The sequence below is a fragment of the Anas platyrhynchos genome, chromosome 4 (genome assembly GCF_047663525.1).
Source record: "Anas platyrhynchos isolate ZD024472 breed Pekin duck chromosome 4, IASCAAS_PekinDuck_T2T, whole genome shotgun sequence".
In the NCBI taxonomy this organism is placed as follows: Eukaryota; Metazoa; Chordata; class Aves; order Anseriformes; family Anatidae; genus Anas; species Anas platyrhynchos.
In genome coordinates, this window is record NC_092590.1 from 74,174,308 (window position 1) to 74,316,955 (window position 142,648).

Genomic DNA, 142,648 nt, shown 5'->3' on the forward strand with positions numbered 1-142,648 from the left:
GTGACACAGGCTTAAAATGGAAGAGTGCTGGGGCTGAAAAGAGGTGAGCAGCTCTAGTGAATGCTGGAATTACCTCAGCACCGTCCATTTTCAATCCTTTTTTGCACAGCCGTGAATTAACTGCCTGGCCTCACAGCACTAGATGACACCAGCCGTGAGCTGTGTGGGATTCAAAAAGGGATGAGGTGTTTGTATGGGAAGTGTTCCCTCTTAGGACGCTTTGTTGATCCCATCACAGGCTGCACAACCCAGAGAGTGCAGTTTGCAGGTTTTCTCCCCAGTGCATGCCTAACTTCAGAGAAAAATAAGTTTCCACTAGGGCTGTGGTGATGCTTTTTGCGTGAGTGCCTTAGTGCCATCTCCTGGGTGGAAAGGGAAATTCTCCCTTTGGAGGTGCAACGTGTGCCCCAAACACCCTCTTAGGCCAGGCTGTGCAGGTAGTAGGTAGTGGGATGTGAGTGTGGCATTGGGGTGCCACACGGTGCCCCATCCCCTTAAATGCTCGGTACATTTCCTCCCTAAGCCGCATAATGGGGACGGCTGCCCAAAGAAAAGGATGCCCTGGGACCTTCCCTTCTCATCACCATGAACTTCCACGTAGCGTTTTCCATCCTTAATTTTGTCCTTTATGCTTCCAAGCATACAAGAACAAACTGAAGGTTGAACTTTTTTCATCCTTTATAGGAGAATCCATTCAAAATGATCAGAAGGTAGCCCAGTAATTACTATTGCCCTACTTATAATCTTTCTAGCTCTCACTGCAGATTCCCTCCCTGGTCATTAGAGGTGTAAAATGTGCTTGTTGAACAGTTTAATGAATTACACAGTGCTGAAAGCCTGCCTAAAACGTGTCTGTGGCCATACTGGTCCCCACTACAGAACATCTCCTTCTTCATGGGGCGACCAAACAGCCTCACCAAAGCTTCCTGGGAAGAGCGTGGTTTGGAAGAGCTAATAGTCGGTGACAGAACAGGCCTAAAATTTCAGAGGTGTTTGTACAAACATAACTAGAATCACGAGTGAAGCCAGCAGAGCTGAACCAGCATTTGGGATCTCTCACGGCTTTGGTGGTCGTGCCCTGGATCACCGAGCAGAAGCGCGTCCCTGAAGGGGACTCCTCCAACACAGCATTTCTTAATTGCAAGATTAAGACTCGTTGTGTGCTTATAGCTGAAGTATGTTGGAGAATGGTGTTGGAACAGGTTCTTCACGTCTTATTTTACAACGTAGTAGACATTAAGCAGCTGGGAAATGCCTTTCTGCAGTGGGGACTGGAATGCTGTGTGCTGCAGTGAGGTCTGCACCTGCCCAGGGCTTGGCCACCAACTCCAGGAGCTATGGGCAAAGGGAAGGAGCCAACGTGCCCAGTAGCACATTTCAGCAAAGCAGGACTTCATCAAAGCTTTGGGAGTAGTACAGTTTTAATAACACTTTCTTGAACCACTGATGGAGCATGAAAGAGATGGGTCTGGTTGTGGGACTCAAGTCACAGAAAATCACAAGCACCTAAGTGGTCTTCACCGCCTTTGTTTGAGCTCACCTAAATGATGAGAGGTTCTTCACTTTGGTTAAAAACCAAATGAATCATCCAGCAGAAACTGAAAGAGAATGCGTTATCGAGCAGGAGTGACGCCGTTTATTGTGTACACATCGCCCTGACGCAGCCACAAGGTAAAATAAAAGTGAGCTTACAGTTATAAATAGCTACGTGATGATCACCCACACTACAAATGCAACTGCTTGGCCTGTGCTTGGCTCAGGGACCAAACCCTTCACGTCATTTTTTTGTTCTTTCTCCTTTGGAAGACCACACACATGGCTGCGTTGGGCTTGGCACCATGGTGTTGTGATTGGGTTGGGTGCTGCTCACTGGATTTGCTGACTGTGCCTCCATCAGATATCAGCTGCTGGAATTTTCCATTTATTATTATTATTATTATTATTATTTTGTTTTAATTGGAAACTGCGTATTTTCTGTAATATTTAAGTTTTGATTTTTCCAGGTTTTTGTTTTTTTTTTTGTTTTTTTTTTTTTTTTCAATTCTCCTTTGATGACATCAGAATTAAGCATTTCACCTGAGATCGTGTAGCCTTTGTAAGACATAAGCCAGTGAGCAGTGGTGCCATGCAGCCAGGTCTATCAGACCTAATCTATTCTAATTTTATACTGAACCAAGCCTATATGCACCATTTCTTCTTCTTCTTCTTCTTTTTTTTTTTTTTTTTTTTTTTTTTTCTTTTTTCTTTTAAACAGTGTCAAATTGAAACACACTATCATAGTTGCTAATTCAGTTTTCATCCTTCCATGTCCAGCTGGGGACACACAGCTCTGTGTGCTACTCAACAGTTGAAATGAGATGCCAAAGACATAGGAAAAAAAGAAATAGATTTTATTTCTCAATAGGCTGCATATCTGGGGAAAATATTCCAGCAGATGAGACGTGGCTCCTAGCCAGGTTGCTTATAATGAGGCACTTAATTGAATAGGTCAGCAGGGCAAATGGTCATGTCAGAAATCTCCAGCTCCAAGCAACATTTGAGAGTCTTCCAGGCTGGCTGTGCTAACTGCTCGTGCTTTCAGTCTCGGTGCACGGTATGAGATTTCCCCGTGTTTACCAAGGAATGCACGTATAAAAATTGTGAACAAATACAAGAAGAGAAAACAAGCACTTAAGAATTTTAATCGAACCGTCTTGAGTGTCGTGTAGAAGAGCAGACGGGCTGAGATTTGCTGCTGTGTATAATCACCTACAGCCTCTTGAATTCAGCTGTGACACCTTCTGGCATAAAACTAATTTATCTGGAAGGGCAGATTGCACCGTACGTGCCAGAGAGTCTCCCAAAATTGTGGCTTTTCTCACTACAGCATGATGACCATTGTGTATCCCTGCGGGGACAGGTGGGCTCACACACCCTGAAAGCTCCATCCCAAGGCAAGTGAGTTCCCAGGAAAGATTCCTTTTTGTTTTGAGAGGATCAGGCTTTAGAGCACTTAAAAAATAAAATAAAATGAGGTTTTATGTTAGCTGTTCCTTGTTCCTTATGAACAGCTTTGCAAGACCGGTGCTGAGTTAGGCTCCTTTACAGGATCATGCTGAATGGACTGGTGCTGGGAACCAGGTGTGATGGGGCGTTACAGATGGGGTAAGAGCAGAGCCCTTAAAAATAGGGACGCTGGCTGAAATCAACCCCTGAGAGACAAGCAGCCCCCTGAGGCCACTGGAGAAGTATAGCCGTGAGAACTGGGAAAAGTTGCTTCAAGCCCAGGAAAACAAAAAAAAGCAAAGAAAAAAGGAAAAAAAAAAAAGAAAGAATGGGTGAAATAAAGAATAAAGAGCTGAGCAGCCATTGATGTGCCTGGGGAATACAATGACCCCACAGCACGTGGGGATGGGGCAGAGGTCGATGGCTGGAGGCTGCATCTTATAAAAACCCAGAACTTGGAGTTAGGAGGAGATGAGGACCTCATAGCAGGGGATGAAGGTCCCCGTGGGGTCCCTGGAGCAGCAAGCGTGCTGCCAGCCCCACAGCCCCTGGGGTTTCAAGGACCTTACGACGTGCAGGAGGAGGATGGAGGGCTCTGGACCACGATACGTGGCACAGCGCTGTGTTCGCAGGAAAACATTGCAGCGGCATTTCTGCCGTGGTTTAGAAATTTGGGACTGGTTTTTAAACTGGGATCAGGCCTCCTTTCCTTCACACAGTTCTGTCTTTCCCAGGAAAGGGCAGGAAAGCAGAACAACTTGAGAAAAATCAAAACGTGGTCTTTTAGAAAATGATAATGGTCTTTTTCCATTTGTTTTTGACCCAATCTGACCACCCTCCTATCCCAGGGCAGTCAGCTATCCCTACAGTCAGCACCATCCCAACAATGCAAGCACAGGGTAAAATCCAACTGAATTTGTAAATAGCTTTGTGGCCAAAAAAGAGTTTGTTTTTCTGAATGAGTGCTGCATTGAGGGAACCCCTTCTTCCCCCAGTTTCATCCCCGGGGATGAAGGAGGGAGAAAGTGCCTGTGTGAGCTCCAGGCTCCCAGCCCTGCTGGGGAAGGAAGGGCTGGGCGGACTGGGGGTGCTCCTGGGGACAGGGCTTGCACTTCAGGACAGAAATGAGAGGCTGGAGATGCCAACCCTGCCCTGAGTCACTGCAGCTCTGCAATGCAGGTGCCTTCCCGCAGCTGCTCCCACCACCCCTGCGGGATGACCGCTGCCTGAGTCACTGCCTCACAAAGCTGCTCCTGGATTCACGTTTTCCACGGTAACTGCTCGTCCTGTAACAGATGCTTTCCCATTCAAGCACTGTTGTTGCTTTTTTTTTCCCTTGGAGATGGCAGCGACCCACTCCTTTTTCAATCAAAAAGCTGACCACTATGAATAATCAATGGTCCGATCTGGGGGTGGCAGTAAAAAATGACCTTTTTTTTTTTTTTGTTGGTTCCCATATTTAAACAAATCATGGAGAATGGGGTAGAAAGGAATCCTGAGGGCACACCTATAATGCTAAATCAGAGGGTCAGGCAGTCAGATGAAGCATGGGACCATCATGGTCCACCTAACCGAGCAGCAGCTTGCTCTGTGGCTCCCCAAGACAACCTGCTAACGAGGGTCAGCCTTAATTAGTGCGGATGAAAGCCAGCTCAGGATGCTCAGCCTTGTGTCCAGGGTTTCTTCATGACCATTTTTCATTTAGTGTGTGTATACATGTGTCTGGATGAGTATTTCTCAACCCAGTGACAGGCACAACACTGTATCTGTAGGAAAAGAGTGTGCACCCTGCACCCAGGTGCCCAGGACCTGAAGTGCCCACATTACAGCTCCTCCTAATCCATCCCGTGTGCATCACAGCTTGCTGCCTGCTCCCCGTCACCACCTGCCACTTCTCTATCACGACCCTCTCATTAACAGAAGTCTTTCATCCTCTTGCTAAGCACCCGGGTGAACTCCAGTAATTAGCAGCTTTGCAAACTCAATTCACAAAGCAGAGCTTGAAACCTGGCTGCACACCTTCCTCTGTGCAGCACCACGTCCGTAGCTGAGCCCTTGCTCATCCTGTGGTACCCTACAGGCATTTATTAAGGGCTACACGATGACGTTCAGCTTTTATCTCTTCTCGCCTGCATCAAGTTTAGCTCTTCTGGCAGCAAAGATTGCAGAGAGGTGAAAATGGATGACTAAATAGCTGATGTGGCATGGGAAGGAAGCATATTTAACCACCCAACCAGTGAGTGGTGATATCCAGAAATGCCAGGAGCATCGTGGTGGTCCCTGCGTGCCCTTCACCTCCAGGTTAGCACTAATTGCATTGCCGGGCTTGGCCCTGCAGCACAACACACAGCAACCATTGAAATCCTTTTTGTGTGTGTGTGTGTGTGAAGACAGCTCAGAGACATTAATCAGCCAAATTTAAACCTCCTCTGCCAGCTTGTGAGATCTGCATTTTCCCTCCCATTCTGTGGCACACATTGCTGAAGCCTATCACTGTTCAGCAGGCATTTTGCAATTATAAAGTAGGGTTATTAATTACAAAGCACCTGTTTCAGGCAATTTATTGTGCCAAGGACGAGGCGAAACCTCAGCCTTTCGTGTTGAGAACACAACATTAGGCCTGCTGCGTTCCAGTTTGTTTCAGGAGGACGCCACATGGCAGTGGGTAACAAAATAATTGATTTAGTCTAATGCTTAGCTGGGAGCTTCAGCACAGCTACACAATATCACCACAGCTCTCACTGAGGCCTTCAGCTTATGTCAGGAATCCCAGGAGCATCTTCAGGACAAGCAGTAGCACTGTAAGTAAATTTGGGTCCTTCACGTGTTCCTGTTGAGACTCATGGCTTGTTCTCCTCCAGGTTTTTGTAAGCTGTAGTGAGAGCCTTGGCCATGGCTTGTAGGGCTGAGGAAGGATTTTTTTTTTTTTTAATTATGCCCAAAGCCCCATCCAGCCTGGCCTTAAAAACCTCCAGGGATGGGGCATGCACATCTCCTCTGGGCAGCCTGTGCCAGTTTCTAAACCATGAAGAATTTCTTCCTTTTATGTAACCTAAATCTGCCCTCTTCTGGTTTAAAGCCATTACCGTTTGTCCTGTCACTACACACCCTGGAAAGAAAAGGGACTGAAGGGTTGGTAAAGAAAAGCCATGCAGGGATTTAGGTACACGAGTCCAAATGATGGCTTTGAAAGCTGTACTGGAAGTCCATGCATCCCTGGAGTTTGGGTGTCAAAGGTCTCGAGGGAGTTGTCTGTATGCCAAAACAAGCAAACAAAACCCCACCACCACCAAACATTTGTTTCTCAGCTCAGAAGCAGAATTTCTCTGGGTTTCCCTTTTCTCGGTGTTTATTGCCAATTCAAAAAAAAAAAAAAAAGAGGTACAGATGAGTCCCACTTAAAGGGATTAAAAACGATGAATAACAGAAAATTAAATCTTTAAAAAGCAAATGGGCTTTTCCTCAAGCACAGATTGGGAAGGGTAGAGTCAGAGCACTGGGTTTAAGCTGGGTATTTTTCACGTGTCAAAGTTTTAAGTGGAAAAATACAGATTGGATCCAGTCCTGTTTTTTTCTACTACATTTATCACTGATGGGGATGACGATGAAACACAGGAGAAGGACGTGGCTTCAGAAGGAACAGTGAGTGTGACAGTACTGCCAGTAGCCTGTAAATTACACACGGACAACTGCAGCTCCTTTAATCTTATACTCAAGGCCAATTGATAGATTTTCTGGTCTGCACTGGTGGAAAGCCACAGGCTCTCCTGGGTACCTCAGGAGCATGTTTTGGGGGAACATTGCCTCTGCTGCTAATCCCTGACCCACTTCTGCCTCTGCGATGAATTTATGCTTGGCCCTGGTAATGTATTTTCAGTATTTTCTGTTGCACTGTGAGCCAACAGAGGGTACGGCTGGGTAGCTCACTACCAGGGAGTTCAGCACATCTTCACACACTGCTATTTTTCTTCTTCAAAGAGATGCGAGCACTGGGTTTTCCCCTTATTACTTTCCCATGGATTCAGTCTTACAGAAAAGCAATTTCAGCTGAGATTAACTTATCCTTATAAAATGCCTGCATCTTTGCTTTCAAGCTAGTTATTTTTCATCATAGATTATCTATTTTTCAGCCAAACTAAAAGGATTTTTGCATTTTAATGGGATTTTTCATTGTATTGCTAACTTAAGATGTTCTGCACGTTCTGTTTCTGGCATCAGCAGCCTTCCTGTGAACAACTTTATGAAGTCTCAGAGATACTTTTTTTTCCCTTTCCCTGTTTTAAGCATGAAAGGTTGGGTTTCATACTCATCCTGCTGCCAGCAAGGCTTTCGGCAACCCGCTGTCCCATTGGTATGGGATTTTCATGCAATAATTAGAGGCAATAAGCCATTTTTTTTGCAATCAGCCTCATCAACCACCTTTCTGGCCACCAAATTCCTAAGCACCCTCTCAAGAAGATGCACAGAGGAGCCTCCATAACACACCCTTTTAGCACGCCTTTCAGTTTCGGAGCACTTCAGGCATTTTTGGCCGAGGTCATCCTAGTTTTCCAGCCCAATCTTTTAAATACATCTATTAACATTCAAGCGGAGGAGGATGCCACTGCAGATCAATTACTCAACACGCTCTCGCTTTAACAGCCGAGCTGGCGAATTGCATATATTGGCTTGGCGAGCCACAGAAGCACAGTGCCCACGAATGAAATGCTGCTTACTTTTTAAACGCCAGCCTGGCTATCAGAGGAACCTGGGGAATACGATCGATCCATCAAGCAACATCCTGGGGAAAAAAAAATAAAAAAGAAATAGAGTTGCGGGTTTCTGCTCCGAGATCTTCAATTTTGTGACTCACGCAATTTACAAGCGAACATTAAAAGAGTTCTCGGGCTTTAACTTATTGCAGTGCAGGGGCTGCCAAACTTTGCTGATTGCTACGCCTGTTAAAAAAGATATGAAGAAATTTCACATGCAAGGTTCCCCTCCTAATGCATGTTTAATTAAAAACTTAATTGGCTTGAGCTAAATAATTCTGAACCCTGCTAAAGTAAATGAACATTTAAAGCACCCTCGAGGCCATTATAACAAGCGCTAGCCAGAAAAATAGGATTTAGTTTCACCACGAAATAAAGGCTTTACCACAACACAAAGGGAAACCGAGACCCGTCCAACAGCCAAGAGGGCAGTGGGCAGGAAAGCCCAGCCTGAGTGGTGGGGACCCTGCCCTAAGTCACAATTTTCTTCTGCTGCCAGAAACTCTTCTGGATTCTGTTCCCCAAGAGATTTTTCTTGTCTATATTTCCACAATGTCTTTTCTTCTTTTTAATGGAGTAGCATTTCCTTTTCCCAAGCAGTCCTCTCACTGCAAAGAGCTTGAACCGCTCTAATTAGTGCAGCCTTTGAGGACATCTTGTGTTTGCACTAAAGAGGAGCAGCACACAGTGCTCCCCATTAACGCCTTGTGCAGCATGAACTTTATACAGACAGAAGAAAAAAGGAAAAACAATGATCAGAAACACCATCTTGATATCCCTCTCAATTTTTCCTAGGTTATTTCAGATTATCTGGTAGGCTGACATCTGATGACCCATCAAAGAGACCCATTCCTCAGGATGCAGCTCTGGGACTTGCAGCATTCTGCATCTGGGGACCGATTTCCAGCTAAATCTCTGCTGACCGTCCCCGCTGGGGACAGACAGAAGCCAGCAGGGACCAGGCACAAGTGCTTTCAATTCAACCTCTTGAATAAGAAGTGTACAGCTCCTCCCTGCGCTATTTCGTGGACCTGTTGATCTCTTAGAGCTGAGGCTGGCAGCCTCCTACCTCTGCTGATGCACTTGTGGGGGTCTTGGCTGTCTCAGCGATGGCTTCAGCTGAGATAATTTCCCTCCTTTTGCTTCTTGGTGCAACGTGGGACTCCAGCTTCAGCACCAATGCACTCTTCTTCAGCCACGGTCTGAGATTTAAGGGATGAGTGCTAATTATTGACCACAAGTTTCTGCCAAACATAGCCAGTTCCAAGTGGTTCATGTCAGATTGCCCAAAATTGCTCTTGGTTGACGGAGGATGGGAAGGTCCCCCCACACCTGCCCAGCCACCCAGCCCTCACCTCCTGCTCCTCAGACACTTTCCCAGGTAGTTTAGCTCCTGTTAGCCACCAATCTCAAAAAGATATTTAGCAGAACATCTAGAAAAATACACTCCCACTCTGGATGAACTCACATCTCTCTGCTGACAGAGATACCACGGATCTCTGATCTGACTCTGTGTCTCTGCATTAGCACGTGTCCCTGCCTGTGTGCACAGATGTCCCTGCTGAGCACACCATGCAGAAGGAAATCTGAGAAGAGCACGCATCTCTGTTTTTGTCTAGCTTCTATTTCTCCACAAAAAGATTGTTTTTCTATCGATTTGGAGAGAGGAGCAAGTGGGAGACCAAAAGCCCATCAGGACAGCTGGCTGCATACTCTCCATTTAGATAGGTTCTTGGTGTGCGGTGGTAATAAGTGAAAAGTACATCAGGCCTGTTGTGAAGATGCAGGTAAGAAAAGTCATTTTAAATTCCTCAAATAGAAAGAAAGTCTTCCCCGAATTGCCTAGTGCTGGGCTGCATCCTGCCCATGGGTTTGCTGTGGCAAGGGCAGAGGATGCTCCCCTTCAATAGGATGCAGATGTACGATGCAAGTGTGCAATAACAAAAAGTTGTGTTGTGCAAGTACAAAATGTGCAAAGTACAAAATCTGCCCAGCTTGACTTGTCTTTAAGAATGAGTGCTAACCCTGCCTTGCCCTGCCCGGTTGGATTAAAAGGCCTTAAGGGTGCAGAGGGACATGAACTCTGCGCCCACCTTTGCAAACAGAAGACTATTATTTTGGGGTAATAATATAATGTAAAAGACATTTACAGGAGAAGCAGGCTTGTAGTGGAAATAAAGTGGAAATAATACCTCTCTCTCAGCCCCAGGAAGGTGCCCCTCTTCACTCACCAGACTCATTGGACTCCTTGGGCTCCTCTTGACCTGGACTTTTTTTTTTTTTTCTCCTTTTTTTTTTTTTTTTTTTGGCCAAAAAGGCAAATTTCACAGGACCAGAAAGAAATGAAGTGAGCAGCTTTGTAGCTAGGTAGCTAGGTGCCTAGGGAACTCATTTATTAAGTGGGGAAAGCCTTAGAGACTGGTATTTTAGTACTGGTGAATTTTCCAATAGATAATCACTGAATAAAACCCAGAAGGCTTGGAGCTGGCCTCTCTTCCCTTCCAGAAGCTGCTCTGGTGACTACAGAGAAAAGACTTTCCAAAGCTGCTGCACTGTGAGAACTGCTCCTGGAGCTGGGTGCCTTCTTCTTCTACTGAGAATTAGGCATTTCTGAGAATTTCAGCTCTTGCCCCCTGCATTTGTAGCTGCTGGGAAGCTTCCTGTTTTGTACAGACACCAGGAGTTGAGTGCAGTGCAACCACAGACCCAACACAGACTCTAAATCATATAGGCTTATACTCCAGCCCTTTGCTCTCACAAGGATGGGAGTAAAATTCATGGAAAAAAGCAGAGAAGGAAGAATATTGCTCCATTTATCATAGAAATTGTAGCTTTGGCCCTGTAATGGTGAAACCTGATTTCCCCTGAAAGCAGTCTTTTGACTGAAAAATATAAAGTAGCCACACTACTGTTATTAAATATGTGTGATTTTTTAGCACACACATAAATATATAAGTGTATATATATCATATCTTGGTATACTCCTTCTCAGATATGTCTGTGATAGAAGCTCAAACACCAAAAGCTTGTAAAATGGAAGAAAAATGTGTATTCTCTCATTGACCAAGGCGTTCAGCAGAATTAAAGGTTTCCAAACTCCGTTAGGATCAGATTGCTGGAGCGAGGGCCAGCCATGAAAAGAGAATAACTAAAAAGCAGGAAAGTTTATGTTTTAATATTCCAGATCAGGCAGTGGAAAGCAGGGAGACAGTGTGAAAGGAGGTCTTTGGGGATCCACACAGACTGACACAGAAGTCAACAGCAAATCATTTCTGGTCTTTGTTCATAAGTTATGAGAAAGTAATAGAGAAAGAAATTCAGGCTATGGTTTTTCATTCCCTTCCCCACTTGCTTTACATTTGCTCCTGGAAAGGATGAGCTTTTGAGAAGATGGATTTTTGCTCTGTTCCTAAAAAGCCATGAATTCCAGCTCATGATAGTTCATCTCTTTGGATAGATGCCTTGCCCTCCATTCACCTCTTCCAAGGAACAACCTACAAACCCAGGCTTCCCTCCCTCCTGCTGCTCCAGCAGCCGTGCCGAGCTCTTCATCTCTTACCTTCCTTCACTGGCTGTGCATTTACATGCCATCCCTTCTCTCACCATCCAGGTTTTATGACCTAGTAAGATTCACACATCGAACAAGGAAAAAAAAAATAGTCCTCGGAGTATAACATCTAATTTCCAACACATGCTCCTTCCATCTCCCCAAGGCTTGCCTACCTCTGGAGCAAAATACCACGGCCAGCGTTTGATTTCCCATCAAAGTGGAGCAGCATGTTTCTCATTCTGCTAGTTTAAACACATCCCCGTTTCGACAAACGCTTTCATAGATATTCAGATCAGGTGTGTATTCTCAGCACAACGCTGAGCAATTATCCCACACTTTCCGGTGAAGCAGCAATGCTGGGACTGCTCTGCTCAACTTTCCGCCCTGCGAGGCATGGTATGGCATTAGTTAAGCTTAAGACAAGTGATGTTGGTTTTTATATGTGAATGCTCTACGGATTTAGCATCGCAAAGTTACCAAAGTTAGTCATTTTTTTTTCCCTATGTTGGCAAGGGAATTAAGTTATAAAGCTCTAAAATATTTTGTAACTGTGCTTGTGATTTTATGAAGAGGTACTGGGGGGAAAAAATAATCATGTTCTTAATGAAATAAAGTTATTTGTTTCGAAGGAAGTGTGTGTAGATCAGGCTTTATGATTTGTAAATATTTTGAGATCCTCAGGTGAAAATACATATTCAGATGTGAAATATCAGCCTTGCCAGACAACTTTTTATTCTTCAGCTATGAATCACATCAGTAAACAAGTCCCTGGTCTCTCCTGGATTTGGGATGAAATGCCTTGGAAAGAAGAAATATCGATTTGCTGTTGCTGTATTCTTCAGCATGATGTAGCCTGCTACGCTTGTATTTATGTCTAATTCGCTTGATCTGGGTGGGCAGTGATAAGATTTGAAGGGAGATATTCGATTAAAGCTAAAAATAAACCGCATTTATACTTGCTGAATGACAAAAACGTAATGCAGTTGTTTGCAGAGAAGAGCGTGATATATCGACATAGCACAGGCAGTTCTGAGATTTTACAGTCGAATGCCACAGAAGCCTACTTCTTTTACTCCCCCCAATTTCCCTGTCCACCCAAGTACCTTTTCTTGATCAATAATTTGCTACTGTGAGTCCTTACTGAAGGTCAGGCACCACCGTCCTGACATCACTGAGAGATAAAACTCTTGCTCCAGGCGCATTGGAAGGAGCCGGCGGGGTGAAAAGGCAAATTTCACAGCTCGGCAGCCGGTTTTGGCTCGAGCCGTGCTGGAAATGCTGTGCATGTGAATGAGGCTGGGCCCCACTGATAGGAAATCACACAGCAAGAGGGTGATTTTTCAAATAGGACCGTAAAAGGTAAACAGCGATGGTTCTTGTTGGAGCAGATGGGTCCTGGCCCAGGAGCTGTCAGGAAATGTGTGCCATGTCGGCTTAGGAACAGCATTTAGGAAAAATCGTGTTTCAGAAATACTCTGCCCACCCCACCCCACTCCTGAGACACCTCAAAGTCTTTCAGGCTTTTCAGAGGTACCTTTGATTTTTGGGGGGTGAAGCTTGTCTGTAGGAAATTCGTAGAATCATAGCAGCATTCAGGTTGGAAAAGACCCCTACAATCATCCAGCCCAGCCTTTAACCTAGTACTAAAGTCCAGCACTAAACCATGCTACCAAATTCTACATCTACACGTTTCTTGAAGACTTTCAGGGATGGAGACTCAACCGCTTCCCTGGGCAGCCTATTCCAATGCCTCACAGTCCCTTCAGTAAATAAATTTCTTCTACTATCCAATTTATTGGGTATTATATATTCATATTTGTTGGATCTGAGACTTAATCTTTTGGCTCCATCTTCTGCTCAGCCCAACGTGCTTTGCCTTGGCACTGGGCTGCCCGGATGCGTGTAGTCCCAGGACAGAGAAGAAGCTGTGCTGTGCTTCTGGCAAGACCCTGCTCTTCCAGCTGGGGCTGTGAGGACTTAAAATTTGCCTTTGCTGCACCGTCTGCAGCTGTGTGAGAAGATAAAGCCTCGTGAGGACATCAAGGTCTCACCTAAAGCACACTTGAAGCCCTCCTCCTCACCACTTGGTCCAGAGCAGGGCTTCCAGGCATCAGCCTCACTCCTGCACAGGAGGTGCCTGTAAAGATTTTAATACAGAGAGGGCTCTGCTTTTTATTTCAAAGCAGGAGGCCTAACATGTGGTTTCACTGTCCTTTATTTTGGATGCAAAGCTAAATTTGACATCCTGTGTTAGAACTGCACAGCCCAGTTAAGGCAGGGCAGCCCCAGAGGAGCGCTCAGCTTTTATTTGTGATACAAATGCAGCTTGTGGTCCCATTCAACTTGCTTCCCGAGGTCCATCCAGGGCAAGAAGTTCCTATTATGACAGCAGAGGTTTGGCAGGAGCAGGCCTGGGGTTTGGTCTCGGCGGCTGCTGCAGGTGTAGGATGTGCAATGGTATAGGAGAAGAAAACCATACCCAGGGAATGGTTGTGTTGTGCTCGTAGCTGTTGTCAATGTGGGTGTCTCCTCTTCCACTTGGACAAAGCTCCATTTCCTCATGTCTTCTGGGTTGCAGAAACCATAACACCCTGCTGTGGGTGTTGCCGTTGAGTGCACTGGCCCGTCTTTTAGTGGCTTCTCTTCTGCAATGTTTACAGCACACAGCAATCCCCGATGTCCAGTGAAATCTTCCTCCCATCTCCTCTCAATTACTCAGCCTAATCCTTGTCAGCCTGTAATCAAGCCAAGCAGCCTTGTGAGACACTAATGTGTTTCGTGGTTGTAGTTTGCTTGCCAGCACCGATGACATTTGGAAAGACAGTGGTGAGTCATGCGAGACAAATGGTTAGTGCCTTCTATTTTTTATGTATGTATATAATTAGATTTTTCAGCACAAGAGAAAGCAGCCCTCGTCCAGCTTGTCAGGAAAATAATAAAAAAGGGAAAGAAAATCTTCTTTGGCAACTTATTTCAGCCTGAGAAGTGGTTTTCATGATAAGTGTCTTTAGATGAATTTTTTTTTTTTTTTCCCAGAGATTTATAAATTAATTTCACTGTTGTTGCTAGAAATGAATAATAGAGCCATGAGACAGAATTGCTGGAAGCAGGTAAAAATCCTGCAGCTATTTAAATAGGAACCGCACGGGTCTAAGTTACACAGCTCTGCTACAAACCCAGCCTAAATATCCCAATCCAGGTGCTTAGGATCAGAGGGCACTTTGGGGAATGTCGGTCTTACTCACCGGGTCCTGGTTTATTGCTCATTAACGTATGGGTAAAAACACCGAGACTACTGCTTGACAATGGGCTCTTGTTTGCAAAACAGGGTGACCCGCAGGTGAAAGCTCAGTGGTGTAACCAAGGGAAAGGAGCGTGCCCACGTTGAAAAGCTGCCCATCTGATAACTGGGACGTGCCCTTTTCCAGGTAGAAACGTTTCGCTCAGAAGTACCATCAACTTTCTGGAGAAGTCTCCCGCATGAATACAAGGCAGCAGCTACACAGAGATAAACAAGCCACTTCAGAGATGTGAGTGAAGTTTTGTGAGAGCACACGGCAGATGCACGCACGCTTCATTGCAGGCTAACCAAAGTTCCCAGAAAGCCTCCTGGTAGGTAACAGCTGGTCCTACTGTACAAATCGGGATTGCTTTCATGTAAAATCAGGGATGTTTTCCTACCAGCCTTAAATACCTCTGCTTGAACTACAGGATATCTCAGGAATAACTACGTGCAAGGACAGTCGATGTGCAAGGACCGTGATCTGACAGCATTAGATCTTTGCAGGATATTATTAGGTCTCTACAGGATATAACGTCCACGGTCGCCTCAAGGTGTCAGAAGAAGACTCAGCTGGAGCTGCTCATGGCCATGTGGAGTGATGTGTGTGGCTGAGCTGAAATGAAGCAACAGCAAACAATTCAAGCACTAAGAGAAGAGAGTTCAGGAACCGTCACCGTTACAAGGCACAGGCAGTGCTGTGCCTTTTCTGTTTCCAAATAAGCTTCTGCAGCTTACAAGCTTCAAAATCTTCTGTAGCCCAAGGGAGAATCCATAATAGAGCAAGATTTAGATATATAGCCCCATATATTAATTAATTTGTACATACAGCCCTGTAGCTGAGAAGTTGTGAGCAGAGGTGTGGGGAGAACAACCACAGGTCCACTTGGAAACCATACTTTGCTTGTTCATACCAAGGAGAAACCCAGGTAGAATACCAGAATAATGATATTAAAACTTATTTTCATGAATAACAATTACCAAATGTACCCTGTCCTTTGAACATGAGCCACACAGACTGTACTTCAGGAGTTCCCCCCCCAAATCACCCTCATCTTTGCAGCTGTCCACTCCTGCTCTTTCTCAAAGAGTAGTTTGCATCCCCAACACCACCAAAGACTGGGGTGGATGGGAGACTTCTACTTTATTTTCGAGTTTGGGTTTGGAAGTTTTGAAATGACAAGTGGCCTTTCTCCTCTCCAAGTGGGATTCATCCAATGACCCAAAATTGCTGCATACATTGAAAAATGTTGGGTACTTCCATAAAAACATTCTGATGCTTATAACCACTTGCTGTTTTTTTGTTTTGTTTTGTTTTGTTTATTTTTTATTTCTGTCTATAATTCCAATACTGTATTTTCTTCTTCCTGAAATAATGGGTGCTGAGATAATAAATGTAATCTGTCCTAGGTTCCAGTAATTCCCATGGATTTCACTGGGAATGTTTTGTGGATTTCCAGCTTCCTCGAAAACCAGGAGGATCTTGATTTTTTCAGTAGAATGACATGGGCTACATGCCATTCCCTACTATTTACTTCAAGAATATAAATTAGATACAACTGAGACTGCAAAAATTAGGAGTGTGTATCCCCTACACAGCCTTTGGAGAAAAGTGCGTCCACTTCTGGGAGCAGAGAAGCAGAACAGAGCAGCTGAGCTGAACGCCTGCAGCGTGGATGAATGGCAACAGGACTCATCCCTCGGTGTTCATCTTAGGGGTGAATGTGTCAAACTAAAAGGTTTATGAATCCCACCTGAAAGAGAAAACATAAATATACAGGGAGGGGATGATGCAGGAAAGAAGGAAAGGAAATTGTCAGAGAGAATTCATCGAGAGCAAGAAACGTCTCAGCCACAACAGGACATGAGATATTAAAAAGCACAACCAGGGAGCACAGCAGGCATCGTGTGCCAAAGGAGCTTGTTCTAGAGCTGATGGGTAGCACCGCTTCCACAGAAATCAAGCCCAGCACACCAACAGGAGCTGACAGAGAGCACACCCCAGAGGCAGCTGTCTCTGCTAGAAAAACAGTGCTGAGCAAGAGTCTTCAGTGTCTTCTGCTCAGAAGCGCTGTCAGTCGGCGAGGTTATTAACGAGTTAGTCTATAATGGAGATGACTGTTGGTACTGCTTCACACCTGGCTATATCAAGATAGACAGGAAAGCAAATGCTCATTTCTGCCTTTTATGCAGCTGCCCCAAGAACGATGCTGATCAAGGGGCTGTACCATCATTGCCAGGCTCCCCCTAAAAGGATAAAGGAAGAGAAAATAAAAAAAAATCTGACATTCCTCCAGGCCTATTTATCCAGTCCTATGTGATTTAGCATTCTTTTTATATTATTATTTGTTATTTTCTATACTTTTGGCAGATCTCCTGGTGTGATAGGGTTATCATGTGCCATGGTGGTATCCTCACCACCAAAGCCTTGATGCCTAAAACCCACCCAGGAAAGCATTTCCTTGCATCCCACCACTTGGCAACTTAACATGTTCCTCAGAGATCCTTTTTCAGAACAGCTTGCTTCTTGCAGGGATTCCACTTTCCAGGTTGGTATTAAGGGCAAATAAAGCCTCGGATTATTCCTGAGTCTTCCACACCCAGTACCTCTTATTTGGCAATTCAAGGAGATTTGTTGCTTTCTACCTTTAGCTGTACCTCGGTGCCTGCATGAACACAGCTCTAACACTGATTTTCTGAGGTCAGGCTGCTTTTGATATGCAAAAGACTGTGGGGCGCACACTTCCTATTTCTCTTCTTGCCAAGATGAGAAAGTCAATTAAATTCTGTTTTTCCTGACTACTCCCTTTCCAGATAGCCTGGCATAGAAAGTAAAAACAAAACCCCAACAACCCATTTGAACCTTTTCCTGCTTTACAATATTCTAGAAATTACAATATATGCTAAACTGTGCTGTTTTGATGGCTTGTGGCATGCCAGCAGGTGGTATCGATCACAAATGACATTACTCCAAGCTGTTGACACAGCATCTGCAGCACGTTGTCCAAACCGCTTTCTTCACCTTCTCACTGTTATCTATCTTTTTTGTCAGTTTTTGGGATCAGTGCTATTATGCTTGAAGAACTGCAAGCCTTTATTACTACTCTCTACTCCTTAAAAACTCTATTATTTGAGTCTGACAGTCTTCCTAGATTACACGATGATAAAGCCACTGTGAGAGGAAAATGATGATAGCTGGCTGAAGTGAGCCAGAACCCAGATGGGTTGCAGACCTCTGGGTACCGCAGACGGTAAGAGGAACTGCCATGAGCCCAAGTCATTTAACGCTCCCATCCAACCAAGTACAGTTAAATATAACCCATGATAATGATCAATTAACTGTAATTTATTGTCAGAGGCAGGTTCTTTCAGGTTTTTGGAACTGCTTTTGCACTATAAATTCAAGTGACATTGAGAAGAAGAAAAAGCATGCTTTAGGAAGGGGCTGTCAAAAAGATATAGCTGTTACTTTTAAAAAACAAGGGTTTTCTTATTTCTTTATTATATATACCCATGGCAGGGGGTTGGAACTAGATGATCTTTAAGGTCCCTTCCAACCCAAACTATACTATGATGCTACAATACATGTAATATCATTCTATGTGTTGATATTTGGTTGTCAGCACTGGATAAATAACAGTTTGGTATATGCGTTTTTAAATAAAACCCTCAATCCTTAAATTGTTTTTATTACAACTCCTTCCCCTTTGCCTGTCTTTCCCAGCTTGGCTCAGTGGCACTGATGGCAGGAGGCAGGAAGTCAGAATGTAGCTTCAAGAGCTCGCTGGCAAACCGTACCCTACAACTTTCCTCCAGGTTTGAAAATTGTTATATTTGACCTAAAACAAACTATTTTGTTTGGATTTCAAGCTTTCTAAAAGCCATTTTGAAATAAAAGGAAAATTGAAAGATAACTTTAAACGCAATATTATTATTTTCCATAGATGTCAAAACTGACTTTTTAGAAATGCACATAAATTCTTGTTGATTAAGGCAATGAAATCAATCATGAAATATTCTAATCCATGCATGTCTTATTTCTCCACTTTTATACAAAGTATTTTTTCCAATCTCATTAAAAAAAAATACAGAGATGAGATGGGTTTTGGGTACGATATGAATTTTTTTTGCATTTCTTTCTTTCCTTTCCTGTTTTATTTCATTGCTGCAGTGGAAAAGCATCATTTAAAGTAGACTTTATTACTTTTAAAGGGTAATCTTCTGTTTCTGAAGGAATAAATAGGATGGGAAGTGTCCAAATTTGCTCATCCATCCCAGTTTGATTACTAATGTCAAGCACAAGCTTGAAACGTGAAAGGTCGATGTCCAGCCTAAGAGCTGAGCTATGCTAGGGAAATGACAGTGCATCTGGGTTTCTTCAGTTTTCACCAACCCTGCTCAAGATGTTCCCTCTCCAGACTCTTTGAGAAAATTCTCAAGGACGTTCTCTGTGACAGGTGAAGCCATGGTCTTAATAATCAAATTGGTGGGAGAGGTAAGTCAGCTTTTGGTGGTGGTAAACAAGTGTGAAGGTGAGCTGGTGTGCCTGGCTGTGAGACTTGGGGCTTGGGGACAGGAGCCATGGATGAGGCGCACGCACACCAGCCTTGCGTTCCCGACACCCAGGCTCTCCAAGAATCTCAGTTTTTAACCTTTCCTTGCCAAGTTCATTTTCTACCGGAGCATGGAGCTGAATGAGGGGACTGAGAGGTGCCAGCCACTGCTTCATGCCCAGATCTGAGCTGGGAGAAGAAGACCAGCCCTCCGAGGAGCACATTGAGGAGCATCTCCCCCTGTGGACATGCCACCTCCACAGGCTGCTGCCAGCTTCCAGGCACCTCACATGAGGTGAGGGAAGCGAGTGGGCTCACCTCACACCGCTCCCAATTCTCCCCCTAAAACCTGATATTTTTACACAACGCTGACAAAAAACTCCACAGCAGAGGCAAAACCCTACTATTTTTACATATCAAGGGGCCCAAACCCTGTATTTTTACACAGTAGGAAGGATAAAAAAAAGTCCAACCAAACAAAAAAACAACCCCAAACCCTACAGTTTTTCCACAACAGGGGCCAAAACTGCTGTTTTATAACAGCTAGGGTCAAAACCCCTCTTTTTGTTTTACACAACAGGGGCCAAAAACCCCGCTCTCTCCACACAGCGCAGGCAAAAAACCCGCTATTTTTCCCCAAGGCGGCCCCCCAGAAAGCACTTTTTTACACATGGCAGGCAAATATAAACCCAAACTGCTTTATTTTCACACAGCAGGTGCCACGGCGAGGCGAGGAGGCCCTGAAGGCCGCTGGGCCCGGAGGGGAAGCCCCGGCCCCTGAGCCCGGCCCGCGGGGCGGTGGCTGAGGGAGGCGGGGAGAGGCGGGGCGGCTGCCCCGGCCCCGGAGCTCCGGAGCCGGGCTGAGGCTCCAGCTGCTGCCGGTAAGAGCCGACGACGGTCCCCAGGGATGGGACATGGGGATTTGACCAACCCCGGCACCGTCCATGAAGGGTTGGGTGTGCCCCCGGGCGCCGCCCGGAGCGCTCGGTGCTGGGGGCTCCTCATGGAGGTTGGGGTTTTGCATCCCGGGATTGGGGTTTTGCATCCTGAGGGTTGGGGATTTGCACCCCAGGGGCTGGCGGTTTGCCCCCATGGCATGGGATTTGCACCCCAAGGATTAGGGATTCGCCCCCCGTAGCATGGGATTCACAACAAGGGGGCTTGGGGTTTTACACCCCAGGGGTTGGGGATTTGCGTCCTGGGGCTTGAAGGTTTGCAGCCACCCTGGTTTAGGGTTTTGGACCCCCACGGATTGTGGATTTGCATCCCTGGAGGCTGCTGCTTGCACCCCAAGATTTGGGGTTTTGCACCCCGGCTCATCAGCTCCCTGCGTTCGCATCGCGGGTTTAACTTTGCCTTGAGTTGTAGCGTACGATCGTGCTCCTGCCTGCGCCTGCTCCTCGGAGAAGTGCTACAGACTCGCTTTTTCCTGCAGAAAAAGTGTGTGCTGCTTCTGTGGGGGAGAGATCTCGAACGGGAACGGGCTGTGCTATTTAATGATGCAGGTTCGATGCGCGGCAGTGGAGCAGGGACGATGCTCACACACAGCCCAGCTGAGATCGCTTGGTGGGAAGGGACCAGGGCATCCTGCAAGCTGCACCCTGCTGCTGCTCCGAGATGCTGCTGGGATGCTTTGAGCCAGCAGGCTGCCTGGAATGGACAGGTTTGAAGGTAAGGATCACGCTTGCTTCTGGTGGGCTGCCAGACGCAGGTCTGGCGAGGTGTTGGAGAGGTAGCTGGGGTTCCCCTGTGCTGATTTGGGGTTGGAAATAAACTGTTTGTGCCTGAGAAACGCTGCCCTTCAGATGGAAGAGGGAGAGAAAAAAGGAAATTCAAGACAGAGGCACACTTGCATGGCCTCTTCGAATGCATGTTTTACAGGTGGGAGCACCCACAGGGACTTTCCTCCTCCTTTATCACCAGCCTTGCACAGTAACTCGCTATTAATACACTGCTGTTAACACCCTGCTGTCCTGCTGTGGTCTCAGCTCCCACAGAGGTCCTGGGGTAGCTGCATGTTGCCCTGTGCTGGCTGTTACTCAGCTTAGCAGAGGAGCAGAGTGGCAGCAAATGCATTTCCCGTTTTCACAATTCATGTAAGATTTTAGAGTGCAGTCAGCTTTGAGATTGCAGAGTGTTTTTCCCCCCTTTCCATCAAAATATACATGTTAGTAATGAAATTAACCTTTTACTTGGGATTTGTTTGCTGAATAAATTAGGTCAGACTTTCTGTATATTCAAGGAAAGCTGCTGAGATGAGGGAGTTGCTTCTAGACTTCTCTCGGGCAGACTGAGAACAGAATCTGTCCCATGAATTTTTGAAGAGAAGCATAACTGGGGTGTCCAAATAGAAGCAACACAAACCCTGAGGCACCCGAGGTCCCCATTCCTTCTGGGCTGATTGCATAGCATGGTGCAGTGGGGCATTTATCCCACTGATTTTAGGGGACTCCTTACAGGAAGGCTTGAAAGAGAGATTTAAAGACTTTGTGCTACATCAGCATTATAGCCACGTGAGCTGCTGCAGCTCATACAAGAATTTAAGTACTTATTATTCCAATACTTTGTGAAAATACATCCCTTGGGAGGATGGCACATCCCGTTTTGTCCCAAAGATTTCCACAGAGATTTTAAGATTGTATCATCCCCTGCTTTCCTGTATTAACAAGGCTCCAGATGGTTCAGGGGTAAGTAGCACTTCTTAATAAGAAAGAAGTAAGTTGCTGGCTGCCCAGTCAGAGGCAAAATAAACAAACAAATAAATAAATAAAAGGATGCTTGGCTGTAACATAAAGAGCAGATGAGCTGCGGATGCACTTCCAGGGGCTTTATGTGGGGATGCTTGAAATGGAGCCCACAGCAGCAGGACCCTGTTGTCTGCACCTTGAATCCAAACCTGAATTTCAAGCATCCATCATCCCTTCTTTTTTTGCTGAATATTTGTGGTTGGAGAAGTGGCGTGGGTGGTCAGGTAAGTGTGATTTCCAGCTGCTCAGTCTGTCCTGGCATCACGACCGAAAATAAGACAAGAGTGTTTCTTTGATATTTTGTGAGTGTGGACACATTTGTCACTTGTGAGCATCATCGTGTTGTGCTCCTAGATATATCCTGCATTAAGCAACTTGCTTTTGGTTTTCCACTTGGAAAGACCTAACCAGGGCTATCCTGGTGGCCAAGGTGGTACGTGGGTATCGCAGAGAGCTTGCTGAGATGGACTCTAAGAGCTCTGTTCCCCTTCTGCTTGAAGATTGAGAGCAGTGTGTGCTCGCAGATCAGTACCAGAGCAGCTGTGTGTAGGTGACAGTCTGTTTTAATTGTTTGGAGGAACACTTGCACGCCCTGAACCATGAGCACAGCCCGCAGGAGAAGGAAGATCTAACTTCTAAGCTCTTCTGTTTCAGAGTTACATCTGAAAACCTCAGACAACAAACCCAGTATCCTCATCAATAATTATTCAAGGCCAGAGGGAAAAAAGGAGAATGTTTTGAAATGAAGCAAAGCTCATATGTCCTGTTAATGCCTTGGGAGCCCATCTCAATGCTGCATGCTCTGCTAGGAGAACAAAAGGATGGCTGTGTGGTGGCTGTGTGCTTAACCTGGTTAGGGACCAACTTCAGGTGGACACCAGAGGACTGCTTCCAGACCCGCAGCAGCCCTGGAGTTGTGGGGACACCAGCATCTTCACCATGCTGGCTGCGTGAAGGTATCAGGAGCAGAGCAGGCTGAACAGTTTTTCTGCCAAAAAATGGGGCTGCATCAAAATCAAACAGTGCTCAGCAGCACATCCATTTTGATGATCTCCTCAAAGGGACTTAGAGCGAAAGCCCTAGGCTCTCCTCTTCTGTTAATAATGGGAGAGCTGGAGGTAGGATTTTATATTTTTTATTTGTATGTGGTGCTATCAGGATGTGAAATGTTGCCCAAGGCTCATTTTCCTTGTGACTGCTGTACTTAAGACACCCTGCAGCCTTTTAGCAGCACCTGCCCGGGGCCCGATGCCCAGCAAAGCTGCTTGTTCTCAGTGCTGGTGGGGCAGGAGAGCTTTGGGTCCCAGGCAGCAAGTCCCTGAAAAGGAAAAAAAGAAAAAGAAAAAAAAAAAAAAAGCTTTAATGGGACTCAGTGACTGAGCGTTAAAATGGAAGAAGAAATTCAGCTGTGAAGTGATGGACTTTGAGGATGATTAAAAGGGGGGGAAACTAATTTCCTGATCTCACCCTACCTTTGTGTCTGCAGCAGTGGGCTCTGAGCCGACCATTACCGTTCGGGAAGGAGATCTTTGGATCGTGGAAAGGTCAGCTCAGTGCTAAGTGCCAATCAAAAGCAGCAAACAACATTAGGAATTGCAGTGAAAAGGAGTCAGGGACAAAACAGAGAACATCATTACACCATCGTATAAATCCACGGTGCTTTTACTTCTTGGAAACTGAAGTTTTGGTCCATCACAGTCTTAGAAGAGCTGCAGAGGTGTCAAGCAGCCTCAAAGCAGGCTGGGCAAGCAGTCTCACCTGGTCTGTGGACGGCAAAGATTTAATGAGAATATATTCTGGGGGGATGGCGTGCTGCTAAGGGGGATTTAGCAGAGCTGCTTTCAGTCTGGATTTCAATTTCTTGCTTGTCTTCTCTTTGCTCGCAGAGGTTTTGTTTGATTTTTTCCCCTTGTATCTGCTTCCCCTGATAACACACTTGTCATCCACAGGGGAGCTTTTAGGCACCGTGAAGGACTTCAGCCAGCGCCGCACGTTTATCCTGACATGTTTCAGACACTTCTGGGCTGATAACCACGACGGACTGATAACCATGGGGCAGTGATGGCACAGACGCAGCAGGGTGTGTGGATTTTTCAGCGGAGCACAAACGTGGCTTCTGTGCTTCCTTTCACCGCGTGTTGAAGTTGTAATTTGTTTCCCCTTCTCTGCCATCCAGATTTTAACAGTGGGAGGATGCTGATGGACAAAAACGAGTCCTGGCTCTCTAATTTCTCCTCCGCTGCGTCATCCTTTGTGAAAGGAGGTGGCAGCCGGGCGGGGATCGGCCTCCAGGAGGTGGTCATCGGGTTAATACTCACCCTCATCGACTTGGTCACGCTCCTGGGAAATACAGTGGTCTTTATCTGCCCGGTGGTGGAAAAGAGGCTGCGGACCGTCACCTACATGTTCATCATGTCCTTGGCCACGGCAGACTTCCTCGTAGCCTGCCTGGTCATGCCGTTCAGGTAAGAAGGGATCCCCTGAGCTTCAAACGAAACACAGGATTGTGGTTGTTCCTTCTGGCTCCGAAGGTGCCACACTGGTGGAACTCGTGGGGAAGGCTGGCAGCCTCGCAAAATAAATCATTTGCCTGCACGAGCAGAAACAGTGCAGCCTGCAGTAGGGTATCAAATGTGATTCACTGCGTGTGGGGGAATTGTTTTGCCCCTATTACCATTGCAAATCGGTGGCTGTCACATTGGCATGGGGATGAAGGCCATCTCCCCTCTCCCTGCGTAAAAGTAAGGGTTTTATTTACATATTTTTTTATTTTAGGATTTTATTTCTAGGGTGGTTTAGGCTCTCTCAGTATTTAAGTGCCTCTTCAGGCACTCAGAGGATGATTCTCCCTGCACGAGGTGTATATTATCAAGACCTTCACTTGGCTACAACTGTGGTCTAGATGATCCTAGGGAAACAAATCCCCAGACCAATGTTCGTGCTGGGTCTGTCTGTCTCGTGCTGCAAAGCGGCCCTAAGTTTGTGTAAGGTGGGTGGCTGAGCTGCGTTTAGAGCTCTTGGAGCACCACAGAGGAGCTGAAGGCTATTTTCCCCTTTCGAGCTGTCGTTCTCACGGGGCTGCCTACGCTTCTGAGTTTGGCACTGAAAGGTATTTTCCCAAAACAAATTTACAAACTGAGCTAGTGGTTTATGCTGTCAGGTGGGAATAAAGCACTTAGCGGTGCCCTACAAACAGTACCACTGCCAGCTTCAGCTCTGAACTGTGTAAATTTTTAAATTCTGCTTCTCGAGTCATCCATCCATGCTCACCTGTCCTCCCCACTGCAAATATCTGGACCGGGGGCTTTTATTGCAGCTTGGTTGGAACCTGCTCCTACCCTGCTGCAGTCGGTGGGAATTAGGGTCTGCACCGGGAGGTTTGTGCTGCTGCTGGTGGGGTTTCTCCCTGGGGTGGTGGAAATGCTGCAAGAGGGTGGTGGAGGAACACGACTGCTGCTGGAGCAGGACAGCCAGCAGCTCTGCTGCTGGTCTGCACCCCTCAAATGCTGCAGGTTTCCTGATGCAAGGTCTGGAAGGCTCTCAGGCAGGTCTGGTGGGTCACATCTTACCCAGCTTCGTGCCCATGCTGCTCTTCTGAAGCACAGTTTGCTCCTCGGTGCACGTGGTAGGTAGCACATGCCAAAGAGGAGGAAAAGAAATGACCCCAGGAGGCAGTTTGGCTCAGCAAAAAGAGGTTTTGTGATAGAAAGGAAGGAAAAATGTGGTTGCCATCTGATGCATTAACGTTGTAGGAGCAGGACTTCTGCTTTGTTCTTGGCTTGGCTCGCTGGAAGGAGCAGCTCAGCTGTGCTCAGCTCGTTGTTGAGATCCTCCAACCAGCCCATCTGCTTCCAGGCTGACTGTTTCGAGCTTTACAAGCAAAAATGAAACACCGAGGTGACTTCATTTCTGCTGGTGGGGTGCGTTTCTTTGGGATTTTATCCATCCTTTTTAACCTGCTGCGTTCCTGGGCCTTCAGAGGCTGCATGCACCAGAGAAAACGGAGTGGGTGGCCCCTGCCTTGTGCTCCGAGAGCATCACTAGGCCAGAGGGGTCCCAGGAGAAGCGTGGTGGCTGTTAGGTACAGGATCTGTGTGCAGGGATGTTCATGACAGCAGTATTGTTGGCCTCTGGACAGCCAAGGTGCTCACACCACAAGCTTTTCAGGCAAGCAGAGGGCACCAGGGCACAGGGACAGATTCTGCTGGGGGATTTTTGAGCAGCAGCCCACGTAAAATGCTGCCCGCAGCTGGAGCCCTTCAACAGCACTTCCAGCAATGCACTTACCCTGCTTGTTGTGCTCTAAAACAACCTTTACAAGTGGTTTTAATAAATGGTCGCTAATTAAATGCAGAGCAGGTGTTGGCTTCCAGCTCCCGATAGCAACTTGGCTCTTTCTGCCCCTGCCAGGCAGCCAAGCCCACCTAAGGGTCCCGCAGCAGCTCTGCTTTCCTTCTGCTCGGCCATAAAGCTGTGAAGTTACAGGATAATTAAAGCTTTGCAGCAATAGGTAGGTACTCAGCCTTCCACACCAAATTCACACACAATGGTTGTTTCAGCAGCACCCCAGGAGTTACAGAAAGCTGCTGAAAGAAAGGGGAAGCAAATTGCAGCTGATTGAGTGCTGTAGGAACACGCATCAGCCTTCCTACAGCTGCCATATGTTCCTTCCTTCGCTGCTCACTTCTTACAGGCCCCCCTGACTTTGTTGGGAATGGTTTTGGCAAAACGTGCTGCTTTTTGCTGTTGTGCTTCCCTCACTGAGGCATTTGTGAGCTATGTACAAGCCACTCAGGCTTTTCCTCCTAGGAGATATATATATATATATATATATATATATATATATCTTCTTTTAATCCAAGACTTGAAATCCTTCAGTTTTGAAGCATGAGACCAGATGAAAAGCGAGCTTCTTGGCAGAGGCAGCATCTTCCACACCTTAGAAACTGGGGAGGATTCATAAAATGCTGTGCTTCATATGGCATGGGAAAAAGCTGGGATAAACAAGGCTGTGCAGATGTGTATTTTGGGAGGTTTTGGAGCAAAGCACCTTGACCTTGCAGGCAAGAAACTTGGGTTTGGTTTTCTTCAGCCATGCCCCACCTGAGGGTTAATGCCTTGGATTACACTTTGAAGGTGATTATCTGGTGTCTGAGCTTCACTCCATGCTCATCTCGAGTACCTCCAATAAAACATGATGTTTCTTCAGTGGAATCTTGAAATACAATCAATCAGCCTCTCTAGCTTTGGTCTCTGCCCGTTTTCTCTCGCAGCATCATTTACGAGGTGACGGGGATGTGGCTGTTCGGGAAGCTGTTCTGCAAAGTCTGGATCTCCTTCGATGTCATGTTCTGCACTGCGTCCATCGTCACGCTGTGCTTTATCAGCCTGGACAGGTACTGCTCCGTGGTGACCCCCTACCACTACTCCAGAAGGATGTCCCGTGGCAGGTGAGTGTAGCTGTTTCTCATTGCAGGTCCTTCCAAATTTTCACTTGGCCAAGGCCTATAATGGAAAGGGACCAAATGAGCTGTTGGCTTTTTCTGCCCCAAATCAGAACACAAGGATCTTTGCACCATTTAAAGTTTTGCAGAATTTTGCTCTGCCAAGGTTTCATGTGAAACGTTGAAATGAGGACTGCAGGGTGGGGAGGGTTGTCTGAGGGTGGGCAGAGAGGACGTTTCAGGAAGGATCCTCAGCAGGTAAGATAATGGCTGGATATTAACGCTGGAACCAATTGGAAAAATCTCCATGCTGTTGTCTTAAATATTAACAAAAATCCTCTATAAAACCTTCCTTCATATTTTTTCTGCCAGCTCTGAGCATCCCTTACGCCAGCCCCAATTCTCTAAGCCACGGATCCAAGCACCCAGTCATTAGTTGTTGCTGTATGGACGTGTTGTACCCCAGCTTTTTCCCTGCTCAGTGCCTCCTCCAAGCCCGTTGGGAATACCGAGTGGTGATATCCCACACGGGTTACCGTGGGGATTGGGCTGTACTGCATGTTCTCAACTCAGAATAACTCAGACCCTCTCTCCCCTCCCCATCTCTTGCCTTCGGCAGATGCATTGTGATGACCTGCACGGTTTGGGTGTACTCCTCCCTCATCTCCTTCCTTCCTGTCATGCAAGGCTGGAACGAGATCCCCGGGGTGGATTTTGATGCGGGTACCGAGTGTGTCTTCGTCACCAACTGGATCTTCGCCATCGTGGCCTCTGCCCTTGCGTTTTTCGTCCCCTTCATGGTCATGTGCAGCATGTACTTCTTCATCTACCGAGCGTCGCGGCTCAAGGCCACCCGCATCATGTCGCAGACCCTGGAGCTCCACTACCACCCCAACAGCAAGCGGCAGAACCACCTGCAGCTGGAGAACAAGGCCACGCGGACCATCAGCATCATCATTTCTGTCTTCGTGCTCTGCTGGCTGCCGTATTTTGTCCTGAACGTCTGGCTGGCTGCCCGGGGCACTGAGTCTGCTAGCACGGTCCTGGTGGACACCTTCAAGGTCATCACTTGGTTGGGGTATTGCAACTCCACCATCAACCCGATGCTCTACGCCTTCCTCAACAGGGACTTCCAGCGGGCCCTGAAGAAGCTGCTCATTTGCAGGCCCAGGTCGCAGGTGGACATCGGGGAGGACATGGTGTCCATAGCCACCTTTTCCAGGACTGCTCCCGACCTGGAATATAACATCACCGTGCCGGTGCCCAATGGTGTCCTGAAGGGCAAGCCCAAGCAGTAGGGGCTCAGAGATGGTTGCTGGAGGTGGCGGTGTAGAAAGTGCAAGAGCACTTCCTCGTGGAAAAGTGCATGGCTGGAAAATAGGGGATGGAGGGGCTGAAATATTACAGCTGGGGGCATACGGCAACGATGCGTTTCTTTCTCTTCCACGGTTTTATGAACAAAGAGGAATTTGTTGTAGCTAACGGAGCTCATTCTTTCCTGAGTAATTATTTTTTTAATGAGTATTTCCTAATAGGAATCCAATCTTCATGCTGGGGAAAAGAAATCAGTAGAAAAACGTGACTTTGCCTTACTGTATGCACATCCTGGTGTCCTACAGCTCAAGTTGTGATGGTATTTTGTCCTGATTGAGCCCTGAAGCTCTCATCTGGCAGTTTATATTACAGATGCAACCAGGTATAGTTAAGTACACTGCTCACACAGTCTGAAGCCTGGTCTGTCTGCACAGCGTTCAGCTTGTTCGCTTGCTTCTGAAATAGAGGTTTAGGGCTTACCCAGGCTGAGGGAGTTGGGGTTGTTCAGACAGGAGAAGAGAAGGCCCCGGGGAGACCTTACAGCAGCCCTCCGGGACCTAAAGGGGGCTGCCGGAAAGCTGGGGAGGGAGTTTTTGATAGGACAAAGGAGAATGGTTTTAAACTAAAAGAGGGGAGATTTAGGTTAGATAAAAGGAATAAATTCTTTACTATGGGGGTGGTGAGGCACTTAAAGGGCTGCCCAGAGGAGCTGTGGATGTCCCATCTTTGGAATTGTTCAAGGCCAGGCTGGATGGGGCTTTGGACAGCCTGGGCTGGGGGCAGGTGTCCCTGCCCATGGCAGGGGGGGTGGAATTAGATGATGTTTAAGGTCCCTTCCAACCCAAACCGTTCTGTGACCTGAGTTCAGAGAGAAACACTTTGGTCAGGGAAAAGATGTTCTTGGTCAAAGCATGGAGGGACCCTGGAATACATAACTACTTAAATCCAGCACAGAGGTACACCGAGTAAAAAGACAGCTTGTTCCTTACCTTCTGTTCTCCACTGGTATTCACTGACCTAGCAGAGAAGCTACAGTAGTGCCCAGAGCTTCTCCCAGTTTAACACAGCCATTGATTTGTGCATTTATAACTGACACTGAAAACTTGCAAATACAAGGGAAGAGGACACAATTTTCTGTTTTGAAGCAGCTAAACTTGATAAAATCTGTTTTGACCAAATATTCACTACAGCATTCTGGCTTCAACTGGACAAGCCAGCATCCAGGACAGGAGCAGTTGAGAACACAACAATGAAAAATTTTGCAAGCCTCTCTTGGCTTCCACCACAAGTAGTCAGATGGCTTAATTCTAGTTGCAGTATCATACCACAGTACAGTGATTCCCCAGAAAGAGATGAAGTAGCTGAAGTCAAATTTTTTAAGAACTGATTTCAAGAACTACAACTTCAAAACTAAGCCTGAAAACTACTGTAGAACCAGAAAAATGCATTTAAGCAAAAATTGTTCTAATACTGAAAGAGTTATCCTACTGATAACACTTGAGAGATTATCTCCAGGACTCCATAATCCACACCTAAACAGAGGTTTAGGACAACTCAGTTCCCTTCTCCTGCCACCATCTCACTTCCAAGCACCACATACCTCTTTGCATCATGCACTGTGGCAAGTACAGGACAGGAAAGCAAAGGCAGTTACAGAAACCAAGAGCCTGTCCTTATTCCAACTGCACGAGGCTGCCACCTACAGCAGGCACAATGCAGGTTTTCAACAGAAGCAACCACTGTTTTTTTAAATAAAAAGTTTATTAAATCATTTAGACTTGAAAGAAGTCACAATAATTAATGCACTCAACAATTACAGCAAGTGCATTCTGTACACCACCAACCCAAATGGATTGATTCCATATTTTATAAATAAAATTTAACATATTTACAATGAGAAATAAAAGCATGGCATTAGGCAGTTAAATTAGCAGATTACACAAGTGCCTACCAGTTGATTTTTTTTTTTAAAGTACAAATCTACAAGATTACATACGACACGTATGACTTCATTAGGTTTAAATTGGCAGAATCACAACATTTTCGTACATAATTTTTACTATGGCTCTTCCAACCATTGCCTATAAGCCCTCTTTTAATGGCTAAAAGCTCCTTTTCCTTCCCTACAGGTTTATCTGTATAAAATGCATTCCCTAAGACCTACTATAGTGCAGAAACATGAGAAAAATTTCCTCTAATGACTGGCTATGGAAAGTGACAGTATGTACAGCTGTGGTCATTTTTTTTTTGCTTTAAAAATAGTGCAGATTCCCAGTTTACCCACCAGGGACAAAAATGGAGTCATTTTTTTTTTTCCTCCAAAATCATCTTCATTTCACTGAAGAGCAAGTGATTCAGATATACACTCACTAGGCTTAGAGACTGTAATTTGCTATATAAAAATACAGTATTTTAATTCTATTTACATGTTACAGATCTCTCACTTACCCAGCAAGCTGACATTTACAAGCTTCAAAAAAAACAAAATACACAAAACCCGCCCCAAAAGATAATGGAGTACAACATTGGTAAGCACAGTAGCTGGACCCATCCACCTAGGAGAGTTAAGGTAAGAAAAATGGAATGTGAGAAGTGTGGTTACTGGCTTTTGTTGGCTGTCAAAGTAAACAAAAATCTGTCCAACATGTCTTGAACATTAATCATGGCAAAAAAAGTTAAGTAAACGTTTCCAAGATAGACATTCTGCATCATAGGATCCTTTTGCTGAACAATCCCTTTAAAACCTGCTGAGTGGAAGAAGTGATCCTGAGGATAATTATTTGCTTGGTTGTCTCGAATGCTTATTTCCTGATAAACTCATTGTCCGTGACCTCTGCCTAAGCACTGGTTTTGCTGGGATTTCCAAGTCTTCAAATACAGGATTCTCTATGATTGCTGCAGCCTCTGGTCTTTCAGTGGGACTTGGAGAGAGCATGTCCTTCACCATGGTGTACTGGAAGAAAACATGAGATGTATGTGTTTAAATTCATAAATTCACCCTTATTTGATGTTCTGACTTCAGCTGTCTGTATGAACAACTAGAAAGTGTTCCCAGTTGCTTTCTAAGTAATTTGGGTATTAGTATGTTGGCACACTAATTAGAAACACATTAAATGTTTGAAAACATATCACTGTGCATTCCTTAAATTGCCTACACTATCAAGGACTACAGTCTATTTGGCAAATCAAATCTGACCCAAGATTCAATAGTTATACAGCCTTTACATTATTTGTAATCATAAGGATTTTAAAACAAATGAAATGTAACTCATGAGTGGTGTTCAGCTTTATGCTTAAGCCACCGCATTTAAAGCCATGCAAGTAATTTTTCATGGTGAGTTAGAAGTTTTCCTTTAAATACACAGGTAGTTTGAAAATCTGTCTTGAAGTCAGAATTACTTAACAAAGCATCTTGCAGAGTAGAAAACAAAATGTCCTGTTCTAGCTGAGCACAGCACATTGAATTCCTCCGGACAGCCTGCAGCTGTAAAGCAAAAAAGGCTTGTCTCATTTAGCTAGTGGTGTGAAGCTACCAAGAAAACACAAAAGCACTTCAGCTTTCCACTGGAGAGGTTTTGTACATCACCTCCTCTTTTTATCTGAAACCGTATCATTTCAAGGATTTGATTAATTTGGTTTTCTACTCAAGGATCCAGTTCCTGGAGCTAAATCCCATACAGCCATGATGCTACTGTGATATCTCCATTTTCTGCCTAGAACTCTGCACCTTCTCCTTGTGAATATGGATTTGTTGCAAGAACTCATGGCAAGATGTATGCAACAGGAGTAACATCAAGCAAGAAGAGAAAACAAGTAATATTGTATATTACTGGAGATAAACTTGTGACAGAAGCAACAGCATCCACACTACTATAATGTTCTATAATGCTAGAATTTTGGAAGACAGTGTAAGTTCACAGGCAGAGAAATGTGTCTTAAACAAAAGCTGGTGCTTTGGGTGTTTTTTCCCCTTCTATTTTTACTTGCAAAACAGTTGGAAAGCAAAGAAAAAAGCTACAATTACTAGCATGAGACATACTTACTTCTTGTGCATACTTCTGAATGAACAGCGGTGGAAAGTTCAAGTTTCTAACATCACTCAGGGTCTGCAAAAATGATAAGAAAAATGTTAATTTTCCAAAATATCATTCTTCAACATAGTTATTATTGTTGAAAAATATGCCACTTCTGAAAACAAATCAGCCTGATGGAGAAAAACTTTATCTTGCTTTAGTGGTTAAATCTCACTTAACCAGGCAAGTTGCTGCTTACAGCCTGAACCTGAAATCACATTACATAAATTGGCATGTTACAAGAATTGTGATCTCTGCAGCTGTAAATCATCCAAACACATTTGTACTTTCTGTTCTGGCTCAGTAAAGTACTCTGCAGCATCTGTAACCCCCAAGATCACCTACACCAGTATTAAGACCCACAAAGTGACTGGCTCTGCCTTAATAATGTAAGCACAGTGTTTCCTTAATATTTACGGACCAACATTTATCAGCAATTTTGAAAGAAGTTGCGTATTTCTGTGTCCTTGCAATGTAGCTAATCCCCGTCAGTCAGTCTTTCTTGTTTAGGCAGCACGTTGGCTCCATCTAGTGACAGGATTTTCTCCACACTGAGCCACAAAATATCTGCAGCCTGGCTGCCTCATGAATTGAAATTGTGATTTCCAGAAACCCATGACCTACTTCAGCATCTTGTTAGTGCAGAAGGGCAGTATTTAGCTCTTATTTTAATGAAGATCTCCTTTTGCACAATTTTGAGCATAAAATATATGAACTCTGACGTTAAATTAAATCCACTATTACTCACTGAAAGTACAAACTGATCAGTTAATAGTGATGGTCAACAGTCAAACTCCTGTTCAAGAGAAATGAGTTTTATGGCAAGCTATTTCAAAATGCTTCTTTCCTTTACCAAGTCACTCTGCATTTAGTGATCTGTTCTCAACATCTAATCTGGAAATAAACTGCACTGCCAGAGACTTAACTGCTGACAGTCTGAGACAGAGGCAGGTCTCGCATTCCTCCTCTGGGGGTTTTTCAGCCCTTTGTCCCAGACTGCAAGGATTTGCTGTGCTCCCTGGGCAGGCAGAGCATTCTTCGCTTCAGCTAACAGCAGTAAAACTTGGCTGATGCCGAGGAAAACTTTCAGTGTAACAACTTGGAAGCAACTATTAAAGAAGCTAATCTCTGGGACTGTAATCTCCAGGGCTGACAAGAAATGGCTGGAGGTTCTTTTTAATCAAAAATTGGAAATCGAGGCAAGTTAGGGCAATCTTCTTCACATGCATTTTAACAGCAAGGAAGTGAAACCTTCCAAATTCATATTTAATCCAATAAGTCATCTGTTATCGACTGCTTTAAGATGAGCAATGAGCTAGACTTACCGCAAAGACAGTATCAGAAAAGGAATAAATATTCAATGTCTTGGGTAAAAAAGCTCTGGAGATGCAAAAAGAAGTCATAAAAACACAGAGCATGACTCCAATTCTTGAACAAAAAATGAGCTGGTAGGTTTGAAGTTACAACCTTTGCCATCTGAGATCTTGAATATCCTAATTCAGTAGTTTCTCTTACTTGAGATAACAGAGGAGCTTTGTAAAAAAAGTGACAGCCTCAATCTCACTGCACAGATGAGGAAAACTGCAATTCATTTCCAGTGATTCAGGGGGTATGTATAAGGCTGATAAAGATATTGTGTTCCTAGTTCCAACACTGTCTCAAAGCTGTGAAGAACAGCTTGCAAGTGTTCCACAGAGCAAACAGCTCTTTTAAAGAAATGACCAAACTGAAGATAATCCGTGGTGCGGTACCATACGTACCTTGACTCTCTCCATCTGTGTGCTGAAAGGGTAAAGCAGCTCGAAGAGAATCAGTCCCAAAGAAAAGATATCCACCTTGTGCGAATAGGTGTTCCCACAGATCTGGAAATTCAGAATTAAGGTCAGGTCAGTCAATCTAATCACTGTATGGAATTACGTACAAGGTAATCAGCCCCTTTCAACACAGGGAAGTGACTAACTCAGCAGAGCTGAAGACAGGACAGGTACTGTAACAGCCTCTGGGCACATGAAACTATCAAATGAGTATGGCTGAGCAAGCTCCTGATCATCAGACCCATCTGCAAGCCAAAATGTTTCAACTTAAACATCATGTACAATAGTGCATCGTTAACTAACTTGAATATTACACAGTTATCTTCTTAATATGTTAAGAGCAACACAAATCAATCCATCAAGTAGAAATCAGCCACTTCTTTACTATTATGTATATTTTTACTATTATATATAAAAATTACATATATGTATGTCTTATTACATATGGCTTTATATATACGTATGTTAAAAGTACTAATTTTGAAATTCAGTTTAGCTCAAAGCTCTACTTTGATGAGAAATAATGTAAATATCTCAATAGCAACAACTTTCTAGAAGGACTGCCTGATCTTTGAACTCCCAAATTCAGGTGTCTCCCAGGTGGTGCTGGAAATAGCTTCAGAGTAGAGAGCACAAACCTGTTCTGGGCTCATGTAGAGTTTGGTCCCTACTTGTCCTGTGTGCCGGGCATAAGCTGGCATGGGGGTGAGTACCGACTCCTCCTCCTCATCTTGATCCATTGCAGTTACCAGTCCGAAATCCCCAACCTTTACTACGTCGTCCATTGTGAAAAATATATTGGAAGGCTGAGAAAACAAACGGGAGAAAAGAAAATAAGTTATAAACAAGAATGTTTTCTGCTAGGTACAACAAACACTTGGTAGGTATTCATATAATTCATGCTGTCAAGGCTAAAATGCCCCTTAAACATCACAGGAGCAGAACCAGCTAAGAATCTCAGCCATGCAGGAAAAGAGATTACCCCTGCATTAACCAGGCTCCCTTCTGGAAACCCAGGCTGCTCATTTCTTGTCTTCCAGTAGAGGGACTACAGATCTAATGAGTAAGATGCAGAAAAGTCAACAGCTGTGGGGAGCAGCACCGATAAGTTATCCAACTTTCCAAACACATGGCAAGTTCACATCATGTGCTAGAGTTCTGACTTATTTTTTTATTCCTATCTCCAAGTGCTGAACTCATTTTCAGTATTAAGATGATGTGTTACATGCTGGTTATCATCTTACAGATAGGCTGGAAGTCTGGGAACAAGGTGTGCTTTTCAGCTGGTACTGCTTAACTTAACTGCGCGAATAACCATTTGTGTAACAGAATTAATTCATTATTTGAAGCTTAAGTACTTCACAAGAGCAACAACAGCAACAATTTGCCTTGTTTTGCTTTTAACCTACTGATAAAAGAAATCAGAACTGGAAAAAAAAAACAACAAACAGGGGTGCCTCACTTGCTAATGGTACCCATCTCAGAGCGTCTCTTCCAGAGCTTTGCATTCTGGCTGATCATAGGATCATTGAATGGTTTGGGTTGGAAGGGACCTTAAAGCCCATCCAGTTCCAGCTCCCTGCCATGGGCAGGGACACCTCCCACCAGACCAGGCTGCCCAAAGCCCCATCCAGCCTGGCCTTGAGCACCTCCAGGGATGGGGCAGCCACAGCTCCTCTGAGCAGCCTGTTCAGTGCCTCACCGCCCCCAGAGTAAAATGATGACACAACACACACCAAATGAGCAATTACTTCTTTGAAAGCTGACTGCTCCACCTGGCTCACAGATAGAGACAGACACGATTCTGGGAAAATAACAGACTGCTCCTGCCAGGGGGAAGCAGCAGCACTTCAGGGTTATGGACAGGGAAAGCTACGTGTGGAAAAAGCAGCAGGTGGTGCTGGGCAGGCTCCTCTCACTGCTCCTGCACCTTCAAGGCTGGGAGAGCCTGCTCCAAGCTTTGTTGGCATAACTCCTGGAACAGGAGAAGGAAGGCAGACACAGGGCAATATTTCTCTGCCTGACTAGAGGACTACAAAGCTGACCTGTTTCAAAGTCCATCCGAATTCCTCAGTTAAAAACAAACCCACTCCGTGCAAGGAAGAAGACAGAAGAAAAGGCTTCTTGTTTCTCCAAGCCACTGAAACACCCAGAGAGCTTGGTGATAAGCAAGCAGTTAGATGCAACATGTTATTTCCACGGTACCCACATCCTGCCTCTAGAACTGCCATCTGAGCCAGGTCTTATCTCCTGCTGTGTTTTCCAGCGATCAGTGTCCTGTCCTTTGGAGTCACAGCTCCTTTAGTGCACAAAAGCTGCCGCCCTGTAAGCATAATCGTATGCTTCCCTGGCTGAAAACAGATCTCTGAATGGCCAGGCATATAGTTTCTACAAATTAAGGCGAATGGGCTGTTATTGGAAACTGCCAGCAAAAAGAGACCACATTCTGAAAGAGGACATTTAAGGGAAATACACACAATTTTGCATTCAGTGAGAAGAATACAGCCACTCTCTAGTTATCTTGCCACCTCTACAAAGAAATTTCTTTTCAGATTCTGCAGTCAGAGCAAGAACTCCCACCTTTTTTCACAAATGCGAATAAGCTACATCTGGAAGACTTTCATTCAATTAATGCTGCAAAACACGCCTAAGACTATTCTGTCAGTTCTGTGATACCCTATTTGACAGGACCCACTGTTGATTTTGAGCTGTTAAAGCATGGCCAAGAGCTTAATCTGGGAGTAGCAATACATTCACTGGACAGACAGACTTCTGTTTCTGTACTCTGTTTTCTTCAAAAGAACTGGAATTGTGATTTATCCACTTGCCTGCCTGAACTGCCATCTTGTCACAACGATCTCTCTCAGTAGTAGGAGCCTACTTAACGTACACTGTAAATATTTAAAGTATTTTCCAGGTCTCTGCTACACAGAGCTAACTATTAGCAGAAGCAAAACAGCTGTGCAGATTATTCCTGCATTAGCACTGACACAAAGCTGGGGTTGCACAACCAATCTCTTGGACAAATTACAAGTGTCTCAAGAAGCTTCTGAGAACTTCAGACAGTGATAAATGTGGCTGCTGTTTTGACCAAGTGAACAACGAACACCCAACTGGACTTCCAGGATCCAAGGATAACGTCAGACACGCAGGGCAGGTTTTCTGAAGCACCGAAGTTGTTTGCTCAAGGAGTCTTTTCAAGTTTTTTATGCCTCCATTGAACTTTTCAGATGTCCCAACAGAACTCTACACAGCAATTAATGGAGAAACAGCTTTACAATGACCTAGGTAAGCTTTACTGAACAGTGTTCTCAAAGAGTCTGCAGTGTTCCAACTGCAAGTATTGTTAAGAAATGTTACTGATTAACATGTCTAGCAACACATTAATACAGGGATTAAATTACTTCTTTGGTCACTTTCTTCAACACTAAAGATTTCTTAGATAATTGGCTTAAGGTAACTGCTTAATGCTGATGCGGAAAGAAAATACTCAAATAGGTTCATGAGTTTTAGGAGTTTCTCCAACTTTGACTTACTTTTGTGTTACCTCACTTGAATCCCCTGTTACCACCTTGTCTGAGATGGCATCTTATCCTTTGTTTCTAGTGATGTCAGATGACTACCACCTGAGGAGCTACAGGAACAGCTCCTGTAATTGTTTCAGAACTCACTCCACTGTATCGATGCCTCCTCAAACAAGTGCAGGGGAACAGGAGCTGCCTCTCCACCATTCAGCAAAAGCAAAGGACTCCATTTCTCGCAGCTTACAGGAATAAGACTAACTTCATCCAGGCTCTCTAATCAAATTCTGGCATCTGGTAACAAATGCTGACACTTCCAGTGCTAAAAGCTCCAGCAAGATTAGGTACTAACACAGGATCAGAAGCAAAATGAAACAGGCACAAAAAGTTATTCCTGACTTGAGTTATCTGCAACATCAGGGGTAACAACCACCGCTGCCTTCCAGTCTTACCAGGCTGGGTGTTATCAGACATTCAAAGGTTGTGAATCCTTCAGAAGGCTGCTGTAACAGCCAGCGCTGACTCAGAATCTGACTCCAGACCAGCCTGCATTTCAATCCTGGAGCAGCAATATTTGACTTTTATTGTCCCTAACCAGGGGTAACGCTGCTGCTGTTCAGAAAGAACAATAGCAGCATTGTTTCATTTCAAAAGGCAGAAAAAAATTCAAAATAGCTTTTTCTGTTTTGTTTCTGAGCCACACCACTGAGCAGTGAGTGAACCTGCATACAGTTCCTGACTTAAAAATGCCATAAAAGCACTGCCACCGACCTGTGCCAGGTACAAGAAGTCTTGCTGTAAGACACCCTTTGACTGCAGTAACGAACAATCAGTTTACTTCCTGGAGCACTACAATCCCAAATTATTACACAGACATTAAACTCAGCTTTTGAAACACCGATTCTGAGGTCACTGCTAAGTAGCCAGCTATCTTGGCAGGATTCTCCTGTGAGAAGAGACTGGGAGAGCCTGGAGAAGGGAAGCTCAGGGGGTCCCATCTGTGTCCCTAAACCCCCGAGGGGAGGCTGCAGGGAGCAGGGGCCAGGCTGAGAGGCGCTGGGCACAGCCTGGAGCCCAGGAGCTCCCCCTGAGCACAAGGCAGCCCTGCTGGGCTGGCCAGGGATGGAGCCTGGCAGGGGCTGCCCAGAGCCTGGGGGGCTCCTCTTGGGGGGCTCCAGGAGCCGCCTGGATGTGGGGCTGGGCCCCCAGCTCGGTGTGGCCCTGCTGGGGCAGGGGTGGGACCAGATGGCCCCTAGGGGTCCCTTCCCACCTCATCCTTTGTGTGGTTTGTTTCCAGTGCTGTACTACTCCAGTACACACCCAGAAGTTACCTGTACCCACACACTCCTGATCTGTCACTTTACAGCAGAATGTGACACAGCTAAACAGTGGATGGAGTCAGTCCACGCGTTTCAGGAATTTTACAGTACTAGAGACTTTTGTTTGGCAGTTTGGGCACAGATAATTCAAGTTACGATAGCTCCAAAGACAATCTCACAGCAGTGAACTAGGAAATATCTGTATACAGACACAGCCAGTGAGACAACTAGTTAAAAGCAGAATGTGGAAAGTTCATTAGAAAACTTCAATAGTTCAACAGATAACAAAAGCATTTCCTATAGTGCCCTATGACTACAAACCTTGAGATCCCTGTGCATTAATCCTTTACTGTGCAGGAAGTCAACCGCTTCAGCTATCTGCAGAAATATCTGCAGACACTCTGTCCTCTCCCTCTCCTCTATCATACATCTCCTGCTCATCCAGTCTTTAAGGTTCTCTTTCCTGCAGAGCTGCATTTGGATGTAAAGATACACCTTTGGAGAGGTGGGCTTGACTTTTTCCACAGTATTTTTAGAAAGGTCCAGGCTTAAACTTGTTGGCCTTGGAGGAGAAACAGAGAGGGGACTTCCTGAAGCTGATTTCTTGTTACCGGGTTCCTTTGTACTTGTTGGCTTATCCTCAGAAAGATTTTCATCTTGTGAAACGTCAATTTTATCTTCCTTACTAGAAGCATTTCCACAACCAGAATCTTCAAAGACAATGGAAGAGGAGGTCCCTTCTCTCAGGTGTACAACAGGGACAGGCAGAGGACAGATTTCCAAGGGGTGACCCAACGTGGAGTGACCCAACTCATTACTGTTGATAGTGCTGTCTTCTACATCGCAGCCTGTAAGGACGCTGTCCTGAAGGTTTAACAGTGGGTCTTCTGACTGCTGCAAGTCCCTGTTGTCTGAAGCATAAAATTCCAGAGGAGAGAACTCACTTTCAGATGAATCAGACTGACCACACGGTATTCCCATGGAGAAAGACTGTCCCCTCTCTGATGAAGTGGCAATAACTTCAATGTGGTCCTTTGTAGAAAACGGCTCTGTTCTGATCTTAAATGATGGGACATCCATTGGACTGGGAGAACTGAGAGGCCAATCAGTGCTAGAAAAAAATAAATCAAGAGATCAGAATTATAGAGCTTCATCCTGCTAGAAATGTATTTTCAGAAGACCAAATTTAAACAAACGCATCCTCTGAGAAAAAAAGCATTTCACTGTAACAGTAAATAACTACCCATGTATGGGAATCACTAATAACCAGGATATGGCACCCACTTTTCTTAGTGGGCACAACATCTCCTCATTGTGGTGGTTTTACTCAGCTGGGCAGCTGAGCTCCACCACAACTGCTCTCTCGTTCCCCCTCCTCAATGGGAAAGGGGGACAAAATACAACAGAAAGCGCTCAAGTGTTGAAATAAGGACAGGGAGATCACTCACTAATTACTGTCACAAGCAAAACAGACTCAAAAGAGGGAGATTAATATATTACCTATTACTAACAAGCTAGAGCTGTGAAAAACTGAAAGCAAACTAAAAACATCTTCCCTCTACCCACTCTCTTCTACGTCCTCCCCCTGAGCAGCACAGGGGAACAGGGAATGGGGGCGGCGGTCAGAAAAAAAAGTAAAAAAAAAAACACATCAGCAAACTCTACTGCCTACATTTCTAGCATGCAATCAGGCTCATCTTTAGCTCGAGAAAACTCATCCCTTTAGAGCATGCATTGCAATGACTATTTAAAGTCCTCTGGAAGAATTACAGCTGTGAAATGTTAATTTGGTGCCTGAGATATAAAAGTCACTGTATTCTAAAAATTGTTAGGCATGTTAAGGTGTTATTACAAGACTGCTAAATAGTGGATCAGAGGAATATGAGGCCTCATTCTTCCCTTGCCACCTTTAAATGTTGCTAACGTACACCCACTTTTTCCTTATTCCTAACGCCCTCTATGTCCTTTACCTAATTCTTCATTTTTAGCCTACTTCTAACAAGTCTTATGAATCAGTCTGATCATCCGTCACAAATTTGTGCCAAAACTTTAATTGAACTACCAAAGTACTGAATCAGAGCTATCGAAACCAAAACAAAGAGGAGGACACCTATGGAAAGGAACAAAGAGGACAGAGATGCCCAGGTTTAAAACCAAATCACTGTACCAGGGCATTCCTAAAAGCCCTGATTACAGAAGTTAACTTAAGAATTACAAGATCTAAACTGAAAGAAGGACCTTAACACAACAGAGGACCCAAAGATTGATCAATGCCATGCAGAAATGTGATATTTGTACCTTGTTAAACTCAGAATTTAACAGACTAAGTTAACAACAATTTCTTTCTTACATAGTCTCTGCATCTTCCTGGATCATCTACCAGTTCCCCTGTTCTGTTGGTCTACAACCTCAAATTCAACTGAGTAAGAAAACCCACAAGTTACCTTTCATCTTTCAACCACTGTTCATCCATCTTTTCCTGCCATCTCTCAGGTGGAGCTTCCAGCCAGGCGTTGAAATACCGAACAATACCTGGATGCTCGAGTTTGGCTAACGCCTTGACTTCCCGCATCACCTTTTCACGAGCCAGCTCCCTAGGATTTGGGTGAAAAGGAAAACAGAGACAGTCACATAAAGCAGCAACACAGCATAGAAATTTCTGCAAAAGGAAGTTTAAACAAAGTTAGCCCAGTATAAGCCAGGCTAGTAATATTGCTCTTCACATGAAAAGACATCTGTTTAAAATTCCTCAGAGGAACTCCTTCAGGTTAGGAGCACAGGGAAGCAGTATGTGCTCATAATGGTTAAGCATTTAGTCACACCTTTTCAAGTAGTTACAGGCAGCAAAACTCAGAAGAAAAGGTTCATCTTGCTCTCAACTATTTACAAGGGCAGAAAAGTCCACTAAATAGCAATATTCTACAGGGATGTAGAAGACACTGGCACAAAAGACAGACAGAAATAGCTTAGTGTTTCTTTTTTAATTGGCAAAACATAAAGACTATCTCCGTTCTACAGATAGGAAAATAGGTAGCCTGCTATCTACTGAAGTACATAAACTCTCTTCATAGGAGCATAACTCCATCAAATGAATTCTGATGGTTTTATTTAATGGATTTAGATATGCTTGGGAAATAATTCAGGCTACCTTAAATCTCCAACCAAAACCCTTAATCTTAAATAATCACACTTCTTTAACACATTCAAAAATTAGTAATTCTAGATTTCATTGCTTTACCCCCTCCCTCTACTGGCCTGCCTGTTGCTGTTCTAACTTGAGATTTCCAGCAGCAGTGTCTCCCATCTCCCACTAAAAGGAAGTGCTGCAAGTTCTGTGTAGGGTAATTCAGCAGCAAGGCTTGACCACCTATGACTGAAAGAAAAGGTAGGGGTTGTGGGACCAGAAAACGAAACAAATGGACAAATGGAGTCAAAAAGGCCAGAGAGGGAGAAAGAAAGGGTGGAGTAGGAAAGGTAAGGAAAGGAAGGAGAAAAGCAAATTAACAGTGCTACAAGTAACTAGTGCTGTTATCAAAGGCTCAATTCATCAAGGAAATTAAAGGAGCTTCCATGTAGCTGCAGCACCCTCACAAGGGCCCTGCTGTGTTACTAGTTTAGCCAAGCAGGTCACCCTTCTGCTGTGAGTACACATGCCAAATTCTCGATGCCAAAATTAAGTCAGCCCCCCATTAAAAAAGTATGTCATTTCATTCATTATGATGCTGTATCTGGGAAATCAGTTCAGGAGCAGGTGGCTCAGCACAGGATCCCACCATTCACGACTTTCGCTGTATCTCATACTCATTCAGTACCTGTTAGGTAAACGGATCCTCTTGATAGCATAGTTGCAGTCATCCACTTTATTTCTGGCTTCAAAAACAACTCCAAAGCCTCCGCGACCCAGACACTGAATTGGCTCAAAATCTGTCAGGTATCTGGGAGGAAAGGTGTGAGAAACGCAGAGAAGAATGGATGGAGGATAAAGGAGAAAAATGCATTAGCAAGGATAGGTAAAAAAAAAATCTTTTGTGAAAGTGTAAATAACTTTGGTGCAGGCAATACAGGCTGAATGAATTCAGGTATTTCCCCCCTTTTTTCCCCTCTGTTTACCCATCCGCTGAGGCAATCAGATGGTTACCTACTTATGAAACAGACAGGTGCTGATTATCTTTGGCAAGACCCCTTACACATGCACATGACAAACTGAAGAAGTTTCAGAGTATCAGGTTCACTGTATACTGGATCATGGATATTTAGCCTAAGTTCCTATGCCCATTTAGGCAGTGATAGCCAAGTATTTTCTAAATCGTGATTTGCCTTCAACCCCTATTAAGTATTTTGCTACTAGTCCTTCCAAGCACCTCTTCTGAAACAGTTCTTAAATCTCACCTTTCTTATTCCTCCTCATCTTAAATATTCCAGTTCCTATTTTCAGTGGGCTACAAATGCACACATTCACATTTTTTCCAAAATACCAGTGGAATCTTCAGTCTTAACTACTTCATAATAACAACAAAGGTTTGTTCCAAATAAACTCTGCTTATTCTGTAGAGTATATAAAACATGTTTCCATTCACAATTCCCTTAACTCTATTTTACTCCACAAGCACAGAATCAGAGGGAGTGAACACAGGTTAAGAACCTTAAAATCCAATCCTCCATTTCACAGATCTGCAGTAAATAGATGATCAACACTCCCAAGCAGAGGTTCCACACAGGCTCTTGGGGGTTGCTTAGACTAATCAAAAGAGCAGTCTCCCACTGATGTGGGTGTCAGAATTCTTTCAGATTATCCCGAGGGGTCTGTGGACTAGGACAGGTAAGAGCTAGTGAACTCTTTTCTCCAGACAGTATCAAATGTCATACTGATTAAAAACTCTGTAAATGTCATATTGAGCTGAGCTCACCTGGATACATATCCAGAGTTCTTGACATCACTCCAGCTGGTGTCCTTAACATCTCCGCAAGCAGGCTCGTATTTACTATCAGTCTGGCACTGTGTTTCAGATTCTTTCCGCAGCTAACATGGGTGACCAAAAGAAGATCAAACAACAAAAAAAAACCAGTTCAAGTCCTAGTACTTGAGACCAGGTTGTACCCTTAGATATAGCATTAAATAATTCCAGTGTGAACATCTCTGAAGACAGCAGATATGGCTGAAGCAATTTGTTTGCTGAAGCAGTTAAGTAAATTGCACGCTACAGCTGACAGCCTTCACAGATAGATTAAATAACACATTTAGGCTATGTTATCTTGTAAGTTATTAACTTATTAACACCACTCAGTGCAGACTCAAAACCAAAAGAAACAGATAGAATATTACTTTCTGTATTTAGGATTCAGCAAAAAAATAATACTTACTCTGCTGTGAGGCTGGGGATGGAAGAGTTTGCGTACAATGAAAGTTGTGGCCACAATGCAAAATATGATGGTGCCAACAATTTCCTTCCACCAGTGAAGTAGAAGAACAGGATCTTTTTTGCGAATGTTCTTGTAATTCATATCATCAAAAAATCTGACGGTGATCTGGGTGCTCCGTTTACCTCTTTCTCTTTTGTAGTAGGGTAAGTAATATCCATTATCTGTGTATAAAAGACAAGGAGGGCATGCTTTGCAGTTGCCTACAAATAAATGGAACTGTCTTCTCTTTAATAGGTTTGTTCAACAGACACCAGGTGGTTTTGTTCACACGTTTTGTTTTGAAACACTTCAAAACTTAAAATTCCACCTACCGTATGGATACTGTAGAACCGAAAGTGCTCCATTGCTGTATTCTTCGTGAGAATACTTGTCATTGCTCAGACACTTGTCAAATTCGTCAGACCCCACCAACACCGGAGTCCTGGATGGAGAATCTAAGCACAGAAGAGACAACTTTGAGCTGAACTATTATAAATCAGTCTACTTATAGATGAATTTCATGAGAACTCCAATTATCTTAGAAAATATCAGATTGTTGGACCAGTAGGTAACAACAAAAACTAACACAAACATTCACAAGGTAATCGTTAAAAGGTAACCATTACTTAACACCATTTGCCAGCCAAAATACTATTTTTGACAAGCCAATTAACTCATTCACGTCACTAAAATAACAAGCTTCCTCTTTTAATAGAAAAAAATGGTTTAGAAGACCAACATTTCATCATTTAAAATGACCCAATGAAATTCAGAAGTAAAAGGTAAAAAGTAAAAGTCATTTACAATTTAAACATCTAATTAAAAAGAATAAATAACTAAGAGCACAAAGGTGTTTCTAGCTGTAAACTAGTTTGGGAACTATTACACTAGTTTGACACACAATGGAAATCAGAAAGATGCTCTGTCTTTTCAGAGCTAAGACAATATAAGAAACTCTGGATTGTTACTTACGGATTAAAGGTTTCCATTTAATTTTGGGAAGGGGAATAATTGCATTATCATGCCTGGATCCCAGAGCCTTCGGGTTAGTTGGGAATTTTTCAGAAATTCTGACTGATGACTGAAGATACAGCTGGCCTCTGTACATACCTGTGTAACAGATCAGAGAGCATATTAGACTTAGCTTTCTTCATCCCCAGCGTAAAATCATCCAGGTAAGATGTACAGCTGAAAATATTTTGGAAAATACTTTATATTCTGAGAATCTGAGATACTGACTCTGATTGAATTCAAGTAGTACATGCTCTTTTTTCCTCTGGAAACGCAAGAGACTAGAACACCTGGGTAGCTGGGGCTTCAAAAAAATATCACAATTTGTGAAGAGTTATAAAGCACCTTGGGCTTTGCTTAAGTAAGGCTTCCTTCAAACGTCTTACACTTGCATGCTGGTACACAGAACTCTTCAACAGCTGTTAACAGGAAGGCTAGAAAAAAATCTGTGTAATCACTAACAGGAAAGGTGTAAAGACTTACAGAGAAATGCTAAGGGCTTAGAAAAAAACAAAGCACATCTGCCTCCCAGAGACAGACAGCTGAGAGGAAGGACCTGGGGACACTATTCCTAGTTGTCAGAATTCACATCATATGAATACTGACAGCTGGATGAAAACTCAGTCACAGGAAAACTTTACTGAAATTTCTTCATAGTAAGTTCCTGTAATCACTGCAGAGGAAGAAATGAATGTGACAAAATAGAGGGCCAAAGGGCCCTCTGTTTTTCATTTTTTGTTTTCAAAACCAAAACATTATTTAGCTACCACTTGAGGCCAAACAGTCATAGAAATGGATTTTACCAGAGCCAAAGCTATGCCATACCTTCTGGTACACATTATCTTCTACAGAAGGTAAACATTACTTTCTGTAACTGACAGAATTTCTACGATGGGTACACAGAAATCTGACTTGAAGTGACAAAAGTAAAGGTGACCAGAGCAGGTTAGGAAGGGATGAGAACAGAGATCTATCTTTTAATGTTTTTTTAATCAAGGAGAGTTGTTTTTCTGGGATATATACATTAGTAAAACCTCTATTTTAGGGCTTTACAAACAGTCTACATTATATGAAGTATCAGACTGTACATGTTATAGCTCATCTTGAGGGTGCTCTACCAGCACGGAAAGATCTGCTTTACCGAAAGCTCAAAGAAAAGGATAATGTTTACAACCAAGTGCTCAGAATTGTGCCTCACCCAAATAGACACTGGATTCTGTGGCCCCTCTTGCAGCTTCCACAAGGTCCTCTTCATCTTCTAGCACTTCATTGTTCGTGGTGTAACTTGTGTCATCAAACAGACTGATTGGAATTACCTTGCCATCTTTAACCAGCCACGCAGAAGCGATTGGAGTGCAAAACTGAAGAAGAGAGAGGTAACTGGAAAATTACTGTTATATTAACTAGATGTTATAACAGTGTGCTTAAATTCCTTGGTTTAGTTTTTGTAAGAGATGTAACAGCTCAAAGAGCCGAAACTCAAGATGAAAGACATCATATATGATGCTGTAAAGTGTCTACGTGTTAACATTTAAAACCATGTCTTTTCCCCTACCTGGTATTCCCATTCCAGATGTCCTCCTCGTTTGTTAAAAGCCATAACCTTCCAGTCAGCTACTGAGACTTTTATCACTGTATCTTTCATCATAGCCTCCTGCTCATCCACATCTGAAATTATTTTTGTTTCTTCTTTGTTCAGATGTAATTTAAAATTGCTCTCAATGTATCCTGCTCTGTTTTCTATATCTGGGACGTAGTGCAGCTCAAAGTGGCCAACACTGAAATTCCACCTAAAAGAAAGAAAAAAACGTCATAGAAACTGATTGCATACTCCAAGTCAGTCCCAAACCCCTCCAGTTGGAAGATTCTTATGCTGAATTACATAAATTTGTCCCACATTTTCATAGTAAATCCTCAGATTACCAGATGAGCACAGGTTTACCAGGAGAGGAAGCACTAATCCTCTAACTATATCCAGAATACAAACCGGAGAAATCTTGTTTGCCAACATGATGTAGAGTTGAGAAAGCAGCTGGGAAAGTAGGGGCAATGGCATTAAAGGTTTAGCAGATGGAGAGGGCAATTAAAAAAACCATGGAGGAATACAGCTAGGTCTGTTTAGGTAAGAAAATGTTACATAGCTAATGAAAGCAACAAGCATTTAGGAAGCAGCATTCTCCAAAAGACACGCTTCATTAATAAAGCATGTTTTGAGATGTATGGCTTTTGAGCTGGTGGAAGGATGATACTTTTTTGTTGTTGTTTTCTTTTAATCCCACACACAAGACTTAACAGAGGATTTCTTTGACAGGCACTTCAATGAAACCAGCATTGCTCGTGTCCCAGGTTAACATACTCTCAAACAAGTACGACTGTATAAGGAACACAGAGTTGTCTTGCATAGCCAAAGGCTCTTTAACTTTTACAAGCCAACAAATCAGGGCATAAACTGAATTATTCTCAAAAAGAAAATAATGAATTCTTATTTCCACCATACAGCCCAATGCTGTAGAAAGATACAGAGGGGAAGCAGCAGTAAATTTGTGTCTTGAACAGCAACAACGGGGAATATACTTCTTAACAATACGCTTGGCTGACCGAAGTTTCCTAAGACCAACCAGGAGTCAAAATGTCTCCTTAAAAAAAAAATCACACCACTATGGTAAAAGACAAGCATATTTTATATAATAAGTTGAACTTTGTTTATTAAAAGCTTTTCTTTCCTTGGATTGAAAATAGAGCTATCTTATAAACTCCACAGCAGTACTGTTCACCAGGAAAGCATCTCTATTTCTGACAATGAAGAAGAATTCAGATACACAAAGTATCACGGTATGTTTTCAAGAGACGTGTAGGAAAGAAAAGCATGTTTTTGTGACATACCTCTCCCCACCATCATCAGCCCCCAAGAATCACAGAATCTAAGATCTCTCTGTTAAGACTTCTCATCTGCTAATCTACTCGAGTTCTAATTAGCTTATCTGAGACTACAGACACAACGTGTCAAATCCTGCTGCAAACAGAAGAGGGAGCAGGTGAACAGAGAATGACTAGTGCTCCTCTGAACGGTTGGGCAGTTATTTTATCTATGTATAGTAACCAGCCTTTTAAACCTGTACTTAAGGAAGGTGGGATTTTTGTTGTTGGGTTTTGTTGCCTTTTTGTCCAATTTGTCTATTTTTATAAAAATATTAACGTATAAAAACTTGTGTGACAGCATTAGGGAAGACAGAGACTGAACCACTTCTTACAGCTTGCAAAGAACAGAACACCTATGTTACAAAATTAAAGGAGACTTAAAAAATAAGGCTTTTTAAAATGTCTTTAGTCTCTTTTTTAATCACCTTAAAAAGAAACCTGAATACATTAAATATAATAAAAAAGCAAGAGTTACCATGAGTAGGTAAAGAACTGAAGTGAATCAGTAAGTTGCAGAAGGCTTGTAAACTATCTCCTGCTGTACCAGTCAGCAGTTTGAACAAACCAAAGTGACATTTACTGTGCATAGTAGAACACTGAGACTCTTTTGAGGTACACAAGGACAATAAAGTCGCTTTCATTTGATTTAGGGGGAATAAATGCATGCAAATATTTTTTCCTAATGATCCATAACACTGAAGATAAAGAGATTTTTCAAAAGCATTGAGGAGCAAAGGGGTTAGGTGCTAAGTAAGCCTGCTGCATTCCTTCGGTTAACAGTCCAAACTCCCTTACGCAAATCCTATTCTAATGAGTAAAACCAAGTTTTTTATATGTAATGCTTTAAGGATTATGACCTTATCTCTGTCAGACTGTTTCTGAGCAATGACCACACTTACTTCTCATTGCCACTGCGCGGTCCAACAGCACGGACTGTTTTCTGGGTTCGGCGTAAGAGGAGTGTGTCTTCCTGGTCTGCTTCATCGTCATCCCACTGGCGACAGCCCATAGTTGAGCAGATGTACTTCACCTAAGGGACAAGGCAAGAGACTCAAACATACTTGGAAATCTGTAGAACTTCAATAAAAAAAGTAACAAACAGGAATGTTCAAAGCTAACAATTCCTTTGAAATGCTTTCAGCTCACAGGGGGATTTGGAGCTCCGGTTTGAGATGCTTGACCTGACTGATGGATGTCAAGGAGTCTGATTTAACAGATAAGTGTTCTTCAAAACTACAGAATTCCTAGAACTTTTTGAAGATTACAGTTTGGACCATCTTTAGTCAGCCTGGGTATCTTCAAATATATATATATTATATATTATAACTTACAATTATATATTTATTTGACTATTCTTTGTGTGTTCTACTTGTGACAGAAAATGCAACTCTTTTTTCACTGTGTCTATGGACATAGATAATTTCTCCAAGTTTTCTACAAGTAGGCTCCTGGCATAATTCTGTTTTCATTCCGTATCTGCCTCAGCATAACTCTATTATAAACTTCAAATGAAGAACTATTGATTTATATACAATACAGCAGAACCATCCCACTTTATCTTTCAGCTAATAAAATGAGGAAAAAAACCTCATTAATTCACAGTCACACAGACCTTGCAATAGTCCTGATCTCTAACAGTTTGGATTTTATTGGCATTTGTGTATTGAAAAAAGCTGGACACGCTTTCAGGAAATCTGAACTGATGCCAAATTGACAAAGACAGACTGCCCAAACTCTCAACAAGGCACTATTTCCTGCATGCAGCACCTCTGCTACTGTAAGCATGAGCCTGGAATCAAAGCAAAAACCGAAATTTCCACTTCCTGAACAGTGTGGGGAAGAGCAGTCTGTTGGTACAGTGCCTTTGCTATCAGTGTGAAAATCAAAATAATTTCATAAACTCTTGCTTTGGATCTAGACTCTTTATCACTAGTGATCACTGTACACAACGCAATAAAAGTCTTCTATATGACAACATCTGATCAAAATGCACAAACTGATTTTGTTGAAAGCAAACACTGGAAGTTTAAAGTTTAAAAAACATCATTTTTCTTTTTACCCATTTTAAAGATGCACTTTTTCTGATTTAGCAAATGTCTGTTCTTCACTGCACAGTGTCTACGAGCATTTTAATAATATTTGACATAAAAGGAAGAAGAAAAGAAGGTCAAAGTCCAGAACTCAGATGTAACGAATTCCTGTGCTTTTAGCTTTTAAAAATATACAACTATTAACCAGTGGATTTCAGAAGAAAATACCAGTCAGATAGCAAGTAGTTTTCAAATTAAATTTTAAACTCATATGCAGAAGTTAAGGGGAACTTCTAAGAGGGAGCACACTTACTGGCAACAACTACAAACCTCAAGTGCTTATGTATGTTGAATGTTTTCTTGTTTTCAACCAGATACCCCATTAGTTGTGAAAAGATTAAAATCTAGAAGTGTTAAAAAAACATGCATCATCTAAAACTCTTTGATATTCAGTAAGCTGAACTGCAAAGTCTACTTCAGGCAGAGCTAGATAAATATATAAAATTAAGCTGAAGTCTTCCATTTCAACAGCAAAGGGTCATTTCTTTCTTTTTCCCCTCACTCACCTCTAGTCACAACCCCCCTATTCCTTTGTGCTGATTCTGGCACTCTCCCAACCCCTGGCTGAGCTGACTAAATTTGCTAACCTAACAGAAAAGCATTCACTTTTGATTGGGTTAGTTTTGTGCTGGGTTAGCTGTTAGTTGCATCGGCCCAGCCAGGGGCAAGTGTTAAAGCAGAAGGGACAGGGCAGAAGCTCAAGAGGAGACAAGAGGACACTGCAGTGATGCTCTCAGCCATATCACCACCACTCCAGCCTGCTGCGTTTGTTTCCCAAGAAATTCAGCTTCTACTTTTTTGTGCTGTGCAGTTTTACACTAGAGCCATAGTGAAGTTTAAATCTTAAGAGCAGCCTTTTGGCAACACAGTGCTAGAAACAATGACAAGGCAACTTTTCAGGCTCTTACCTTCCCCGTGTATGAGCTCAGCCCATAGCTTGTTAAGGACTTTCCCCCAACTAAGACAACATCCTCGCCCAGCTTGTAGGAAGACTCAAGAAGAGATTCCACTGTGAAAGGAACTGCCTCCATGCTCTCTCGATCCCGATCCCACTGGAAAAGGTCCCCATCCAAGGAAGGAATTATCATCTTATTCCCAAATACCTACAAGAATTCAAGAGAACATTAGGTAGCATCTGAACGCATTTTTAGTGAAATATATACAGACGGCAAATACAAAATGAAGCATTGTATGAGCCAGTACAGTGCTTTATATTCCAGCATCTTCCTTTACAGTTGTGTATTCTTGTTCAAGGCCAGGCTGGATGGGGCTTTGGGCAGCCTGGGCTGCTGGGAGGTGTCCCTGCCCATGGCAGGGGGCTGGAATTGGATGGGCTTTAAGGTCCCTTCCAACCCAAACATTCTGTGTCTCTATGGTAATCCAAACTGCAGCAAATGTAAAAGGAGAAACATTCCTGAAGAGACTGAACAGTCACTAGTTGGGAAGCAAGTACTGCATGTTATTTGTGATGGTGCTAAGTTTCAAGACAGTGGCATTTTAGGTGAAGTTCCACCTTTTTCCACCCCTCACCACAGCTGATCTACTTCTAAACACACAATCAACCGTTCACTCCAAGTCAGAAGACTGAATTTTGTTGTAAAATAAGAGCTGACACTGTGTGCGTACTCTTTTGCAGTTAATGACTACACCAGAATATCCATCCTCCTTTAAAGCAGGCAGAGCAATTATGACTGACATCAGAGCTCACGTTTCATTTTTGCCTTTTCAGACGGTTCAATCAAACTTCTCCTCCCCAGATTTTTTTTTAATTTTGTTTATATACATTTCCTTTAATACTCTCTGGCTTTTCCTTAAAAGGCACAATAGGTCAAGATTTTTTCACCAGGATCCAGTTTCATCCATTACACAGATTTTTCAAGGAGATCCTCACTCGGAAGGATGAGTCATTGTCAATGAGTACTAAGGGACTTATTAAGGAACTCATTATCAGCATCACAGACCATAACTAATACCGTGGAGCCACGGTGGCTGTGTCCATCATGTACAGTAAGAAACTATAATCCATATGATCTTGGCTTTTGAGGATATGGATTAACATGGAAGATGTTAACGGTTTTTTAGACCCTCTGCCCATTCAGGCAGTACCTTATAATTTAATGTAATTATGTTGTAATGTGTAAGGGATCTGGATTTAAATTCTAGTTCTAGTAAATATGTGTTAGTCACTTCAAAAAAAACATATTCCTGCCAAACTGCAAGGCACAGATTTGTAGTGCACAGCCATACAAATAGATCCAGAAGGTTTCTTCTTAAGTGAAGATCTGAAACCACAACTTCTGCGTGATTAAAGTCTCTAGGATGAGACTTGCTATTTGCACTGGGTCACAGAAAAGCAAACAGGATTACCAAAGTTGAGATTCACATAAACAGGGTGAGAAAGTCAGGTCTTGTAAGTGTGTGCATGTCATGACTAATCTCTCTTACACTGTTTGGTACATGTGATTCAGAGAGAAACTTCAGGTGAATTACCTGATAATGCTGGTGACTGTATCCAGGGTCCCTAAGGATCCAAGACCAGTACTTTCTGGTTTTGGAAAGCCTCATGACAACTGACAGTTACAAATTATTCTCAGGATCACAACGTGTAACTGAAGAGATAATAAAAGCAAGCCCTTAAGTAGCCACGAAGTTCTTTGCAAAGCTAAATGAAGTGTTTTCTTTCCTTCCCAGATATTTACCTTACAACAAAAGAGGCCAAAACATGTTGGAAGAGACACTGTAATGCAGCATTTCTTGTGCATCACAGCTCTCACAGCCTCCCATATGGGGGTGGAGGGGATATACACCTACATACACATGGCTCTATACACACACTTCCAGAAATAAAACAAAAGCAAACATTTGTGCACAGGGTCATTCGTAGAAATCACATGATTAGTGGAAAAATAAAGCAAACAAGGTTTACATAAACGTTCACATTCAAGAGCAGCCTTGTGATCTTCAGAACAAAGACATACAGATCATGGAAAACAGTTCAACAACAGAAGAAGTCGGCGCCAAACTTGCAGCTTTGACCAAGCTGGAGAATTTTGCTAAAACATTCAACACAGCAGAGCAATATGATAAAGTGTTTTTTCGTAATATATTCTTTCAGAAATGCATAATAGTTACAAACCAAAACTTAGAGCCTGTGCAGATTACATTAATAAATCCTCCATATGGCTTCTTCCTGTGCATGGTTCGGCAAGGACCTAAACCCAGCTTCCCAGGAGGATCCAGAAGAAGTTCTGCTGGGCTACCAGCCAGCTGAATTCATACAGCCTGGGCAAACTACGTGGTGCTGCTGGTAGCCAGATAGCTACTTGTGGGTCCCAGCTTTTAGATAAGCTTCCTGAAAGCCACAACAGCAAGGGCTGAGCACTTTTTGAGCACCACACTCATTGCCATGCATTTGTGCAGGCTCCTCATCCCAAAGCTCTGTCTCCAAGGCCTGACCAGCAAATCTTAGGGAAAATTTCCAGAAAATGGCAAAACGTCAGCCCTTTCTGGGAATACAAAACCCAAATTCCCCCCATGGAAGTACGCTCCCAAGATGTGAGTCAATCAGGGTGATGCCTTGCTCATCTTCAAGAATTTCCCAGGAGTAGGGCACTAACAGCTCATCTGATACAGCCTCCGTCCCCATCAGCTGCAAGTGACAGACGAGACGGCTCCGGTGAGCTCTGCTGATCACCTGCCCCTGCTCCCAACCTTGGGAGCAGCACGTCCTGCGTGACATTGGGAAGGAAAGGCTGAGAAAAGACACAACTGCTGTGGGTGGACACATCAGGAAAGCAAGTGCAGGGAGTGGGAAGAGCTGTAGTGCTGAAGGACAACGCTGGAGGAAGAATGGATGGGGTTCAAATGAAAACAGGTAAATGTAAGCTAGACATTTCAGTTAGTAACCATCACAAGTGGGGTATTTCACATCAAATGGAGGAACAGAGGCAAAACTGAATAATTCTTCCTAGATGAAGATATTCATAAATGGGATTGCAGGACATGGCTCTGGCAGGGGACTGTACCTAATTGCCACAGAGCTCCTCTCTAACTAAAATAGCTCTATTGTAGCTGAAGAATGAGGCAAGTGTGCACATGTGCCTACCTCAGGTGTACACACAACAAAAAGGCATTTGTGGACACGCCACTGCCTTTCACAAGTGTGGTTATCAGCGCAGAGGCTTTAAAGCACAGCAACAATATCAATTCTTAGCAAATCCAGCACCTGAGAAGCAGCAAAGGGACTTTCCTTGAAAGTAGCAGCCAGCAGCATCGGCATGCAGCTCAGGTAGAGGAATGACATCACCCCGTATCTCTACAGCATTACCTCATCTGCTAATCCGAGGAGTGAGTCACCCAGGCAGTCAGCTGCAAATCTCTTGGCACAGAAAATGTAGGTTACCACGATGCACTTACACATTCCTCTGATCTGTCAATGTAAATAGCTATTTGTTCAGCTTCACCGGTCAGCAATATGGCACATAATTGTTAAGTGGCTTGTCTTTCAGAAGTAACACTTAGATTAAAAAAAAAAAAAAAAAGCCCTACATTAACTAGCGAGCCCTAAACGAGACGCTGCTCTTTTTTGCTCATTAAAGAGTTTGAAGCTGAAGTTCTCCATTGGCTCGGCGCAGGGTGCTGCAGGCCTATCAGCGGCGCTGGCTGCTCAATCTCCAGGCCGACGGGTGAGGTAATGCAGTTTCTAAAAAGCCTTGACAAAAAAGCCAAAAGGCGGAACGATCCGAAATGGCATACGCTACCAGGGAATTTGCTGTCTAGACTCTTTGCTGGAAAGGAGGGCAGCGCACGAGAGCTTCCACGACAGGTTGCTTCGATGCAGGAGGAAAGCTGCTGATTTGTTGTAGGGGGAAAAAAAAAAAGCATCGTGTAAACAGAGATCAAAAAGCTTCCCCGAGCTGCTTAACAGCAAGCATAACATTCATTTCCCATACCTAACGATCCTTACCATACAAAATACCAAGCACGCTCACCTACAGAGAGCTGAAAAAAATGATGCCATAACAGTTAATATTGTTTTCAGCTGTGCTGGACTTTCCAGTAACTCCAAGAAATAACTAAGCAGAGATCAAATCCTTCCCTTAGAATAGGAAGCGTTAAGTCTTTGTTTTTCTAACCCTTCAGCTTGTGGTTTTCAAAACTTACTCTTATCATGAGATATCACTCCTGTAAGAGCTTTATTCCAGTTACTAATTAGCTCAGACTAACCTATATGATCTTATGTGATAAGGGTGCCTTTTTTTTGTCTGTTACAGTAATCTTATTGTAGATGTAATCACAAACAAGATCAAAGCCCACATTGGGTATGCTCTGAGAGCTACTTCCCAGTGAGAACTGTCTCTAAGCCCCTCTAAAATTTGTCTAGGCAACATTAGGAGCCAATTATAGCAGCTTTGCTGTAAAGGGTGGAAACAGGAGTTTGCACAAACGAATCAGGGAAGGAGAACGTAATCACTTTGTTCCACATTAAAAAAAATAAATCATAGCAGCATAGAGATAGCCCTCCCATAAACTTTTAGAGGTTTTTCAGGTCACACACACACACTGTAAGGCTACTAGTTCACGTGTCTGAACTGATTTATTGTCTGCCTTTTTTCAATACACTTATATATTGAATATATGTTTTTATATATTGAAAAAATATGTATTTAAAAATACATATATATACATATAAATAAAAATATAATATATAAATATATATTTATAAATATATTTTTTTCAAGTATATGTATAGGGAGGTGGTGTCTGCACAGCTGCACTGGTTTATGACTTTCTTCCAATGGAAATGGCTATTTCTCTGCCTCAGCTTGGATTTCAGGATGGTTAATTCCCATTTTTTCCCTTCAGGTACCTTCAGAAATTCTGAAGCATGGGGTATTACACTACAAGGATGTCAACGTAGTATTTACCAACAGGAAAACCTTATTCAAACAAAAACACACCAGCATGAAGGGATCAGCTAGAGTCTAAGGACGTAACTTCTCTGCAAACTTTTTGCAAGGTCCACACCACAGACGCTTCCTTAAGAAGAAAAAAAGACCCTAGCATGATATTCTGGAAAACAAAGGCTGCCCAGGTAAGCTATGCCACTGCCTAAAGAATTGGTAAAAGAGCAGAGAGTTCTCCAGAGCACACAGTGCTGTTTAACCAGCCAAGGAAGAAGAAAATTGACTGAAAGAAAAGTCCATGATTCACATCAGTCATATGTCAAGTGACCTTCTGAGATGTATTCAAGGGCAATGAGGAAGCTGAAGCTAGAAATACCTACAGACAGGCTGTCATCAGTGTCTTGTCTTGAAAAACTTTTTGTAAATACCTCCACTTCTGATTCAGCATGACAGTTGTTTATCAAGTACGTACCACGTACCTGTTCCTACCTGCATCCTGTTTGTTAGCCAGTGTACGTGCTGAAAACACCTTCAAGATCAGGACTGTGAGAAAGGTTCTCTTGAACTGCTGATGCACTGGTATTTGTTTCACGGTTTATGGAGGGAGAACATGGCCAGCCTTCTCTGAAGGTACAGCTTGGGCCAAGCTGGTATGGCAGAGAAGCCAAGGAAATGAGCTTTTATCTCAGCCAGATTGTGATAAAGTGTAAAGGTACCCAGGCCTTCCAAGGAATAGTCACTGCATGAGATTCTGAAACACAGGATGACTTACCTAGGAACAGGAATTCACAGGATTTCTGAAGTGTTCTAGCCTGGCCCCTGCCAAGATCCATATGACAGAAATACAGAAGTTTTTACCTTTCCTCTTCTTCCACCGTACTCCCCTACTTGGTAGTTTCTACTTCATTTTTCGTTGGCTAGAACAGACTGGGACAAGTCATGAATTTAACTTTGTGGCTGTGTTTATCAGGAATGTTGAGTGCAAGGTACAAGCGTAGAGCCGAAGTGATGTAATCCTGTGCCTAGAGAACCTGTTTGAAAACTCCTTTTTATTGTTTCCTCCAAGGAACACCTGCAACACACTTCCAACAACTTCACTGAATGACTGCAGTCGGCATCTCTGGCACAATTCTACGTTGCAGGCCTTAAAATCTGATCAAGGGTCAGGACCCTGGTTGCCTTTTGCACTACACACCACAACAGAAAGTCTCCTTGCCAGCATAAGGGGCACGGTGTCCTGTTTGGCTCGAGTTTGCCATTAGAAGCATTAGCCCTACCCTGTCCTCTGCCCTCCCTCGAGCAGCCACGCAGTGAAACAGAGGAACAAGAGGAACCGCAGTGCGTTAAGCAGCCTGCCCCAGCTTCAAAAGGGATCAGTTCCCCAACGCTGTTTGCTGTGCAATCAAAACAGCCCCTTCTGAAGAGGGCCAGTGAACTAAAATACCACTGTTACTTTAATCACAGTCAAACAAGACTTGGGATTTTGACTACAGAGATGCCAGCCTGCCTCGCTGCCATGGCAACAGACTTTTTAAAAACTGTTCTCCTTAATAATCAAAAACGCACGGTGCTGTAAGAACGACTTTATTTTGACATTATTCCATCCCCCTCTTTAACGTAGCAAGTTCTGTTCAAAAGAAAAAGACTTCAGCAGTCTTCTGGAAGTTAGGAGCAGTCCTTTCCAAGGCATGCTGGAGCTGCTGCTACTACTGAGCCCAGCACTGAGGTCACTGAAAATAAGGGAACATTTGGGAAAAGATCAGTAAGGCAAATTACCCCAAACCTCACTGCTACAGAAACAGGCACTGTACAGAAGCTCATTAACTACTATGTCAACATTGGTGTTGTTCCAGTACTGGGATGTTTCAAGATGTTTGACACCCCACCCCCACGCCCCCCCCCCCCCGCCCAAATCTATCTTTCAGGACTGCACAAGCTCCTATAGGACCAGGAGGAAAAAACTTAGGTGAGACTTCTCTTAAGAGATGGGGAAAATGGGCAAAAACACCAACCCACGTCACTTTGGGGATCCAGGATTTAAGTCTACCTTTGCCAGGCCTGGTGCATTTTTTCCCTAAACCTGCCTGAACAGAGTGTTTTTTTGTTTTTGGTAAGGACACAAAGTCCCCATGTCTTGAAAAATTCAGAGTCACAGCAATTCCTATGAGAAAAGAGCCCAATGCAGGAGAATAAGAGAAGATGGCAAATGCAAAGTCTCCTTTTTCAAGGATGCAAGGACCACAGAGGGGTTAGAGGACAGAAAGCACAAAACACACAGTGACTCTGACAGAAAGATTAATAGGGTTACCTGTGGATAGAGGGTAAAGTCCAAATGAAAATTAGAAATGAGATGTCAGCAGCTGTGCTGCTGGAAGAATGATTTGCTAAACTGTCTAAAATGCTTAGTGCTTGAAAGAAGCCCTTTCTTTTACAGGCAGAGATAGAGGCTGCAAGTTCAAAACGGGTTTAGGGCAGAATAAATCGCTGTGTTGTATTTTGGGCAGCCGAGCTCCACATATCTAAGTCATCCCTTCTCTGCAATGGGTATTTGTCTAGGCATTACTAGAGATGATCCATTCCCAATTCTGTAAAGAGCAGAACCGTTTAGCAGACAGCACAAAACATGCAGCCTACCATGTGTAATTAAATTACCAGCTACCATCAAGGCAACCAAACACCACAGACAGCGGGCTGATGATGAACGACGTTCCCAAGCTCTGCTCCAATGCATTTTGGCCACGTCTGCCAGCGTGACAGATGAAAGTCGGCCACCACCATCAGCTCAGGGTGCTTCTGTCAGAGAAAACTTTGCTGGCATTGTTTGAGGAAGAGCATCGCTGGTGATGCTCAGGGCTGAGCACTCTGCTATCACACAAGCCACACTTGTTATTCTGGCTCCCCACGTGCCCTGTAACGGAAGCTTTCCCCCCCCAGACATCGTTACAGCATGAGTTAGAGGACACGTGTCAGCACTTTATCAGAGCTTCATCAGTACTAACTGCATTAAGTGTCAGCAAGAAAGCCACCGAGCTGCAGTTATAGGAAGTTGGTATTTTTTTTTAATTGAACGAGTCATTAAACTCTGATGATTGTCTTTGAAAATGTGCATTTTGATAAATACTTACAGCCACTTGTCTAAGCAACAGATCGATTTGTCACCCTGCAGAAGACACAATGCTGCATCACATTAAACCCCCAATTTAGGTCAGGAATCCACCACCGAGTCCCACTCCCAACAGACTTAACAGTTCACACTAAAAAGTTCAGCTGGGTTTTCTACAAAAGCACAATTTCTGGCTATCCAGATACTTTAAAACAATTACTGCCTTGCCAATAATAGCCTGATCACTACTTCTGGCATTATTAAGAAGGTATTTTCAGGATAATTATAATTTTTTTTTTTTTAATCTCACCCAGAAAGCAGAGATTTATACTCAGAAATACACAGGTAGCCAAGTTCTCAAAGCATTCTCTTCATTGCCAAGCTCACCTCACATGTTTCCAGCAGCAGAAACAAAAAAACTGTTGGAGTCATCAGTAATCATAATAAATCTGTGTAGTTAAAGAGCAGTCGCGTCTATTCTCTTCTTGTAAAACACAGGCTCCTCTCCCCTTGATAGCCCTAATAAGCCTTCTCTGCCTCAATTGCAATTAGAATTTATCTTCCTTTGAAGTACAATTCTGGACACTCACTCCTTATTCATTATGAGCTTTTCCAGGACCATTTAGGACTCTTAATCTCTCTCTCTGCCCTCAGGCAGCGTGGGATCACATTTCCTTCCCCTGCAGAGGAATTGAGATGGCAGCTGATAACCCATCACAGGATCTCAGCACACAGGGTTCTCAGTTTTTAAATTGATCACCTCCGACCTTCAACAAAACTGTTGTTATCAATCCCTGCATCTTGTATTTCATTCAGTACAGTTTAATTCTATTTCTATTACAGAGAACTTCTATGATGGAGAACTGGCTTACGCCCCAGCCCTCCTCTAGAGGAACGATACCTCCAGCTCTCTGAGCATCTGGTGGTCTTGTATCTGTTCCAGCAGTTCACAAAAGTAAAGATGAGCTACAGGACACAAGGAACTCTACGAATAAACTGTTCCAAACAACTAAAATTATGCTGCTTCACCTGCAAGGAAATAGATTTCCACCAAATTGGTCATCTCAATACCAAGTCCATTGATTTAAATACTCTGCCCGCTTGAACTAAGTGGAGATTTGGGGATTTGCAACTGGTTACAACACAGCAGGGATCGAAGATAATTTTGCAGCATCACTAGAAACTTAAAACATTAATTTTCTTTGCTTTCTGGAGTAAAATTTTGCTGTAGTTTCACATGCTAAGGCACAGAGAACCAACTTCTTATTCCGTGCATACAGAAGTCAGACCTCACCACCCAGCATTTGCTCCTTCAAGCACTCTTCCAAGTGCTAAGCAGAACAGACTGCTTCTGCTGCTGTGCCCCACGCCAGCTGTTTTAAGATGCATAAATACATTTAAAGTTCAGATTAACCCTAGTGAGTGATGCAGATTCATTTGTTTGTAAGCAAAGAGCCGGTAAGTACAGAGAAAGGCATTTTCTCAGTGTGTGTGTAGCTTGAGATGCACCTCCATTTGTTCTCACCAGTGACTGCTGGGAGAGCCAAAACTGATTTGTACAGGTTTGCTAGAAATTCCTAATATTCAGCACCGTAGTCAAAAGCTGCTATAATAACCCTTGAAGTGAAAGCACTCGAACAAGTATGACTGACAGTCCTAAGTACTCCCCACCCATGCCGCAAACAACCACAGCTCAGCTTGCCATTGGATGGTATTTACAGGCAATGACTTAATTGAAAAACTAACCAAAGTAGAGAACCACGGGCCAAACAAAAACCTCAGTTTTATTCAGGCTAAAATGCTGCTGCAGGGGTGCCTTAAGTGGTGGGTGTGATTTTCCTGAAGCTGATGTCACAAGATTTCTCTCTCAATGAGACAGTTAAATTATTCCCCCGCCCCTAACCTCTGGGAGGGCACATAAAAGAGAACCCAGAAATCACAACTCAACATCCCCTCAGGGCGTGTTGACCTCCTGTCTTGCCCTGACCTGCTGCAGTGTGGGTTTTGCAATTTCTTCTGCCCTGAAATGTAAGAGGCCAAAGGATGAGAGTTGTTCAATTTCTTTCTGTGCTCCCAAAGCAACCCAGGACACTTTTTGACCCTTCTCCAGCCACAACTGGGTGCAGCAGTTGCTTTATCCAACGCGCAGCGAAGTCCAGGCAGATAATGCCTTAAAGGGATTCCCAGATGTCTGGACGCTTCACTGTAGAAATTCTTATTTCTTTCATAGAATCAAAACATGGAAAAAATTAAAGTGTTTGTGATGCAGATAAAGAAAACAAAACACTCATATTGTAAATTAAAGCCTATGTAATTAGCAGAGCTTTGGAGACTTTGAAATCTTCCCCAGTTGCCTGCTCTAAGCATCACCCTGTCCTCTCCAAAGGGTAAAAAAAAAAAGAACAAAAGGCTTGAGGTATCTATGGATGCTCTTTGCCTACAGTGCAATTACTTTTCAGCTGACTTCAGGATAAAACTTTTCTGTATCTCCATGTTTCTCTGAAGGAAAATCATAATCCTGGGCTATCCCACAAGAAACTGCCACTTAGGTCCAAAAAAATAAGATCTCCCAGATCCCTAAGGCTGTAGAAAAACTTATTTTGAGTTGCTATGCTAAGTACGCTAAGAGCTTTTAGAAAATAAGGATGCTGATGAATTTTACAACAATATACAACCCAAATTATTTCATTTTTTCCAGTGTACTCTGGCACGTTCACTGTTGACTCCTACAGATATCAGGCTGGTGGACCTGACTTCTCATTTTGTCCCATGGTCCTAAACCTCTCAAATAAGGAAGTGAGGTTTTTACTCAGGGATTAGTCTGTAACAAGAGACTTACGAGCCAAGGCAGTTTTACCCAGTATATATGATTTGAGCCACCCTGCCAGGCTGAACTCCCTGCAGCATCCCTGACAGTGCACAAAAAAAAGTGTCAGCCATGAATGTATTTTTAAGCTGTTACTCTCACATCACCACCATCAAGTATCCTACTTGTTTTTCTCCTGTCTCATCATACAGAAGAAAACAAGCTACCAGCTTTTCCACAGCAGTGTCTTTACAGATTATCCATCTTGCAGGAGGCTTTTTTTCTGTCTCTCATTTCTTTCTCCAGCCTCCAACTGGTCATGTACACCTCTACTGGCCAGTGATTTCAATATAGGGGCAAGCTTACACCTAAATGTCTTTCATAGTGTAGTATAGGGAAGAAAGAAGCCCACTGAGCATTTTAGTATTAAGCTATGCAGGTAAAAGAGCACTTCACCCTTGTTAGGAAGTGACAGCAGTCTCAACGATGTGTATAAACCCGTTCTGCTGCTTGAGACAGCCCTCTATTTTGACATGCTGATCCTCCCAGATGTATTCTCTTCTAATTAGACAGTATATTCAGTACAAAGTTTAAATTTAAAGAGTAAACAATTGTTTGCGTTAGAAGTGCACTTTTGGAAAAGGTGAGTGTCCATGACTTTACCCTAAACTTCGGGGAGCAATCTTTATGTGCAAGTAGCAATGAATCTTGAAATTACACAGGGAAATAGTTTTTAAATTTTAACACACAAGACAAACGTGGTCCCAGATGTTTTCAGCACTGGCACCCTGACCACAGTTGTATACCCTGGAGCTTAGAGCCAAAGAAAGAATGTTACTATTGCAGTTACCCAAACAATTAGTGGTTCAGCAGACTTCCCCTTCTAATTGATCTGTTCACATAACAAATGATGAACATCTCTCTTGTCAGCATCTTAAGAACTAGTTTCAAGATCTGAAGTGTTTGACAGAGCTGCTGGAACATTTGAAATTTTACTACCTCACTTTTCTAATTAACACATGAGCTTCAGACAGTCAAGTTGACATTTTACAGTTAAGCAGAGGAAGTAACTATAGCTCTATTAAAACACTCAAGTTTGAATTCCTAATGCCTTTTCTTAAAAGGCATTCGGAAATTGATTTCATGCTTTTGCACCAAGACTTGGAATTAGAGTTCATTGCACTCTCAGCCAAAATAGTTGAAAATTAAAAAAAATCCAAAGAATTAAGACATAGCAGCAAACACTTCCCTCATCCTGAAGAAACACAACACGACTCCAAGTGTAACGCAGAAGGAATTTCTCACCTGCCATTTCTTGCAAGATGTAGGTTAACAGCTTACATAATGATACTCTTTTATGCAGAATATAATATTTTGGTTGCAGGCACAGAGAACTCCTCTACCTCAAAAATGTTGGAAGAGGAAGAAAAAGCCTCAATAGTTACTTTAAGAGAGTAAAAATATACCACATGCCCCAATCAGAAAGGAAACACTGAACTGGAGACAGACTTTGAGACCTTAATGAATTTAATATATTGCATGAACAAAGGACAATTTCCGCTGTTCAGGCACCAACCTTTTGTTTCTAAGGTCACATCACACTGCAAAAAGATAATCCCGGCCAGACCTGTTCAGTCACAAAAATCTGGATTTGCAAGAACACTTCTGTGATAATACATGTTTGAATTCTTGAAAACTTTGAAAATCTGGGATCACATCTTGATTTGTAATGACAAATTAAGTTTGTAGTTGCATAGATTTCAAGAGTTTGTTTTATACATGGCTGTTTTGTTTTCATTGACCTCTGTTCAGAGCAACAGGTAACAGACAAGTATTTCAAGTTCCTAGTATTGAAAATACTTGTGAAGAACAGTTCCTAGCAGATACTTTCCTCTTTATGGAGCTCTCTACAATTTTTATAGTCCTTTCAATTCTGCTCTAAAACAGTTTCACTAAAATTCTTGCTTTTTCTTTAAAAAAAATGAAAAAAGTTTCTGAACAAGTATCAAGAAGTTGCATCCACAAATAAAATTCTCTCTCAGAAATAAGGGAACAAAAGTCAATGTTCATGTTAATAAGCATCTCTGATTGCAAAATAGCTCTCACCTTTTGCTACCACAGCAAACTAAATCTTTCAGTAGACTGTTTCTGTATAAAGAAGAGGTCACAAAGCAGACAGGACCACGGAAACACAAGCAAGATGCTCGTAGTCTGAATGCCCCTTCTTCAACTTTCATTCTCTGTTGTTCATGGTGAAGAAATCAGATATAGGACTGGTTATCAAATCCAACCATCCTTGATAGTGAAGGACCACGCACTTTGCCAACATCAGACACTACCTCAGTGTTGGTGTATTTATTTTTCGTAGTTGTAGGAGTGAATGACTCATGGATATCACTTCAAGGCAGGAAGTAAAAAAACAGAAAACCACCTTCCTTCTAATTTCTAACTTAAGTTTATTCAAAACTGATGGAAATACAACCAGTGATGGTGAAAATGGCACCAAACAAGAAATTTTACCATCTGATTTTCCTCGTTACAGCTCATCCACAAGAAATGATGCAACCTTTCTCCACTCCATACTTCAGGGTGACCTTCAGTGCTCTATTTCATTGCAAACATTTCATTTTATAGGCAGCCTGCTTATCTAGTATAAGAAATCTTTTGTTCATTTGCTAAGTCACAAGGACTTCTGCTTTTGTTGAAGGGGAAAAAAAAAAGATGTCAGCACTTGCCAAAACACACCGTAGTAATACAAAGCAGATGATCCTTCTGTTTGCTTCCATTTACAAGTAACTCGTTTCCAATCAGCAACTGCACACAATTCCCAAACCCGGTTACATCATCTAGTTTGATAGTTGTCACATATGTCAATGCCAGGACTACAATACTGACTCTAGTTTGAAACGGAAACATGATGTAAACACCCCCAAAAAAGTTTTAAAATAGTTGTTTTGAAAATAGTTGTCAAACTTTGGCCATACTGAGTTTGCTGCAATATCTAACATCCGTTAAACAGAGTGCTGTTTCTCCCATGTTTATCATAGAAAATTAATTTTAAAAAGATTTAGTCAGGAGAGAGATAAAGCCTTACCTCTGGTTTACTAAGGCTGGATGACACCAGAGAACCCGACCCAACATCTAGATCCCACTGTTTCCTCCCACTATTTTCTGGGTCCAGCGCAGCAATCCGTCCATCCAAAGTGCTGATAATTACTAGAGACCTGCAAGGGGAAACGTTCACAGTAAGAGCTCCAGCAACAGGTCATTTATTGGTTAGCTGTTTTCTAAAGTTGGAAACCCACTGCATTAAATTCGAAGTCAATATACACCACAAAACAGGATTTGATAGTTCTACCCTGACCAATGAGGGAGAATAGAAAACTTGAAGTCTGAGGCTGGATATCAAACAAGTTCACGTGCTGCAAGATGCTTTCAGAGTTCAGTTCCAGATGGAGAGAGCTGATTTCTTGCTCTCACATACACGTGTTTCCACTGCAACAGTGGATGAGATCTTCCTCTTTTCAGGAATTTGTAAGAACACCACAGACCCTATTCATTCCACAGGGATCTTCAACATCCAAACAACCCAAACCTGAAACAATTAACCAAGCACGTACCTAAAGTCACACCTAAGTAAGTTTTCATTGCTTCTGGATGAAACACTGATATCCTTGAAGGCATTTAACAGCGTCTCGTAATAAAACAAGCCTTACCCAAGAAGCACTCAAGACACTACAAACAACATCCAGCCACTACAGACAGCAAAGCAAGCAAATTGCCTTATGCCACTTCTGCTTTAAGGAGCCTGTGCAGGAACACACGGCAACAGCAAGCTTGCTCTTGGTTTCTGGAGAGCCTGAAGCTTATCCATTTTCTGACACAGCAGTACAATCAGAATAAGCATTTCTGATCAGGCTAGAATTCAAGCATTATTTAAAAAAAAAAAAGTCACACTCCACCCACAATGAATGACCAGTGAGAAAACACTGACAAGGCACTTTTGAAGGGCCTTTTTTTTTCCCCTTGAAAGTTGTTTCGCTCTGACCTGAAAAGGCAGGGCATGTGTAGGCAGCTGGGGCTTGCTGCAAGCTCACCAAGTTTCAAAGGCTGTAGGAGCAGAGCTCGGTCGCTTTACAGACTGCTTGCACCGAGGGGGGCTGGATTTACTGACCCAGAAGGACTTTTTATAGACAGTGCTTTCAGGGAGAATAAGGAGCTGTGCAAATAAGCCTGATGAGCAGATTGCAGGGGAGGAGGGGATGGCAGTGCTCATTCAGAGAATCAAAAGAAGTGGGAAACAATGAGGGTCACCAAATCACTGTGCAGAACTCCAACCAGATACATTCACTTGGCCAAGGTTACCAGCGCAGTAAGCTGAAGTTTAGAGGGGAATTCACGGGGGCTGGCATTTTTAAGGAAGAAGAGCTAAAATCATGATCTTAAAAACACATTCAAGGGCAGCAACTTACACCACCTACAAAGGTCATCTAAAATATTGCAGTTTTAGGTGTAAAAGTAATCCACGCATGTTTATAGGACCCTATGCTGTACTATAGGCACTATATTATTAATAGAAAATTAAATACACCTTCAGCCTGTACCAGCAATAGTGCTGCAGCCCTCCTTTCTGGAGGTAACCACGCATCACATTCCTCCAAACTGCCCAGTTTAAGGAACTCTTCAAAGAGTGCCACTTGTGCAAACATTTGGACAGAATACATGAGTTTTTATAAACCAAGTACACTTCATTATTCCACCCGTGCAGAAACCAAGACCGGGTTAATAACCAACCCGGCTGCAGACTATCTGTTCCCAAGCAGTGTCAACAAGGGCTCGCACACCAGCGGCCTTGGACACACATTTAACAGGATCTGTTTGCGTTATGCTACAACGATTTATCCAGAGCCCTCTGGCATGGCAGAAAAATATTATTCCAGGTGGATCTACTTAAGTTTTATGTTGATCCAGCTGACAACTTGGTTATACAAAAGGTGGAAACACAGCTAGAACAGAGGGAATCTTGGCAGCAATGCTGCAGAGAAGACAAACCCTAACGTCACATGGCAAAATGTTTCCTACCTACCGTCTCCCATTGGTTTTCTTCTTGTTTTATCCCTCAAATAAGGAATATTTTACGCCTTTGTGCCTTACCTTTTCATATCAGCTTTCCTCACCAGATGCAAACTGCAGCCTTCCCTGGGAGTTCTTGTACTGAAGCCCTGCCACCCAACAGGGTGGCTTCTGAATGACCTCGAGGCACTCAAATCACAGTGCAACTGCTCCTAAGTTTTAAGTTCAGCTGATTAGAAATGGAAAATAGAAAATAAACATGCCTTTGGAGGGAACTTTCGTACGAACAGCACACACCCCTCGTAAACTGGGTGACCAACTCTGGCTGTGTACCCAAAATATCCCCCTGGGACTTGGTGGACTTCATTTCACAGCCTCCACTTCCAGAGCAAACATCTGGGTGAAACACAGGGCCAGGACCAAGCCAGCCAGACCCTCCGGGCTAAATTTTGCAGCTGGCTACCTTTGGACCTGCAGCTAGGTGCAAGAAAAACATGTTTCTGCCTTTCTTTTTTTAATGAGTAACTCATTTTAAACAAAACAGTTGCATTTCTGGTCCAATCTTTGTCTTGCTCTTCAACAGCATTTCTGTCTGTCACAAAGAAAAAGCTAAAGATTCCTTGGTTACTTACTCTGTTTCTTTATAAATTAAAATCTAAGTAAGTTCTCCCCATCTCTGACCAACTTCAACAACTTAAAATCCTGGCACTTGTACTCTAGTTGGTTTAATATTCGTGATTTGTCTACCTGTGCCCTCCTCAGACCAGTAATGCAACGCTCAGCTTGTGTTGTATTTTCTCACTAGCACATTTGCTAAGTTTCTCCCTTATCTCTGTGCAATTCCACTGCTTGTTGCTTCGAGCACTGACAGTACAAAGTGATGTCAAGAAGATATTCCCATCTTTTGGGTATTCTGGTCAAGCACTAGATTAACACATTCTGATAAACCCAATTTAGGTGACTTCAAGAAACCACTCATTTGAAAAAAGGTGAAAGCCACTTGCTTTCTGTCACCCCATTGTGCTATCTTAGGGTAACTGTAACTTGTAACACCAAATTCTTACACACACCAGCAGCATATGGCTAAGTGAGAAGTTATTCAAGAATGAAGACCCATCTTTTAGGAACCGTTACTTGTTCCAGACATTAGGACTGTCACTGCAATTACAAACATGAAAATGAAACAGCAATTTTCTTGATGCATCTTCAGGACACAATCAACACACTGCAAGGAAAGACATTTCCTTATCAGCTCCTATTTTGGGTGAGCCTGATGAACTTTATTACCCTCTGCAAAACCAGACCTTATCACTGGTGGTATCAGCACCACCTCCTGCCTGAGGCAGCACTTACAGACTGCAAGAAGCCCAAAGCAGCACTGTAAGAGTTTCCTGAGACTCCCACCAAGGCAGACCTCAGTTTTGCATACCGTCCCACACAAAACACCAACTGCCCAACCTGAGGTCAAAGGTAAAAAGGCCAAAACCCACAACCAGGGTGTTAAGGAAGCGAGGGAGACAAACAGCAATACGGTTGCAAGTATAGCAAGGCAATTGGTGAAAATAAACCAGGAGCCACTAGTGAGTGAATCACATCCCATACTAGTAGGTAAAGGAAAAAAAAAACAAAACAACAAAACACCAGCATTACAATAGTCTCCACAAGCCTGGATGAGATGAAAAAAACACAACAGAATCACTCCTAACTCCAAACCAGGCAATGAGTTGAACTCCAGGATGCGTGGAGCAGGCACCTGGTAAGCAAACATCAGTAAAAACACACACATCTTCACTTTGTCTTCAGCTGGTGCTCCAGAACACGTGAGGAACCAGTAACAGGGGGCAGAAAATCCCTTCTGGGCTCTTACAGGTGGCCCCAGCAGCAGGATTAAAGCAAGGGAGCAGCACAGCACATACAAATAGCTGTAATCGCAGCTGCTGGCAGCCTGTGCTAATGCTATACAGCCACATTTTATTTGTACTTTGTCAGTATGAAAAAGTGTATGTTTTCTTTCTTTCCCCACACAGCATCTATAAATAACCTCCACAGTTGAATGAAGGTCTGCTTTCTTCCCAATTCCTAGCCCCTGCCACTCACGACACGAGGTTGTTATGGAAGCATATTTATAAAGTTCCCTCCCAGAACTACACCAAAGAATCTGCTGCAAACTTTTCCATCCATTTACAAAAGGCCAGCCCCAGGACTTCAAATCATTCCATATAATCCATCACAAATCCAACCCATCTGGAGAACAGGTGCCCCGAACACAGCTCTGTTCTCCTATACAGGAACTCAGCACTCTCATTTACCTACAGAGAGAGGAAAAGGGCCACGCTAACATGGGGAAGATGAAAACATGACAGAAGGAACACTTATCGGGCTTGTCCGCACGCTCCCATTGTACAGAAGATTTGCATCTATTCAAATGTGTTCTTTTGGTTAGAAAAGAAAGCAGAACTTATCATCACTTAGGTACAACGTGTACCACAACTCCTGCATCAGTTAGGAACAAACAACCCCAATATTGGCCTCAAAGTACATTTGGGGTGTTACCAAGACAGCTACTTGTCAAATCTGAACTCTAAACAGCTATCCCAACTTCAAACCCTGAATGTTTGTAAGTGATGAGCATGGTACCTCGCTAACCACCACCTTTATTTTATTCTGGGAAAGAGAAATTCCTTAAAACCATGATAACATTTATTTGCCTACAGCAGAAACAGGCAGTGTGGTGTTTTTTCAGATGGCACTGACCCCATTGTATTACATGAATATTAGGTAGAGGCAGAACAGTTCGCTGGGGTGAGCGGAGATCTCACAAACACAGGTGGGAAAAACCTAAACAGGCACACAGGTAAATAGCACAGCGCTGGCAATATTCTATTTTAATCTGGCAACAGCAAATTCATCCCAAAGCACCGATCAATGGCAGAACAGCCACGTTTAACCTCAGGCTTCAGCTATTTGACTGAACACCTCCAGCGCCCTCATTGAACTCCAGTCATAAACCAGAAAGGCTCAGGCTTCAGTTATTTGACCGGACACCTTCACCGTGCGCATTTACCTCTAGTTATGAGGCAGAAATTTAAATTTTTAAGGATTTTCTGAGGCTAAATACATTTAAAAACCGAGAACAACACTTGTGTGCTCTGTCACCTCCCCCCCAGTCCTTTCATACCCCCTCAGCCCCTTCACACCCCCCTCAGCCACCCCCCTCAGCCCACCTGCCGCCGCTCCGGGCCTCTCCGCCGCTCCCCTCGGCCTCCTGCTCGTCGTCCTCCACCGTCACCTCCCCGCCGGCCGCCGGTAGAGCGGCGCCGGCCGCCCCCAGCGAGAGGAGGAGCAGGAGGAGCAGCGTGAGGGCGGCCAGGGCGCTGCGGGCCCGCGGGCCCCGCATGGAGGGGCCGCGCCTCGCCCAGCCGCACGCAGCGCCCCCCTCCCTCCCGGCCCGTCCCGCTCCCCACCGCCGCCGCCGCGAAATGGGCGCCCGCCGCCGGCCCGCCCGCCCCGCCACGTCCCGAGGCCCCGCCCCCAATGCAAGAAGAACGGTGATTGGGCGGGAGGAACGTCGCTCAGCGCGCCGCTGCGTTGTTATTGGTGGAGAGGGCGGAGACACGGGGAGGGAGGGGGGGTGTTTGTCAACACGGCCGCGGGGCCAATCGGTGGCGCGGCGCTCGGGCCAATCGGGAGTGCATGATTCACCGAGCCGCTCGCTGATTGGCCGAGCTGCCGCGCCACGTGTGTTGCTGAGTGGTTGAGCCGGGCCGCGAGGCCCCGCCCCTTCCCGGCTGGGCTGGTGACGTGGCTGTTGCTGCCGTGGGCCGGCAGGGCGGGGCCAGCGGCGCGTACCACGGGGCGGGCGGGACGGGGGGGGGGGGAAAGGCTGAGAGGGGGCTCCCCCCGGGAGGAGCGGAATGGGCGCGTCCAGGGGGAGGGAGGGGCTGGGGCTGGACCCCGGGGGGGGGAGTGGGGGGGCTGAGGGGGCACTGAGGGGATTTGGGGGGGTCTGAGGGGGTACTGGGAGGATGAGGGGAGCTTGGGGAGGTTATTGGGGGTGTCTGGAGAGAATTGGGGGGGTCTGAGAGGGTCTGGGGGGTGTCTGAGGGGGTCTGGGGGGGGTCTGAGAGGGTCTGGGTGGGTCTGAGAGGGTCTAGGGGGGGTCTGGGGGGGTCTGAGGGGATCTGGGGGGGGTCTGAGGGGGTCTGGGGGGGGGTCTGAGGGGGTCTAGGGGGGTCCTGAGGGGGTCCAGGGGGTGCTGGAGGGGGTTGTGGGGGGTATTGGAGGAGTACTGGGGGGGTACTGAGAGGGTCTAGCGGATATTAAGGGGGTACCGAGGGGGTCTGGGGGGCTACTGAAGGGGTATTGAGCGGGTCTGGGGGGTATTGGGGTCTAGGAGGGAACTGAGGGGGTCTAGGAGGGATCTGAGGGGGTCTGGGGGCCTTGGGGGATACTGAGGGGGGGTCTGGGAGGATAATGAGGAGTACTGAGGGGGTCTAAGGGGTACTAGGGGGGTCTGGGGGGTATTGGCGGGGTACTGAGGGAGTATTGAGGGTGTCTGGGGGGTGCTGAGAGGGTTTGGGGGGTATTAAGGGGGTACTGAAGGGATATTGAGGGGGTCTAGAAGGGTACTGGGGGCATCTGGGAGGTACTGGGGGTGTCTAGGAGGGTACTGAGGGGGTTAAGGGGGTACTAGGGGGGGTCTGGGAGGTACTGGGGCAGTCTGAGGGGGAACTGAGGGGGTCTGGGGGGTATTGGAGGAGTACTGGGGGGTACCGAGGGGGTGTTGAGGGTGTCTGGGGGGTATTGAGGGTGTTTGGGGGGTATTGAGGGTGTTTGGGGGGTACTGGGTGGTGCACAGCTTTGTGCCTGGCTGCCTTATCACACAGCCACTTTATCTGGACCCAGCTTTGAAATCGGCTCTCATCATCCTCATTGTGCCGCCTGCCAATGTGGATGTCAACTGCAAATTGTATTAGGAGTGATTTTATCTTTACTTCCAAGTGACTAATGGAAGTATTGATCATGTACGTGTGTAGGACTGATCCGGGAGGGACCCCATTAGAAGTAGCCTTACTCATTGTTTTATAACCAATTCTAAAAAAAATAATCCAAGTGGCCAGTGTTTTATATATGCTTAATTGATGTTGCATTACACTGCTTTTCTTCTCATTAACACATGGTGCAGTTCCAAGGAATAAATATTTGAAAAGTTTATTACACCTCCCAGAAGAAATATATATATATATTTTCTTTTTGTCTTCTTGAAGCATGAAATGAGATTTGTATTAGGCCTCTGGCTGCCATTACTACTTCCTTAGTAACTGAGTTGCATACCAATTTTTTTGGTACGTAGCCATTTACTACATCTCGTGCAGCTGCCCTTTCTGAAGACACATACCAACCTGGCACTTTTTTTTAGCTTTCTAGAATTTCAGTAAACATCTAGGTTTACAGAAAGGGAACATAACAGGCATGGGATCTCCACAGCCTGGTTTAGATCTCTCCAGCTGGTTTGGAGCTCCTCGGCTGCAGTTACCACCAGAAGAGCTTTGCTGGTTACTAATGGACTGAAGTTTATCAAGTCACTGTTAAGTAATTCACCCACGGATCTTCCTGGGTCTTGACAAGCATAGGTCATAAATGTTCAATGAACACTTTTGCATCATTATTGACATTTTCATCATGTCCAGCTAGTAATGGGCCTGTACCATTACTCGAGTTTTCTGGGATTTTTGCTGTGCACAGCCCTGCCAGCTATGGATTTCCTTTGATGTGCTTCACTTCCAATGACTACTCTGCTTCTCATAACTTCCCATTTATACCAACGCTTTTTGGTTTCCTGTTTTCTCCATTCAGGCTACTTATTTTTTCATTTTTCATCACTCTCTCTCTCCGGTCTGCTAGTAACACAGGAATGGCCACAGTATTTTCCTTCTTGATTTTGGAGTCATCACTCTTTGACCATCGTTCTTTTGACTCAGTGAACTCTTTCTGAAGAGCTTATAATTGTCATTCATAAACTCCTACCTATTTTTTTCTTCCTGCGTGCACTCTGATGAGTTGAAAAAATAGCTCCATTAAAGCACCAGATGTATGCAGAGTCAGGTCACGAACGCTCCTTTCCAGACAACCACTGACTTGGAATACAGAGAATTTTTTTTTGGCATCATTCATTACACTCCAGTCCAAAAGAGTTTACCTTGTGCCGCGTGCCAAGCGGCTCGTGTTAGAATATTGTCATTTTTAGTAACTCAAATGACACTTTATTATTACATCCATATGGTCTTTTGCTAATATTTTCTTTATTTAGATAACTCTTCTTTCTTGAGTGTCTACCCCTTCATATGTTTATAAAGAGTAATCAAATTCCGTCTGTTTTGCTAGGCAAACCAAGCCAAAGGCTTTTATTCCTCCCTTACACTTTTGGCTCTCTGTTCCCCCGTTCATCTCACTAGCCCTCCCCTGCACCTGTTCCCATTTAAATTAACATTTCTTGCATAGCAGTGCTTTCAACAGTCACGTTGAAGGGTAACTCTAATGTATTTAAATTTAAAACTCCATTGTATTTATAGATTGTGCCCAAAATTTTAGCATTGTGTTACGCTTTTTGCAGGAAACTCTTTATTTTCCCACCAGTTATTCCAGTGGCTTAGAAACAAATACTCAACAGCCACAGACACCAGCACATTTCAGGGTATCTGAATGCTTCCTTCACAACAAGACTTGCACTTCTACCTTTGTGCTGATTCAGGAGGGTTTATTACACTTAAGGCAAAACAGTAACAGCCTTGTGCAAGTGTCCCCATCACACCCACGAGCATTAACTCATTTTCTCATGTTACTCCTGTCCCACCCAGATCAGAAATCTGCCAATTCCTGCTTTTTGTGTTAAAGGGTCCAACAGTTTGCAGGTGAGTCTATGTTTTCTTCTAAACACCTTACCACTGCAGCGTAAGGAGTGATGATCCTAATCCGTTCTCACTTTTCTGTTTTGGAAATTCATTTCTCTATTACATTGGCAATGCTGTTCAGAAATCCTTAAGCCAAACACTGCACTACAACAGTATAAGTTTCTCTCCGTATTAAAATCTTGTGCCAACAAACCCAAACTTCCTGCTTTTTGCAAAGCATGACTCACATGCTCCGTTCTGTTTTGACTGAGTGACATAAGAGATCTATTTCAATCATATGACAATAACTTAAGATCCAACCAGACATTTAGCTGGAAATCAAAGCCTGTACTTGCAGGACGATGGATGTTAATAGGAAGGGTGCTTTACATAACTTCATTTAAGATCTTGCCTGCTTTTCTTGAATAACTTGCTCGCAGAGCAGCCAGGCAAAGCAGTGAAAGCCCAGCATGCCACCTTGTGGCTGCCCTGTACCAAGGGCCATTAGTAATCCCCTCAAAAATGATTTATTTGTAGCCTGCTGTTCCCCCAGGAAAACTCAGGCTCGCAAAATACTGCATATATTGGAATTAGTATATCAGCACCCTTGCTGATATCTTTTACAAGCAGAATAAAGTCAAGCACCAGATCAAACCAGAGGTGGGAAGTGAAGCAGGTGTTATCCAGGAGAAATGCCACCGAACTGCAGTTTGCAGGATAAAAAAATTAGGTAGCAAGAATGTAATTGCTGGGATGTGAGTGGAAGAACAGGCTTGGAGAGCCACTGCCAACCAGGAAAAGAGTTTGCCTGGAAGGATGAGTGCTTTAAAATGCTTCCACTTGTTTTCTCCTGCGTGTTTGTGAAGTTTTATCTTCATCGGTTGTATCTTTTTGGCTGTTTCACGCCACTTAGGAAATGAATGAGACAGACAGTTGGATAAACACGTCTGACACCCTGAGACTGCTGTGCCTTCGCTAGGATTTCTCTCAGGTTAGCACACACTTTTGCAATAGGTTTAAAATGGGCTAAGCCTGTTACAGAAGACGGTCTTACAGCCTTCCCACTGCCTATTGCTGCCTTCCTCACACAGGCACAAATTCAGGAAAACCACCTCTGATTTTCCTGGTTGTTTTACCTTTCAGAAAAATCAGCCCCTTGCCCACATATGGAAGTAGCAGGAAAAGCTGGCAAATGGATATTTCCCCACCATAGGGTGGGAACACTCCTTTTTGGGGACGGTGCTTAGACTGGAACAGCTTAAACTAGTTATAAAATTCCCTTTCAGGGAGGTGTTACGTGCTAAGTTCGTCTGAGCCGGTTCAACCTCACACACCTGGCAAGAAGCTGCTCTTTTCGCCTGTGTGGCAATCGGTTCGGCACAGGGGCTGAGCAAATGGCAGAGCCAGCAAAATCTGTGTACTCAGGACCAGAATGGATGGTGGGTGACGGGAGTGAGGAGCACAATCTTCCCTTTTGTCAACAGCAAGCTGTTCTCTCTGCTACCCTGTGATTTCCTAACGTGTAATTTCAGCCTCAGATGAAAAATCAGCTCCCAGAATCATGCAGCCACCCTCCCCAGCCCGACGGGCCATGCTTCCCTGCTCATCAGTGTGGCATTTTGCTAGGGTTAACATCCTGCAGTTGCCACCCTGTTCGACAAGGAAAACATTTATTCAAACAAAGCAGGTTCAAACGCCTCCCTCTGTACTGAATGAAGCAGAGAGGATGAGTGTTGGCTCCCAGAGCGGCTTTGACAAGGGGCAAACACAGGCTTGTACAGAATGACTTTGAGCCCTTTGCAAATAGAGCTGGCTGTCACCGAAACTTAGGGAAAATGCATCTCTAAAAGGTCCAGTGCCCTCTTTTTGTGCACAGGCAAGTCTCGGCACACCCGAAATTGAATATTCTGGGAAAGATCTTCCTGCGCTCACTGGAACTGTGCCTCACTGACCGATTCAGAGAAAATGCTAACAGAAAGCAGCATTATCTGTAAGTGGAAATGTTTGCATTCCTCCGGGCACGTGCACCGCGGGATGTGTTTCAAGCCAAAGCCAGCAGCGGTTGCTTTGAGGCTACAAACATGTTTATCACCTCGTCTTGAACTTCAGCACCAGCACTCCGCACTCAGGAGGGATTTGAGAGGCTCCTGCACGTAAAGGTGGGTTTGCTGATTTGGTGTAAAAACCTCAGGATTGGTTTTTATTCCAAGCAGAAGTCAAACACTTAGGATGCCGAATGGAGTGACACCCAAACCCAGTCAGCCTCTCCTTCAACATTAAGGTGTTGTGTGAGAACACAACACTCAGGAGGGATTTCTTTCTGAAATCTAGATTTCATTAGCCATGCGTTTTTGGACTTTTAAAACGTGTATCTTGTGGAAAAATCGTTGCCAGCAAACAAAACTCCGGGCTCCTCTGTATAGCAGTCACATGCTCTTAATAGTGAGTCACCTGCTCTGTACAGAAAGGTAAGGCCTTAGCTCACTCTGATAAGCCTGGCTGATGATAATAGGGCCATTGTGGAAATAAGGCCCCATTGTTCAAAGGCTGGCGTGCCTGCCCAGGGAAAACAAAAGGAAACGTTTCTAGCCTTAAAAAATCACAGCGGAATTGCAGGGGTTGGCAGCAGAACAAGTCAGTCATGTGCAGAACTAAAAAAAAAAAAATAAAGAGAGTCAACAGCAGCTTTTCTGTTGTGCAAATAAGAAAAGATTCTCCACTCGTTGTGACCTTGTACCTGCAAATCCCAGCTGCCTATGTGGGATGAAGCCTGGAAAGGCTTTTTTTTTTTTTTTTTTTTTTTTTTATTGGTACCAGTGCCTGGTTTCAGCTTCGCTACCAGGTTTGGGCTTGGGATTGTCTAGGGGATGGTGTCAGCAGCTCACAAGCCACGGAAAAGGGGGAAAAAACGCGGAAAAAGTAAAAAATAAAATAAAATAAAATAAAAGGTTTTATGCACTCCCTGATGGCAAACCCCATTGAGTTTTACACTGGGAGAAGCAGCAGCGGGTGCCGGCCGCCCCAAGGGCCAGCACCTCCTGTCCCATCCACGTCCCCATTTGTCCCGGGGGGGGACACTGCCTCTGTGGGAGCAGCTCCCCGGCTGCCAGGCGGGAAACAGGGGCTGTGAAGGACTGAGAAAGGCTGAGAAAGGCTGTGAAGGGCTCCGGGCCCCCCCTCAACCCCACAGCCCAGGCGGGAGCCGCTCCCCCAAGCGGGCACTGTTGGGAGCTGTAGTCCCGGGCTCGCCGCACTACAAGTCCCAGCCTGCCGCAGAAGCAGCAGGAGGAGGAGGAGGAGGAGAATAGGAGGAAGGAAGGAGGGAGTGAAGGGAGGGAGGGAGGTGGGAGGCATCCAGGCGGCTCGGCTCAGGGCCTCAGCCCGGCCGGGAGAGCCCCCCGGGGGCGGGCCGCGGCGGCATGCGGCTCCCCGGCAGGCTCGGCCCGCTCCGCAGCACCGCCCTGGCTGCCCGGCCGCCGGGGAGGGACAGGGGCAGGGGCAGGGACAGACACACGGATAGGGACAGGGACAGGAGCAGGGACGGGGACAGGGACAGGGATAGGGACGGGGACACGGCAGCCTTCAGCCGCGGGCGGCCGGCTGGCACCATGGCCGAGGAAGCCAAGCGGCTGGCAGCCTGCGCGGCGGTGGACAGGCACGTCCAGGTGAGACTCCGGCTGCTTTCTCCGTCCCATCCCAATCCCTAAATTCGTCCCCGAACCCTACTTTCTGGGTGGGACACCCCCAGCTTTTCCCTGCTTTCCCTCCCTGTGAGCTGGGCTCGCCCCCAGGCTCGTCGCCCCCCAGCCCAGCGAGCCCTGTGGGGGTGGCAGCCCCATGCCAGGAGGGAGAGGGGCGAAGGGTTTGGGTCGCCCCATCAAGGGTTGGATGGGATCGGAGGTGTCCCAGCTTTGGGGTAGGTGGTGGGGAACATTTGGAGGATCGGTGGTTGTCGTCGAGCAGTGGGTTAACATCAGGGAGTGGGTTATCGCCGAGCCATGGGTTATCTCGCCATCTCTTCAACAGCGCTGAAGAAGGGGTGTAGGGCTCCAAGTCCATATTAGCACTCGTGGGGAGGGAAAAATCCCTTTTTCCACCCTGCTTGCCCCCAGCCCGATTGCCAGCAGCTTCCCTGGTGTCCCACATGTGTTTTGCTTCCTTTGCAGCCACTCCGTCCTCCCCCAGCACCCTGCAAAGCTGGCAGTGGGACGGGGAGATCCCGATTTGCAGTGGCATCAGCTCCTTCCCTTGCCGAAAGCAAGCCCCAAATTTCACAGCGTGTGGGTTTGTGAAGGGTTTGTGCCACCAGGAGCAGGGCTGCTTGGTGCCTGGCACTGCGGGGTGTCATGCAGTGGGTGCACTTTGGGGCAAAACGTGACTCCCGAGTCGTGACTTTTGCACTATTTTATGGCCAGGACAACTTAACAGTGACGTTTGGCCCTGTCCCAACTGGTTGAAGTTCAGGGCCTGGCTAATAATGAAAGAGGCAGCGGTGGGGTTAATATCGCAATGTTTGCTCTGCAAGCTGGCTTGAAACAAGTTGGAGTCCCCCAGAGCTGAATGGTCTCAGCTATTGCAGAAAACCCATCTCCCTTTCAGCTTGTATCGGGAGGGAGCAGCTGCTTTGCCCGACAGTTTTGCTTTTGGCCGTTGCTGCTATCGCTGCTAGCAGAGGGAGCAATAGGATTTCCAAAAAAGCAGCCTCCTGTGTGTACCAGGCACATCTGGAAGGTGCTGCTGGGTTTGGATTTGGGTTTGGGGCTGGGTTGGGCAGGACACGGCTCTCTACTGTAAGCTCATGGCACTGGGGCTGCCCTCCCTAACATCAGCTCCTTGGGCAGCCTGCAGCAGCTGCATTAGGTGGGGATCAGGAAGGGATCCCTTTTTTCCTTTTTCCTCCTTCTTTCTCATTTAATTAAAGCCAGGTCAGTGTTTTTACCCCCAGCGCTTGTCCCTGGGCAGGTGTGAGAGCAGAACCCACGGTACCTCGAGCAGACACCGGGATGGAGGAGCTCCAACAGGAGCAGCGCAGGTAGCACGGAGCCCTAAGCTGCCTGGGGACAGCTGGCTCTGCCTTTATACAGGTCCTCCAGCACCACAGAGGACTGAAGATGCCCACGAGGAAACTTTGGCCTTCGTGCTGCTCATCTCCAGTTCTTCGCTCATGTCAATCCAAATCTTGGAAACTTTTGCTGAACTGGCCGTGCCTGTGAGGTGTTGCTGGTCTGTAGCTCAGGGCAGGCTTGCTGTGCACCCGTTTTTAAAATTGGGTGGGTTTGGGCTGGTTTTGCCCCTGCTCTGGCTGAGGTTGGAGCTGAGAAGGGAGAGATAGGAACTGTGGTAGGTCAGGGGTTGTGACAGCACTGCTTTAGAATGGCTTAAAGTGAATTTTGGGAAACCTGCTTAGCCCAAAGGCTTGCCACCTTCTATGGGAGGGTGCTTTGCCCCTCCTCACTGATAAACAACTTCAGTTTTATCTCTGTTGATGAGCCTGGTGAGATCTTCCCACCTCATTACAATCGGGTGGCTGATGCCGAGGCTTTCACCATTGCTTTAAGTCTTCCAGAAAGTTGTCCCAGCCTGCAGAGATGAGGTCAAGGAGATGAAACTGCCCCTTGCATGGCCAAAACGAGCCTTGCTCGCCCCTTGCAGCTGCTCTGCTGGGCTCTGCCAGCTGGGCAGGTGAAACTGAGAAGCCCTGGGAGCTGTTGGGCTTCTCCCATGTCGTAGCTCTGCTGGCAGTGTCGCAAGCACGCGGCGGCGATCTGTTGCTTTCCCCTTCTTTTGCAGAGTCACGATGGTTAGGAAGAGCTGGAGCTGTTTGTGTGCTGGGTTTCAGATAACTTTATTATTTTTTTTAAGCTTTTAAGCTGCAGAAGGAAGGGAAGTCATTAATCGTAGGGGAGGGTGACCTGCCTTGAGCTCTGCCTTTCCAGGCAGGCTCATGTCCCAGTAACGTTTCAGCTGCAGATGTGGCTTTGTCCACATCTGCTGAGCTCCGACTTGTTGCTCACGGAGGAAGAGCTGCCTGACATCTGAGAAGGAACACCCAGCAGCTCTGTGCCTGCACTTCTGGCTGGCTGGAAGTCTTTAGCGTCTGAAATCTCTCTGGTGATACCGTGCCTCCTTAAGTCAATTTAAGCTTTGGATCCCATCCAAACCTGGGGCAAGTACACTGAAAACGAGTGTGCAAGATGCCACAGGCAGTTCTTGCTGGGTGGGAGGCTGAGCTGATAATAAAACACAGGTTTACACAGCAAAGCATCCTCTGGGGCAGGCAACACGACTGCGCCCAACCACCCTCAGCCTGCGGTGTGCTTTAGAAACGTGTCTGTGTTATGGGTGAGATCGCAACGATTCTGGAGCCGGACCACGAGCAGAGAAAGTCCAGGGCCAAGCTGTGTTTAAAACGTGACCCTCTTCAGCACACGCTGCCAGGCTCACTCATCCTTCAGGGCTGTCACCGGAGCCTCCTGTAGCCAGCTCCGTGCCCTGTGTTAGGGGATGGTGTTAGTGTCTTCTAGGAACTGCTTTGCTTCGGCTGCTGGTGCATGCCCAGCATTATTAACAACCCTGCTGGCAGCAGCTCTCTGCTGTTACTGTGCGGCTTCTTTGGGAGATGTTATCTGGAGGCCGTTTCACCTTCTTCCTCTGTGGTATTGGGGGAAGCTCCCAGCTCTCCGGCAGGAGAAGTGCTGCCGTTGCCTGCTGGTGAACCGCAGGGAGCTCACGTTCCTCTCTGCCTGCTCTCGGAAGGAAAAGACTTGTCCTGTGCCAGGGCTGGGGCTTGCAAACGGGGCTGCTTATTCCGAGGAGACGTGCTGCTGGCTGGGAGTGCTGGGAGGCTGAGCCGTGGGACCCTGTGCGAGTGTTTCCCAGGCTTCCTTCCTGCTCTGCACTGGGTTTTTGTGGGGGAGGACAAATCCTGTTGTTTTGGCTGCCCTCGGCACAGTCCCTCAAGGATTAGTTGGAATTCAAGCCCTGATGTGCTGCTGCTGAGGCTGCCTCTGGCGCTGCCAGCAACCAGCAGCGAGCGTGCATTGAGCGCCCCGAGAGCCAGACACAGCGGTACTTAGCGAGCTCAGGTCCTGTAAGAAGTGAATGAGTTGCTTAAAATCCCTCAGGCAGAGCAGGCAGCAGTCCTGCCACGCTGGAGCGAGCTCCTCTCCTTGTCTGAAGCACGCTGTCAGCGGGCATCTCTGGGCAAAGTTCCCCTTGCATGTGCCCAAAATACAGTCTGCTGGAACAGCAGAGGCTTCTCACCATGCCCCACTAACAGCTCTCCTGTCTCTCTCTCCTTGATTTGCAGAACAATCAAGTCCTTGGCATCGGAAGCGGTTCCACGATTGTCCACGCCGTGCATCGATTAGGTAGGGTGCTCCCCGTCACGTCGTTCCTCCTGCAGAAAGTCCTCTTGTCCAGCTGCCCCAAATAACTGGAAACCAGGCGTACGTAGAGCTCGTGCTCATACACTGGGTGTATTCACCCCGCTGCCCTGTCCTGCTCGAAGCCGGAGGTTACAGCCAGGCCTCGTGCTCCAAACTTTTTACACAGAGAGCCCCGAGGAGGGACTGATTCCCTCGGCTTTGCTCAGCAGGGCTGTGCTTTCCACCTGTTCTCCCCACAGGGCCAGGCGATGTGATTTACTGGCACCCACCACAAACTGGAGCTAAAAACCTTCCGGCTCTGCCCAGTCCCGACTTGCTTTGTGGCTCCGGGCCCTGCAGCTGCTCTGCTGCCATTAACCCGTTCGCATGCAGCTCACGCTGCTTCATGCTGAGGGTCCTGCTGAGGTGTGAGCAGGGCAAGGAATTAAATCCTGTTTCACCTTTTTTTATACCCTGCAGCTAGGTCGCTCTGCTTGCCTCGAGGTGCAGATTTGCTCGGGGTGTGATTCAGAAATTTTCAGCCTCTTTGCAAAATTCTCAAGCGAAGCGAACGCATTTTTGCAGAGTGACTGTGAGGGTAATTATCCTCCTACCTCATTACGGCGGGCACAGAGGTTTAAAGTTCCCTTTCGGCCTTGGGACTCTCATTTGGAAGCAGAGCTCGGTGTGCCTCTGGCTGCTGTGGCTGCAAAGTGACTCCCAGCTCCTTGGGCAGAGCGCAGGGCAGGGGACAGGAGGGATCACACTGGGAGGTGGCTCAGGAGCTGCCATTCAGCTGCCTGGGTTTGGCTCAGTGTTACAGCCACTTCCAATTTTAACACAGGATCGATCTCAAAAGAAAAGTGAGATGTGAGTTGTAGCAGCACATGGCCCTGTGTATTTCATCCCTGCAGGGCTGCAGTGCCTTGAAGCCTGTGGCCCACGTGCTCACTCTGATGAGCTGGCTGTTGCATTGTATTTACAAAAATCACATTTTTGGCCGTAGCAATATCATACTGATAGATTTTCATCATTTGAAATTAACCCGGGGGAAGAAATCTTTTCTTCCGTTTCACAGCATACCGTGCCTCATTAATCCTTTCCCTGCCGTATATTTAAATGTTGTATAAGAAATGGGCGCGATGTCCCCAAGGCAACGAGCCAGAAAACCTCTCAGGCAGCTGCTGTGGCTCTGTTTACAAGGAGCACAGCAAAGCCTGTCTAATGGAGTGAGAGAGGGGAGCGGGGCCGATGTCCCAGGAGCTGCTGATGAGGCACAACCCTCGCTCCTCCGCTGCTGGAGACCCAAAGGTTAACGGCTCGTGGGGTCCGGGGCTGGGGGTGTGTTCAAACACTGCTGCAGAAACAGAGCCTGAGCCTCTGCAGGGTGGCACCTGTTGGTGTTTTGAGCGTGACTGAGTTATTTGCAAGCCAAGCAAGTAATTGCGGTGATTCAGAGGGGCTTTTCTGAGCTGATTCCTTAAAGCGAGAGTTGCTGCACTGTGTTTCCTTCTGCATCGAACAAACCAAGGCTTCTGCTTTCTTCCTCCAGCCGAGCGGGTTAAAGAAGAGAACCTGGCAATTGTCTGCATCCCTACGTCCTTTCAGGTAAGCGCTTCCCTCCTTTGTTTTCTTTTAGTCCAGGTGCTCACAAACATCTTTCCTTTGGCTGTGGTGAAGCAGGCTCGTAATGCAAAACACGTTGGAGACGCTGAGTCTCCTTCCCTCATTCTGTACCAGGCCCTGAAAGCTGTGAAAATCACAGTGCAAGCTCTTGTGCTTTCAGGAGGAGCTTGACAGCATGTATCAGCTGGGTTTTACAAGACATTGCGGGAGAGAAATCAGCTTAATTTTTCCTTTGCAGTGCAACTTTTGCAGGGATCAGCTCATACCAACCTAGCTGTTAAGAAGCTGGCGGGGAGAGGGAGAATTGTGGCTCTGTGGTAAAACTCAGAGCTGCTCAGGAAGCTTTTGAGCTGCTTCCGTGCCTGCAGGCAAATGCCTTTGGTCTCTCTGCCTCTGTTCCCTGAGGTGGAAACACAGCTGCAGAGGAGCAGCTGTGCACCTTGTCCCCTTAGGGTAGAGAGGAGACGGTGCCAGCCTGTGGGACAGGGGCCACCCGCGGGGTTTTCAAGCCTGGGTGGCAACACTCCTGTCTGGGAACTGGACATTTATCCTTGTCTTGGTCCTGATGTGGATTCTGGGATTGTACTTTTGTCACAACTTTGTCACCGTGAGGACAATCCTACGGTGAGGCAGGCTGCCCAGAGGGGCCGTGCGCAGTTTCAGAGGTTTGTGTAGCAAAGCCTTGAGCAGCCTGGTAGCTGACCCTGCTGTGAGCTGGAGGTTGGATGGAGACCAACCTAAATTATCCTAAAACCTTATGAAAACGTAATACCCTTGTGCTCTGCGGATGCTCTTTAAACGTGAGGCTCTCTCTTCTCAGCAGTTGCAAACGACCAGTGGCAAACTGGATGTAAAGCAAACTGCTGCAAAGGGAAACAAGTAAAAAAATTAAAATTTTTCAACCTGTATCAGTGCTTCTGTTTCACTGTATTGATGGCCTCTCTTTGATCTGCCTAAACTGATCCCCATCCTGAGGTGCCGTGGGCTGTCAGAACGTATTAAAACTCTTCTGAATTACGTCGTTAGGTCTTGGAGGGAATATAATAGAAGTTTTGTGGTGAGTGTGGGCTGGAGCCTGTCCTGCTGGGATCGTTCACGTAACATTACAAAGTTTTTCTTCCCAGTAAAACATCCAGGTTGCTGGTAAAGGGAAGAGATAGGTCACACACCTGCACGAGCCCAAATCCCCCAAACGTGGGGCTGCCTCGTATCCTGTGCAGTCTCTCAGACCTCAACCCATTCGCAGGGAAATGTTCCCAGGTCAGCAAAACAGCCTCTTATTTTCGCTACGTACAGGTGTAAATGGCTGCCTGAGGTCACTGGCAAGGAAGAATTGCTTTCAGTGGGCTTTTATTCTTCTCCCTTCCCTGTTGTAAGGTTGGGTGATTCCATCACCATCAGTAAAGCTAGTGCCGGGGTAAGTATCCGTCCCTTGGCTTCTGCATTGTCTCTTCTTTGCACCCGGACGCGTGCCGAGAGCACGGAGCCAGACCCTCGTGGGCAGTGACCCATCACTGCCAGGTCCTGCCACTTTGCCCCCCGTTGTGGGAGCTCTGCTGCTGATTTCTGCCGGCCTGCTCTCATCGCCTTGCAAGCAGAGGGCCCGAGGAGAGCCACCTTGTTTCCACGCCGCTCGCTCTGAGCCTGTTTGGGATCTGGCCTGCATGTGCAGCACAGTGTTTTCCAATGCTTTCAATTCCCAGATCCCTGAAATCTTCCTACACGAACACCACGAATGTACACCCACTGACGGGAATCTTTTTGTACTTTGGGAGCCCTCGGGGCAATCCCAGTGCACAGTTTCATCAAGAGCCCTCAGCCCATGGGTGTTAAAGCTGCATGTTATGAAGTGATGTAGATATATAAAAGACACAAGTTGTTTCTCATTGCCAGGGCTATCACGGGCTAATCCTTCTTAGTGTTTCCACATGTGACTGGTGCACTTTTTAGGTGGGTAAAATTGCTGGGAAGGAGTTCATCCAGGTTTCTTGGAATAGCCACAGCACAGCTGGAAGTTCAGACTCGAGCAGAATTCATGCGAGGAGGGACTCTCACTCAAACAGTGATCTGCAACAGAAAATTCAACCCATTTAAGGTTCTGTAAGCTTCGTCTTACATTCAGACAGGTGGACCAAGGGGAGAGTAGCTCCAGGTGCTCTGTGTCGTGTTGCCACTAGAGGGAAATGCACGACTACTTCAGTAAAAGTCTGTCGGGGCCACCAAAGAGCTGTTTCAGAAGGCTTCCCACACTTTTGCCATGAGTTGTGCTTTTCCTTTTTGCTTTTTTTTTGTTTGGTGTTTGTTTCTTTCCGATATGAGTAACACATTCATCGTTAGCTCCACATCACTACGGTGCAAATAATTCATTTTCCTGCTCCCGTTTTTCAGCCAAAGGAAATCCGAGGGGCTAGATGGGTGCAGGGGAGTATAATGTCCCAGCTGAAATGGACATCAAAAATCCCATATGTGTCCTCATGCTTAGACACAGGTGTCTCCCACCAAGCTGATGGGCCTTCCTGCTATCTAGGATGGAGAGACCTGCACTCAGGCCATTCCCTTTGCACCGTCTGAGCATTTTGAGTTCAAACCATCATTATTTGGACAAAAGAACCTGGTGTGGAAGCAGCATTTCCTCCTTGTCGTGCCTTGCTGCTGGCCGAGGCCTCCCTGTGAGCTCAGGACGGAGCCCTGCAGGCTTTCCAGGGAGCCTCCATCCTTGCTGTGGCGTGGGGAACGACCCCACAAGGCTGTTGTCCTTCCCTGCCCCTGATAACTGGTGTTTGCTGTGTTCTTGGTGCACAGGCCCGGCAGCTGATCCTGCAGAACGGCTTAACGCTGAGTGACCTGGACCGACATCCAGAGGTAAGCGGGACCGAGGCCTCACCTGCCCTGCCTTCAGCCTGGCCCTTCCTAAAGCACCAGGCTCATCTGTCCTTGGGGAGAAAAACTGCAGGATGGGAGAAAACTGGCTTAGTTTATTTTTTCCCTGAGCTTTTTAGTTTGCTCAAGCAGTGGTCCGGCTGAGAGGCTGGGTTTTAGGGTGACTTGGGCAGGGATTGTGGGCCAGGAGGCTGTTGAACCGGGCTCCTCCATTTCACAAAGACCACAAATGCCCCAAAATCCCAACCACCGACACCACGAGGTGACCAGAAAGAGCAGGGCTTGTCCCCGGTTGGTCTCCTGAGACGGCAAGTTCGCCTCCTGTCTTCACTGAGAGCAGCACCTTGAGGCTGTGTGGGTGAGGTTTCCACACTGAATTTCTTCTCTCCCTACAGCTCGACGTTGCCATCGATGGAGCGGATGAGGTGGACTCAAACCTCAACCTTATCAAAGGTGGCGGGTGAGCCTTGCTGTCCGTGCGTCTGCGTGGGGCACTGGTGCTGGGTGGCTTTGGGGCAGTCCGATGTTTTCTGACATTTTCTGATGTTTTCTTTCATTCCCTTGCAGTGGCTGCTTGACGCAGGAGAAGATAGTTGCAGGATATGCAAAATGCTTCATTGTTATTGCCGATTACAGGTAAATATTACGGCTTGTTACACCTCTGTCTTGTGGGAGGATTTGGGTGGTCCCGTGTTAGGCTGTTAGAGTTCTTCCAGCGGGTCAGGGGAGCGGGGATAAGTGGAGCCGAGCCTGATTCCCAGTGCTTCAGCAATTGAATCTGGCCTTTTTGCCTTAATTTTCAACTCAGCAGGCCTGCTTACAAGTCAGCAGAGCTTGTGGGGAAGCTGCTGCTCTGTTCTTTCTGAGCTCAGTGATTGTCAGCACGGAATAAATTTCCCCTTCTGTGCGTGCAGCCATGAGGCTGTGGAGAAGCCAATTTCTGTCCTGTTTGTCCAAAGTGTGTAAAAACAGGGCTTATGAGCAGAGCTTTGCACGTTAAACTTGTTCTTCCTGCACACATGCAAGTGCAAACTGAGTGCTCTGTTCTCTAGAGTCTTACACCTGAGGGTTTTGCAAGAGAGAATTTGATGTGTGTTATGTTAATGGTGGTAGCAATGTAATGTCTGACACTAATCCTGCCTCAAACTGTGTCCTCAGGAAAAAATCAGAGAGTCTCGGGGAGCAGTGGAAGAAGGGAATCCCCATTGAAGTCATCCCCATGGCTTACGTCCCTGTCACCAGAGCCCTGACCAAAAACTTCGGGGGTGCTGCAGAGCTGCGGATGGCTGTTAGCAAAGCGGTGAGTGGCCCTGATCGGCCCCGGGTGCCCAAAGGAACCACCTGAATGTGACTTTTTGTCTGATTAAATCTGGCCCCTTGTGTAATTCTCCCCCAGTTACACTTCGGTTAATGAACTGCGTGTTTAGATGTTGGGCATGCTCATGGAAGGCCTCTCTGGCCTCCCTCTCAAAGCAAGCAGCCCCGAACAAGGGGAAGAGGGATGGCTAAGCCCACGTCTGAGGGCTGCTCTGGGTCTCTCTGTTCACAGCACATCGCTGTGCTTGTGGGATCCCTCTCTGTCCTTCTGGGGCCTCCATCTCACCCACACATACCTGACCTGCTGCTTCGCAGGGATGTTTGGGAGTTGGAGAGCAGTCTGTGCTGCTAATGTGTTATGTGGGCAGCTCCTGGTGATCCCAGGCTCCTGAGTGTTACACAGAGCAAGAGCTGCACTAAATTAAAATCAAGGTTGCTTTGTTTCCACTGCCACTGTCCTATCCTGGCTGGGGCAGTGGGGCTTAGCCAGGGAAAAAGAGAGCTGTCTGCAGGAAAAAGCTGGAGATAACGCCTGAAGGCTGAGTACTTGGTGTTGATGCATTTCATCCCTTGGCTAGAGGTCGAGGGGCTGTGTTTAGGAGCCTGAGAAGAGCAAACCAGTTGTTCTCCATATATTGAGACCAGCCTTTCTTGGGAATGCACGTTGGTGCTGCTCCAGCACGAGCCCTGACCTTGGCTTTTTTCCTGCCGTGGTCCTTGCTGGCATGTGTGGTCACAAACCCTGCTCCAAGCTGCTGAGACATCTTGTTCTCAGCCCCAGCTGTCATGTCATTATTGAAAGGACCCAACTGTTGGGGTTTGAGAGTGCTGAGCACGTCTGGGACACTGAAGGCCAGCAATCCTCCAGCTCCCAAAACCTCCCCATAGCATCCAGCAGTACATGGCACACCCATATTGCTGGGGCGGAGGGTCTTGTTTTGGCCTCAATTGTGTATTTTTACCAAGCCTTTTTAGGACATTCATCCGGTTTTACTCTTGCAAAAAGGATCCTTTATCACAGTGATGAAATCACATCATTATTATTTCCAGCTTCTGCATGATTATCTGTGAACTGTATGCAGAAGAATGCGGGAGGCGTAGTTGCCTCGGGTGATGTTTTTTCTTACAGGCTTATTGTTCTCCTAGAGCAGTGCACTGCCCTCCTTTACTTGAACGATGACTTTCTCTGAACTGGTGCAGCGGGGACAGCTCCCGGTGCGAGGCGGTGACAGTCCCTCGCCGTGCTTGGTAGGAAAAGAGCTCACGGTGCTGACAGATGGGTTTGCTTCCCAGGGCCCCGTGGTGACGGACAACGGGAACTTCATCCTGGATTGGAAGTTTGACAAGGTTCATGAATGGAGCGAAGTGAACACTGCCATCAAAATGATACCAGGTAATGTCTGTAACTAAAAAACAAACACTGGCTAAGGCTTGGTCCATGCTAGAAAGCCCTGACCTTGGGATTGTGTGTGTGTTTGTGTGTATGTGTACAATATTTTGTATTTTAGTCACGCCAGCCTTATTCTCTTCCTTACTCTCCTTGTGTCCATTTAGCAAGGAGCTTTTAATGGAGCCACTGGTGGACTCAGGAACGAGGGGTTTGCACTGGGCTGTGTTATTTTCATTTTTGCACTGGGCTGTGTTATCCAGAAACTGCTTACAGCTCCGTCTCATTACTGTTGTGTAGTCCTGGGGGCTCACCTTGCTGTAAGGTTGCAGGATATCGTACCTGTTACAGCTGTTTATGTGCAAAAGAGAAGCAGTGGCCAATGATTCTGTTTCCAAATGGAACAGCTTCTCTGCAAGGACTCCTGAGCAGATGAAGCCTGGCTCAGCCTCTTCTGGCCCTCTTGTCTGGAGTTCTCAGCAAACGTCTGCTCTTGAATCTGGCCAATTTTTGAATGCATATTCTTGTATCTTTTATCTTTGAGTTCATCCCAGATAACTGCCTGCCCCTGCAGCGCACAGCAGGACTGCCTTTAGCTTTACTATTGCTCGTGTATTGCCAGAACGCATAGGAACAGTCTGGGATCCTGTTGCAAAGTGGCAAAATATTGTCCTGGCACCATCATTTAAACAAGACCAGCCAGAGGCCATGAATTTAGGCTTGGTGAAGAGTCCCCAGTAACTTAAAGCTGCTTCTGTTTGGTGGCTTTGCTTCCCTTAGTGCTTATTGGAAGGCTGACTTGCTGAAAACAAACCCGTTTGCTTTTCTCCAGCTCTCAGAGCAGGCTGCCAGGGTGTTACCTCTGCCCTGGCTTGTCGTGGTGTCTGCGGTCTGAATAATTATTTGGCACTTGCTTGCAGCCAACAGTAGATGGCAGGTTCAGACCTTTGGCAGGAGCAGATCTAAACAAACCAGTGGCTGGTGTAAATGAACCAGAGAGCGCTGCTGGGCTGGGCTGTCCCTGTGCACTGCTCTGTATCCTAGCCAGTGTGTGTGGGCTCACCCAGCAGTCTCACTGCTGGCTCTGAGTATTGGTGGCCTCTGTCTTTGGGTCTGTTACAGGACCAGGGTTTTGGCATGCTGAGTGCCACGTGCACCAGCAAGCTGCTGCCTTGAAAAGTCTCTGGGGGCTGCAGAGCTGTGCATCGCTACAAACTGCCAGTGTTAAAGATGTTCGAGGATTTTGTGTGCCTCAAAACAGAGCTGATGCTATTCTGGGCTCTTCTTTTGGCTGTATAAGGAAGGACCAACTGGATGAGCATCGCTTTGATGCTATTTATTTTTTTCTTCCTCCTTGATCTTTGGCCTCAAATCCATTTTGCCCTTAATTCCCTGTAGACAGTGTGATTAGCTTCTCGTGGGCTTTTCTGTGGCTGTAATCTCTGTGGTATCAAAGGTTTAAGCAATGTGAAAAGCTGGCTTTTCTCCCCTGTCCCAGAGGAAGTTTCGGTTTGATTCCTAGAGGAGTCTTTTGCTGGCTGGGAGGAAAGCCTGGAGGCTCTGTTTGAACCCATGGCACTGGCTTGCATCCTCCACCTGCCTGGTTTGGAAACCACGAGCCTGGGTGTTTATGGGCTCTGGCTGCAGCTCAGTGACCACTGTGAAGTTAATAGCACCCCATAATTACGTAATTAAGTGCAACCAGAAGCATACCTGCTAATGGGCTACAAATTGCAGAGGCAGCAGCAGATCTACTGTCTCTTAATATCTGAACAAGCGTTACCCAGGTGTACTCCAAGAAGATAATTTTTCAGACATGTTTAAAAGCTAAAGTGGGTAAGTTTATGGCTGTGTGGCTTCCTCTGACTCCCGTGGGCTGTCTGAAAATGCCTTGTTTGTGGTTGTGTTAGTGTAAAAACGGTGGCTGGGGTGGTGTGAACATCCCGGGGAGCTCTGGGAGATGTTTCTTACTCTCTGTAGAGAGTTTCCTCGGAGGCTGGCTGCGGGGAAAAAGCTTCCCAGGTGTTCCCGGTGTGGCTGATGCAAGTCACCCAGGCTGGACACATTTCTCTGAACCTCTGGTGGCTCCAGCATTAATGCTCTCATTCCCAGGTGTGGTGGAGACGGGGCTGTTCATCAACATGGCAGAGGTGGTGTATTTCGGCATGGAGGACGGCTCGGTCAGCGTGCGGGAGAAGCAGCCCCGCTGATGCCGGCGCGCTGCCTGCTCTGCTTCACCTCGGGCCACTTGGATTCAGCTGTGGTAACGGTGCCAGCCTGACGTTTTGCCTTAACAAGCAGTGGGTATCGCACGAGGCGGACGGGAAGTTGAGCAGAATCCGCTGATGTGATACTGAATGTCTTTTTTTTAAAAAAAAAAACAACAAAAAAAATATATTCTATTTCTAGATATATATATATTTTTACTTTACAGGAATGTTGTCTTTTTTTAAAGAATCATTTAAACAAATTGCTTTAACACTTTGATTTTCTAAGAAATATTTACCAAAAAGAATACTTCTTGTTTTGTGTTTTATTTTTTTGTTGTTGTTTTTCTTTTTTTCTTTCTTTTTTTTTTTTTTTTTGAACAGAACTTGAACCCTTCGGGCTGCTCTTAGCGCTCAATGATTGAGGTCACAAATACAATCCTGTTGCATCATCCTTAGCCACCTTGGCTGGGAGGATGGTGTGCATAATGGGAGCACACCCAGTTGGGACCTGCTGATGCCTTATTTGGAACCGTTTTGGTTCGGTATTTTATGCCTTTTATTTTTTCTACACCACTGTTTTTTAATAGTCGGGATGTCTGATTAATCCTCTGTGCATATGACAAATCTCTGAGCCTAGGGGCACTGTGGTCTCTGCGTCCCTGTGTCTGGGACGTTAATAAGGGCCTTTTTGGGGCCTCTGTATGGAGGAGACATTCATCCTTTGAGCCAAAATCTGTTCTTGTACAACTGCATTAACCCAGTACCTCTGTTAAAGCCTGTTCCAGTAGCTGGAGATGTTCAGAACTTCATCCTTGTAAAAGGAGAGCAGAACCTGAGGGTCCTTGAGGATGTTTACGGAAGCATTTATGAACAGCTTGGGGCAGTGCAGAATACTGTTCTGTGGCAAATTACTGGTTTGGAATGAAGGTTAATGATCACCTCTCGCAGCTGGTTGATTTGTGGAAGGATGGAGCAGAATGCGAAGGAAAACCGAGTCTTCCTGCCTAAATTTACCGTATGTAGCAGGAGGGAGACACTCATTTGATATATTGTTCTCTGTGTACAGGTGCTTTGCATGGTTCTGATGTCAAAATGCAAGCCCTCTTTTTGTGTTAGAGACACTGAAATAAAGAACTGTTATACCAGGTCTGGTGGTGATTGCATTCTTCAGGTAACTACTCCGTGAGCAGGTGGTTGTGAGACTGATTTATGCTCTAGTTCCTTTAAAAGTTTCTGTCTGCATTTTTCCCTTAAAAAAGCACTTCACCCAAGCTAAATTCACCCTGTTGCATTCGATTTCTTTCTGCTTAAGGTAAATACATTATTTTCAATGAACCCTTCTCTAATCATCACGCGTTAGCTGCAGCACTTACCACGTGCCTGTCTTAAATCCGCATGTCTGAAACTTGGGCATGGAAAATGCAGCTCCCTTTTGACAAAAAGGAGCTATTTTTACGCCTTTAAATCTTCCCCTTTCTGCACATCTATTCTGTGAATTCTGAACCTCTTTGTACTGAGCACGCTGGCTGCCACCCAGTCACCAACTTGCTGGAAAGGCTGGAGCATCTCTTCTCACAAATCTGATGCTGCAGAAGCCCTTCCCAAAATCATAGCCCTGTTTCGACTGCCACGGGCTGCTTTCAGATTGTCTCGGTCTCCTAATGTAATCCTAGATAAACAGAGAGCAATCAAGCAAAGCTTTGTGAGGAAGCTGCTTCTCACACAGCACGCTTCTCAAAATGAGATTAGCGGGAGCCAACGTTGCTGTTGACTCTCTGAAGTCAAACAGCTCCTTCTCAAAAAGCCAATAAAACCATTACTGCACCATTACTTCCTGGCCCTGGACCAGACGTGATCTCATTCAGCTCCGTGCTTAGCAGGGGCTTGTTAATCGCAGCCTGAACATGGCAAGTCTAATTTGCCAGCTTCTCGGGGTGCTTGGGATGCTCGTGGCACTGCCCGGTGCTTTGGTGGCAGCTGTCCCTGCTGGGGGGACTTCGAGCAGGTCTTGGGCTATGGACTGTCATGCAGGGTTTGGTGTCCTGCAGGGATGGAGAAAAATTGGGGTCTGAACCAGGTCTGGAGGCTTTGTGTCGATTTTTATGCAGGTTTGGTGCAAAGTCCTCCAGCTGAGATTTTCGGTCAGTGGATGTGTTCTGGATCAGGGCACCATGACTCAAAATCCACCGAATGGAGCAGGGACTGGTGCTGCCCTGCAGCTAGTGGGGAGGTTGTTGGGTCCCTGCCACGCTGTGACCGTCCAGGGTGGGGGCAGTTCCCCTGTGAGCACACCAGAGGGCTTCTCCCAACAGCTCCTGGGCCTGAATTCGTGTTTGTTGCACTTGATTTTAACACCCTGGGGTGGTTTGTAGAGTGGAATTTGCTTTTTGACTTTTATTTAAGGTGCTGTCTAAATTAGCCTTAAGAAGCCTTTAGCAACAGGGCTGCTACCTCTATCCTAACCTGCTCAGGAAGAAGAGCAGGGATGCATTAAAAAAAAGGAAATGGAAGAAGTTGTCCTTTTAACGCCCAAGGCAGAGTAGCTGTGACTATTTAGGGTGTGATATCACTGCAGTTCCTGTTACCCAAAGCTTACCACGGTAAGGGGGCACGATCCATCCCCTGCACGCCAACCCTGGCCTCACTTTTAGCACTGAGCACAGCGGGTAACACACAGCTGATGTACCATTAGCGCTGAATTATGGATTAACTTGGCCCCGGAGAAAACAAATGTTTCAAGGAAGATCAACAGCAGCACTAAAATTAATGAGGATGAGAGGTAATAAAACACGAAGCTCATTCCAAAAAGAACCCCCAACTGATATAAATATAATAATAGAGTGCTACAGATCCAACCAAATTAACCTCTGGTTAGCAGGTTAAATAATTAAGCTGAATTAATTAAACTAAGGGGAAAGAAATTAAGTGTTTAGTTAAAGTGAACCACCTCGTTCCATCTTACAAACCAACTCTTTCCATCAGGTTCCTGCTATTGTCACTGCAGGACTAGTTTGAGGAGCTGACATAATTATTGCACTGAGAAGCTTGACAAAGATGGAAATAATTAAGGAGGCAGCACAGAGGATGTTTGCTCCGTGTATTAGACCAAACCAAGTGATGAGGAGAAAATAATCACATAAGCAGTGAGAAAAATGAGCTGTAATGGCTATTAACAAGCCGTAATGAGCATTGATATCTTTTAAACATAGAACCAGGTCCATCTTGCAACCAGGGAAAGCTTATCTGGGCTGCTTACCTGGGTAAGTTGGTTACGTCTGGGGGAACATGTAAGTCAGGTGGCTTTAACCAGATACCTTCTGGTGGCTTTGGTCCAGCTGCTCCAGGAAGAAATGAGGAAGAAAAACTTTTTTTCAAAGGGACTTTTCAAATGTATCAAACCTTCTGAATCCCCCCAAGCCCCTTTGCAGCTCTGTTTTACTCAATACAATAGCAAAAATGTCCTGTATCTCAGGTTAAAAAGATGAATTATGAAAGCCTTTTTTTTTTTTAACCTCAAGCTACTAAAGATTATGCATTTTCCTTTCCAATAACTTCAGTGGGTTTTGTATCATCCCCATATCTCTGTAACACACCAAGAGCAGCCCTGTTGGAAAGCCCCAGTACAATTACAGCACTCCACAGGTCAGCTTTAAATGTCCCGATCTCCTGACTGGGCACCATGGATTACCACCAAGATCCCTAATGTTTTGGTGTTGAAGAGTCTTTTAAGGTCATTTCTGTAGGAAAACTGATGTCAAATATTTACCATTTTCAGTTCAATAGACTCCTGCTTGCATTTTTACAGGCAATCGCACACGTACATCTTCCAAAGTCCCTCAAGTACAATTCCAGCCTTGTGAAGAGAATGTCAGATCATCATGGTAAATGCGGTCAGCTAAAGAGTGAAGGATCAGTGACTTGGCTTTTTCTAAGAAACTACATAAATATGAGAAATTACTTAAACTACTAAGGAAAAAAAAAGTTTGTACAAAAATTTCTTTGTGTAAGTAAGTTTTGTAACAAACAGTCGTGGTTTCATATAGAGCTCGTGCTGCAAAATTATAAAGTGTATATTATTTCTGGAAGTCAGTAGCAGAAATGAAACTCAGTGGAAGAAAAAGTGTGTCATTAGTCAGCATTCAGCAGCAAAAAGAAGCCAGCAGCACGGTGCTAACTTTAAACAATCATCTTAGGTCTGTAAACATCCGTGCACATTAATATCCAAGTTAACTTGGGAGGTTGAATTAGGGATATTCTTGGATCACCGTAAATTCAAAGTTCATCTAATGCTGTAATGTTAAAAGGATGATAGATAAATGTGATCACACAAAACAAAAAAAATCACAGAAGGTGAAGTGCCTACTAACGGGAACAGTCATTTTTTTTGTATATCAGCCTCCTCATTCCCTCGTGGTGCTGTTCCAGTGCAAGGTTGATTATAAAACCAGTAACACCACGTATCCTTTCTGCTTGCAGTGTCTGGCAGGTTTGTGTAACCTCTTAGTGAAGCTGTTACTGGAAGGCCTTAAAAATCAAAATCATTAATTAAACATTAATTCCCTTAAAACGTTTTCAAAGCTGTAATTTCAGTAACTTGTGAGCTATTTGCTTGCTACAGTGCACTGTCTTCTGGTAATCAGGATTTAATAACCTGTACAGTCTAATCGCAATGTAATGTATTTGGCACTGTCAAATTAAATTGAAAAAGCCCACTGTAAATCTAGACAGTATGACACTTGCCTCACTATCTTAATTCCTTGCTTAAAAACCGAATCTTGTCTTCCTCTTGTTCTTACACGAGTATTGGTTTTCAAAGCGGAGCTCACCATTCGCTTCTTTAGTTTTAAATAGAGTTTAGTGAGGATGGGGCCAGGTCAGCGAGAAATCCAAATCCAATGGCTCATGACTAATATAGCAAAATCTTATGTAATTGAAGAACAAGCAGCAATTTAAATGCTTTTCTCTGCTGAGATGGTAGCAGGTACAAATTGCTTTTAGTTCAGACCTGTACAAGAACAGGCAGCTATTATTAATGGGAATTATTTCCTTGTTGTCTTTGTTGAGGCTGCTCGTAGAACCTCCCTGTTGTCCTCCAACAAACCTCTTCCTCCTGAATGTTCTCTTACATTTCAGGTTGTATGGCAGCACAAAAATAAAACAATAAAATAAAATAAAAATGTAGCAGCTACAGAGTCAAAGCTCTGATTTTTTTTTTTTAACTATATTTTAATGTTAGCAGTTAAGAACATCTTTTCCATTCAAAAATAAAAATAAAGGCTGGTAAGATCTGGTTAAAATTGTTCCCTGCTGACTTCGTTTGTGGGGTTTCAACACATTTGGATATACTTTGGAAAAAAAAAAAAAAAGATATTAAAATGATGTTGGCTGAGATTTACTGGCCTTAAACACAAATATACCAGGTCCGTATGCTCATATTGTCACAAATATGAAGTCAGTCTCATCGGTGTCACTGAAATGCAGACAAAAATTAGGTGGTACTGCTACTGGTTCCCTTTTAAACAGCTTTTTAATAGAAGAAATTGAAAATCTGTCTGGTTTATCCTTACTAAATTATAAGTGGGCACTCACAGTTACCTTCAGTTTTATGTTCGTATGAAAGAATCACAGTCATGAAATGAAACTCAGAAACTCATTCTTGGCAGTTACTGACCCATCTGGGATAACAGCATCCTCAGCATGCCGTCAACATCCAGTGCACCCGATGCAAGCAACGATAGTAATTTAGTCTTTTAAGTCGAGTATTCATTGCCTGTTTTATTAGGCTATAAACTATAGGCTATTTCTGGTGATAACGTTTTCTACCTCCGGTATGAAATGAAACTTTTTGATCTTCCAGGGTTTAGCAGGGATGCCTGGGCTGGGAGGATTCACCCCCAAACTGTACCCCCTTCTCTGCTCTCCTGCAACGACCTGGAGAAATGTCCACCAGAGGTGGCCACCAAGCGCCTACCAGGTGGCATGAGCTTCTCTAGGCCTTTTTTATATAGCCTATAGATAAATGTTTTTCCATACGTGGTTGTGAAGTTAAATTGGCATTGGCTTCCCCCAAAAGTACAAAGTCCCCAAGGATGGGGTATTTGTACTTGGGTTGGTCTTCTGTAACCAATGGATATTTGTCATCCATGCATTTATTTATGTATTTAAGTAACTTAACATGTATTTATGTATTTAAGTAACTTGATTTTGGCAGCGTTGCTTGTAGGCATCTGGATATCATGGCTCTGTCCATCTCCATGTGCTCTGTTCCTAAAGGAGGGCAACTGGTGGGTTAATGGAAGTGACCAGCATCTACAAACCCTTTAGAGGTATCAATAACTCATCTGCAGTGGCCTTGTGACCTGGGTTTTACAAAAAGATAATTTTATACTGCAAAATGAACTGGGGAATCAGAATTCTTCCTATCACTGCGAATACAGAAAATTAATAGGATCGTAGATTAGTTTGGTTTGGAATGGAGCTTAAAGATCATCTGATTCCAGCCCTCCTGCAATGGGGTATGTTGTCTCTCTCAATAATTTATATAATATATATATATAATAGCATTTCTCTATATAATTGTTTCTATAGTTATTACTTAACTGATTTGAACGCAGGACAGCCAGATTGTGTTACAGTAACATCAATGGGTATCTGCAGAGTCCTCTTCAGTTTTACTTTACTGCAATATTTGAAATTCGAGGCAACATTTGGCCATTTGTATTAGCTATTATTGTGTATAACAGCTATTATTGTATTATTTGCATTAGGGAAGGCAATGCAGTATAGTCAGTGCAAGCAGTGTTCTGCAAATCATTTTGTTTTGAATATTGTGTAATAAAACTGCTTAATTCCTTTTTAGTTTAGCCAGAACTCATGAATTAAGGTGAGTCAGTGTGAAACTTAACAGCTGGAGCCGTTGCAGAAGAATCACTGTAAAAACCTCTACTTTCAGGATTGTGCATCTGGAGGTGCCAGCAATGTTTTGCCACATTTCAATCAAAATCTTATCAAATGCTACTCACAGGTTTGGCATTTTTTTAGCTAGGTGTGTAATGCATCTTCTTGTAGCTGCTTAGAGTCTTCCGAATTTGCAATGTTTTGGTTATAAAGGGGCTAACAGACCTTGTTTGGTCAATGGTTGCTTCGAAAACTTCCACATTTCTGGATTGCTTGAAGTTCTAAACTGAATATGCAGTAAATAAGAGGGGGAAAAAAGTGTGATGCCTTTCTAGCCTTCATTTGGCTAATGGAAGAGAAATAAATAAGATAGGAGAGAGTCCCCATTCTGTAGCTGCTCTGCAGTCGATGGCTGCCTTTCCCGAGCAAAATTCATCCTGTGAGAAATCCATGCCTCGAGGCCTGTACTTACTGCTTGAAGAATAAGTTAGGTGTTTTAGGGATGTCATTAGTTACAGGATCAATACTGCTATTTAGCCAGACAGCTGGCTAAGCGTGGACAAATCCTGTCTGCTGTAATACATTTCTCTGCCTATCGATCTATCTCTGCACCCATTTTGCTGATCAAACAGACAGAGATAGCAGGACCAGGAGCAACTTACTCCTACTTTTGCTGCATCGGTAATAGGATTTGTCTCAAGTAACTTGGCACTCAAGGGCTACATGAGCAGGTAGCTTGAGCAAATGTGGAGCCCTGTAGAAAGAGCCAAGTGGATTCATCTCATCTAATTTAGACAGGACCTGTTCCTCCTGGCAGCACCTACCGAAGTCCCACTGCCTGGTCCTTATAACATTGCTTTTCAGGATGAAGGACATCTTCAAAGCTCCTGATGCTGTTTGAATGGGTCAGTAGTGATGCTTTGGTTTCCTCCTGCAATGTTCATGTCCATTAAAAATCTGTTCGGCAGAAGTCTCTTGTGACAATTCACAAGCCTAAGCAGCTGGAGGCAGGGAGCTTTCTTTTTGGAACTGGAGACTGTGCTGCAGCTGTTTCTTTTGGAAAGATGTAATTGGGATAAAGCAAGATGTAAAAAACATCAGACAAAACAAACAAACAAAAACTCACAACCCTCAGCTTTTCCTGTACCTAAGGAGTTCTGTATCAAGCCAGCAAAGTCAGAGCTTTTCATTTGACTTTGGACCTTGTGAGGCTGTAGAGCTCCTGCTGGAGTTCGTCCCACCAGCACCTCCCAGGACTTACCCTTACAACACTTGTACGTGTTATATTTATAAATTATATATATTATAAAAACTGCAAAGTTGTTAACTATTGGCTAGGCAAATTAAATTACTTTGGAGTTTGGCCCTATAGTTTACTACACAGGCTCAAGCAAGTGAAAGGAGCTTCAGTCTTTATCTAAGCGTTGATGACTTGATTAGAAAACCCCAAAAAAGCCAACAAGGTATATGCAGTGCATTAGGAAATAAACATTGCTTTTTTTTTTTTCCTTGTTTGTTTGTGTTGTCTGATTTTTTTTTTGTTTGTTTGTTTTGTTTTGTTTCTATTCTGCTCTCAGTGTGATCAAGTTAAAGAGTGCTTTGTGGCTTCATTAAAGTGATTTTCTACTTTCCATGGTGTGGTTAATTACATCAGTCTTACACTGTTTTGCAGAACGTGCAGGCCAGTCAGTAACAGCCATACCTGTACTGGGTGCACACCAGGGCCAGTTGGACTTTCTGGATAAAAATACGGCTCTGAATGTGTGAAAAGCCCCAGTTAAAATATGTCTCATTTTTAAAGAAAAAAAATGGAATAGATTTTATTCAATTTCCAGAAAATATTTTGAAATGGGATTGACCTTTATTTTTTCCCTCATAGGGAATATTTGTTGTTTCTAACAGGATTTGTATGTACAGTGGTGACATTTTACCACTCAGAGCTGCTGCTGCCAATCCCTGCAGCTACAAATGGGAGAGAGCTTCAAAGACAGAGGTGTTGAAAACTCATTTTTGTCCCTCCTCAGGAGAACAACTCTCTGTAGCAGTTACGCGGATCCTGTGAAGATCCAAGCATGTTGTTTTTTTTATGTCATTGGGAACTTATTTCTAACATTCCCATTGATTTTAGCTAAGTTCATTTGGGCTCTCATAGCAGTGATGCTCCAGATCTGTATTCAGGTTAAAATCCTGGTGCTGTTGAGCTCAGCAGCAAAAATTCTAATGATATTTTAGGGATAGTTTCCCCCATTGTTTGCCCTATTCACAGCAGCATCCTTTCATAACAAAGACCAGCCTCCTTCATCTGTGAAGCCTCGACTATGCACATCTGCTCAGCAAAGTGTGTAAGCATGAGCAGATCTCTCGGTCTCAGCTGGTTTTCACCTGCATTTGAAGTCAGATGCACAGATAGACAAAATAAGCTCTGCTTTAAAGTGCAGGAGAGGAGTTTGGCTAAAGGCTCTGTAAGAACTAACCTTGTGACAGGTGAGTTGGGGAATGTGGGCAAACAGGGTGGGAGCCATCTGGCCAAGCTTTGAGGGCAGGGAGTGAGCAGGAGGTAGATTTGGGAAATCCAAAGACAAGGAGAAAACAGGGGCATCGCTCCAGCCTGTGGAGATCGAGGTGTTGAGCAGAAATCCAGTGCTGGGATGTCTCAGGCTCTTGGTGGCTTCAGCTTCTGCAGAAGGTGCAGCAGGTGCAGCACTTGCAGGGGGCTGATTCCATCCCATATCCTCACCCCACATCATCCAAAGACTTTTGAGACTGGGTATGTGGTTGCAATGATGCCTAGAAGAGCTGGGGAAAACAGCAAGTACACAACACAACATTCATGAGGACTGGAAAGCAATCTACTTGCTCTAAAAGGCAAGCCGAGACTTAACTTCCTCATAGCTTTCCTCTTGTAAATACGTATTTATAATTGACTTGTCATCTTCGACTAATTAAGATTTATTAAGATGACAGCGATCTGAGATGGGATTCTATCCCTTGCTCTCCTTTATACAATATTTTCTTAATTTGCTTGTTCCTCCCATTAAGATGATGCATATGTCTGCACATCAGCTATTTATTTTAGCTCTTGTTTATCTATGCACCAGGTATTATTTTAATCAGGTATTTTAAAACATAGTTAATGAATGTCCTAATTTTTCTGTCACCTTGGGTACTTAGCATTAAAAGCTAGACCCAAAAGACCATCAAATCAGCTCTGTTACTCCATTCTAACCAAGCAGGAATAATAAATTACATATAAAAGAATTAAAAGTGCAAACTGGGGCACTTCTGCCCATTGCAGTTCCTATGGGTATGGCGGATGGTGCATGCTATGCACCTGCTGTTAACAATAACGAGGAACTTTGTGTATATCCCTGCAGAAGGTGTGACTTTCCTACTGCTGCATGAGCATATTAAACCAAAATCTTATTTTATCGTTTGGAGACATCATAGAATTGCAGGGGTTGGAAAGGACCTCGAAAGATCATCGGGTCCAACTCCCAATGACTGGGAACAAATGATGGGCAGTACTTCACGGTGACCCTCCTCTGTATTTGGGCTTGTGAAGCTGTGAGTAATCCCATTGATTTTGAACTGAACTGCAGATATTGCTGTGATGGTGAGCGGCTCTGGGTGTTTCAGCAGAGCAGTGATCTGTGAGCAGAGTTAAGGGAAGGGAGGAAAACTCATTTTCTCTCCAGCTTGCTTACAAAAGTTCATCCCAATTCCAGCTCGCCCCATGTCCGTACAGTTGCTGCAGCTTGCTCATTGCATGTGACACAAGGTTTCCTCTGCAACCAACGATCCGAATCTCATTCAGGTATAAAAGAACCATTTATTTCTGTGGGATGTTTTATCTGTTTCCTCTTAAATGCACTCAGCCATTAGAAAAGGATGCTGAGGATATAAATTAATTTATATGACGAATGCAAGTGGTGGGACACAAAGTTCCCGTGCTTTTTAGGGATGGAATTAAACCAGATTTGTCATTGATTTAATCCTTGCTTTGGAGACAGAGTGAAGCAGCCTGAGGAGCCTGCAAGACAGTCCTGGTGTGTGTGGAGGCTCAGTGCTGGCAGACAGCATGTGAAAAGCGACAAGGACAGCTCAGAGCATCCAGGGGGTGGCATGGCACTGTGCAGGTGTGAACCGTGCACATCTGGCCTGTGGGACATCATCACACGGGCTGGGAATGAAATGCCGGCACATTATTCCTGTGGGCAGGAGGGAGCATTTTTGCCCTGTGCAGAAACAGAATGAGAAATAGCACTAAAATGTTAAATGGCTCAAATGAACACAGTAAGAAGCTGGCTGCTGTGAAGCGACACATGCAGAGGTACGGGGAAGAGATGTGAGGCTCAGGCTGGAGTTTGGTGAGAAAGGAGATAGGATGCTGTGGAAACGATGGAAGTTTGAGGCTGGGAAAGGCTGGGGATGCAGTGAAAGATTATTTTGTGGGGCGGCATTTGTTTGATCTTGCTCTGGGCTGAGCAGGTTGTGAGTCAAGTGGATTTAACACATCAGTGCTCATTGATATAAGCTGTTCCTTGTGTCTACCCACAAAACCTCACATATGGTCCTTGTCAGAAGGGCAGGCCCCAGAATCACCAGGCCTGGCCCAATGGCTACAGCTGGCCTGTAGGGCTTCTACCCCGAGCCCTGCCCTAGCAGGGCCACCCCGAGCAGGGGGCCCAGCCCCACGTCCAGGTGACTCCTGGGGACCCCCATGGAGTCCCCACAGCCTCTCAGGGCAATCTACAGTCCTGAGACATCACCATTTAGGAGAGAACCCACACATGAGCATGGTCGCAGCAGCTTCCTCCCAGGACTGAATTCCGATTGCCATGAGAAGCCAGCACAAGCTCATCAGGGAAAATGAGTCTGTTTGCTTCTTTTTAGGGAAAATAAAAGATGGCTCAAATGAACCCCAAATTTTCAAATCCTGTGGATGTTTTAGTGAAAAATTCTTGGCTTCTTGCAGCCACCTCTTCGAAGACTCCTTGTGCTGCACTCTGGGATCTGGCACCTGGGGAGGGAGGCAGCCTTTCTACCTTATCTGCACACTCAGAGCTGAATTTACACTCACATTTAAATATGTGCTTTGTAGTCTGGTTTTAGACATTCCTTTGAATGGTGTTTGAGTGGAATTGGTACATCTGCTCTGCTGAAAGGTGCCCAGAGCTTTTCCCCAGCGCACCTTTCCACCACTAATTTCTCGCTCCTTCTTTTTTAAGCATCCCTCAGAGAAGGGGATTTGCTAAACAGAAGAGCCACCGTGCAGCAGGAGGGGAATTTACATTGGCAGGAATGTTTTCCACCATCTTCATCTCAAATACTGCAGACTGTGAGAGCAAAATCCATGGCAGAGACCGCTCTGCTTGGAGGATGGGGCTGGAGAGGAGGGATCATTGTTGATTTGGTGTTTTCTTTATCAATTTTGCCATGGCCTTGCTTTCACTGCAGTCTTTGGTTGTAGATTATGATGCCAATCCTCTGGGTGTTGATTTCCATGGGAAGACAAGAGCAGTTGCCATGAAGCCCACGAAGCCTGTGGCACCATGCCACGTCCTGAATCCAGAAAACTCATCTAACCTTTTGGGGAAAAAAGCAAGAAACTGAGGCTTCCTTGATATAGGTGTCAAAGGTTTGTACTGAGTGGAAATTTGGTGGTCCTGTAACTGTAGATGAATTAAGGAATTGATATTTATATTGATGCAATTGTGTGGGAGCAAATGGGAAGCCTTCAGCAAAAGCTGATGGAAATGTTACTTCTCAGCACGAAGTCGGGATGAACACTGACTTGAGTTTCAAAGCCCAAATTTAGAGGCTGCTTTTGTAGAAAATCATGTCCTGCCAGATGCTGCTCTGCTCCAGGAGACAGGAACCCCATTTTCAGTGATGCCAGGTGGGGTTTCCATGGGTGATGGGTCCTGCAATAGCGACAGCCTGGTACCAGCCTCCTGCAGTACAGGAGATTTGCACCCAAGATGTTTGGGGCAAGGTTAAAATAATAATACACAGCAACAGAAGCTAGGAAAATTGACTCCATTTAGAAATTGTTTTTAGCTACTTCCTGATTTGCACTTGACTTCTCTTAAAATTTCTCATAAGAAGCGCATTAAGGGAATGTTTTAATAGCAATTTCACAGGAATTCAGTTCTGGTTTTGTTTGTAGCATAAGTGTTGTCATTGGAGTGAAAAAGAAATCCACAGCAGCAATTACCGGTCACGCCAGAGTGAATAAATGAATTAATTATCTTCAGCTTTGTTATTACTTTCATGTGCATAATGATGACACAGGCTGCTGCACTAACTGCAGTGTCTTTAGAAGAGGAAGACAGATCCTCGGAAGGCTTGTGGGAGATAACTAGTTTGAACCTCCTTCCAGAAAAGGTGTATCCTTTCTGGTAACCTCAGAGCTAAATGAAAAGGTTCCTGCGGGTGACCTGAGAGGAGACAGAAATGCGACTGGACTGAGAAGGGAGGCAGAATATTCTTCCCCTGACCTTCATGTGGCCTGAAGAAACAGCGCTCACTCCTTCACACTGCAATTATTTGCCTCTCTGCCACAAATAGAGCGGAGATGCAGCCAATCTCTGTAGCTGTTTGGCACTTAAATTAGCTCCCTTTGAGAGAAAATGCCCCGATTTTGACCTAATTATATTTGGTTGATATTTTTGTTATTCCTTAACTATTTCAGGAGGAGGAAGCAGGCATCCCTGAGATCCACCCAGCAGGCATTGATAACCACGGCACCAGGGCAAATGCCATTTGTTAATTCTAGAGAAGGTGTAGAAAAAATTACTTCTTCTAACAGTGAAATTACCAGGACAGAGGAGGAAGGCAGCTCATTCTCCACCCTGATTTTCTGCTGCTGCTTCCAAAGACCAGGGTTCTTCTGCAGCTCTGATCGTTTCCTCCAGCCTGAACAACCTGCAGGCTTCTTGTGCCTGCCCTGTCCAGCCAGAGGACTTCAGAAGGACTTCAAATATTTGCTAAAGAAAAGTCAGCCCTAAAACGTCTTTCATCTGGAGCCTGAGGACAGAAGCCTGGTTCAGCTCAGCACAGTCCTCGCTTTTGCTCTTCAGCCTGTAGCAGCCCTTCTCCTGGAAGGCTGCTCAGAGCAGCCCAGGGAGAAGGTCAAACAGCGAAGCAGCTGTGACATCTAGTGGTACTCGTGGCTATTTCAGCACAGAGAAAAATACTCTGTAAATATGACCATGCGTATATATGACCACCATGCCTTCATGACCTACCTGCAATTTTCCTCTATGATGGAGCTACAGGAAAAATGAAAATCATTTTAGTGAAGCAGAGACTGCACTTTGCATGGAGGAGTAGGGCTCTTCAGCCATCCACTGTTTTTTGCTGCTGCAGCTGGTTTTGAAAGGTTTCCCAGAAGATGAAACTGGAAGAAACTGCTGTAAAGGAGAGATGTGAGTGTCATTCTGTGGGTCTTCACCACTGCCAAGGCAAAATTAGGAATGAACAGGAAAATATATATTAAACAATGTTGAGTATGTGAGAATAAGCACGTTTAAAGAAAGCTGGTTTTCAGTGTGTTTGATGTAACAGGTGGAGGCCTGACTGCAGCTTTTAAGGATTTGGAGCCAGAGGACTCTCAAGAGGCCACAAGGTCTGAAGTGCTGCCATGGGAGTAACTTCAGTGCTGGTGCTCTGCATTTAACCGTAAGGAAATGCAGATCAGACTCTGCATTTAGTTTAGATATGTTTCCTAGAAATTCATTTTCAAGAACTGATCCTTAAGCAAAGCGTTTTGGTGGAACATTAACTTGGTCCTGCAGAACTCTGCACATTGCTGAGGTAGCAAGATCAGAGCAAAAGAAAAACCTCAGGGAAAAATCTTCACTTTACAAAGAAACACTTTTAAAGTTGTCAGTTTTTTTAGTAGTATTTTGGAAGTAGAAAGATGACTGCAGCACAAAAACCCTCCAACTTGCACAAAATACTTTTTTATTTAGGTGAAAGACAAATTCTTCCATGGGATAAACCTGAATTTATATTTTATTCTGGGGTTGTTAAGCCTCCAGGAAAAAAAGTGTGGACAGAACTTTGACTCTCCATCAACCTTACAAAGCCTGACAAGAAAAGCAATTTTAGTATGAAAAAGTTCAACAGATGCATTTATGCCATTGCTCTAGCCAACACTGAGATTTCCAGACTATGCAGGTGACTTGTCTCGCTATTGCAAATGATCTGATCACATCCAGAAAAGGATAGTAAGAAGGTATAGTTTGGCAGCCCAGCACTTCTTAAGGCTTCAATGTATGTTCAGAATAAAATAAGAATTTCAGATGAGATTTGCTTTGTGCTTTCATGCTGAAAATGTGTCCCCTGGGGGGAAGGTATAGATCCTTGAAACCCCACAAGACTGATTGAAAGAAAGGTCTATCAGCTGGGGCTACTCAAAGCTCCCAGATCCTGATCGAGGACTACACAGCCCAGCCAAAGTCATCCTCCAGAGGTTGTCCTAGCGATTTCCCCATGGATTTGTACAAATCAATGATTGTGTGAGTGTACGAGCATACCTGTGTTAAGAAAAATCTTGACCCATGGAGATTTCAAACTCTTAGAGATCCTTAGTTCTGCAGCCCATGTTATGCTATTGCTGGTTGGGGATTGCCATGAAAATGCCTGTGTGTAGATGGGAACAAGTCAAAATAAATGCCAAACCATTCAAAATAAATCCCAAACCATCTAGTAGTATGGTTTTCCTATTTGCTGTGTTGTCATTTTGATAAAATCCAGAGCAAGTTTAAGGTGAGAAGGAGCAGAAAAACCTCACTCCTTTTTATTGAAAGCAGAGGGGAAAGAGCTCTTCCTTTTTCTGGTTCAAGGAACCTGCATCCCATTTTGCTCCTAGATGGCAGAAGCTCCACATGCTGTATCTTGCTCTAACACCAGGAGAACTCCATGCAGGATTGCAGAGAACAGAATTTTCCCCAAAGTTCTGTTTTTCTTTTGTGAACATCCAATCTTTCAGATCTGCTCCATTCCTTATGACCAGGAGGTCTGGAAGAGCTGGCTCCCTGGGTGGTGCAAGTGAACATTTCCCAGCACTGCGGGGCAGCTTTGGGCTCAATACCTGTGATTTTAATAAATTGTTGTGCTTGGCTGGCCCATCTCCGGCAGCAGGAAAGCAGAGGGATGTGTATGGCTGCTCTGACTGCAGCCCAGTGAGCTGCCACAAAGGCCCATCAAATGTCAAGGTTTTCTTAAGAGCTGGAGGTGTTGAAGCATCTCTGGCAAAATTTCCTGAATAAAATGAGTAAGCTCTGATAAACCCCTGATATGGGACAGAGTAAGACCTATTTCAAATCACAGAGCAAAGGTGGAAAAATGTTTAGAGGAAAAACAGCTGATGAAATGTCTTCAGCAGCATCTGCCTTCCTGAAGGAGTGCAAACCTGAGAGGGTCAGTCTGGGGCTGGCAGGCTGTGGAGACCGGTTTGGTGTCCTGTCCTTGGGGACTGCCCCCTTCTGATGTCGATGCTGTGACCCCGATTGGTGCCAAGGTGAAATCTGAGCCCTGTTTGTGAAGCAGCACAGGAACAGCAGGCTCTTCGGGAACACCAAGCTGTGGCACTGCTTAGGAAAGAGGGGGGCAGTGCTGGTGTGCAGGTGAATTTTCATTTGGCACTGCTGAAAATAATAATCATACCAGTAGCAATACTACAGAAGTTTGGGTGATGTTTCAGGAGCAGAGAACTAAACATAAAATTTTCAAAACAATATGTGAATTGCAGAGAAATGGAGTAAGTGAGACAACACCAGCAACCCCTGCCTCTCCCTCCTTGCCATAAACCCTTGATGGTTTTCTCTCTGCTATCTGGAGCCACATCAGAAGTCCCAGTAAGTCCATTTCTACCTAATTCCTTAGCAGATGCTCTCAGCCATAGCTCTGTTACTGCAGCATTACAGGCTGCAGGGATAAAGACTCAGTGGCTTAAAGCACAAGCGTGGCTAATCCTTGCAGAGGAATCCTCACCTCTGATTTTCTGTGCTTTTCACAAAGAGAAGGAGAGCGGTAGACCTGGTGACTCTTCCAGGGCAGAGATGCTGACTTTATTTATTTATTTTTTCTTGCAACCTGTACATTTTAGTAAAAATAATCCACAGGTGAGCCTGTTTTAGGTCAGCATCCCTAGCTGCTGGAGGCTGGGTACAGGTAAGGCCAGGGCTGGTCTTCACGCTTTGGTCCCTCAATCCAAGGAAGATGAGAGGAATGACCCATTTCTTTGCACAGTCTTAACTTCCAGCGATAGGAGGTGATGGTGCTGCTAAATCTACAAGATGCATGAGGATTTCAAGCAGTGGGGCTATTTTGGAGAGTTAGGAATGGGAGCCAGTGACCAAACATCAGCTGGTGCAAGGCATGTCAATCTGGTGTCACCACTGATGTGAGTAAAGGTTAAACCAGATGGAGATTGCTAAGCCAGCTTGTCCCTGCTTTAGCAATTCCCAAAATAAAGGCTCAAAGGATGGCCTTCTTGCTAAACCTTTCCTGCTAGAACCTGCTTTTGTCAAAGAAATGCTGATCACAGGGTGGGTGGCAGGTCTGCATAGGAAGGAGCTGCGTGATGGGAAGAGCAGAGCTGAAGGCGAACCTTTTAACCCTGGCCAGCACTAGCAGACAAAGCTGATTCTGAGTAGAAAGCCAATGGTATATTTTATGCCATGAAGTATTTGCCCATAAAGGCCATTTTCTGGCTTTACTGACTGTATTGTTCATATGGCTACTAGGCTGAGTACAACCATATGTTTTTTTATATATCTGAGTTTAACATACAGATAGAGTGTGTGACCCCTGCCATCATCCCAAAGGATTTGAGCCTGGGGTTAAGGTCACCACAAAGCTTGTGGTGTAAGGGGCTGCACTCCTAGAGCAGCTGGGTGGACAGCGATGGAGCAGGTTTCGTGTTGGCACCAAAACATTGGTGCAACCTTGACCAGAGCCCCAAATTGACCCTTATCTCAGAGGTAAGTGCTGGCATAGGTCTCCTCTGGCACAACGAGACCTGGGACAGCACACATGTACTCACCTGCCACACAGGACCTGAATTTCCTCCTTAGCTGCATACCATTCTGGCAGCAAAGGTTCACATTAGGTGCCTAAATATAGGTGTCTGATGCCATGTAGGATGCACTACGGTTTCTGTGACATCTGTAGAGGACTGGCTAATTGGATACAGGACTGAAAGGAAACCCAGGTGTTTCTGGAGAGGCAGGAAGAAGCTGGATGGGGTGCTGCACAGCAGCTCAAGCTGCACTAGATGCCAGCCCACAAGCAGTTTAGACATCTCCTGAAACACAGAAAAGGAGATACATGGATCCACGCATGAAAATATACATAGGGAAAAGGGACTGCTTTGTGTATTGAGGGGTGAGTTACCTGTGGGGATGGAGAAGGCTAAGCCTGGCAGGCAGTTACAGTTTCCATCGAGGCTTCATGGAAAGAGACACGGGCGTTTGGTGCAGGTGAAAATTAGACCTAGGTGCCAGAACTCAAAGCAGTCTGTGTTCATTGTGTGGAATAACATCAGGTCTAGGGCCTGGGGTGTAAACAGGGCACCCTGAAAAAAACAAAAACCAAAATGTGTTTTTGCTGCTCTTAGAGCTGGTAAATCCAGATATTTAAGGGGTTGGTGTTTTATTTGCATTGGACATTTTTAGCTGATGATGCAAGCAAACAAAGCATTAGCATTGTCTTTTCTTAGAGAGGAGAAATCAAGGCTGGGAGAGATTGAGTGGTTTCCATGATGGTCCCAAGGAAGTGTGCAGACCACTAGCACCACAGCTAGGGCCCTTATCTGCCCAGCCACGATGTAAATGAAAAAATGAAAACTATTTTAACAATAAGTTTTAAGGGAGCACCAAAACCAGTTGAATTTGTTCACGCAGTGAAACTCCTTTTCATCTAAAGATCTAGGAACGGAAAACGGTTATCAGACACTGTGTTTTTATCTTAGGCTACTGCTAGAGCTCCCATGTGGGTAAACATTAACATGATCCTTATGATCCTTTTTTTTTTTTTTTTGCGATCTGAAGGTCTGGTCCGCTGCAGATGGATATGTGGCAGAACACCCTGTGTTTAGGATCATGAAGAAGTGCTTTCAAACAAAGTTAACTCCCAACTCTGAGTAAGACAGCAAGAAAAATGTTTTCTAGGATTCAGTCCCTGGGTGTGTGATTTTCACAAGGTTCAGCTCCAAGATCCGTGTTGCTCTTATAATGAAGTTGCTCATTTCAAAATGCATTAGGGAGAGACCCCACCGCCTACCTGACATTTGATCTTTCTGCAGTGCCTGAAAAGCATTGTTTGTAGATTAAATCCCACAGTTGTTTTTAATCCTTTGGCTACCCCCCTCTGAGCTAAAATTCATTCTGTTCTGAACTGTGTAAGGGAGCCCCAGTCATTGCCACCCGAGTGTTGCTAATTGCTGTATTGTTTCTCCCTTGGCTGAATGGTTTCTTTCTATGTAGTTGATTAAATTAACTAAATTAATATTAGTGGGTCAGAGTGTGCTCTGACGGGAACAAACCCACTTCCAAGAGCTTCTGGCCAATTAAATATTGTACAGCTGGATTCAGTACCTTGAAACTTTACTGTTGGAGTGGTAATGACTTTTTGATTATACATGAATATTAATACTCAAAAGACACTACAGGCATTCAGGTTTTGACTAAAGAGATGTTTATGCTACTCAGGTTTGGAAAACAAAACAAAACAAACCCACAATACCCTTCACTTTTTACAGTCCCACTAAAACTGTGCAAAAGTTGCAGTGGCCACATTTTTGACTTCATGCCTGCATTATTTTAAATTGGTGTCCAATAGACTTGTGATGCTATGTATCTCCGCATAACAGAAAGAATAACCCACTGTATAACTTATTTGGGGTTAAAACTTCAGATCCCCCTGTTGACAGGCCAGGGACTCTTCTGACCCTTGGGACAGGCCTGCCTGTGACCTGCCTCAGCAAGCCCAGGGGGGTGGCTTAGAAATAGCTGGGGTTCTGCTTGTTCCATTTGGTTTTCTGCTCTCCAGAATTCTAGAATTCTAGAATTCTGCTCTCCATGCAATTCTAGAACAACTTCTCTCTCCCTCCTGAAGACACAATTTTTAGTGGTGAGGTACTGAACAGGCTGCCCAGAGGAGCCGTGGCTGCCCCATCCCTGGGGCTCAAGGCCAGGCTGGATGGGGCTTTGAGCAACCTGGGCTGCTGGGAGGTGTCCCTGCCTGTGGTGAGGGGTTGGACTGGGCTGTGCTTTAGGGTTCCTTCCAACCGAAATCCTTCTGTGATTATATTTACTGAATTACTGATTTACTAAAAAATTTCCTTGGTGCGGTTGGGACGTGAGCTCTGCCGCATTCCCACACATTGAGCCCTGAAAATTAGTAACATATGAGGTCTGTTATGTAGAGAGGAACATTTTATTAGTTCACCAACGAAGATGTACGTGTCTTATGTTGTTTACTGAAGCATTTCCCTGAAAAATATTACTTATTTTTGTACTGGTGGCTACAGCCACGACAAAAGAGTAACCCCTGCGTAGGCAGCGCGCCTTTCTCCTCAGCTGCTGACCTAGCAGTGTACCGGGACATCTTCTAATGCCCACCTGCAGACACCCATCAGAACTCATTTTTTGGGCTGAATGTATCACAATTTAGGAGCTAAAAAGTAGCGTGGAATGAGTATGAGGAGCCTGACGGACTACAACCCCCACAACCCCCCGCGCGCCGCCGGGGCGGGCAGTGCTGAGGCGGCGAGCGGGGCCTGCGGGCCGGGTGTCCTTGTGAGGGGACGATGGCTCACTGCCACACCGCCCGGCTCCTCGGCCGCTTCCTCCGCCGTGAGTACCGCTCCCCCGGGACCCCACAACCCTCCCCTGAGGTGCTCCGGGGCCCTCCCGGTTCCTGGGAGCCGCTCTCAGCCGCCGAGGCCTGCTCCCCCCCCCCCCCGGGCTAGGCCGCGGGGATGCGGGGGAGTGGGCACGGGAATGGGGTTTGGGGGTGAGGAGGGGTTTTGGGGGGTCGTTGAGGGGTGAGGGAGATCCTTGGGGATGAAGGGTGTGCCCTGTGGGGGGTGTTGGACACTGGGTGGGGAGCCAGGGAGGTTTCATCTCTGGTAATGCGCAGAGCTCCTCGAGGAGTGTGGTGGTGGGGTTGGGTCAGGTCACTTTGAGTGGTTCTTTGGGTTAGAGGCCTCTCGAGGGCCCTGAGTTGTTCTGAGACTTCAGCATGACCCGATGAAGTTGTCTGTGTTGTCAGGAGTAACAGCGTTAGCCTTTAAGTACAGAGAACCAAAGCAATCTGCAGCTAAAACGTCAGCTCGAAAGCTTTTATAGGGGTTGGTGTGATATAATAATATCACAGTAAATTAAACTAAGTGTTTTTCTTCGTTCTTATTTTGTGCAGTTAATGCTGCGTTCTCTTCAGGAATTGGTGTGGGCATGCCTAGGCACAAGAGGTTTTTCTTGGAATTTCAGCTGAGGAAAAGGTGTTTTCATCAGGGATCTGACAGCTGACAGCAAGTGGGCAAAGTTAAACTTCATAAATTTCACTGGATCTCTGTGCAAGCAAAGCTTGTGCTTCCTATGGTAACATGCAGGTCAGGGACTCAGGACACGATCTCACGACATTTTCAGCTGGTCCAAGTTGTTCCTGTGGCGCACCCACTGTCCCCCAGGCATCCCTTCCCACCTCTTGTCGCCCATGAGCATGAGTAGGAAGGAAGCTGTACCCCTTCCTGAACCCCTTCCCGTGGGGCTGACTCTGCCAGGCAGCTCTTTGAGCTGGCTCCCCTGAGTCTAATGCAGGTTGGTGCTGGTGGAGATGACAGTGTAGCACCTACACTTCAGTTTAATTTATGCTCCTAGCAAAAGTAATCTTGTGTGCAGCAAGAGATTAGGGAAGAGTGCTTAAGATGCTTTTGTGGGTTAAGGGGAAGAGGTGGACTCAGTGTTTCAGGAAGTGTTCTGCTTGCAGCAGCAGTTCATAAACTCTTTTAAGAAAGTCCTGTAAGAAGGAATATTTCTTCATTTGAAACAGTTTTTGGTTTGATATTATTAAGGTTTGGGCAGTCTTTTAATTTATTAAGTTTGGACTTCGTTCATGCAACAGTCCCAGTAACAAATAATTAACATCTCCTCTTAGTGGCAATTTAAAGCAGTGACTTTCTAGTGTTTTCTGTTGCAAAAGAGTGCATCTGTTCTTGTTGGTACACTGCTGAAGCAAGCCTGCAGGGTGTGTATCGGTAAGTTTCAGTTCAGGAATTTGTGAAAACATGCTATGCAATATGTTAATGAGTGGTGAGGGCTTGCTCAAAGGTCAGCTCAAAGCGCTGCTCGCTTATGGACCAAGACTTAAGCTTATCTTAATTATCGCTGGAGAGTCAGGATTTTTGAATGTTCTGGGCGAGCTGGAAGGCTTTGGAGAGCTCTTAGATTAAATAACCAAAGTAAATTTTGTGAATAATCCTGGCAAAGAAGTGCTGCAGAAATCACGATGCACACTGAAGAATTTGTTTGTTGCTTTTGTGCAAGCTCGCAGACCCTTAGCTGAAGGCTTAGCAGAGTGTACTTGGGAAAAAGTTTATTGTCTTAGAAGAACGTAATCCGTGCGGAACACAGTGTGCCTATTTCCACATGGTCCTGCAGTTTCAACTTCATAAATTAGGAGAAGAAAGCTTTTCTTTCAGATGCTGTCATGTTTACTGTGATGTCCGTGGCAGTAAGCGGGGATTTTTGCTTAGGTGAGAGAGAGGTGTTGAAAGGACTGAAATTTTTCTAATTGTCACTTGTCGTCAGCTTACTTTTGTGTAACATAGTTGTTGTTACATAGTCATTACATCTCTCCTTTATAGACTGGTTAATTTACTTAATTCCTCAACTCCTATGCCATGTTTGTGAATTGTTTTTTCCTTAATTAAAAGGAATTTGGCAAGGAAAGGGTGAGAGAAAAGAGGCTGGGTACCAATAGCTGGAAATCCTTCCCTGAGCTCATAATCCTCTTAAGACCAGGAGTAAGATATTTTGGCAATCCCTCAACAGCATGAAAACTTCTTTGTCACCGGGGATCATCTTCTACTAGTGCAACCGATACCTTTCAGGATGAATTTAGACAGGTTTGGGGAAGGATTGTCCAGGATACAACCACGTGTGTGAATGTGCACGTATGGCCTGATCGGGATCATCACAATTGAAGGAAGGACTGGGATGAGGAACTGTGTCAAATCTTCTTTTAATATCAAACTTCGAGTCAGCAAACTCTAAAATTTGCTGTGGTACTTTGGCCTCCAGGCCACGTGTCTGTAGGCAGAGGGAGGAGAAAGGAGATGGTCATAACGAGGCAAACTAAACAGCGTTTGAAATATTGGGAGGATTTTTCAGAAACAAATTGAAGGTTTGGAACTGATGGAAAGTGAGGGGTGTATGTGTGGGGGAAAAAAAAAAAAAGAAAAAACAACTGAGCATTTTGCCTTGCAGACTTTGTACTTGACTCCTCCCTGACTTTCCCTACCCTAGAGTTCATTTTCCCTGTTTGTATTGGAGCCTGTGTATTTTCTAAGGCTTTCTTACCTTCCACAGGTAATAGGAAAAGGATTATCTTCCTTCATCTCCAGGCCCTTAGGGTATTTCAAGGAGCAGTAGAGGGACAATTTCATTTATTACCTGTCCATCTTCTGACAGTGGAGGTGTCTGCTCAGGGCCTTGCGGAAAGGAATCTCTGCTGCCTTACCTTGCTTTTATATTGTGCTCATTTTGTGAGCACCTTCAGGTGCTTCCTCCACGATAAGCGTGGGCAAGAAGGAAGCACTTTGACTTGGATTCGTGCCTGTAGCTCTAGGGAGTCTTGTGGGAGGTCCTGAAAATAACAAATCTTCAACTCTGTAAAGTTGAGGAAGAGATTTAGTACCTCCACTGTCAGCTGGCTTTCGTCTGGGATAAGCTGTGCAAAGGTGGCTTGGGTTGTGCTGTTTAAGTAAGGTCAGGATTTGGACATCCTGCTGCAAGAGTGCCTGAAACGCTGCAAAAAAAAAAACAAACAACGGTATTTACATTTGATGTGTAACTTAAAATATCTTGCAAATGGGTTAATTTTCCTTTAAACATGTAAATTGGTGTTTGCACTCAATGGTAAGTAGGAGCATGTTTTTCTAGAAAGGCTTTGGAGTTGTCAGGCATGAATTACTGCTGTGAGGTTTCTTTCAAGAAGTGAATGTAACCGCGTTTCCCTGCTACTTGAGCTGCAGTGAGCACATTACAGGCCTTGGCTGAACACGGCTTTGTTAATGTTGGGCCTCTGATTTGACAAAATGCAGCATTTCCACCATGCTTTTGATAAGATCTGCAAGTGTCAAGACTTGTCCTTGTGCTTTATGGCTTCGTGTGGAGCCAGCACCTTTGTAACTTGGCCTGTAAGTGAGAGCCGTGCATTAAAATAGCATCGGCAAGGAGTTTGGCTTTTCCTGGCTCATTGCTGAAGCTTTGTAAGCAGAAGAGCAAATTGTTTCTTGTCCTGCCCTCTGGAAGGCACATACATTTACACTAAGGCTCCTGGCTTTTGTCTAGTAAAAGCAATTGCCTGCAGGAGTTGGGAGTCGTGAAACGGTTCGAGCTGGTGAATGAAGGTCCTAGCTGGAAACTTGAGACTTTGATTCTATTTCTGACTTACCTGCTGTGAACTTAGGCGTGCCATTTCAATATTCCACCTGTTTCCTTCTCATCTTATATCTGTCTCAGCTATTTAAATGGCCATTAGCTGTTTAAACTGCCAGCTGTTTGCACCCAGGGCTTGCTGCTAGTGCCCCATATGTATAGCAAAACCTCATCTCCACCAATTCCTCTGCAGGTCTGACTGTGCTGGTAGGCAGGGTCAAACCTTTCTGCTTCAGGCAAGGCTATGGAGAGAAATACAGAGCTGCATCGTGCCAGTTAAAAATAAATAAATAAAATCTCATCCAAAGCCAGCCCAGAAAGTGCAAGGTGATTTTTTTCATTTCTTCCAATATATATCGCTTCCCAGACACGTGCCAGGCTAAGCTGCCTCTCTGGAGACAGCCAGCTGCTCTGCTCTAGCCAGGTTCTTCTGAAAAAAGCTGTATTTTTTTTCTGAATCAAGGCTCTTCACTCATGTACAAAGTACATACAGTTTTTAAGAGTAAATCCAGAAAAAGCTTGGCATTTAAGCTGTTTTTCAGTTATCAGTGCATGGGAATAAATATATCTTTTTTTTTTTTTTTTGGTACTTGATAGCTTATAAAAGGCACTAAAGATTCTTATCCTTGAAACATATGTCTGTATAGTCTCCTGAAGACTGAGAATTGACACACTTAAGGTTCTGAAAACATCTGTGTGAAAGGTTATAAATAGCTGAAAATAGGTACAGAATGGGCAGCAGAGCTGGGGCTGGAGAATTGCTTTCATGGTATGGAGAAAATGACTGTTTGTTTGTTTTTTTTTTTAATACTACAACCACTGAGTGTGTCCTGCTAACAGTCATCTCAAATTCTGTGCATCAACAGTTTATATTGAAGAATACTGTTTTTCTTTTTTCTTTTCCATCTTAGTAGTTTTTGCTTCCTTTGTATGAAACAAACAATAAAAAAAACAACTCCCTCCGGATCAGCCGTGCCTGAGCAAGTGTGTGGAACAATCCAGGGAGCCTGATTCAAAACCTCTGTATTTTCATTTTGACTTCACTTTTTATTTCTGCAAATCTGAAGTGGAAAAGTTTTCAAATAGCTAATAGGTGCATAGTGCCATAATAGTGTCAGTGTTTGTATGAGGATTGCACTCTTCCACATTCACTCTAGGCACAAAATGTGGTCTTTATCTAAAACTCTTGTAGGGAGTGAATCAGTTCAGATCTCCTCAAAACCCTGGCCATTGCAAAAGCTCATGGCAGGGAGAGCATCCTTTCTGTGCCTCTTTTTCCTCCTTACTCTCGCGAGTTTTCTTGCATTGGGACCTTCTTCACTTTTCTTCTTTAATCATTTGTTAATGCCCTGTTTTTCCCTCCAGCAGAACAGCAGTCGTTCTCCTTTTCTTTTTGAAACCAGCATTCACTGTGCCATTTCTCTACAGTTGTGTTACTTTTGTGTGCGAGCGGTGTTTACAAGACCAGAGTTGTGAGAACTAAATTGAAAACTGTTCCAGTGGAGTATCCAGAGAGCCGTATTTCTTCAAGAGCCCAAGTGCACGGAAAGCTGCAATGTACAAGATCCTGTGGCTGGGCATCTGCTGGGAAAAGATCTCTTGCTGTGTGCCATGCTTGGAGTTAGGCCTGGGGGTCCTGTGGCCGTGTTGAGATCTCTTGATGTCTGTAGGGGCTGTGCTATGTTTGCACAACGTGTAGAGCCTCTGGGATACCAGGATCTTAGTTCTGCTTTGCGTCTTTGTAGCAGTTGTTAGGGGACAGAGACCTGTTCAATCACAAACGAAAGCAGTGAAAGGTGTTTGTGATTTGTCTTGACCGGAGCTCTGATGTTCAGTACCCAACATCTGATTCCCAGCAAACTGAGCAGCCTTAGAGAGTGAACTACAGCTGTTTCTTATCTTAGAGTAAAAGTTTGTAAATGCTTGCAGCTTTCAGGTCTGCTTTTAAAAACAGGAGCTACAGGATCAACATCTTTTCCTGTAAGCATAAATATACACGTACTGACTTGTTAGGACGTTTTTTAACTTAGAGCATAACAAAGCAGTTCATTAATGATTTGTTCTCTCCTTGCTTTCTTCCTCTAGTGCACCAGAATGGAGTACGACACTGCTCCTACTCGGCATCGAGGAAAAATCTGTATATTAACAAAAATACAAAGGTTATCTGCCAGGGTTTTACAGGCAAACAGGTATGTATATGAACTGTTTCTTCTGTCACCCTTTCAGTGCAGAACGTTAATTGGCCGTAAACATAGTAACATACAAAAGAGATGATGTGCTGGCCTTGTCTGTGTTAGGAAACTGGACTTTGTGATCAAGAAGATCCTTTCAGCTCTCTGGTTTCCCATTCTTCTGTCCAAATACCCTTTTTCTTAAATTGGTTAAACTAGATTTTTTTTCCACTACTATACAAGCTTAAAACTTTTTTTTTTTTAGTTGTCTCCATGATGACTTGAGTTTTGTGGTTAGCTTTGGTCTTAAGCCTTAAGCTGTACATAACTGAAAGGGTTTCTTTGTAAAAGGAGGCTTGCAAAAAAATACAAAAACCTTACAATTTTCAAAGTGCTTCTTTCACAAAAGCCTCTGAATATCAATGGCTATGAAAAAAAGTTTTAATTTCAGGATATTTAATTTCTTTTTTTCACATTGGCTCTTACACATTTGCAAGGGAAGAAGACTGCTTTTGCTAAATCTGTCAGCTAGTCAAGAACAAGAATGCTAATTTCTTCTATTTGATTATTGTATTTGTCATCTGCCATAATTGATGTGGAAGATAAAATGTGGTTGCTATGTCTGCTGGTGTATTAGCAACACAGAACAAACCATTCTTTAGTGTGCAACCATAGTGCTCCAATTTAAAAGCAAAAAGCATGGCATGTGCAATAAATTAAGTGCAATGAATTGCTTTCAGAATTACAAATATCATCAAAACTTCTTTTTGCTACATTAAATTTGTCTTTGTATGCATTTTAACTTTACTTATTCTTTCTCTCTCACAGGGCACCTTTCACAGCCAGCAGGCGTTGGAGTATGGCACCAATCTAGTTGGAGGAATTTCTCCAGGGAAAGGTGGAAAAACTCATCTGGGTCTGCCTGTGTTTAATTCTGTGAAGGAGGTAATTTGCAGCGATGACTGGAGGACCAGGTGGCTTAATCCAAGAGCTAATGCTGCTGAAAGCCTCCTTATTCCATTCCTCATACTGAAGAGACAAACATTTGAATCGTGGATGTCACTGTGGAATGAAATAGATGCCTTATAAAAGTGGCATTCACTGTGGTCAAGCATGAGCTTGCCTTCCATTGGGAAATTCAGAGTCCAAATGCTCAGTAACACAAATGACTTTATAGTATATATAAATATATATAAATGACTTCATAGTATGCATATGTTTTATGCCTATAACTAGTTTCTGATTCTGGTGCATATGATGGAATTTTAACAACTGTTATCAAGGGGTGTTTGTGGTGATATTTGTAGGGGAGATCCTTTTCAGCCAGTACTTAGGTCTCAGGTCACACTCTGTGCCTGTCTTCAGTGAATTTAACACTTGTGTTGATTATAGTAAATCAGTATTTATCTATTTACTTCATTTATGTTTGTGAGTAGACATATTTTAAATGATTAATTGTCAGATGCTCTCCTTGGGCCCACTAGATGCTTAATGCTTTTTTTTTTTTTTTGTCATCCTTGTAGGCCAAAGAACAAACTGGTGCTTCTGCTACTGTTATATATGTACCTCCTCCGTTTGCCGCTGCTGCGATCAATGAAGCAATCGATGCAGAAATGCCCTTAGTTGTTTGCATTACTGAAGGTATTCCCCAGCAGGACATGGTTCGGGTTAAACACAGACTGGTTCGGCAGGGTAAGACAAGACTCGTGGGCCCGAATTGTCCTGGTGTCATCAATGTAAGTGAATTCTGGATTTGCTCCAAAGCTGGACCGTTTTTGGTGATGGGTTAAATGTTCCATCTCACTTCTCCCACTCTCTCTTTAGCCTGGAGAATGTAAAATTGGTATCATGCCTGGTCACATTCACAAGAAAGGAAGAATTGGTGAGTTTTTGAATATATATGCATTATCTAAAAGTAAAGTTTGGTACTCTTACTATTCATATTCACAAGGCTAGTCACTTCCTACCCAGATAATACTTAACATTCTGTATAACAGCTTCCCTGTCCTTCAGTTTGTGAGTGATCTTAGCCATTATCAATCCTGAAGGACAAAGTCTGTCAGCCTGCCGTAATAGGCGCTGAGTGCTGATGGCAGAGGCAAAGCAGTTGGAAAAGATTAGTTAGGAAATGTGATGGACCTAGTTTCCGTGATGCTCTTAATTTAAGTGTACCTCCATTTACTGTGGGGTTTGAGTGGGCTTCCAAATACGAATCCTTCCAACAGCTTGGCTTCTGAGGACTTCTTTTCCAAACTTTATGATTCTATCACTGGGATCCTACACCTAGCATGAGCTCAGTATCACCACAAAAAGATTACAAATAAGTTCGTAACGTGACAAGATAGGCAATTATAACATGGTGAGTGGAATTGGCAAACACACCCACTTCTCAGGGAAGCTGAGGTGAGAGGGGCAGTGACTTGTTCATAATCATATGGTAGCTGCACACCCTGTTGCATGCAAGTGCCATGTCCTGATTTCTGGTGGATCCTTGTCCTAAACTATAGAAATAATAACTAGATTATGGCTCCTGCATTACATTATTTGGAAAAAAAAAAAAGTTCCAAAATATGCATTAATACTTCAATAAATAGAGTTTCAGAAAGGTTGTAAACAGCATACACTGCCATTATCTGTCAGTGGGGTAACTAGTTTAACTTGAACACAGAATCATAAAATCACAGAATGGTTTGGGTTAGAAGGGACCTTAAAGATCACCCAGTTCCAACGCCCTGCCATGGGCAGGGACACTTCCCACTAGACCAGGCTGCCCAAAGCCCCATCCAGCCTGGCCTTGAGCACCTCCAGGGATGGGGTATCCACAGCTTCTCTGGGCAGCCTATGCCAGTGCCTACCCACCTGACGAGTAAAAGATTTCTAACTTACATCTAACCTAAATCTCCCCTATTTTAGTTTAAAACCATGCCGCCTTGTCCTATCACTGCATCTCCTGACAAAGAGTCCATCCCTATCTTTTCTGCAGCCTTCTTTGGGTGCTGAAAGGCCACTGTAAGGTCTTCCTGGAGCCTTTTCTTCTCCAGGCTCTCTGGTAGGAGAGGTGCTCTAGCCCTCTGATCATCTCTGCGGCCCTCCTCCTCTGGAGAAGGTACCCTTCACAGCATTATCAAATTTTTTTGGTGGAAAGTGTTTGCTGTGGGAAAAGCTGTTCAGTGTTCTCTAACATTACCTCGAGTTTCCTTCTGAATCAAAGTTCTGTTAAGATTTTCTGTGTCTACTTGAAATATCTTACAGTCAGAAGACAGTAGAATCTGAATGCAAGGCACCAGAAGTGCAAAATAATATTTTAAATCCAGTTGCCCTAACAGAAACATTTTCAATGGTGATCCAAGAATCAGGAAGTAAAGATGTGAACTTTGCCACCCTCCCAGCTTCATTTAACACTATGACCTTTAGTGATATGCTCCCCAGCTTTCTCTTACTGTGAGGCATCCAAGAACCATTTGACAATCTTGGGATGCAAGCTATAAAAATAGCTGCAGTCTTAGGACCTCTGTCTGTAGCTTCTTTCATGAAATCTGAAACATAGTAAACAGGAAGCCTTTTGGAAACGTAGTGAGAAAAAAATTCTTTGCTAGTAGACATCTGCACTGTTCAACAGTATAAACTGTAGATAAAACTAAGCTTGTTAGTCTAATGGTGCATTTTGTCCTCTGTTCATGCAATACACTAATTACATTGCTTGTTAAATGGCTTGAAATAGATGGAAGACAGTGTCTGTTTTTCCTGGAAAACTTCCCTCTTGGAGTGTTAACAAAAATCTTGACTTTGAAAAACGAACAAAAAAATTGAATGATTTTGCCCCTGATCCAGGATTCAGCACAAAACTTCTGTAGAAAATCTGCTTATGCCGGGCTAGGTTGTGGTCTCTTGTAATACTAGAACGTAAATGTTAAGGTAGCAATGGCTACCTTAATAGTGGTAACTTACATTATAAAGTGTATTTCCATTCTGGAGGGTCTTTCATGTGCCTGGCAATTTCTGGAGATACAATTCGTACTGAATTATTTCGTTAACTGTTCGGCTGCAATGCTGATTTGAGTTCAGTGCATAAGCTGCTTGTATACAGGACAAGAAAGACATTCTGTTCTGTTTTCAGTTTTCTCTCCTGGTGAAGCTGTAATGTGAGGAATGCTGTCTTGCCCAATATAACTGGCTTGCTGGGCAAGCCTGTTCATCTGTTTACAATTAAGTTTTAAAAGTGCTAGCTAAGAAATTGTACAGATACAATTTTATCTAGAGTTTTCATCTTTTGGCAAGGATAGCTGGAAAACTTAACATCTCACATTCAGTTTATTTAAGGTGATTTTCATGAATGCAAGTACAGCTACCTCTAGTCATGCACTTAGCTATATTAGTGCTAAGTTTACCTCCATTTCTTCCCTAAAGGTATTGTGTCAAGATCTGGAACCCTGACCTATGAAGCTGTTCATCAGACAACGCAAGTTGGATTGGGGCAGTCTTTCTGTGTCGGTAGGTTTCCTCAGAAGCAGCTTGCTGTATCTAGACTAATCTGCTTCTTCACAGGAACAATTCACAATTAATTTCTTTTTTGCAAGCATAGAAATAGCTGAATCAATTCTTGTTATACTGAGAAATTAGATCCCTAGCTGCTGTGAAGAATATCCTCCTTCTCTGATATCATTTCCTTGTCAGATTAATAACAGCCTAGGAAACAGTTTTGAGCAGAGAACTGCCAACACATGGATAATCACAGAAAGGTTTTGTTTGGAAGGGACCCTTATAAATCATCTAGTTCCAACCCCCCTGCCATGTGCAGGGACACCTCCCACTAGAACATGTTCTAAAATGTTTAGTATTAAAAAGGGTTAGGGCTTCCTTAAGCATTTACTTGGGTATGTTAAGCAAGTTGGCTAACTCACTTTTTCTTAGAGCACAATTCTAGAGCTGGAGTCTTGCCCCTGCTGTACATTTTATGGAGCCTCTGTATAAGGTGTGCTGTTTTGCTTATGGTTTGAAAGGTCATAGATGTTAACTTAGGATATCAAGCTTTCTGTAAAATAGTGGGGGAGACAGATTGGTAGCAGGAACTTGGCACTCTGAGAGCTGTCCCTCTTTTGAGCCTTTGGGAACAACTCTTCATGCTGAAATTTACTTTGAAACTATTAGTATGAATGTAATTTTATATTGAGTTACCTTAATGTGGTTTCATGTTTTTTTCAGGGATTGGAGGTGATCCCTTCAATGGAACTAATTTTATTGACTGCCTTGATGTCTTCCTGAAGGATCCTCATACTGAGGGGATCATATTGATTGGGGAGATTGGAGGAAATGCTGAAGAAGATGCAGCAGCATTCTTGAAAGAAAATAATTCTGTAAGTCTTAAAGAGCTTGCTTCCAGATGCCGTGGGGGTTGGCCATCTTCTGCCATGTCAAGAAAGCTTGGTTCAATTTCTAACCTGTACTGACAAAAGAACAAAAAAGAAACACTGATTGTACTCATATTAAAGAAAATGACTTATCATGATTGAAGCTTCTAATTTCAATTCTAACAGCAGAGCAGCGACAACTTCAGATTTTTAGTCCAGCAATGACATTTGTAGGGAACATTTTTTTGGTGATATGCATAGTTCTGTAAAGAGATGTCTTAAAGTTCATGATTGCTTCTGGTTGACACAGTTAATCAGGAGGAGTTCACTTCAGACTAGTGGTTCCATGTTGTCTGAGGTTTCCAGCTGTTTGATAACTTTGCCTGCCTAGTTGATGCTTTTCTTTTTTTTTAACCTGCCATGTAGAATTGCTTTTCATCTCACTCTCCCCCATGTAACTCTGTATATTTTCTGTATCCACAGGGTCCAAATGCCAAGCCAGTAGTGTCTTTCATTGCTGGTCTGACCGCTCCTCCAGGCAGGCGGATGGGTCATGCTGGAGCAATCATTGCTGGTGGAAAGGGTGGAGCTAAAGAGAAGATAGCAGCTCTTCAGAGCGCTGGCGTTGTGGTCAGCATGTCCCCTGCTCAGCTAGGAAGCACCATCTACAAGGTTCGTTACTTGGAAACTGGTATATACACTCATCCAGAGCAGCAGTCTACTTTTGAGGGAATGGTAGTACATCTCTCACCCAAGTATTCTGTTGCTTTAAGCCAGGTTAAACATACAAAGTCAAGTGACTGAACAAGCTGCAGTTATTGCTTAGATGATAGCGCAAGTAGTGTGTAATACAACCTTATAGGAAAATAAACAGCAAAATATAGAAATGATTACACTTAGCTGTTTTTGCAACAACTGGTTGAATTGTGTTTTCTGGATGCTATCTGAGGAAGCAAAGAACCCAAGTTAATTTAAAATATTAAAACACTATTTGAAAGTACAGTATTTGAAGGAGGAAAGGCCTGGCGTATAGGCATGTCTCTTTTAAGTACTAATTTGTTTTTTAATTCCTAAAATTCATGGCTGAAAATGGCTGAATGCATACAGCTGAGAAACTTCTGTATGAAACAGGATTATTGCTATTTTTCTTAATTCATCTCCAAAAAAGGCACTGTTTCATGCCTAGAGGAAATGCGTAATTCAGCTGTGCTAGGTAGTTGTTTTTCCTGTGATGACTGCATAATAGCACCTTCACAGCCTGCTGTGGGAGTCTTCCCTTTTTTCTGTTGTGTTTTTTTCCTTTACTAAAATGAAAAACTTTATTTCCTGGCTTGAATTCTTTACTATAAGGGTTATGCTGCAGTTTTTATGCAGAATTAGTGTTTTTCAGGCCTGTTTTCCTATGCCTTGACAGCATTGCAGTCTGAGTGCGGTGCATTGGCCGCAATCTAGAGCTCCTGGTTTTTCATAGCCAGTGGGTTAATGTGAGGTGGGAGAATACCTGCACACATTACACGCTTTTTAATTTCCTTTCTAATTCCAGTTTAATTCCTAAAATTCAATTTGGTACAATAAATAGAAAGTAATTTAAAATACAATATTAATAAAAACCTTTTTTTTTTTTTTTTTCCTCCACCTGTATTGTCTGTGTGCTATTTGCAGGAGTTTGAGAAAAGGAAATTGCTGTAAGAGAAGACACTTTGGAACACCGTCTCTGAACCATCAGTGCAGCACCTGGCCTCTGCTTATCTTTTGTCTGCTAATCCTCAGTTGCCCAAACGACTGGCACTGGTTGTGGAATTTGACTTTGAAGCCATAAACCTCTTGGCTAAACCTGTTTTGATGTCTTCTTGGTTCAGACATGATCACCTTATTGTAAATCACAGCAAAATAATAAATCTACTACTAAACCTGATACATCTTTTGAATTCCTGCAGCAGAACTGTTTCTTCAGTCATCGTAAAGAAACCAATCAGCCTTGAAGGTCTGAATCTTTTGTAACTTAAGCACTGCCCATTTTAAGGTTAAGTCGCTTAAAGAGATGCTTTTAAGGATCAAGGCTCTGACATTAAGCACATTGCTCATATCATGTATCACACTTTATTTTTAAAATTCTTACTTGTTCGTTGCTGGCAAGTACGTTTAAACAATAGGCCAAAGTTTCCGTCCATTAAACCAAAGCTGCTGGATCTGAAGGGGTTGCTTGTTGATCCATGTAGCTGGATATGCCTGAAGTCCAGACTTCCTTTTCAAGGCTGACCCGTGCACAGTGTAGCCCTCTACTGACGAGGAATTCCTTTTGTTTTACAGAGAGGTGGGATTTTTGTTCACAAAAATGAGTCTAATTTCCCATGCAAATGTATACATGCAAAAGTGTAACTATGAAAATGATTTGCTCTTTGTCTTAAACTACTTTACTTTCCTCTTTAACCTGAACTAGGGTTGCATTGTTTGTGTGTTCTGAAATCCCAATACCATTGGGAGATAATGGATGAGAAATATTATTTTCTGGAAAAGAATGTAGTAAGTTATCTTACCTGTTAACCACTCCCAGCACTGTAATGGAAAGCCCTTTTTACTTTGGAAATAGCCCAAACACTGTGCCTATAAACAAGTATTTATAAGTTTCATCAGGATGGAGTAAACCCAGGATTGCTTTCTTTATATAGAGGGCTGAAAATTCATGTAACCTGGCACTTGTCTAAAGCTAACCTTGTGTTCCATAAAGGTGCTGTTACCAAAACTCGTGTTGTTATTTGTTTAAAGCTGTTCTTAGTTTTCTCACTTAAGCGCCTGGGCAATTCTGCTTTCTGATGCAAGCAGTGAGCATTTATCTTGACGCTGACATTTACAGTTCCTAGACCTACGCCCTGAAGGAAGGAGTAAAAGGACAGGTCAAATGTCTGCTGCACCGAATGTGTATTAATGTGCTTCATATATGGTCAGGCACTGGTCAGATGATACGGGACTTAGGGTGCAGAGACGAGATCCTGTATTTGTGTTGGTGTGGTTTACTAAAATGAACCTGACATTGTGTCACTGGACAGCTGAAGGCAGCACTGAGTGGTAAATCATTCGGTAAAGTCTGTGACAACAGGTAGGAATCTAACACTAGCTGAGTTTTCATGTAGTGCCTGATTTAATTTAAAGCAAAAAAGATCAAACAGTGTTCTTTAACTCTAGAAATACAAGTGCTAAAATGTCTCAGTCCATTGTAAGAAGGCAGTTCTTCACGTGTGAAAGTCAGGGTACTACAGCCTTTCCTCTTGGGAGCCTGCTAATCAAAGTGGCTCATTGTAGTGGTGGGCTTCACATCTTTTGGGATGGGTAACATTTCATCTACCGCCTGAATTTCATTAGTGCCAGTGCCACCAATGTTATGGTAGATGACCTTCCAGGACAGCTAAAGTGTAGGAAGTTTCCTGCTAGGGATTGCTCAATGAAAGCTACTTCAGAGGCACCAACGATTTTAGAAGATAGTCATAAACTGCAGTGACCGCTGTCCACTGAGGAAGTGCTCCTCATGCTGAAATTTGAGGAAGCATTGAAAACGTGCCCCTCGTTCTAATGGTCACAGCAGGTATCCAGCGCTGCTCTTTAGCAGCTGTCTGGTTCTGTACCAGCCTGGAGAGGAGGATCACCTAAGGGTGGAAAGGAAATCCAACCAAGTCCCATTGAGAGGCTTAATTTTTGCAGATTTTTCTTGATGCGTAAAAGTCCACACTTGACAAGATCTCATCAGCCTCTTACAGTGCTAATGACAATATCTCTGGAAAATACGATTCACATCCGTTCACATCCACGTGTGCTTGTGAATAAATAATTTCAAGTAGTCTGATATGGAAAACTGAGTTGTTTTTTTTTTTTTTTTAAAGACAAAAGTTAGCCTTGAGCCTTAAACCTGTTTCTACCTTATAGCTTAATAGGTACATTTTATGTGCAAGAGAGACATTACTGATATTCCATTCAAATTCTCATTGTCCTATGAAATTGTCTTTTTTATCATTTTTTTTTTTTTATTCTTTGATCGAGACTTGGCAAGGGAGCCAGCCTATAAATCACAGGCACTTTTTAGGAATAAATTCTAGATGCTTTTCCTGGTCAGAGGGATTCATTGCTGCAAAGATTTGGTTGAAAAAGAGAAGATGCACACCTACTTTTTTTTTTTCTTTTTTTTTTTTTTCTGGGCAGTATTTGCCTTTGAATGGCATCCGATATCCTCACTTAGTAGGTGCTCCTTGAGTTTGATGATGTCAGTGCTAATTCTTCGAGGTTAGAGGTCTGTCACACCTAATAAATCCGATGTCTTTTGTGTTTGTAGGATGTGTTGGTGACTTTTTTTTCCCTTGGTTATGCTATTTTCCAGAATGAATTCTGTACGTCATATTTCTGTGGAAGACTTGAGTTACTCTTTGTATCTCTGTACTTAAAAAGTTACTTGCTAGCTTCTAGCAAAGGAATTTTTGATACTCACTTTATTGAGACTCTTTTATACCAATCCATTTGGTTAGATAAGGTCGTCTTTGTGTGTTGGAGGTGGACAAGGAAGGAGAGGCTCCTGACAGAGGGTGACCCAGGTGTTGAGATGTACTTAAAACTGTATGGGATTCCTAAGAAGATGGTGGTGGTTTTCTCAACAGCAATTGGGGTAGTTTCTGAGGTTTGCCCCAGTTCTTCAAGCTACCCCATTTTTTGGATATGCTGCTTTTTATCCTTTTGGTTACCTGCTTCTTTTTTGTGGTGGATTGAAATCCCCCAGGGCACCAGCAGATTTGTTAATTAAAGTCAGATGGCTGCTGTATTCAGATGGTCTGGGTGGTTTTAGTTGATCTGAAGATGCAACTTCATTCTTTGTGGATCAAACAGTAAATTTAAAGCTTTAAGGTGAGGAGAGAGGCACTCGCTAATGGGCCTCACTGGTGACAAGCGGGTTAGAGGTTGCACTCTGGCAGAAGGCTGCTAATTAGCTGGACTGAAAGTAGCTAAAATATGTCCTTTGTCTTGGGGTGGTGACTGACCTCTGCTCGGGGCCTGGTGACTGGATCCTCTGCTGGCAGCCAGGTGAGGGGCATATCAAAATGGGCCAGAAATCGCCAGGATCTGAGCTCCAAGGCCCATAACAGCGGTCTCAAGAAGAACCTCGGGGGCTGGCTTTTGTCCGGATGTCTTCAAAGTGGTAGCTGATTTCTGGTGCCCAAATCATAAGCTCTTAATTATTGCTGTGGAATTAAGTATTCTCCACTACCTCTCACTTGTCAGGATTAGCTTAAAACTTTTCATATGAAGGGCTCTGCGCACGTCTGATAATACAGGTGTGAGTCTCGTGTTTTCCAGGCAGGGATGGGAAGATTTGGGATGCTGTGGACACCTGACAGGCAGCAAAAATTCATGCTGTTCACAATTATGAGCAAGTAGCTGACTCTTCTGAATTTACAGCACTGCTTCACCTGCCTCTTCCCATCCCTTTCTGCCTTTCCCCTCTAGTCTATACAACAGAGCACGGGAGCCTGGGACTGGGTACGTTATCGAAATAATTAGCACATTCAGTAGGCACAATTTTTAGGGGGAGACGACTTTGATCTAATCCCTTTCCTATTCTCTGTGAAAATGTGGTTTAGTGTTGAACTGACCTGGAATTAAAATGCACAATTTCAGAAATGTTTCTTGACTCAGAAATACTGAAAGACGTTCCATTTTCAGAAGGAATTGGCAACTTCTCAGTTCGAAGGTGAGGTGGAAAGAGGATGTTTTCCTACAAGTGGAAACTTGAAAGTTATTTTGCTCCAGTTAAAAACTTCAAGAAACTTCCTCAGAGGTGCTCTGTGATTTTTATTTTTTAATGCCTTTTCAGACTGAAGACCACAAGGAAAAGTTTCTCAGACTAGCTAAGCTAATACAGCTCACTTGCAGACTCAGAGCCAGACTGTTTTCTGCCACTCAAAGCACCAAAACTTATGATTAAAAACTGCCTTGCTTTCTGCAATGGTTATGTGATCTCAGAAAAGGAAGGGGGGGGGAGGGGGGGGAAAGAGGGAGAAAGAGATCAGTCTCTGTTTACACGAAGTACAAATTTATAGAACTGGGAGAAAAAATGTTTTTCTGTCCTATAATCACTAAGCCACATGCAGCAGTGTTTGTGCTGGGAGCAGATGCAATACCCTGTAATGATGTCTGTGCTGTGCAGATACATAATCAAGGGTCTCTTAAAATCTGTTTTGTTGCCCTAAAAGACAGCACAGCGAATTTATAGTTTCTAGCACATCTGTAATGCTGTGAGACAGTTGCTTTAAAAACAACAGCCCACAAACCTATTTCCATTTGTGGTTTTGATCTCTAGGTGGCAGGTTTTAACACTAAAACAGTTTTGGGTTCCTGCTCTGAGCTCAGGAGCTGAAAATGCGCTGGAGAAATAGACGATGAAAATAAGAACAACACTATTTTATTCTATCTGGATGTTATATTGATTTATGATCATATCCTTTTATGCGAGTTGGAGAGAAGTGGTAAAGAACTCAGTTGGTTTTCTTCCCCATGCTCTCAGTATGCCAGCAATGTTGAATTTTCTTGTTGCTTTTCAGGCTGGTTTGAGTAATGTTGTCTGAACTGTGGGGCTTTGGCAGTCAAATGGGACCTGCCTTAGAGAAATACCTATCTTCATTTTGATGTGGACAAGAAATGTCTTAGACTGTTTCTTCAAGAGCTCAGCAATTCTTTTTTTTTCTTCTCTTTTTTCTTTTTCCTTTTATTCTGTTGCCCAAGGCTGGAGGGTCAAAGAGGGGGAGAGTAGGAAGGACAGTTAGGGAGGAGACAAATGAATTGTTGGGCCTGAAAGATTTTTATTTTATTTATTTATTTACAACAACAAAAGAAACAGAAACCCAGTGCATAATGAAAAAAAAAAACAACTATGAAATAGTCACCCACTGCTAGAGAAGAGGAGAAGGAGATTGGACTCCTTGGAAAAGCATCTTCCATAGTGTCACACACACCAGGCTGTATATGCTGGAAGTAGCCGGGGCAATGAGCAGTGCCCTTAGGGGTTGGAGAGTCCTGCTTCTCTGCATGTGATGTGTAGGAGGAGACTAATTTGGTGCAGGGTCTTCATTGTCAGCCCTTGTGTGGAGGAGGTTAACTGTGCAGAAAGGCTGAAAGGGGTCTTGTAGACTGTTTGAAAATAGATGCTGTGTACGTAGAGAGAGATGTGTGCGTGCATCTACGTCTAGAAATGTCTCCGAAGGATTCAGAACCTGAAGAATAGCATCATGCCCAAGGTCTCCTTGCTCTGCATTCAGACTGCCAGTCCCACTGTTAAGTAGCTCTAACTGCAAGGAGGAGAAGCAATAAGTGGGAGAAGTTTCTCATCAGTCATTCCAATGGATACATCTTTCTGCAGGGAACTGTTAGGTTAGTTCAAGACACTGCATTTCTACTGCAGTATGGATGAATTGGGAATAAATTGATCTGATGGTTCACAGATGACAACCTATACTTTGGTTTAGCCCCATCCTGAAACATGGAAGGAATCTGGGTCAAGTTCCATATCCACCTCCCAAAGTCATCAGACACATGGCAGAATTGGGTGCTTGGAGAAAGAGTACGAAAAACAAAGCAAGGACAGCAAAACCTCTGGAATGGTCAAGTAGCCACATTTGATCATTGATCCTCACTGACTAGATCTCTAGCTAGCCAAACTCTCCTCTCAGGAACTTAGACTCCCAAAGCATGCATGTTCACACCTACTTGGAGACAGCTGCCTTGGGAGGACAGTACCTGGAGCTCCTCTCCTCCCCTTGGCCAACTGATTTCCCCAAAGTCATGGTGGAAGTTTCTGCCAGGTCAGAGACCAATCCGGCTCTCCTAAAGCCCAATCTCAAATTTAAAACTCACCTGCGTTTCCCTCCTAATTTTGTATTTATAGAGTTCATACTCTGTATGCACAGTTACTGTTATCCTCATTTCTGATGCATTGGAAAACGGCAGCAAATCTGTATTTTTCAATTTGTCCTGTTTATGGTACAGCCCATTTCTGTTGCAAAAGCATTGTTAGTTTATTTAATGTGTCTTTTATAAATCATTTGACAATACCGGGATCTGATTCCTGTACAGGGAACAAATAATACAGCTTTAATCCACTCGTTCTTGCAATGATTGTAGCAGTGATAAGAAACAATATAATTAGAAGCCATTCTTTCAGCCTGGAAATTGTAATTGGATTGTGAATTTTATAGCAGCAGCTTTCAAAAAATAAACAAGAATTAGTCAACTAAAGAAAATATGCTCAGCTTGTTTCCAGCCAAAGCTGAATTCTGTGGTTAACTTTAGTTCTTTTTTTTTTTTTTTTTTTTTTTTTGGTTGCCGTTTGTTTAATTTTTGTTATCCTGGTAAATACGGCATCCTTAGAGGCTGCAGGGCTGCTGACACGGATTATTTCCTAGGGCAATCAGCTGTCTGAAGCAGGCGCCTGCAGTTGTGTCCTCTTTGCTTTCCACCTTGAAGCTTGCTTGTAGCATCTCTGGATGTATTAGTGCTCCTGTGGATCTGATTTGCTTTGAGGTTTGCTGGAGAAGCCAGCGTACCCTAAACATAAGTGATATAGCAATGTGCAAAGAAACAACAACAAACTGACAAACAAACCCCCATAATTAACTCTCATGTAATTGGGATATTGGAGAGCCTCAGAGACAGAAGGGAGAAGGCAGCAGGTGCAAGGAAGGAGGCCTGTCGTATTTACTGCTCAACCATTTAACACAGTCTTGGTAGAAGAGCAGAAAATAATGCTTGTAAAGGTGTTTTGTGTTCTACAAGGCTCTATACATGATAAATAGGTAGAAACCCTGTTGAAACGAGGGCTGGGTGGAAAAAGACTCCTCATCGAGAGGGATTTTCCTTATAACTGTGCCAACCCAGCAGCAGAGAGGGTGGCTGGGCTTGCAAAGCCCTGTAGATACCTCAGGGCATCTCCTGGACAACTTTTTCTGTCACAGCAGCCCACGAACACGGACGTCCACCCTAGTGAGGTGCTTGGATCATGCCTTTGCCTTACCCATAGCTTTTCTGCCCCAGTCCCCTGGCAAGGCCCTCTCCCACAGGCCTTCCCTGTAGGCCGCCTTTGCAGATGTGGCCTCGTGAGGCATGGTGGCAGTGCCATGTCTCTGCTGCCACTGTGTCAGCCACCTCCTGCCCACATACGAGTCCCTCCTGTTGGAGTACTGCTGCTTTTGTGTGACACAGAGCAGCAGCTGGATATGATGAAAGCACCGGTCCCTTTTCTGACAGTTTTTTGGTATTTTGTCCCTGCATCCTCTCCAAGCAAAAATGCTCAAAGAAGTTTGACTTGAAGCAGCATTTCAGGCTGGAAGAGGCTGTGTTTTCTTAGTGCTTTGAGTATTTGCTATTAAAGTTCTGCCCACCTTTAGCTAAAACCTGAATTTTTCATGTGAAAAAGCAAAGAAGTGTGGATGAACTTACCTTCTACATTCCTCTGCCCTCCTTAGCCTTGGCCCCAGGGTTCCTGGAGGGAAAGCTGTTACCAGAACTGTCAGGAAATAAAAACTCCAGACATCTAAAGACTGCATCGTCAACTTACACAGCACGGCCCATTTGAATTTCTGTCAGACAATAACAAGGGAGGATTGGTAAACACTGTGTATTCCTATGGAGACCATGCTACCTTTGGTTTATGGCTAAAATAAAACTAGTAACAACACAGTCTCATGAAAATCCTCATATCCATAAATTTGAGATCCCACCGTTCTCCCCCCAGCCCATGAAGTTTTGCAATCCTCCTCACTACATCACTGTCCCGTAGCCAGTGCTGGAGACCCTCCCCTGACAGCTTTATGGCTGATGGCTGAAGAACGAACTGTTACTCCTTGCAAATTATTTTCTAGATTGCCACAAAAATATACATCATTGTGTCATGGAATGGCAACTATATTAAATCTGGTTAGATAGTTAGGGTGGGTTGCTGTCATAAATCAGCTTTCCCTGCCTTGTTGTGGTGGCAATGCAATCAATAGTTGTTGCAATGGTTTATACAGTTAAAAACATTTCCTTTTGCAAAACAAATTTTTAATACTTCTCCGATTCATTAACATCTTGTCTATTCACTGCTTGGAGAAAATCAAACACATCATCCTCTTGGAAATCTGCACTTCCACTTCAATAATGCCTCAGTATGAACATTTGGAAGTTGTTAAAAAGGGGAATTATTTCATCATGATAAAAAAAGAAGAATGAGAACAGCTCAGCTGAAAAGATTGCGGTGTCAGTTCTGATTTAATGTGTGAATAATGCTAGCAGGGTGGGGAGAACGCCTCCTCCTGGATAGATTGTTTTTATGTTATTAAAGTCTGTGTGCTGGGATTTACAGCTTGAAACACTATTTTTTTTTTTTTTTGTGGTTAGTATTAATGAACTGCATTTTGTTTCATTTCCTTGGGCATGTGAGGATCACCTGAATGTCAGTCATGCAGGAGGAGATTGGAGGTGGTTTGGATTAGAGAAAGTCAGCCCACACTTTAGACTAAGAGCAGGACTGCCATCTCTCAATGGCTGCATCTTTATCAGGAGTGGCATTTTGGTAGTTTTTGCTCCAGGGCTGTGGAGAAAAGCTTGAAAACCTGACTGCCTGCAACCTAGGAAATCAGACACTGAAATCAGGAGAACTATATCATGTACTCTGGGCATGTGTGTCATCATACAGTCCTTTTGAACAGTTCCTTCTGGCAAAGGCATAAGCAAGGAAGCTGTGGGGAGCTGGGGGCTGGCCTCTTTTCACAGGTAGCTAGTGATAGGACTAGAGAGAATGGCCTCAAGTTGTGCCAGAGGAGGTTTAGGTTGGAAATGAGGAGACATTTCTTTTCAGAAAGAGCAGTCAGGCATTGGGATGGGTTGTCAGGCATTGGGACGGGTTGCCCAGGGAGGTGGTGGCGTCACTGTCCCTGGGGGTGTTCAAGGAGAGGTTGGACGTGCTGCTTAGGGACATGGGTTAGTGGTGACATTGGTGGTAGGGGAGTGGTTGGACCAGGTGATCTTGGAGGTTTTTTCCAACCTTAATGATTCTGTGATTCTGAAGTTTAAAAGCTTTCCTCCTAGCCCAGTAATTAATTCCCTCACATCAATCCTTCAGAGGCAAGAAGGGTGCTTAGCTGGAAATTTCCTGGGGAGGGGAAGAAGAGCTGGGACAGAGGCTCTTCTTGGCTGTGAGTGCATGTGGAAAACACACCCAAGCTTCTGTCTCCTTTCAGGCCTATAAAACACCCTGTTCCCATGTGGCTGCAGAAATACCGAGCGGTATGTACCCCGTGAGCTCAGGTTTGGGGAGATTTTGCAAAGACAGTGCAGCTTGGGCTCCCTTCAGTGAGAACATTGTTTGTCTTATCCAAATGAAGCAGGTGATTAAAGAGAAGGTGAGATTAGCAGCTTGTTGGCATTTGATTTCTGAATATTTTTATCCTGTTCACTTATTTGTTTTATGCATCCCTTCTTCTCATTAGAGAAGTGAATGCCAGCCTTGGGATTCGGAAATGATGTTCTCCACAGATGTGGCTCTAAAGAACAGCTAATAAATGCCAATTATCCTAGGTAGCAGCAGGTCCCTTAAGGGCAAAAGGCTACAAAGTCTGATGGCTCATTTGAGCCAGGAACGACCTCTGGTTCACCTCCTGTTTGCAGCTGAGTGTTCCTGGACTGGTGAAGCCCCCTCATGCAAAAGAGCAAAGATGCAGACCCAGATTTCAACCTCTACTTCCACAGAGGGAACAGCTTAAATCCTGTGCACCTGGAATAAAGATATGGGTATCTTGGTTATAAATGGCATATCTAGTCATTGATTTTTTTTCCCTCTAATGATTTTAGAGACATTACAAGCTAGCAAATGATTCCTTAGACAGGATTTTAGGAGACAGTAAGATGGAGAAGAAGGGTAATGTCACACGGAAGACATTACCTGAGTGATCAGTTAGCACAGAGGGGAAAGAGAATGGTTTTGCTCAGCTCCAGATTCAGGCACCTAAAACCAGACTTTTCCATATCTAAGTGTGGGATTCAACTTCACACGCACAGACACCAACTAGCCAAAACTTCTACGTGGGGCTTGAGAATATGATGTGGCACATGTGGAAGACCCGTGAGCTTCTGGACAGCAGATGGAGGCCAGGGAGGGTGGCCTGGGACATCCAAACTGGCATCAGCTGGCTAAATCGACCCTTAGGTCTCCATTGATGGTGTGGCAGCTTAGACAGCTAACTCACACTTATATAAGGATGGCAAAATGTAGGTGTCTCTGGAGCTGAATTACAGTTTTAATGGTACTGAATTAAAAATAAAAGGTTCATGTGTGAATTTGGACATAGAAAAGGATATGTTCACTAGCTAAATTCCTCCTTTATCAGCCCATCCATCTGCCCAGAGATGCCTAACTGACTAAAGTGACCACCACCTGTGTTTCTGTGCTCTGCTTGTGCTAATGAGGTCTGTGCTGCCAGACCAGAGTGATCAGTTTGTCTTTTTGTGAAATGAATCTGAGCGTTCAGCTATTTTATTCAATCAGCAAAATATTACAAGTGTTTTCAAATTCCTCCTGAGCCTGAGACATAAATGACATGTTGTGTCACTTTTCATCAGCAAAAGATTTAAGAAGCTATTTGAGTCTGGGCCAGCCTCACAACCCTTTTCAAGTCTGATGTGAACTCCAGACCCAGACCTAGCTGCAGGTTATGAGTCCTGTGGAGAGAACGGGGATGGTTGGAGAAGAAAAGGCTTTTCTCTGAGGTCCTCAATCTCAGCTGGGGATGCCTTTTTCCTCTTCATGGTTAATAAGCGGGCAGCCAGGTCTGCAAAAAGATTTCAGTGTCTCTTTCCTCTGCTGACATTTTCTTAAGGAGTTCATACCTCAAGGTAGCTTGGCTTCTGAAGATGCTTGTCATGCTACTGGATTTATGAGTAAAATGATCATTGCAAAGAAGGGTTTGCTGCAGATCATTGGCTAAAATACTTCAGCCCATGTATTCAAGAGGTCTGACTCAACAGTCATGATGGTTCGTTCAGGCTTTCAACACCCTCACATCTGATAAATCATTTCTATTCTGCAGAACTCAATGCATGAGCCCAAGGTTCACTCCTAATATGCCTTTTATTCCTTTCTCTGAGCTTGCAAACCACGCTAAACAGTGCTCTGGATTTGTAATGTGGATAACTGTTCTTGGAGAGCTTGCACCAAAGTCTACTAATACCTTATCCCAGGGAAACTCAGGCTAAATACATGATTCAGATGCCTGGAAGTGAGTGACTGGGGTATCTGGGGATCGTAGCATGATGCAAGCTGGGAGGGGGCCTCAGAAAGCCTCTATCCTGACCTCCTGCTCAGAGCAGGGCCAGCTCTGAGGTCTCTGCAGCAAACCCAGGCTGGCAGCAGCACTTGTTTCAGAAAGCTCCATGTGAAAGTGTAGCTGCTCTTCTCTGCTCTATATCCCCAACATATAACCCTGCACTTCATTTTCCTATTTGCAGCCTGATTCAGCAGCACCCCCAGCAGATTTAGCTGATGTAAGTTCTTCATCTATATGGACACCTGGATTGCCTTTTTCTGTTCAGCACACATTGTCTGGTCTAGCAGTGTAGAGACTCATCTTGAAAGAGTCAAAAGAAAAGAAAAGAAAATCTTACTGCTCTTGTCCATCACAGTTAATATGAAAGCTGCGCTTCTGGGTCAGAATTTGTTTTACTGCCCAGACCCATCCTCTCTGAAGGTGATAAAAATATATCTATAAAGAATATGTGTATTGCAAAAATATGTCTAGCAAATTTCTTGGTTTTTCTTTCATTTTGTTGGCTATACAACTCAGAAAGGTATAAATGTGATATGAGATATCTTGTCCCATTCCCTGTATGTTTTACACGCAGCAAAACTTCATGAAACAAGCTGTCCATACAGGTACCAAAGGGGACCAAAGATCTGATGTTACAGGACTTGAGTGGTCTGGGGGATGATGTCCACAGCTAGGCTGGAACAGAGCCAGTGATCCATCCCTTCAGAGCCTACTGGCTGTGAAGCTGTCTCTGCCAAGCTCCCAAAACACAGCTTCAGGAGCTCATTTCCCAAGTGCAGGAGATTGGTAGGACCCTATCAAATGCTCTGTCTGCTGAAGCCCCCTGAAGCAGCACAGAGAACCTGGTTATCTTCCAAACGCCAAGTTAGTGAGCAGACAGCTACCTCTATGTACACCTACAGAATGGCACAAGGGACCTTGCAGCATCACCGTCCCTGGGGGTGTTCAAGGAAAGGTTGGACCTGGTGCTTAGGGAAATGGTTTAGTGGGTGACATCGGTGGTAGGGGGATGGTTGGACCAGATGGTCTTTAAGGTGTTTTCCAACCTTAATGATTCTAGGATTCTATGATTCTGATTCAAACATGACACAGAAGCAGACACTGGAGAATGGCAATTTTTGTGGTGGATTATCATGTTCCTGGAAGTGTTCACCTTTCTCTTGTCTGTGAATCTGCATCATAGGTCTCCTTCCTGTCTTCTTCTCCAGCTCATGCCAGCTTTGGACTGATTTGGTGTTAAGATTTTTGTTTCTCACTTCCTCCCTTCCCTGTGGTACTTCTGCACCTGATTTATTTGTGGCTATATCTCTTCATTCTTTAAAAGTTTACCTGTGCACCTCACTGGGAAGCATGGAAGCTTGTCCATATGCCAGTATACAAGACATTCGTACAGCAAGCAGATTCTGATACCTACTGTTTATATCACAGCTACATTGTGAAGACAAGTCCTCACCGAGTGAAAACAGAGGTGCTGCTGCAGCCAGTCCTTTGCATCTCCTAAAATCAGTGCCATTTGTTGATTCACTCCAAAGCAATTTGTGCATAGAGAGACATTTGCTGCATCTTTTGGTATTAAATAAGGGGACTGGAGAGCAAAGGGGAGATAAAGATTTATTCAGCAGTCATGGACAAGCAACAACCTTCTCAAAACCCAAATGGGATAGCACAAGAAGGTACAGGAGGAGGAAGAGGTCTAGGCTGATGGCAGTATCTGGCCAAGCCATAAGTATAAGGGAGCCATAAAAACTGCATTAGTGTCGCCAAGCTGTGTTTCCAGGATAGGAAAATAAATGCTCTTGTAAATGTTATGGTGTGTACTTACCAGGTCTAAAATATACAACTCATGCTCACAAGGAGATGCCATTAAACTGGAAGGCTGCAGGAACAGAGAATGGACAGTCTGCAAGGTGGGCAAAAGAATTTGCTTTGGAATGGCAAGTGCTTGAGAGAGGATGTGATGTTGAAGTGCTGTCATCTGGGAAAAAGCTTTCAAAATACTTGTCCACAAGACCATGACCAGGCTGCTCACGCAGAGAGCAAGACCTGCAGAATCATCGGTGCAGCGGCATCCACAGCATTTTCCATTCCAGGTGTAAGGATGGAGATGTGTGGTTTTCTGTGAGAAAAGCTGTGGGCTGCTGGCTGAAGTTGTTTGGAGATCACTGTCAGGGATTAAAAAGGAAGGAAAAGAGCTTCTGAGGTGACAGCAGTGATGCAAGGATGGGTGGGTAGAGACTGGACAGGGGAATACTGAAACTAGAAATAGGAAGAAATAATTCATACGCTGGATCACTGTACAGTGGGAATTGAGAAAGGAGACCAGAAAATGAAACAGCATGACATGGAAGGTGACATGAAGCATAGCTCTGTGGCTCTGAAGAGTCCTTTGGTCCTGCCTTCCTGGAACCCATCTATCTTCTTTGCTATTTCAAAATATTACAGCATTTTCTGTAAACAAACTGCACATTTTGGGCCATATTTGTAATTGCCAGTGGAAAAAAGAGGGAGGCAGGGAGACCAAAGAAATACATGTAGTGAAAAAAATATTTTATATTTTCTTTCCTTCTAGTTATCTCTTTCTTCTTTCATCCCTATTTTTTTCCCCTCTTTTGATGTGTTCCTGGCTGTCTCTATGCAAGATTAATCATTTGAATGGGAGAAGTGCCACTTTAAGGTAATTGTGAAGGATTACATCCATGATCACTGCAAAAGAGCTGAGGTGTTAAATTAAAAAATGTTGCATTTGCAGAGCCAGGTTCTGATCGGCTGGGCTACCCGTGCTGCAGAGAGCCATCTGAGCTGCCACAGAGAGCTGGGGCTTTGACTTCAGCTGCAGCCAGGTGGGGGAAAATCCTCTGTCATCATTTTTTTGTGAAAAACCTCTGTTTAGTGTCCAATAAAGGGCCTCGCAGCAAACAAGATGGTAGATTGTGTTAAGGACAGGTTTGAAAATATCTCAGTTAGCTTGGTGTCAGTGTGACACCTGTGCAATGAGGTGGATCCACCGATCACTTTGTTGGACAAAACACAGGGTAGCAACAAGAAGAGCTCTCAGAACGGAAATGAAAATAACCAGCACTCTGAAAAAAAGCCTCTATTGAAAGGAATGAATACAAGATGATGCTGTAAAGGATAAGTCTATCACTCAGGCTTTCCTAGTAATAGCAGAGTAAGGATGCTCCTAAATTAAATACGTTTTAAAGCAATGAAACCAAACACATCTGAACACATACAAAAGTACCTGGAGAAGCTCTAGGCAGGAGATTTTCTTGAGACGACCACAGTGAATTAAAGGCAAGAACTGATACCTTTAAGGGCAGCGTATGAGAAGGATTATTGCCTGGCTCTGATTTGCAGCCCCTGTGGAGCAGTTACTCCTGACTACATGGACACTGATGCTGCCCAGCTCAGAGCTCATCTCACACAAAGCCAAGGCCACTTTGCACTTTTCTAACCAAATACCAGGCAGGACTGGGAGGTGGCTTAGGATAGGCTGACACTGGCCAGTATGAGAGTAATTTTTGTCATTGAGGATCAAAAACTTGCTGTGGTGTAGCAAGAAGATAAAAATATTTCTGGCTGCTTTCCTTAGCATATGAATTTTGCATGTTCCCACCTGGAGCCTTGCTCTCTCCTCAGAATAAGATGGTACTGGGCTGGTAGATTGAACCTGACGTGGAAACCTGCCCCATCTGCCATCCAGTCTGCTTCAGGACAAGTACTTTCTGGAAAATAATGGCATGTCTTGGCAAGTTTACCCCACGTACAGATCGATAAGTCTATGAGGACGGTTTCTCTTTGAGACTCCTGGCACCACCTCTTCCACACCTGGGCATTCTGTCTCTGAAACCAGCTCAGTGGGTAAGGAGGTGCAAAATAAAGTTATAAACAGGATGGCTTTCTCTCATTTTGAAGCTCTGGAGCTTTTGAAGAACTTCATAAGAGCAATTCTTTATATAACTTCATTTGAGGCTCTTTCCACCCATATGTTTTGCCCTCTCTTTAAGATTTCTTTGCATTTCCATTCCCTTAATCCCATTTCCTCTTTCCCTCAATGTTCTACCATTTGCAGTCATCTTGCTGACATGGTAAGTTTTTCATTTTCCACTGAAAAATGACTCATTTATTACAGTAGGGGTTCCAGCTCTTCACTGACTGCTTACGGACGTCTTTTGAATTGAGCTTTGAAATGGACTTCATGAATAATAACCCAAAAATAACCTAGTGATGTGATTTGACTTGGGCTCTTGGAAACTCATAAATCATCTTGAGCATCATCAGTTAAAAAAAGTCCACTGTGGGGAAGAGCATGCATTTGCCAAGCCAGAAATAGGCGCTGTGCAACCTGTTTACAAGACTTCTAAATGCAGACGAGTGGGGAAAGTAGGTCATTTTGGTCGCATGTGGAGACTTGGATGGCGCATCCAGTGTTTTGAGAGCTCGGAGACATCCATATCAAAGCTGGGAAGATGTCTCAGTCCAGATGGCTTGTGCCCAGCAGGGAATGGCACAGCGCAGAGGCAGAAGGAGTTGATGGACACCAGGCAGTCCTGCAGATGCCTCATCTCCCAGGGTGGCAGAGGGTCAGTGTGGTCGCACACGTGAGGTGAAGTTCTGGAGCATCAAGTTGAATGCCAGGATCTCTTCGAGGTCTCTTTTCTCCTTCAGGTGGCAGCATAGGTGGATGGTGAATGATGGCAGTGGTTGGTCATAGGGTTTGGCACTCCAAGCAGGAGGCAGTGCTGTGCTGTCTCTTTGTGCTGAATCAAAGGGGACTGAGAGAAAGAGACCAAATAGCCTTGGGTCTGCCTCTTCTCCCTCACCTTTCTCTGACCTCCTGCACGTAAGGGTGGGAAGGGTCTGGAAGCTCGTGGAGGTCCATGAGGATGGGAAAACAAAGAGAATTGATATGATTCACAGGATATGCTCTGTGCAGCTTATTTGTAAACAACACTTCGGTCTCACTGGGCCCATCCTCGTGAAGGCTTTGGGAATCAAGATATGGATTTACCATCTGTGGAACTGACAACATCACTGTCAAACAGTATTTAAGAAGAATGAAATCAGTTCATGATAAATGCCAAGCCCACTAACGAGTCAACAATTCTTATGTGTAAATAAGTTAATACAATATTGAATTGCATTAATTCAATATTAATATCAGGGAGAAGGGAAAGCCGTTCTTTACAAGAGATGCTCTTTTGTGAGAATAGCCTGTTTATATCTCTCTTTTTATGGTTGCCATGCCAAGCAGGTAACATCTATAGTTCCTGTAGTGCCTTCCAGGCTGAAAGAGTGTTAGTGTGGGATAAGATAGACATAGCAACACCAGTGCTACACACAGATGTTCTTCTATTTTTCCTGACAGCGTAATCTGAAATGTGTATGAGGTCAGTGGCAATGGAGAGTAAAGGCAGAGAAGTGGACAGGGAGGGGTGTTTCATACCTGGTCAACTACAAGATGCCATTAAGCTAGCTCAAGAGGAGCATGTATCTCAGCCCCCCTAACACCTGTGTTAGTAGAGAAAGGTACAAGTGCAGCCCAAGCAGGGCAAGGCTCTCAATAGGCAATTTTAGCCCCATGGGCTTCACCTGTGTCAGCCTATGACTGCACCTAAAGCTGATCCTGAAGGGGCTCTGATTTGTTGGTGAACTGATTTAAGAGTTTGAGCCCTCTATCACCCAGTAATGCCTTCCAAATATCCTTTTTGACCTCCAGCTTGCTCCTCTCAAGTGCTATGTTGGCCTTGCAGAGTGCTGTGGGTGAAATTATACACTTCACTCATCAGAGAAAAGCAGCAGTATGTTTATTGATATAACGTGGTGATCTAACAAAGCTTAACTGTAAATAAGACAGCAGCTTAACAAGATTTGAGAGGGCAAGGTATGC

The 142,648-nt window shown here is 44.4% G+C and overlaps 4 protein-coding genes across 4 annotated transcripts; 3 read left to right on the forward strand and 1 right to left on the reverse strand.

The window, feature by feature from the left end:
• Window positions 1-19,863: 19,863 nt before the first annotated feature.
• On the forward strand, window positions 19,864-28,796 carry LOC106018247 (histamine H2 receptor). The gene is made up of 6 exons (XM_027455763.3): window positions 19,864-20,000; window positions 20,625-20,790; window positions 23,816-23,946; window positions 24,043-24,331; window positions 27,140-27,316; window positions 27,930-28,796. The coding sequence occupies exons 3-6, from the start codon at window positions 23,928-23,930 to the stop codon at window positions 28,606-28,608; spliced, it is 1,164 nt and encodes a 387-aa protein (XP_027311564.1). The 5' UTR covers window positions 19,864-20,000; window positions 20,625-20,790; window positions 23,816-23,927; the 3' UTR covers window positions 28,609-28,796.
• A 2,198-nt stretch (window positions 28,797-30,994) lies between these two features.
• Window positions 30,995-71,145, reverse strand: EIF2AK3 (eukaryotic translation initiation factor 2 alpha kinase 3). The gene is made up of 17 exons (XM_027455765.3): window positions 70,884-71,145; window positions 65,681-65,810; window positions 51,680-51,874; window positions 49,581-49,711; window positions 47,318-47,552; window positions 46,961-47,123; window positions 45,724-45,861; window positions 45,084-45,206; window positions 44,713-44,933; window positions 44,259-44,371; window positions 43,164-43,286; window positions 41,796-41,945; window positions 39,673-40,462; window positions 35,150-35,317; window positions 34,458-34,559; window positions 32,668-32,730; window positions 30,995-31,577 (listed from the first exon to the last, which is right to left on the reverse strand). Exons 1-17 carry the CDS (start codon window positions 71,054-71,056, stop codon window positions 31,401-31,403), a joined length of 3,195 nt encoding a protein of 1,064 aa, XP_027311566.3. The 5' UTR covers window positions 71,057-71,145; the 3' UTR covers window positions 30,995-31,400.
• A 6,736-nt stretch (window positions 71,146-77,881) lies between these two features.
• On the forward strand, window positions 77,882-92,483 carry RPIA (ribose 5-phosphate isomerase A). Its single transcript, XM_038178128.2, has 9 exons — window positions 77,882-78,214; window positions 81,859-81,919; window positions 83,469-83,524; window positions 86,345-86,404; window positions 86,818-86,882; window positions 86,990-87,058; window positions 87,581-87,722; window positions 89,033-89,132; window positions 91,239-92,483. Exons 1-9 carry the CDS (start codon window positions 77,969-77,971, stop codon window positions 91,334-91,336), a joined length of 897 nt encoding a protein of 298 aa, XP_038034056.1. The 5' UTR covers window positions 77,882-77,968; the 3' UTR covers window positions 91,337-92,483.
• Window positions 92,484-111,944: 19,461 nt separating this feature from the next.
• On the forward strand, window positions 111,945-125,342 carry SUCLG1 (succinate-CoA ligase GDP/ADP-forming subunit alpha). Its single transcript, XM_027455769.3, has 9 exons — window positions 111,945-112,101; window positions 117,994-118,097; window positions 118,908-119,024; window positions 119,603-119,815; window positions 119,904-119,961; window positions 122,487-122,570; window positions 123,282-123,433; window positions 123,911-124,099; window positions 125,090-125,342. Exons 1-9 carry the CDS (start codon window positions 112,056-112,058, stop codon window positions 125,114-125,116), a joined length of 990 nt encoding a protein of 329 aa, XP_027311570.1. The 5' UTR covers window positions 111,945-112,055; the 3' UTR covers window positions 125,117-125,342.
• The last annotated feature ends 17,306 nt before the right edge of the window (window positions 125,343-142,648 follow it).

Bases quoted from the DNA above. Each gene is read 5' to 3' on its own strand.
- LOC106018247 (XM_027455763.3), top strand. The intron at 24,332-27,139 runs GTAAGAAGGGAT...TTTCTCTCGCAG, and splicing joins TGCCTGGTCATGCCGTTCAG to CATCATTTACGAGGTGACGG. The intron at 27,317-27,929 runs GTGAGTGTAGCT...TGCCTTCGGCAG, and splicing joins AGAAGGATGTCCCGTGGCAG to ATGCATTGTGATGACCTGCA.
- EIF2AK3 (XM_027455765.3), bottom strand. From the start codon at position 71,056: ATGCGGGGCCCGCGGGCCCGCAGCGCCCTGGCCGCCCTCACGCTGCTC. The intron at 44,934-45,083 runs GTAGGTGGAATT...TTTTATACACAG, and splicing joins GGTTCTACAGTATCCATACG to ATAATGGATATTACTTACCC. The intron at 32,731-34,457 runs GTACGTATGGTA...TCATTTTTGCAG, and splicing joins CACAGATGGAGAGAGTCAAG to ACCCTGAGTGATGTTAGAAA.
- RPIA (XM_038178128.2), top strand. From the start codon at position 77,969: ATGCGGCTCCCCGGCAGGCTCGGCCCGCTCCGCAGCACCGCCCTGGCT. The intron at 78,215-81,858 runs GTGAGACTCCGG...CTTGATTTGCAG, and splicing joins CGGTGGACAGGCACGTCCAG to AACAATCAAGTCCTTGGCAT. The intron at 87,059-87,580 runs GTAAATATTACG...CTGTGTCCTCAG, and splicing joins ATTGTTATTGCCGATTACAG to GAAAAAATCAGAGAGTCTCG.
- SUCLG1 (XM_027455769.3), top strand. From the start codon at position 112,056: ATGGCTCACTGCCACACCGCCCGGCTCCTCGGCCGCTTCCTCCGCC. The intron at 119,816-119,903 runs GTAAGTGAATTC...CTCTCTCTTTAG, and splicing joins ATTGTCCTGGTGTCATCAAT to CCTGGAGAATGTAAAATTGG. The intron at 123,434-123,910 runs GTAAGTCTTAAA...CTGTATCCACAG, and splicing joins TCTTGAAAGAAAATAATTCT to GGTCCAAATGCCAAGCCAGT.